Raw genomic sequence first — 144179 nt, 5'->3', positions numbered from 1 at the left:
CGAACGCGCTAGTTGCCGAGGCTTGCGGTGCTCGGAAACGCCGATGCCACACTCGCCCGAACTCCGGCGCCACCCTTGCTCGACGCTGGCGATGATTCCGGTCGAGTCCGACCCTCCCACCACCACAGTTCGACTCGTCGTCGTCTGCTCGTTCGAACGGGCCCGACCACGCTCGAAACGGCCGTCTGTAGTCGAAATCTGACCACCTCTCGAGGCCTCCGTCGCGTTCTGGCATCGCCACCGGTGTGTCGCCGGCTCCGCTGAGCTGGCGCCGCATGGGACCCACCCACGGTCGCTGACGAGTGGGCCCCTGCGCCCTTTTGACCGTGTTGACCAAAGTCAACACGAGGCACTGTTCATCCCTCTCGTTGACGTGTGGGTCCCCTAGTAGTTAGGCTAATTAATCACGTTTCAAATTAAAATCTAATTAGTTAAACTCTAATCAGACACTGACACTGGGGCCCACACCTCTAATTATCTCTGCTAGATTAGTTTTAATCCACCGTTAAAATAACAGAGGCTGACATGTGGGTCCCACTGGACCCACATGTCAGGTTTGACCTGGTCAGCCGTCTGTTGACCTGCTGATGTCACTGTGACATCATGCTGACATCATATATCATTTTCTGTAAATAAAATAAATCCAGAAAATAAGAAAATCTTTAGAAATTCATAGAAATTAAACCGTAACTCAGATGAAAATGTTTTCTATATGAAAGTTGCTCAGAAAAATCCCATGAATCCGAATGCGTGGTCCATTCACCTGTCACATGCCCCTAACATGCTGAACATGGAACCGTCCCCTCTCTTTCATCTGTCCGGAATTCGTCTAACGCTGGGGATTCATCCTCGGATGTTTACCCCCTCCGTCTGCAATGTGTAGTACTACGTTAGGGCAACCCTAGCTCTGCCTATCGTCATGTTATGCCTTGTGATGCATTGTTTGCTCTGTATTTACTGTTTCTTCCCCCTCTTCTCTCCGATAGACCCCGAGACCGATGTTGCCCCTGTGATCGACTACGTCGACGACGACCCCTCCTTGCCAGAGCAACCAGGCAAGCAAACCCCCCTTGAGCATTCCGATATCGCCTATTTCTTTCCCTCTCATGCTTGCATTAGAACTGCTACTGCTTTCTGTATGATCCTACTCAGATGCATAGCCTGTTGTTGTTACCTGCTTTTATACCTTACCTGCTTATCCTAAACTGCTTAGTATAGGTTGGTTAGAGATTCATCAGTGACCCCACCTTGTCCCAGTTGCCTCGCTTTATGTTTGATGACTCAATCAACGTGATCGACGTCCAGGCCCCGACACCGCACATCACCCCCCTAGTTGTACGACTCTGCAGAGTTACCATCGAGTGCCGATGGTGGAACCTCTTACATCACTCCTGATGAGATCTCTGTAGTGTAGCTATATGGTCAAGGTCATCGAGGGTGATTTCCTCCTTAACCACTTCCGTTACCGCTCTGTCGTGCAACCCCTCAAGTGTGAACCTCGAGGGTGAATCCTCTTACGTTCACCTTGATGATAACATCGAGCGGAATTCACTGGGGGTGATTCCTCGGGTTTTCCCCTTGGTGTTAGACACACAGTTACTATGGTTACTATGGCTTTACACTGAACCATGTTACTAAATACGGGTCGGCCCTGAGGGGTACCCGCACAAGCTTAATAGCGAGTGATGTGGAGTCGGGTTGACCTAGAAGGTGCCCGCGAGATACTTACGAGGCATGGCTGGGCATTCTTAGCCCTTGCCGCAAGTACTCGAGACGGGGCGATGGGGTCACATTGATCGTGAGTCTCTGCTCGTTACCGCGTGCTCCTAATCCACTACGGTTTGGATATTTGATCCGAGGGGCCTCTGGCCTGATAGCACTAACCATCACGTGGGCAAAGTATGGGCGTTCTGCGTCGTATACATCAGCCGAAGCTTAATAGACGTCAGCGACTGAGCGGCGCGCGCTGGGTTGGACTGCGTAAGCTCCTGCCTTGTTGAAGGAGGTAGCTAGGTCTGCTCACCGGCCGCGTACGCAACGTGCAGGAGTTCCCGGGGAGATGACCCATGACCCCTGGGGCATAGGTTTAGTCCGGCATGTTGACCTCTCTATTAAGCCTAGGTCGGGTTGCGGCGTATTGTTTGGCCATGGCCGGGCATGACCCAGGAAAGTGTGTACGGCCGGAGTTAATCGAGTGTGGTGGGTAAGTTGGTGCACCCCTGCAGGGAAGAAAACATCTATCGATAGCCTGTCCTATGGTAACGGACACTTGGAGTTGTATCCCGATCGATACAACTAGAACTGGATACTTGTGATGAGAAATGAATGGATTGTGATGAGAAATGGATGGTGATGAGAAATGGATAGTATGGCTCTGGGATTGCTTTCTCGCAGGGAGTCGAGAAGGGATCTCTGGCCGAGGTTGATAACACTACTACTACTTTACATTGTGTTGATCAGTACTATTATATATGCTGCAAGATGCTTGAAGATGCTAGTCTTCGATAGACTAGGATTTCTCCTTCTTTCTGGCATTCTACAGTTTAGTCCACAGATACAACCCATTTACTTTAATACAGATGCATACTTAGTTTAGATCTGATGTAAGTCTTGTGAGTACTTTGGATGAGTACTCACGGCTGCTTTGCTATCTCTTTTCCCCCATACCCGATTGCTGCGACCAGATGACGGATCCCAGGAGCCAGACGACACCACTGATGACTACTGCTACCCCGAGGGTGCCTACTACTACGTGACGGCCGCTGACGACTTGGAGTAGTTAGGAGGCTCTCAGGCAGGAGGCCTTGCCTTTTCGATCGTTGTTGATTTTGTGCTAGCCTTCTTAAGGAAAACTTGTTTAACTTATGTCTGTACTCAGATATTGTTGCTTCCGCTGACTCTTGTGTATTCGAGCTTATGTATTCGAGCCCTCGAGGCCCCTGGCTTGTAATATAAAGCTTGTATCATTTTAAATTGTGTCTAGAGTTGTGTTGTGATATCTTCCCGTGAGTCCTTGATCTTGATCGTACACCTTTGCATGTATGATTAGTGTACGATTGAATTGAGGGCGTCACAATGCTGAAATCGACGAAGGTAGAAATCAAGAAAAGCATCAAATGTTGATGGTTGACAAAACCACTAGTTTCAAGTAAAAGGGCAAGGAAAAGAAAGGGAACTTCAAGAAGAATGGCAAGCAAGTTGCCACTCCCATGAAGAAGCCCAAAGCTGGACCCAAGCCTAGAACTAAGTACTTCTACTGCAAAGGAAATGGTCACTGGAAGTGGAACTACCCTAGATACTTGGCGGATAAGAAGGATGTCAAAGTGAACAAAAGTATATTTGATATACATGTTATTGATGTGTACTTTACTAGTGTTTATAGCAACCCCTCAGTATTTGATACCGGTTCAATTGCTAAGAGTAGTAACTCGAAATGGGAGTTGCAAAATAAACAAAGACTAGTTAAGGGCGAGGTGATGATGTGAGTTGGAAGTGATTCCAAGGTTGATAAGATCACCATCGCACACTCCCTTTACCTTTAGGATTAGTGTTGAACCTAAAATAAATGTTATTTGGTGTTTGCGTTGAGCATAATATGATTGGATCATGTTTATTGCAATACGGTTATTCATTTAAGTCAAAGAATAATTGTTATTCTGTTTACATGAATAAAACCTTCTAAGGTCATACACCCAAGGTGAATGGTTTATTGAATCTCGATCGTAGTGATACAGATATTCATAATATTGAAGCCAAAAGATGCAAAGTTAATAATGATAGTGCAACTTATATGTGGCATTGTCGTTTAGGTCATATTGGTGTAAAGCGCATGATGAAACTCCATGCTGATGGGCTTTTGGAATCACTTGATTATGAATCATTTGATGCTTGCGAACCATGCCTCATGGGCAAGATGACTAAAACTCCATTCTCTGAAACAATGGAGAAAGAAACTAACTTATTGGAAATAATACATACTGATGTATGCAATCCGATGAGTGTTGAGGCTCGCGGCGGATATCGTTATTTTCTGACCTTCATAGATGATTTGAGAAGATATGGGTATATCTACTTAATGAAACATAAGTCTGAAACATTTGAAAAGTTCAAAGAATTTCAGAGTTAAGTGGAAAATCATCGTAACAAGAAACTTAAGTTTCTACGATCTGATCGTGGAGGTGAATATTTGAGTTATGAGTTTAGTCTTCATTTGAAACAATGCGGAATAGTTTCGCAACTCACGCCACCTGGAACACCATAACGTAATGGTATGTCCGAACATCATAACCGTACTTTATTAAATATGGTGCGATCTATGATGTCTCTTATCGATTTATCACTATCATTTTGGGGTTATGCATTAGACACTACAGGAATCCAATACTTTGCCGGACGGCAAAGGCAGGGACGGCTGACGGCAAAGCACTTTGCCGTCTGCGGCGAACGGCAAATAGTGACGGCAAAGATAGGGTCGGCAAACAGGTCCTTTGCCGTCGGCTTTTTATGGAGGACGGCAAAGAGCCCTTTGCCTACAGCGGCTGACGGCAAAGAGGGGGGACGGCAAAATGTTGCATGTCCGCCAGCGTCACTCCGTTAGGCGGCTAACGGCGGCCTTTGCCGTCTGCCAGCGGACGACAAATTTGAGCGCCTCTTTGCCGTCCGCCAGATGACGCCAGCTATACGTCAGCGCCTGCTCTTTTTTGCCGTCCGCCCGGCGGACGGCAAAGGCAAAGTCTTTGCCATCAGCTTGGCTTTGCCGTCCGCCACGGTAGGCAAATTGGCCAAATGGTCCATCCCCAGGAAGCACAGGTGGGCGCCACGTGCCCCCTTTGCCGTCTTCCACCAACGGCAAAGGGGTCTTTGCCGTCTGCCGCGGACGGCAAAGATCCTGCACTGCCTCTTTTTTGTTCTGTTTTTCTTATATCCAACAATTATCACAACAAATATTTCACAGCACATATATATATCCATCACATAAATATCCAGCACATATATATCCAACATAATAAATATCCAGCACATATATATCCATCCATACATACATAGTAGGTTGCACATAGTTCCATCGATCCATACATATTACAATATGCAAAGTTTCATCATAGCAAGCGAGCAGAATACAAGAAGTGCATCAAAGGAAAAAAACAGGAAAAAGCAAGCAATCCATCATAGGAAGCTGGCTTCCGTGAAGTGAATGAAACCTGCAAAATGACAAATAAGAAAGTTAGAAAAAGAAGACTAGAAGAAGAATTAGACTAGAAGAAAAAGAATCGAAGAAGAAGACTAGAAGAAGAAGTATATGCCATATATTAGCTAACTTAGGTGAAATGTATCGTTTATGAGCTAACCTAGGTGAAATGGGTAGTTTATGAGCTATCCTAGGTGAAATGGATCATTTTGGAGCTAAGTTAGGTGAAATGGGTCGTTTATGAGCAAACCTAGGTGAAATGGGTCATTTATGAGCAAATCTAGGTGAAATGAGTCGTTTATGAGCAAACCTAGGTGAAATGGGTCGTTTATGAGCTAAGTTAGGTGAAATGAGTCGTTTATGAGCAAACCTAGGTGAAATGAGTCGTTTATGAGCTAACCTAGGTGAAATAGGTTGTTTATGAGCTAACCTAGGTGAAATGGGTCATTTATGAGCTAACCTAGGTCAAATGGGTCATTTATGAGGTAACCTAGGTGAAATGGGTCGTTTACGAGCTAACCTAGGTGAAATTGATCATTTTGGAGCTAACTTAGTTGAAATGGGTCTTTTATGAGCTAACTAAGGTGAAATGCCACGTTTTTGAGCTAACTAAGGTAAAATGGATCGTTTTTGAGCGAACCTAGGTGAAATGGGTCATTTTGGAGCTAACCTAGGTGAAATGGGTCATTTTGGAGCTAACCTAGGTGAAATGGGTCATTTTAAAGCTAACGTAGGTAAAATGGATCATTTAGGAGCTAATCTACGTAAAATGGGTCATTTTAGAGCTAACTTGGATAAATTGGATCACTTGTAAGCTAACTAAGGTAAAATGAGTCATTTTAGAGCTAACTTAGGTAGAATGGATGGTTTATGAGGTCAGTAAGCTTATTAAGTCATTTTGGAGGAAAAGAAGCTAACTCTAGGTCATTATGGTAAGCATATTGGAGGAAATAAAGCTAAGTCTAGGTCTTTATGCATTTGTTAAGCAAAACACTAGAGAAACTTACCGTGATCACGGAGGTGTAGGAGTGGGCTGGCTCACGCCGGTAGCCGGAGAAGGAGCGGGCTGGCTCGCGCCGGTAGCTGGAGAAGGATCGTGCGATGCGTTTCTGGAGTTAAGCTGCACCAAAGATCATTTCCAATGTCTCGTTAGCATTATGACACTCAAATGTTAAGACTAGCAAGTAATGTCCATTCAAATTAAACTCACCGTGCTCCCAGGAGAAATCACTGGCATCGGCAGAGCGGTCTGACCGGACTTCTCGCACACAGACTGCACATTTGGTTTTCACAACAGAGTCATACTAGTTAGTAATGATCAGACTCAAATGTTAAGACTAGCAAGTAATCTGCAGAAGAAACTTACCACAAGGAGCTCGTACATGGCCCTTGCCTGCATGTCATTCAGTGCCCTCTCCTCCTCCAACATCTTTGTCGTCCTCTCCTCCAACTCCCGCTGCCTCTCCGCCGCCTCCGCCAGAAGTTTCTCCGTTCTATCTCTCTCACTCTGTATAGCAGCCTGCAACACCACTCACATGACCATTTGTGATGGAAGCGCACACAATGTAATGGAGAAAGATAGCTGAGTACGTATAACTAACCTTGAAGGCGAGTTGGACTGGCCGTTCACGAGGCCTTATCTCAAGAGCGGAGCTCGACTGGCGCGCCTTGATCTCCGGGAGAGTGATAGGACAACGGATAAGTCCATCTCCCATGGCTATGGAGCCATGGGACCTCCCGCCACCAGATATCATCAGCAACTCTGTATCAATGGGACCCTGGCTCGGGTTAAAGTCCTCCCCTTTCCCCGCCTTCCCCTGATCTCTATATTGCACGAGCTTGTCGTGGGCGGAGATGTTGGTGAAGTTCTTTGGATCATCGAGGTCAGACGTAGAGAATGCCTTGACTTTCTTGTAAGGGCCAGTGTGGGCCATGGCATACAGGTCATACACCTCTGGCACCTTATCCGCCTTATTGTAGCGTGCCTGAAAGAGAGAAACAAAGTAAATTAGTAATTAAAGGGCTAAAGCTAGCATGATGAATGAATTGCATGAATCATGAAGCAAACCACATACCCAGTTCCGCCCGTACTGAAATAAGTTGGAGCTGCCTTGGTGGTGTGGCACACCTTCCATTTGGGCACGTTTGTCCTTGGCCTCTTTGTGGGTGGCCAGCCATTCTTTTGAGCACCACGCATTGACCAACACCTCCCAACAATCCATCCGATCCGCACACCATCTCGGAGGGGCCTAAGTTAGCAAATAGAAACTTGAGCGCTACGGCTATGAATTACTAAATGAAGGAAGTAAGTACAAGGCCTTAAGAATTACCTTCATGTACTTCTCCTTACTCAAGAACTTATCGCGGCACTCCTGCTTGGGCTTCTTGATACCATGCCCGGCGTAGTAGTCTCGAACAGCCTGCACCCGAACCTCATGCCGTAAGTTCTGAAGTAGGCGCTTGCACTCCTTGTGGATAACATGATCCGCCTCCTCCTCGTATCCCTCCTCACACCTGTAGAATGTCTGTAATCAAATGAGACAATATTGATTAGTACAATTAATAACTAGCTAGTTGAAGATTTTTAATTGTGTAAAGGAGCAATTACCCAGAACTTTCTGATCACGACGTCTGCCCTCGTCTTGCACAAGACACCGTCGATAATCTCACCCGGCGGGGCCAGGGCAGCCAAGTAGTGCTCCCAAGTCAATCCAACCTCTAGAAGCCGACCCTCACCAGGCAACGTGACAAACCCCGGGAAGTTTTGCCGAATCAGAACTCCAAGGACGGAGTTGGGCCGGCGGACACTTTCATGGTGGTCCCAACCCCTGCAGCATGACAAGGCCAACACATCAGTTATTTGAAGAAACGTGAATGCAGAAGGTACAAAAAGATTAAATGCACTTACCTCTCCCCATCAGGGAAAATCAACCACCTCTGCTCGTGGGTCGCCGGCACGGACAGGAGCCGTGTAGCACCACGCTGGTAGACGTTGCCCCCCTCCTCCCCCTCCTCATCAGTCGGCTCCTCGCCATCATCAGCATGGCCACTCGGCTCCCCGCCATCATCAGCATGGCCACTCGGCTCCTCAGGCTGACCCGACCAGGTACCCCATCCAGACGTGTGCTCCTCCGGGCTCTCGTGGGCCCAAGTCTCATGGGTCGAAGGCCCGTCGACCCGAGGCTCGTGGGCCGAAGACCCGTGGACCGAAGGCTCGTGGACCGGAGTCCGTGCAGCCTCCTCCTCAGACGAGTCCACCCTAGCAGTCACGTGCTCGGGTGAAACAGCTGGGGGCGGCAGCGAGGAAGGCGCCGTAAGAGTCACCCTACCTCCTCTCCCGCGACCACGTGCTCCACCTCCTCTCTTCTTCTTACCTCGTCCCCTGCTGGGCACCGCGGTCGATGAAGAAGGGCCCAGCGGTGTCGCCATACTGTCCAGCAACGCTCGGTGGAGAGGTGCGTGTGGAATGGAAGACCTCGCACCACGCGCCGACGAAGAAGGGGCCTCGGCACGCTCCTGACTAGCGCCCACCATCTTTCAACACCTGCCATGACAAAGAATAAACGAAATTAGTACAACATAAAAAAAGTACCGACATGAATAATAATATGTATATCACTTAAGTGTATCATCATCAAGTACAACATAAAAAAATTGAATACCTGACACTACTAATAATCTCTATCAGTATCATCAATAAATGCATAATCATCATCATCATCACTATAATCAATGATGGGCTCATAGGGTTCATTGGCATCAACATGTGCAAGGCCACCTTGACGTAATCGGTCAAGCATTGACAGGTCATCCGCATCAGTAACCTCTTCTTGTTCCGGCTCTTCTTGTTCCTCCTCTGGGGTGATGTCGGATTCATTGTCGCTGTCTACTTCAATGTTTTGGGGTGAAGTATAGTGGTTCTTGAAATGATTTTTGGAAAGATGTGTCTCTTGGAAGAATTCTCCTTCATATGTGTCTGGGTTAATGTGAGGTTCATAATCCTCTTCCTTTGGGGGAGAAAGTCTAGCACGTGGCGGCACTTCATAAACGACATCCCAACCTTTCAGATTTGGATTAGTTTGGCAGGCCCACGGTAGATAGAATACTTGGGTCGCCTGTTGAGCCGTAATATAGACACCAGGAACATCTAAATGGGTGCTTTGGTTGATTTCAACTAGCCCTATATGTTCATGAGTCCTTCTAGTCTCCTTTGGCTGAAACCAATAACATTTGAAGACTACGACATTCGGTGGGTTTTCACCATAGAACAGAAGTTCATAAATTGCTTCAACTCTCCCATAATACTCGGTACCTCCTTCGCCGATAGCAGATACACAACAATTTGTAGACTTTCGGTCGGCCATAGATAGCTCTTTGCCATAGGTACGAAAGCGATACCCGTTGATGTCGTACTTGTCAAATGAACGGACCTTATAGTCAAAACCATTAGTGACTTGTCTCAATTCGGTGTCCATAGACTCTGAATTAGCCTACAAGTTTAATATGAAAGGATTGTTGCATTATGCACAAATTAGCGAATGAAATGAAATTGTCTAATAGAAATTACCGTTTGTTTGAACCAAGAGATGAAACCGGGATAGCCGCCTCCTTGCTTTGCGAGAAGCTCATACTCGGGCTGTCCATGGATAGTGTTGGACAATTCAAAAGAATCAAGGTTATAAATATGCAAATGCATGCATATTTATAACTATGACGCTTTCGAACGGGAGACACATATTGGTTACGCATACTGATGATTGAAGACACATATATAGCTAGCTATCAAGTTTCATCGGAATAGATCAAATAATTAATGGGGAGGAGGACTTGTCATTTGTGCTCACCCACGAACGAAGGGGCAGAGCTCGTCAAACGCACGGTGAGGTCGTCGAACACCAAACCTCGCAGCGATGAAACAACTGCACATTTAAAACTACACGATCAACACAATTATATATGATGTTTTTCATAACAAAATCGAAAAATATATGACCTAACTAATAATTCACAAATATATGACTCCGTCGGCCTCTGGAAGGCCAAAGAACACCTTTTCGGGAGGTGTCGGGGGTCGGGGTGTCCTGTCGGTGCCGGGGTGCCGTGTCGCGGTCGGGGTGCTGTTTCGGGGTCGGGGGGTCGGGGTGTCGTGTCGATGTCGGGGTAGTGCCGTGTCGGTGTCGGGGTGTTGTTTCGGGGTCGGGGTGTGGTGTCGGGGTCAGGGTGTCGGGTCAGGCTCGGGGTCGGGGTGTCGGGTCAGGCTCGGGGGGTCAGGGTGTCGGGGTCGGGGTGTCGGGTCAGGCTCGGGGTCGGGGTGTCGGGGTCGGGGTCTCGGGGTCGGGGTGTCGGGGTCGGGGTCTCGGGGTCGGGGTGTCGTGTCGGGGTCTAGGTACCGTGTCGGGTCGGTTTTTTTTTCCTTTTTTCCCTTTCTTCTTCTTCCTCTTCTTCCTTTTCTTCCTTTTTTTCCTTCTTCTTCTTCTTCCTCCTTTCCTTTTTCCTCTTCTTCTCCTCCTCTCCTCTTTTTTCTTCTTATTCTTCTTCCTCTTCTTCTTTTTTCTCCTCCTCCTCCTCCTCTTCTTCTTCTTCTTCTTCTCCTCTCCTCTTTTTCTCTTCTTCTTCTTTCCTAAAACTAAACTAAACCTAAACCTAAAACTAAAAAAACAGAAGAAGGAAAAAACTAAATCTAAACGTAAAACTAAACTAAAACTAAACCTATAAACCTAAAACTAATCCTAAAACTAAAACTAAATCTAAACTAAACATAAACCTAAAACTGAAAAACAGGAAAAAGGAAAAAAGGAGGCAGAGAGCTCACCTGGGTGGAGGAGGGGGGCGGGGCGGCCTGGGGCGGCGGAGGAGGGGGGCGGGGCGGCCTGGGGCGGCGGCAGTGGCGACGGGGCCGGGCCCGGCCGGGGCGGCGGGGCACCGGGGCGTGGCGGCGCCTAGACGGCAGGGCGGCGGGGGCGACGGGGCGGGGGGGCGCCGGGGCGGCGGCGGGGTGGTGGGGCGACGGGGCGGGGGGGGGGGGCGCTAGGGCGGCGGCGGGGTGGTGGGGCGACGGGGCGGCGGCGAGTAACTGGGGAGAGAAAGAGAGAGAGGGGCGGGGTGGGGGTCCGTTAACGTTAGTGGGGCCCTCCCTCTTTGCCGTCCGCTAGCGGACGGCAAAGAGGGGGGGCCATTAGGTTTTTTTTAGCAGCTCGTCAGTGGGGCCCCTCCCTCTTTGCCGTCCGCTAGCCGACGACAAAGAACTGGCTGATGGCAAATTAGGTCTTTGCCATCAGCCAGTTCTTTGCCGTCTGCTTTTTGGTAGCTGATGGCAAAGAGCTTCTTTGCCGTCTGCTAGCTGACGGCAAAGAGCTGGCAGATGGCAAAGTAGCTGATTCTAGTAGTGAGAGATAGCTACATTCACGTTAAATAGGGCACCATCTAAATCCGTTGAGACGACACCACATGAACTGTGGTTTAGCAAGAAACTTAAGCTGTCATTTCTTAAAGTTTGGGGCTATGATGCTTATGTGAAAAAGTTTCAACCTGATAAGCTCGAACCCAAATCGGAGAAATGCGTCTTCATAGGATACCCAAAGGAAACTATTGGGTACACCTTCTATCCCAGATCCGAAGGCAAGATATTTGTTGCTAAGAGTGGATCCTTTCTAGATAAGAAGTTTCTCTCGAAAGAAGTGAATGGGAGAAATGTAGAACTTGATGAGGTAATTGTACCTTCTCCCAAATTGGAAAGTAGTTCATCACATAAATCAGTTCTAGTGATTTCTACGCCAATTAGTGAGGAAGCTAATGATGATGATCATGAAACTTCAGATCAAGTTACTACCGAACCTCATAGGATAACCAGAGTATGGGTCGCACCAGAGTGGTACGGTAATCCTTTCTAGAAGTCATGTTACTAGACCATGATGAACCTATGAACTACGAGGAAGCGATGATGAGCCCAGATTCCACGAAATGGCTTAAGGCCATGAAATCTGAGATGGGATCCATGTATAAAGAACAAAGTATGGACTTTGATTGACTTTCCCAATGATCGGCGAGCCATTGAGAATAAACGTATCTTCAAGAGGAACACAGATGCTGATAGTAGTGTTACTATCTACAAAGCTCAAATTGTCGCAAAAAGGTTTTTCGACAAGTACAAGGTGTTGACTACGATGAGATTTTCTCACTCGTAGCGATGCTTAAGTCATTCCGAATCATGTTAGCAATTGCCATATTTTATGGAATCTGGCAAATGGATGTCAAAACTGCATTCCTTAATGGATTTCTTAAAGAAGAGTTGTATATGATACAACAAGAAAGTTTTGTCAATCCTAAAGGTGCTAACAAAGTGTGCAAGCTCCAGCGATCCATCTATGGACTGGTGCAAGCATCTCAGAGTTGGAATATACGCTTTGATGAGTTGATCAAAGCATATAGTTTTATACAGACTTCTGGAGAAGCATCTATTTACAAGAAAAGTGAGTGGGAGCTCTATAGCATTTCTGATATTATATGTGGATGACATATTGTTGATCGGAAATGATACTAAATTTCTGGATAGCATAAAAGGATACTTGAATAAGAATTTTTTCAAAGAAAGACTTCGGTGAAGCTTCTTACACATTGAGCATCAAGATCTATAGAGATAGATCAAGACGCTTGATAAGATTTTTCAATGAGTACATACCTTGACAAGATTTTGAAATAGTTCAAAATGGAACAGTCAAAGAAGGAGTTCTTGTTTGTGTTGGTGTGAAGTTGAGTAAAGACTCAAAACCCGGCCACATCATAAAATAGAAAGAGAATGAGAAGTCATTCCCTATGCCTCAGTCATAGGTTCTATAAAGCATGCTATGCTGTATACCAGTCCTATTGTATACCTTAGCATGATTCTGGTAAGGGAATGCAATAGTGATCTAGGAGTAGATCACTGGACAGCGGTCAAAATTATCCTTAGAGGACTAAGGAAATAATTCTCGATTATGGAGGTGATAAAGGAGTTCGTCATAAAGAGTTACGTCGATGCAAGCTTTTTACATTGATATAGATGACTCTAAGTCTCGATTTGGATACATATTGAAAGTGGGGGCAATTAGCTAGAGTAGCTCCGTGCAGAGTATTGTAGACATAGAAATTTGTGAAATACATACGGATCTGAATGTTGCAGACCTGTAGACTAAACTTCTCCCACAAGAAAAACATGATCACTCTTTGGGTATTAATAACATAGAGATGTGAACTAGATTATTGACTCTAGTAAACCCTTTGGGTATTAGTCACATGAAGATGTGAACAATACATGTGGATCTGAATGTTGCAGACCCGTAGACTAAACTTCTCTCAAAAGCAAAACATGATCACTCTTTGGGTATTAATCACATAGAGATGTGAACTAGATTATTGACTCTAGCGAACCCTTTGGGTATTAGTCACATGAAGATGTGAACTATTGGTGTGAAATCACATGACAATGTGAACTAGATTATTGACTCTAGTGCAAGGGGGAGACTCAAGGAAATATGCCCTAGAGGCAATAATAAAGTTGTTATTTATATTTCCTTATATCATGATAAAAGTTTTTATTCATGCTACAATTGTATTAACCAGAAACTTAGTACATGTGTGAATACATAGACAAACTGAGTGTCACTAGTATGCCTCTACTTGACTAGCTCATTAATCAAAGATGGTTAAGCTTCCTAGCGATGGACAAAGAGTTGTCATTTGATTAACAGTGATTGACTTGACCCATCTGTTAGCTTAGCACGACGAGTTTAATTTGTGGCTATTGCTTTCTTCATAACTTATACATGTTCCTATGACTATAAGATTATGCAACTCCCGAATACCGGAGGAACACTTAGTGTGCTATCAAACGTCACAACGTAACTGGGTGACTATAAAGATGCTCTACAGGTGTCTCCGATGGTGTTTTTTGAGTTGGCATAGATCGAGATTAGGATTTGTCACTCCATGTATCGGAGAGGTATCTCTAGGCCCTCTCGGTAATGCACATCACTATAAGCCTTGCAAGCAATGTGACTAATGAGTTAGTTACGGGATGTTGCATTACAGAATGAGTAAAGAGACTTGCCGGTAATGAGATTGAACTAGGTATTGAGATACGGGCGATCGAATCTCGGGCAAGTAACATACCGATGACAAAGGGAACAACACATGTTGTTATGCGGTTTGACCGATAAAGATCTTCGTAGAATATGTATGAGCCAATATGAGCATCCTGGTTCCGCTATTGATTACTGACCAGAGATGAGTCTCGGTCATGTCTACATAGTACTCAAACCCATAGGGTCCGCACGCTTAACGTTCGGTGATGATCGGTAATATGAGTTTATGTGTTTTGATGACCGAAGTTTGTTCGGAGTCCCGGATGAGATCGGAGACATGATGAGGAGTCTCGAAATGGTCCAGACGTAAAGATCGATATATGGGAAGGCTATATTCGGACATCGTAAAGGTTCTGAATGATTTGGGAATTTTTCGGAGTACTAGAGAGTTACGGGTATTCGTATTGGGCCTTAATGGGCCATACGGGAAATGAGAGAAAGGCCTCAAGGGTGGCCGCGCCCCTTCCCCATGGACTGGTCAAAATTGGACTAGGGAAAGGGGGCACCCCCTTCCTTCCTTCTCCTTCCCCCTTCCCTTTTTTCCTATTCCATGTGCGAGGTGGAATCCTACTAGGACTAGGGAGTCCTAGTAGGACTCCACACTTTGGGCACGCCCTATGAGGCCGGCCTCCTCCTGCCTCCATCCTTTATATACGTGGTCAGGGGCACCCCATAGACACACAAGTTGATTGTTTCCAACTGTGTGTGGTGCCCTGATATGTCTCCATCGTATCTTATTTTCCAAACACTTTTGCCCTTGTTTTGGACTCTAATTGCATGATTTGAATGGAACTAACCCGGACTAACGCTGTTTTCAGCAGAATTGCCATGGTGTTATTTATGTGCAAACAAAAGTTCTCGGAATGACCTGAAACTTCACGGAACGTCTTTTTGGAAATAATAAAAAATCATGGAAAAAGATCAAGACCAGGGGCCCCACACCCTAGCCACGAGGGTGGGGGCGCGCCTGCCCCCCTGGGCGCGCCCCCTACCTTGTGGGCCCCCTGGAGCTCCTCCAACCTCAACTCCAACTCTATATATTTGCTTTCGGGGAGAAAAAAATAAAGGAGAAGGATTCATCATGTTTTACGATACGGAGCCGCCGCCAAGCCCTAAAACCTCTCGGTAGGGCTGATGTGGAGTCTGTTCGGGGCTCTGGAGAGGGGAATCCATCGCCGTCGTCATCGTCAACCATCCTCCATCACCAATTTCATGATGCTCACCGCCGTGCGTGAGTAATTCCATCGTAGGCTTGCCGGACGGTGATGGGTTGGATGAGATTTATCATGTAATCGAGTTAGTTTTGTTAGGGTTTGATCCCTAGTATCCACTATGTTCTGAGATTGATGTTGCTATGACTTTGCTATGCTTAATGCTGGTCACTAGGGCCCGAGTGCCATGATTTCAGATCTGAACCTATTATGTTTTCATCAATATATGAGAGTTCTTGATCCTATCTTGCAAGTCTATAGTCACCTACTATGTGTTATGATCCGGCAACCCCGAAGTGACAATAATCAGGACCACTCCCGGTGATGACCGTAGTTTGAGGAGTTCATGTATTCACTATGTGTTAATGCTTTGGTCCGGTACTCTATTAAAAGGAGGCCTTAATATCCCTTAGTTTCCATTAGGACCCCGCTGCCACGGGAGGGTAGGACAAAAGATGTCATGCAAGTTCTTTTCCATAAGCACGTATGACTATATTCGGAATACATGCCTACATTACATTGATGAATTGGAGCTAGTTCCGTGTCACCCTATGTTATGACTATTACATGATGAACCGCATCCGGCATAATTCTCTATCACCAATCCATTGCCTACGAGCTTCCCATATATTGTTCTCCTCTTATTTACTTTTCCGCTGCTATTGTTACAATCACTACAAAATACCAAAAACATTACTTTTGCTATCATTACCTTTTGCTACCGTTACCACTACTATCATATTACTTTGCTACTAAACACTTTGCTGCAGATATTAAGTTTCCAGGTGTGGTTGAATTGACAACTCAGCTGCTAATACTTGAGAATATTCTTTAGCTCCCCTTGTGTTGAATTAATAAATTTGGGTTGAATACTCTACCCTCGAAAACTGTTGCAATCCCCTATACTTGTGGGTTACCAAGACTATTTTCTGGCGCCGTTGCCGGGGAGCATAGCTCTATTCTTTGAGTCACTTGGGATTTATATCTGCTTATCATTATGAAGAACTTGAGAGATCCAAGAACCAAGATTTATCCCTCAACTACGAGGGGAGGTAAGGAACTTCCATCTAGCTCTGCACTTGATTCACCTTCTGTTTTGAGTAAGCTTGCAGCACCTAAACCTGCTTCTGCTATTCATTCTGATATGTCGCATGTTATTGATGATGCCACTTCTGCTATGCATGATACTTATGATGAAACTACTTCTATGCTTGATACTACTGTGTGGTAAGTCTTGAGCTTGCGTTGGTTTTCCCCGAAGAGGAAGGGATGATGCAGCAGAGTAGCGTAAGTATTTCCCTCAGTTTTTGAGAACCAAGGTATCAATCCAGTAGGAGGCCATGCTCAAGTCCCTCGTACCTACACAAAGCGATATCTACTCGCAACCAACACGATTAGGGGTTGTCAATCCCTTCACGGTCACTTACGAGAGTGAGATCTGATAGATATAATATTTTTGGTATTTTTGGTATAAAGATGCAAAGTAAAAAGTAAAAGCAAAGTAAAAAGCAAAGCAAGATTAAAGTGATGGAGATTGATATGATGAGAATAGACCCGGGGGCCATATGTTTCACTAGTGGCTTCTCTCAAGAGCATAAGTATTCTACGATGGGTGAAAAAATTACTGTTGAGCAATTGACAGAATTGAGCATAGTTATGAGAATATCTAGGCATGATCATGTATATAGGAATCACGTCCGTGACAAGTAGACCGAAACAATTCTGCATCTACTACTATTACTCCAATCATCGACCGCTATCCAGCATGCATCGAGTATTGAGTTAAAAACAGAGTAATGCCTTAAGCAAGATGACATGATGTAGAGAGATAAATTTATGCAATATGAAATAAACCCCATCTTGTTATCCTCGATGGCAACGATACAATACGTGCCTTGCTGTCCCTTCTGTCACTGGGTAAGGACACCGCAAGATCGAACCCAAAGCTAAGCACTTCTCCCATGGCAAGAACTACCAATCTAGTTGGCCAAACCAAACGGATAATTCGAAGAGACTTGCAAAGATAACCAATCATACATAAAAGAATTCAGAGAAGATTCAAATATTATTCATAGATAGACTTGATCATAAACCCACAATTCATCGGTCTCAACAAACACACCGCAAAAAGAAGATTACATCGAATAGATCTCCACAAGAGAGGGGGAGAACTTTGTATTGAGACTCAAAGAGAGAGAAGAAGCCATCTAGCTACTAACTATGGACCTGAAGGTCTGAGGTAAACTACTCACACTTCATCGGAGGTGCTAGGATGATGTAGAAGCCCTCCGTGATGACGGCCCTCTTCCGGCGGAGCTCCGGAACAGGCCCCAAGATGGGATCTCGTGGATACATAAAGTTGCAGCGGTGGAATTAGGTTTTTGGCTCTTGTTCTGATCGTTTGGGAGTACACGTATATATAGGAGGAAGGAGTACGCCAGAGGAGCACCGAGGGGCCCATGAGGCAGGGGGCGTGCCCTAGGGGGGGGCGCCCCCACGCTCGTGACCGCCTCTTTTGTTCCTTGGAGCAGGGTCCAAGTCTCCTGGATCATGTTCGGTGAGAAAATCACGTTCCCGAAGGTTTTATTCTGTTTGGACTCCGTTTGATATTCCGTTTCTTCGAAACACTGAAATAGACAAAAAACAACAATTCTGGGCTAGGCCTCCAGTTAATAGGTTAGTCCCAAAAATAATATAAAAGTGGAAAATAAAGCCCAATATAGTCCAAAACAGTAGATAATATAGCATGGAGCAATCAAAAATTATAGATACGTTGGAGACGTATCAGGCATCCCCAAGCTTAATTCCTGCTCGTCCTCGAGTAGGTAAATGATAAAAAGAGAATTTTTGATGCGGAGTGCTACTTGGCATAATTTCATTGCAAATCTTCTTAAGTGTGGTATGAATATTCAGATTAGAAAGATTCAAGACAAAAGTTTATATTGACATAAAAAATAATAATACTTCAAGCATACTAATAAAGCAATTATGTCTTCTCAAAATAACATGGCCAAAGAAAGTTATCCCTACAAAATCATATAGTCTGGCTATGCTCTATCTTCACCACACAAAATATTTAAATCATGCACAACCCGGATGACAAGCCAAGCAATTGTTTCATACTCTAACTTTTTCAATCTTCACACAATACATGAGCGTGAGCCATGGATATAGCACTATAGGTGGAATAGAATGGTGGTTGTGGAGAAGACAAAAAGGAGAAGATAGTCTCACATCAACTAGGCATATCAACGGACTATGGAGATGCCCATCAATAGATATCAATGTGAGTGAGTAGGGATTGCCATGCAACAAATGCACTAGAGCTATAAGTATATGAAAGCTCAAAAAGAAACTAAGTGGGTGTGCATCCAACTTGCTTGCTCATGAAGACCTTGGGCAATTTGAGGAAGCCCATCATTGGAATATACAAGCCAAGTTCTATAATGAAAAATTCCCACTAGTATATGAAAGTGATAACATGAGAGACTCTCTAATATGAAGATCATGGTGCTACTTTGAAGCACAAGTGTGGTAAAAATGTCGGAGGAAATAGCCATGGGTAGCCTAGCCGGCTTCCCCTGGCCCTTCTGCAAAAATTACGAGCTTGCCCGGCTCTCGAGAACCCAAGACCTGGGGCCGCCTTCCACTAGCCGGCCGAGATCAAGGCCGGCTTTCGGAAGGCGGTCTGACTTTAGCCCTCATAAAAGAGCCGACTCCAAGAAGTCGGCGGTGAGAAGGCCGACTCCTACGAGCCGGCTCGCCATAAAGCAGTCAAGACCGTACCCACAAAGTTTGCACCCACCTAACGGTGGTGCGACGGGGCGTGGCTACAGGAGAGCCTGCCACCCCCGAATCCCGGAGCACGCTTGGCACAGTGCGCCGTACGAGGTAGGCATGACCCGTCCGGCGCCGCACTGTAGCCACGTTGACCCTGGCGTCACCCACGACGGGCCGCCAGCGCGGCCCACAGGCGGTGGGCCCCTTCGCGCGGAGGGGCGGCCGAAGGCGGCCACGCTTCCGACCAGCCGGCCCGAGACGGAGCCGGCTCCCCGCGGCCGGCTTGCCGCCTCCCTCGAAGAAGACACCCCATTAAGGAGACAAGACGCGGTAAGGCTACAGCGATCGCCCGACAGGCGGCGGTACTGTAGCCACGCTTACCACGATGAAGCCCACGTCAGCAAGATGAAGCCACAGTGACCAAGGAGTTGGCAGCCGGCGGGACCCACCAGCCGGCGGGCCCCAGCAGTCGGCGCGGAAGCCGGCGAATGCAGTCACAGACGGCTGGGGCCCGCGCCCAGCCGGATTACCATTGTACCCCCGGGGGGTAGGCCTATATAAACCCCCCGGAGCACCCATGCAAAGGGTTGGACCCCCTGCTAGTTCTAGAGACGATACAAGGAGAAGAAGCAGGCTAGCCGTGCCCTTTCTTCCTCCTCCTCCCCCAAACAGCTCAAGGAGCGTTGTGTAGCTACTTGAATCATCTAGAGAACATGCGGAGACCCCGCAGAGCATCAGTAGGGGTGTTATCTCTTCGGAGAGCCCCGAAGCTGGGTAAGAGCCGCCGGTGTGCGTGTCTACGCCTCATCCCGCTTCCAGGCACCGGTGATGTCTTACTGGTTCCCACACAGATAAGCCACCCGTTGGCATATGTCGCACCCACCACCCGACATTTGGCGCCCACCGTGGGGCCAGGCGCACCGTCGTCCGGAGACCTGTTCTGGACGGGAACCCTCTTCCTCCCCAGCGAGCATAGCCAGCCCGGCACGCCCGATGGCGCTTGCCACGACGCGCTGCAAGGCGTCACCAGCATCTGCGCGGCAAGCAGCCTCGCCGATCTCCCCGACGAGCTCGCCTCCGATGCGGGCGCTGACCGCCTCGCCAACTTTCTTGGCCAGCTCCATGTCTCCAGCGAGCCCGCTGCGGACCTGGAGTCGGTTGGTTCCACCGACCCGATGCCTGTTGACTCCGACACGGCCTCCTACGGCGCCTTCCCCGCCAACGTCGCGATCTACAATGACCCGCTTCCCCGAGCCGACGGCCACGATGCTGTCGCCGCCGAAGTGATGGTTGTCGGCCACAGCGGCCCGGCCGACGAGAGCGCCTGCGACGCCTCGCGCGCGGCGGCCCACGACCTGTCCGCTCCTCTCCCGGCCGACGCCGACGACGAAGCCCTGGAAGCACGCCGCCTCGCCCTCCTCGCAGAGGGCCGGAGGCTGGTCTCCGTAAGACGCCTCACTGAGGCCTACCGGCGCGAGGCTGACCGCGCCGCCTTCGGCACGCCGGCCCCGAGCGGGCCAAGCCGGGCCGGCCTTGTCAAGCAACGCGGCGCCGTCATCGCCGACGCGCTGGGAGTCGACCGCCCGGTCTATGCCACTCCGCTCGAGAACTTGCGTGCCGCCCAGGCGGCCGTAGACGAGCTGGACGGCCTGGAGCCCGAAGACCTTCCCCACTTGACCCGGCGCATCCAGCAGTTGATCGACGCCGCCACGCAGCGGCACGAAGCCGACGCTCGCGCGGAAAGCCTTCCCTCGCGCCGAGAGCAGGGCGCGACGTCCCGGACGCCGACTCCGAGCAATACCCGCGTGCGACGCGAGAAGGAACCAGCTACCAGCCACGGCCGGACCCGGATCTCCATCGAGCGGAACGCGGACGATTATCCCCGAGCCATGGAGTGGCGGGGCGACCCGCCTCTGCCTCCGCCCCGTGGAGAGAGATATCCCGCCTCACCGCCAGTGGCGCACCCGACTCTCAGCGGCCGACTGGGCCGCCGCGAAGGAATCGGCGAGAACGACGCCCGCCATCGGCTCGACCGCCTGGCACGATCCCTGGCATTGGAAGAAGAAGACGATGTCGGCCCGCCTTGCTTTGGCCCCTGCATCCGCGACGAGCCCTTTCCCAAAGGGTTCTCGCTCCCAAGAGACACGCCCAAGTACAACGGCTCCGTGAAGCCGGAAGATTGGTTGATCGACTACTCCACCGCAGTTAGCATAGCCAACGGCAACCGGCGAGTCGCCGTGAAGTACGTGCCCCTCATGCTGCAAGGCACGGCGCGGACTTGGCTCAACAGCCTCAAGCCGCGTAGCATCAACAGCTGGCTAGACTTCACAGAAGCCTTCATCCGCAACTTCACTAGCACCTACAAGCGGGCTCCCAAGCCCAGACAGCTCTCCTTGTGCGTGCAAGGCCCCGCCGAGTCCACTCGCGATTACCTCACGCGTTGGGCCGAGCTCCGCAACTCCTGTGAAGGGGTGCACGAGGTACAAGCCATAGAGTACTTCACAGCCGGGTGCCGAGAAGGCACCCTCCTCAAGCACAAGCTCCTCTGCGACGAGCCGGCTACTCTCGACGAGCTTCTGGACATAGCGGACAAGTACGCCACCGCCAACTCCTCGATGAAGACCGAGCTACGGGTAGACGCGTCCGGGAAGGTGCTCAACCCGGCGCCCAAGACGCCGGCTGGAGAGCCCGGCCGACACCCCAACTCGAACGACAACAAGCGCAAGGGCCCTGCGCCGCCTCCCGCTAGCCGGCAGGTGGCCACGGTCGAAGATGCGCCGCCTGAAGAACGACCGGCGCCCAAGAAGCCCAAGGGCGGCAGGCCGGCTTGGCAGCCCGCCTTCTCCTACGAGCAAACCCTCGACGCCCCTTGCAAGTTCCACAGCGGCGCGAAGCCGTCCAACCACATGACCCGGAAGTGCAACTGGCTCACCCGAATCTCTAAAGGCGAGGGGCTCTTGCCACCTCCGCCTGCCGGCCCGCCGCCTCCGCCTCGGCCGCCTCCGGCCGCTCGGCCCGCAGTCGGAGCCGTGCATGATGAGTTCCCTGATGAGCAAGCAACCTACGTCGTCTTCACCAGCCAGCCCGAAGACCGGCGCAGCAAACGCCGAGAGCACCAGGAAGTCAGCGCGGTCGCTGCCAACCCCGTTGAACACATGCATTGGTCAGAAAAGCCCATCAGCTGGAGCTGGGCCGACCACCCGGAGGTGATGCCGTCTCCCGGCTCTTATGCTTTGGTCCTGGAAGCCACCCTTGCAACGGACAGACGCGCCGCCCGCTTCTCTCGTGTATTGATAGACGGCGGGAGCAGCATCAACATCTTGTATCGTGACACCCTGGAGAAGTTGAACGTCAAGACAAAACAGCTCACGCCCACTCGGATAGTGTTCCATGGCATCGTACCCGGCCTGTCCTGTGCCCCCATTGGCAAAATCAAGATTGATGTACTTTTTGGGGACAAGGAGCATTTCCGCCGGGAAGCGATCTGGTTTGAGGTGGTGGACCTGGAGAGCCCTTACCATGCATTGCTGGGCCGACCTGCCTTGGCCAAATTCATGGCGGTTCCCCACTATGCATACCTCAAGATGAAGATACCAAGCACCAAAGGCGTCATCACCGTAGCCGGCGACTACAAGAAGTCCTCCGAGTGCGCCGCGGCCAGCAGCCGGCTGGCCGAGTCCCTTGTGATCGCTGAAGAGAAGAAGATGCTGGACCGAGTCGTGGCCATGGCCGGCAAGCAGTCGGCCGTGTCCCCCGACCCCAAGGAGCATGACACTCAAGGGTCTTTTCAGCCGGCCAAGGAGACGAAGAAGATACCTCTTGACCCCGAGCGTCCGGAGAGGTTTGCCGTCATCGGGGCAAACCTGAACAGCAAATAGGAAGGCGAGCTCGCCGATTTCCTCCGTGAGAATCGGGACATCTTCGCATGGTCCCCCAAGGACATGCCGGGTGTTCCAAGGAAATTCGCCGAGCACAAACTGCATGTTCGAGAAGGCGCGAAGCCGGTCAGACAACCCCTTCGCCGGCTGTCAGAAGAGAAGCGCAGGATTGTAGGGGAGGAGATAGCCCGGCTCTTGGCGGCCGGCTTCATCATGGAAGTTTTCTTTCCAGAGTGGCTCGCCAACCCAGTCCTTGTGTTGAAGAAGAATAACAAGTGGCACATGTGTATAGACTACACAAGTCTCAACAAAGCCTGCCCCAAAGATCCTTTCGCCCTGCCAAGGATAGACCAAGTGATAGACTCCACAGCCGGATGCGAGCTGTTGAGTTTTTTGGATGCTTACTCCGGATATCACCAGATAAAGCTAGACCCGGATGACCGCCTGAAGACCGCCTTCATCACGCCGTTCGGAGCCTTCTGCTACCTGACTATGACATTCGGCTTGAGAAATGCCGGTGCCACCTTTCAGCGTTGCATGCAGAAGTGCCTCCTCAAGCAGCTCAGCAGGAATGCCCACGTTTACGTGGACGGCATCGTGGTGAAGACGGAGAAGCGTGGCACCTTGCTGGAGGACCTCAAGGAAACATTTGAGAACCTGCGTCGGTTCCAAATCAAGCTCAACCCCGAGAAATGCGTGTTCGGGGTGCCAGCCGGCCAGCTCCTAGGCTTCTTGGTCTCCGAACGCGGCATCGAATGCAACCCAGCGAAGATCAAGGCCATCGAGAGAATGGCGATCCCCACCAAGCTTCGAGACATTCAGAAGTTCACCGGGTGCTTAGCCTCCTTGAACCGCTTCATGAGCCGGCTCGGAGAAAAGGCCCTCCCCCTCTACCGCCTCATGAAGAAGAGCACTCACTTCGAGTGGAACGACCAGGCCGACCAAGCTTTCCACGAGTTGAAGAAGATGCTGGCCACGCCGCCTGTCCTTGCAGCGCCGACTGAGAAAGAGCCCATGCTCCTTTACATCGCTGCAACCAGCTGGGTGGTCAGCACCGTCATCGTAGTCCAGCGCCCGGAAGAAGGCCGAGCCCAGCCGGTCCAGAGGCCGGTGTATTATTTGAGCGAGGTGCTGTCCGCCTCAAAGCAGAACTACCCGCACTACCAAAAGATGTGTTACGGCGTGTACTTCACCGCCAAGAAGCTGAAGCCCTACTTTCAAGAGCATCCCGTCACGGTCGTATGCACTGCCCCGCTAGCCGAGATCATAGGCAGCCGGGATGCATCCGGCCGGGTCGCGAAATGGGCAATCGAGCTGGCCCCTTACACAATCTTCTACCAGCCCCGCACCGCCATCAAGTCCCAAGCGCTGGCCGACTTCCTCGTCGACTGGGCCGAGACCCAGTACCTGCCGCCGGCTCCGGACTCCACCCATTGGCGCATGCACTTCGACGGGTCCAAGATGCGCACCGGCTTGGGAGCCGGCATCGTCCTTACTTCTCCCAAAGGCGACAAGCTCAAATACGCGCTACAGATCCACTTCGCCGCCTCCAACAATGTGGCCGAGTACGAGGCGCTCATCCACGGGCTCCGGCTTGCCAAAGAGCTTGGCATTCGCCGGATCCTATGTTATGGCGACTCGGACCTGGTAGTCCAGCAGTCATCCGTTGACTGGGACGCCAAGGACGCGAACATGGCGAGCTACCGTTTCTTGGTCCAACAACTCAGCGGATACTTTGAAGGGTGCGAGTTCCTCCACGTACCTCGAGCCGACAACGAGCCAGCCGATGCCTTGGCCCGAATAGGCTCCACCCGGCAAGCAATTCCAACCGGCGTCGCTCTACAACGCCTACTCAAGCCGTCTATCAAGCCGTCTCCGGAATCCGATTCCATCTTCATGCCGCCTGACCCCGATGCGGCCAGGTCCGGCTTGAAGAATCAAGTAGCCGACCTCAAGACCCCTGTAGCCGGCCCGGGGACTTCGGCAGCCGGCTCGGGGACTGCGGTAGCCGGCCCGGGGACTGCACCAGCACTACAGCCGGCGGCCGACTCCAGCACCTCACCGCCCAGCCCGCCCACCCTAGTGGCAGTAGAAGAAATCGCGGCTCCGTCTTGGGCTCAGTCCATCCTCAACTTCTTAGTAAACCAAGACCTGCCGGCTGACGAAACAGAAGCAAGACAAGTCCAGCGTCGAGCCAGAGCGTACACAATCGTCAACAGAGAACTACTCAAGCGCAGCGTCACCGGAGTCCTCCAGCGATGCGTCGAGCAAGAGAAGGGCATTGCAATCCTCGCAGACATTCACCAAGGAGAGTGCGGCCACCATGCGGCCTCAAGATCACTTGTCGCCAAAGCCTTCCGCCATGGTTTCTTCTGGCCGGCTGCTTTGGACGACGCCAAATAACTAGTCAAGCATTGCAAGGGATGCCAGCTCTTCGGCTCCAAGCAACACATGCCGGCCTCGGCACTCAAGACCATAACGGTTCACCATACGTGCATGCTACGGGAATCACAAACTTTAACACAAGTATTCTTTAAATTCACAACTACTCAACTAGCATGACTTTAATATTATCACCTCCATATCTCAAAACAATTATCATGTTTCAATCTTTTCTTAGTATTCAACACACTCAAAAGAAAGTTTCACAAATCTTGAATACCAAGCATATTATTATTAAGCAAATTACCATGCTATTAAGATTCCCAAAATAATTTAAGTGAAGCATGAGAGATCAATAGTTTCTTTAAAACAAATCCACCACCATGCTCTAAAAGATCTAAGTGAAGCACATAGAGCAAAATTATAACGCTCAAAAGGTATAAGTGAAGCACATAGAGCAAAATTACTTAGCTCAAAAGATATAAGTGAAGCACATAGAGTATTCTATCAAATTCTAATTCATGTATGGCTCTCTCAAAAGGTGTGTACATCAATGATGATTGTGGAATACTAAGACACAATGACACAAATAATACAAGACGCTCCAAGCAAAACACATATCATGTTGGTGAATAAAAATATAGCTCCAAGTAAATTACCGATGGAAGTGGACGAAAGAGGGGATGCCTTCCGGGGCATCCACAAGCTTTGACTTCTTGGTGCCTTGGATTATCTTGGGGGTTCCATGGGCATCCCCAAGCTTAGGCTCTTTCCACTCCTTGTTCCATGATCCATCAAAAGAATTCACCCAAAACTTGAAAACTTCACAACACAAAACTCAAAATAGAAAACTCATGAGCTCCGTTAGCAAAAGAAAACAAAAGACCACTTCAAGGTACTGTAATGAACTCATTATTTATTTATATTGGTGTTAAACCTACTGTATTCCAACTTCTCTATGGATTATAAACTATTTTACTAGCCATAGATTCATCAAAATTAGCAAACAACACACGAAAAACAGAATCTGTCAAAAACAGAACAGTCTGTAGTAATCTGTAGCTAGCGCAAGATCTGGAACCCCAAAAATTCTAAAATAAATTTCTGGACGTGAGTAATTTATCTATTAATCATCTGAAAAAGAATTAACTAAATATCACTCTCCAAATAAAAATGACAGCAGTTCTCGTGAGCGCTAAAGTTTCTGTTTTTTACAGCAAGTTCAACAAGACTTTCCCCAAGTCTTCCCAACGGTTCTACTTGGCACAAACACTAATTAAACACAAAAAACACAATCAAAAAAGAGTCTAAATAATTTATTTATTAATAATCAGGAGCAAAAAGCAAGGAATAAAAATAAAATTGGGTTGCCTCCCAACAAGCGCTATCGTTTAACGCCCCTAGCTAGGCATAAAAGCGAGGATAGATCTAGGTATTGCCATCTTTGGTAGGCAATCCATAAGTGGCTCTCATGATAGTTTCATATGGTAATTTATTTTCTTTCTAGGAAAGTGTTCCATGCCCTTTTTTAATGGAAATTGAAATCTAATATTCCCTTCCTTCATATCAATAATCGCACCAACCGTTCTAAGAAAAGGTCTACCAAGAATAATAGGGCAAGAAGGATTGCAATCTATATCAAGAACAATGAAATCTACGGGCACATAATTCCTATTTGAAACAATAAGAACATCATTAATCCTTCCCATATGTTTCTTAATAGTGGAATCTGCAAGATGCAAGTTTAGAGAGCAATCATCAAAATTACGGAAATCTAGCAAATCGCACAAAGTCTTGGGAATAGTAGAGACACTAGCACCCAAATCACACAAAGCATAAAACTCATGATCTTTAATTTTAATTTTAATAGTTGGTTCCCACTCATCATAGAGTTTTCTAGGGATATAAACTTTCAACTCAAGTTTTTCTTCATAAGATTGCATCAAGGCATCAACAATATGTTCGGTGAAGGCTTTATTTTGACTATAAGCATGTGGAGAATTTAGCACGGATTGCAACAAGGAAATACAATCAATTAAAGAGCTTCTTTCATAATTAAATTCCTTGAAATACAATATAGTGGGTTTAGCAACATCTAGATTTTTATTTCTTTCAATCCCACTTTCGTCAATTTCATCATTAAGATCTAAATCCTCCGAATTTTTAGAACGCCTTCTAGGTAAAGGAAGATCATATTCAGTTTCATCAAGATTAATATTGCAAAACAAATATTTAATAGGGGACACATCAATAACTTATAGATCTTCATCTTGATTTTCATAGAAATTGGAGGAACACGCTTTAATAAAGGCATCTTTGGAAGCACACATCCTAGCGGTTCTTTCCTTGCACTCATCAATGAAAATTCTCATGGCTTTGAGAGACTCATTGATATCATGCTTAGGAGGAATAGATCTAAGCTTTAAAGAATCAACCTCAAGAGAAATTCTATCAACGTTTCTAGCCAATTCATCAACTTTAAGCAATTTCTCTTCAAGCAAAGCATTAAAATTCTTTTGTGAATTCATAAACTCTTTAACACTACTCTCAAATTCAGAGGGCATCTTATTATAATTTCCATAAGAGTTGTTGTAGGAATTCCCATAATTATTAGAAGGATTACTAGGATATGGCCTAGGATTAAAATTCCCTCTATACGCGTTGTTACCAAAATTATTCCTACCAACAAAATTCACATCCATAGATTCATTGTTATTCTCAATCAAAGTAGACAAAGTCATATCATTAGGATCAGAAGAAACACTCTTAGTAGCAAATAATTTCATAAGTTCATTCATCTTTCCACTCAACACATTGATTTCTTCTATCGCATGCACTTTTTTATTAGAAGATCTTTCAGTATGCCATTGAGAATAATTAACCATAATATTATCTAAGAGTTTAGTAGCATCTCCTAAAGTGATTTCCATAAAAGTGCCTCCCGCGGCCGAATCTAAAAGATTTCTAGAAGCAAAATTTAATCCGGCATAAAATTTTGTATGATCATCCACAAATTCAAACCATGAGTAGGGCAATTACATATCATTAATTTCATTCTCTCCCAAGCTTGTGCAACATGTTCATGATCAAGTTGTTTAAAGTTCATAATATAGTTTCTAAGAGAGATGATCTTAGCGGGAGGAAAATACTTAGAGATAAAAGCATCTTTGCACTTGTTCCACGAATCAATACTATTTTTAGGCAAAGACAAAAACCAAGCTTTAGCACGATATCTAAGCGAAAAAGGAAATAGCTTCAATTTAACGACATCATTATTGACATCTTTTTTCTTTTGCATATCACATAAATCAACGAAGCTATTCAGATGAGTAGTGGCATCTTCACTAGGAAGGCCGGAGAATTGATCTTTCATAACAAGATTCAACAAAGCAGTATTAATTTCACAAGGTTCAGCATCGGTAAGAGGAGCAATTGGAGTGCTAAGGAAATCATTATTATTGGTATTGGTGAAGTCACAATTTGGTAGTATCTTGAGCCATCGCGGCAAACAAGCAATCTAACACACGAGCAAACAAAAAGCAAGCGGGCAAAAAGAGGCAAATAGAGAGGGAGAATAGAGAGAGAGAGGGCGAATAAAACGGCAAGGGTGAAGTGGGGGGAGAGGAAAACGAGAGGCAAATGGCAAATAATGTAATGCGAGAGATAGGGATTGTGATGGGTACTTGGTATGTTGACTTTTTGCGTAGACTCCCCGGCAACGGCGCTAGAAATCCTTCTTGCTACGTCTTGAGCTTGCGTTGGTTTTCCCCGAAGAGGAAGGGATGATGCAGCGGAGTAGCATAAGTATTTCCCTCAGTTTTTGAGAACCAAGGTATCAATCCAGTAGGAGGCCACGCTCAAGTCCATTGTACCTGCACAAAGCGATAGCTACTCGCAACCAACGTGATTAGGGGTTGCCAATCCCTTCACGGTCACTTACGAGAGTGAGATCTGATAGATATAATATTTTTGGTATTTTTGGTATAAAGATGCAAAGTAAAAAGTAAAAGCAAAGTAAAAAAGCAAATCAAGATTAAAGTGATGGAGATTGAGATGATGAGAATAGACCCGGGGGCCATCAGTTTCACTAGTGGCTTCTCTCAAGAGCATAAGTATTTCTACGGTGGGTGAACAAATTACTGTTGAGCAATTGACAGAATTGAGCATAGTTATGAGAATATCTAGGCATGATCATGTATATAGGCATCACGTTCGTGAAAAGTAGACTGAAACGATTCTGCATCTACTACTATTACTCCACTCATCGACCACTATCTAGCATGCATCTAGAGTATTGAGTTAAAAGTAGAGTAACGCCTTAAGCACGATGACATGATGTAGAGAGATAAATTCATGCAATATGAAATAATCCCCATCTTGTTATCCTCGATGGCAACGATACAATACGTGCCTTGCTGCCCCTTCTGTCACTGGGTAAGGACACCGCAAGATCGAACCCAAAGCTAACCACTTCTCCCATGGCAAGAACTACCAATCTAGTTGGCCAAACCAAACGGATAATTTGAAGAGACTTGCAAAGATAACCAATCATACATAAAAGAATTCAAAGAAGATTCAAATATTATTCATAGATAGACTTGATCATAAACCCACAATTCATCGGTCTCAACAAACACATCGCAAAAAGATGATTACATCGAACAGATCTCCACAAGAGAGGGGGAGAACTTTGTTTTGAGATTCAAAGAGAGAGAAGAAGCCATCTAGCTACTAACTATGGACCCGAAGGTCTGAGGTAAACTACTCACACTTCATCGGAGGGGCTAGGATGATGTAGAAGCCCTCTATGATGACGGCCCTCTTCCGGCGGAGCTCCGGAACAGGCCCCAAGATGGGATCTCATGGATACAGAAAGTTGCGGCGGTGGAATTAGGTTTTTGGCTCCTGTTCTGATCGTTTGGGGGTACGTGTGTATATATAGGAGGAAGGAGTACGCCGGAGGAGCACCGAGGGGCCCACAAGGCAGGGGGCGCGCCCTAGGGGGGGCGCCCCCCACCCTCGTGACCGCCTCTTTTGTTCCTTGGAGTAGGGTCCAAGTCTCCTGGATCACGTTCGGTGAGAAAATCACGTTCCCGAAGGTTTTATTCTGTTTGATATTCCGTTTCTTTGAAACACTGAAATAGGCAAAAAAAACATCAATTCTGGGCTGGGCCTCCGATTAATAGGTTAGTCCCAAAAATAATATAGAAGTGGAAGATAAAGCCCAATATAGTCCAAAACAGTAGATTATATAGCATGGAGCAATCAAAAATTACAGATAGTTGGAGACGTATCACTGTGCCACTTGGTGAATTTCTTGATGAACAACTTGCTAGGGTTAGAGAGAGTGAAATTACTGAAACTGATAATATTGATGAAAGTGATGATGAAGACTCCCCCCTAATAAATATGAATCGCCTGTTGTTCCTGAGGGTTATGTTTTGGAAAAACAAGCTGCTATAGCTATTTTAGCTTGCAAAGATAGATATGAGCTCAAGAGGTTATTAGCTAAATGGAAGTAGCAATCTCTTAATGCTATAATGAAACCTGACCCTGCTTTTGATACTTCACCTATCTGTGTTACTGATAAGGGTTATGGATTCCCTGTTGATCCTGATATAATTACTTTGGTTGAATCTGATCCTTTTCATGGCTATGAATCTAAAACTATTGTGTCACATCTTACTAAATTAAATGATATAGCCACCCTGTTCACTAATGATGAGAAATCTCGCTACCTTTATATCCTTAAAATATTTCCATTCTCATTAAAGGGTGATGCTAAGATATGGTTTAATTCTCTGGATCCTGGTTGTGTGCGTAGTCCCCAGGATATGATCTATTACTTTGCTGCTAAATATTTCCCTGCTCATAAGAAACAAGCTGCTTTGAGGGATATATATATATAATTTTGTGCAAATTGAAGAAGAGAGTGTCCCACAAGCTTGGGGGAGGCTTCTCCAATTACTTAATGCTTTGCCTGATCATCCTCTTAAGAAAAATGAAATACTTGATATCTTTTATAATGGATTAACCGATGCTTCCAAAGATTACCTGGATAGTTGTGCTGGTTATGTTTTCAGGGAAAGAACACCGGATGAAGCTGAAATTCTATTGAATAATATGTTGACAAATGAAAATAATTGGAAACTTCCTGAGCCAGCTCCTGAGCCTATTCCTAAACCAACTCCAAAGAAAAGAGGTGTTCTATTTCTCAGTCCTGAAGATATGCAAGAGGCAAAGAAACCTATGAAAGAAAAAGGTATTAAAGCTGAAGATGTTAAGAATTTACCTCCTATTGAAGAAATACACGGTCTTAATTTAACGCCTGTTGAAGAAACATATGATCTTAATCCATTACCTATGAAGAAATACATGGTCTTGATAACCCGACACAGGTAGTAAAGGTAAATTCTCTCTATAGATATGATAAAGCTGAAATCCCTCTTACTAAGTTTGCTAGCCAATGCTTAGATGAGTTTGATAATTTTATGGTGAAGCAAGAAGATTTTAATGCTTATTTTGGTAGACAATTGAAATATTTTTAAATATGCTTGAACACTTGGGTGATTATATGGCTAATGTCAAAGGTGAACTTAAACATATTAGTAAACATGCTTCTATGGTTACCACTCAAGTAGAATAAGAACTTAAGGCTCAAAATGATTTGCTCAGTGAATTGAATAGTAAGAATAATGATTATGCTGTTAGAGTGGCTACTCGAACTAGTAGAATGAATCAGGAACCTCTGTATCCTGAAGGCCACCCTAAGAGAATTGAGAAAGATTCTTAGAGAAATAATATAGATGCACCTAGTCCTTCTAAAAGGAAGAAAAAGAAAAATGATAGGACTTTGCATGCTTCTAGTGAACCTATTGCTGAAACACCTGAGAATCCAAATGATATTTATATTTCTGATGCTGAAACACAATCTGGTAATGAACCTGAACTAGTGATAATGTTAATGATAATGTTCATGATGATGCTCAACCTAGTAATGATAATGATATAGAAATTGAACCTGCTGTTGATCTTGATAACCCACAATCAAAGAATCAACATTATGATAAGGAAGACTTTGTTGCTAGGAAACACGGAAAGGAAAGAGAGCCTTTGGTTCAGAAACCCATGCCTTTTCCTCCCAAACCATCGAAGAAAAAGGATGATGAGGATTTTGAGCGCTTTGATGAAATGATTAGACCTATCTTTTTGCATATGCGATTAACTGATATGCTTAAAATGAATCCTTATGCTAAGTACATGAAAGAAATTGTCACTAATAAAAGAAAGATACCGGAAGCTGAAATTTCCACCATGCTTGCTAATTATACTTTTAAGGGTGGGATACCAAAGAAACTTGGAGATCCAGGAGTACCCACTATACCATGCTCCATTAAAAGAAACTATGTTAAAACTGCGTTATGTGATCTTGGACCGGTGTTAGTGTTATGCCTCTCTCTTTATATTGTAGACTTGATTTGAATAAGTTGACACCTACTGAAATATCTTTGCAAATGGATGATAAATCAACTGATATACCTGTCGGTATTTGTGAGGATGTGCCTGTTGTAGTTTGATACGTCTCCAACGTATCTATAATTTTTGATTGTTCCATGCTATTATATTATCTGTTTTGGATGTTTATGGGCTTTATTATGCACTTTTGTATTATTTTTGGGACTAACCTATTAACCCAGAGCCTAGTGCCAGTTTTTGTTTTTTCCTTGTTTTAGAGTATCGCAGAAAAGGAAAATCAAACGGAGTCCAATTGACCTGAAACTTCACAGAACTTATTTTTGGACCAGAAGAAGCCCACGGAGTATCAGAGTTGGACCACGAGAGTCCCGGGCTGCCCACGAGGGTGGGGGCGCGCCCCTGCCTCGTGGACAGCCCGAAGTTCCACCGACGTACTTCTTCCTCCCATATATACCCATATACCCTAAAAACTTCGAGGAGCACAATAGATCGGGAGTTCCACCGCCAGAAGCCTCCGTAACCACCGAAAAGCAATCTAGACCCATTTCGGCACCCTACCGGAGGGGGGGAATCCCTCTCCGGTGGCCATCTTCATCATCCCAGCGCTCTCCATGACGAGGAGGGAGTAGTCCACCCTCAGGGCTGAGGGTATGTACCATTAGCTATGTGTTTGATCTCTCTCTCTCGTGTTCTTGAGGTGGTACGATCTTGATGTATCGCGAGCTTTGCTATTATAGTTGGATCTTATGATGTTTCTCCCCCTCTACTCTCTTGTAATGGATTGAGTTTTCCCTTTGAAGTTATCTTATCGGATTGAGTCTTTAAGGATTTGAGAACACTTGAGGTATGTCTTGCGTGGGATATCCGTGGTGACAATGGGTTATTCTATTGATTCACTTGATGTATGTTTTGGTGATCAACTTGCGGGTTCCGCCCATGAACCTATGCATAGGGGTTGGCACACGTTTTCGTCTTGACTCTCTGGTAGAAACTTTGGGGCACACTTTGAGGTTCTATGTGTTGGTTGAATAGATGAATCTGAGTTTGTGTGATGCATATCGTATAATCATACCCACGGATACTTGAGGTGACATTGGAGTATCTAGGTGACATTAGGGTTTTGGTTGATTTGTGTCTTAAGGTGTTATTCTAGTACGAACTCTAGGGCTGTTTGTGACACTTATAGGAATAGCCCAACAGATTGATTGGAAAGAATAACTTTGAGGTGGTTTCGTACCCTACCATAATCTCTGCGTTTGTTCTCCGCTATTAGTGACTTTGGAGTGACTCTTTGTTGCATGTTGAGGGCTAGTTATGTGATCCAATTACGTTATTATTGTTGAGAGAACTTGCACTAGTGAAAGTATGAACCCTAGCTAGGCCTTGTTTCCTAGCATTGCAATACCGTTTGTGCTCACTTTTATCATTAGTTACCTTGCTATTTTTATATTTTCAGATTACAAAAACCTTTATCTACCATCCATATACCACTTGTATCACCATCTCTTCGCTGAACTAGTGCACCTATACAATTTACCATTGTATTGGGTGTGTTGGGGACACAAGAGACTCTTTGTTATTTGGTTGCAGGGTTGCTTGAGAGAGACCATCTTCATCCTACGCCTCCTACGGATTGATAAACCTTAGGTCATCCACTTGAGGGAAATTTGCTACTGCCCTACAAACCTCTGCACTTGGAGGCCAAACAACGCATACAAGAAGAAGGTTGTGTATTAGACATCAAGCTCTTTTCTCGCGCCATTGCCAGGGAGGTGAGTGCTTGAAGGTATATCTTTAGATCTTGCAATCGAATCTTCTTGTTTCTTGTTTTAGCACTAGTTTAGTTTATAATAGAAAACTACAAAAAAAATATGGAATTGAGTTTGCCTCATACGCTTCATCTTTTTAATATCTTCGTGAGTATGATGGAAAGGAAAATTGTGCCAAAGTGTTAGAAGAAGAATGCATTAAAATGTGTGGCACTAAATCTTTGAATGATGAGCATGATTTCAATGTTGTTAGTATGAACTCCTTGAATATCCATAGTACTAATGATGATTGCACTAGTTATGATGAAAATGTCTCCTATAAACATGTCAATTTTTGTGGAGTGCATTGGGTTTGCAAGTACAAACCAATTAGGGAAGATAGATTTTGCAAGAGGCATAAGTACTTAGAAAATAAATTGTTGCAAGAAGGGCTAGATGTTTGTGCTGAAAATTTAAATTTTCTTGGCCATACTTGTGAGCTTTGCAATGAACGTGGTCATTTAACCATCCGATGCAAATTGTTTCATGATCCAATCGTTTCCAAAAATTGTGATGACTTTATTTCTCTTGCACATCATAATGAACTTAGTTTGCTTATTGGTTACGAAGAAATGAAACGTATAATTAACTATCTTCGAGTATTTTCCCGTGGTAAACTTCTTGACTTTGATCTAGAGGAAATATATATGTATTGTGCGATGAATTGTATTGAAAATCCTTATATTGCCAATTACATAAAGAAAACAAAACAAATAGAAGATGAAGATAATACTAATGAAAGGGAAGAGACTTCCCAATATCCTCCTATTATTTCTTATGATGAATCAGGTAACGAGGAGGAGCCTTCTATTCAACCAATCTCATTAATAAGGAGCCCCAAAAGGAGGATTGAACCCACACATGATGTGGTGAAGAAGAAGAAAAGAAAAAGGAAGAGAGGTAAAAAGATATCTCTCCCAAGTAATGCTGCTCCTATTACTGATGTGCCTCATGAAAATATAATTGTGGAAGATAATGGTACTTCTTATGATCTTGAAAATCTTTTTGGCACTTTCTTGGAAGAATACGATAATTGCTATACTATTGGTGCTATCCATACTATTAATGATGAGAGTGATTATGCTTCTGATATGAAAAGGCCCAAGCTTGGGGATGCTATGTTTGATGAAGATGATGTTTTTGAAAATATATTTGCTGCAATTAATGTTTGTCCCAAGCTTGGGGAAGCTATGTTTAATGAAGATGATATTTGTAGTCTCCCAAGTTTTGATATGCAAATTTATTATGATGATATCATGCCTCCTACTTGTGATGATTATATTGATGAAAGTGGGTTTGGAAGAGTGTCAACTTTAGGAAGTAATGATCCCACTATTTTGGATGATGTTGAATCTTATTGTGATAATTATGAAAGTGGATTTGGAGAGGTCATGACTTTATTTAGTAATGATTCCACTATCTTGGAAGAGGTTTCAATCGATTATGATGAGAACAAAGTTGCTACTGATGATAATTATTGTGATGATACTTATGTTATAAAAAGTAGTGATGATTATATTTATAAAACTTGTCATGATTATGATTACCATTTTTCTGAACAATACTCTTTTAATGTGGAAACAATTTATAGTATTCAAGTCTCTTGTGATACTCCCACTATTCCGAATGAAAAGAATTTTGCATATGTGGAGAGTAGTAAATTTTATATGCTTGTAGATCATGAAAAGAATGCTTTAGGTTCTAGTTATATTGTTGAATTTATTCATGATGCTACTGAAAATTATTATGAGGTAGGAACATATGCTTGTAGGAATTGCAATAATATCAAGTTCCCTCTCTATGAGCTTAAAATTTTGAAGTTATGCTTGTTTTACCTTCCTATGCAAGTTGATTCTTGTTCTCATAAGTTGTTTGCTCACAAAATCCCTATGCATAGGAAGTGGGTTAGACTTAAATGTGCTATTCATATTCTTCCTGATGCTCTCTTTATGTTTCAATTCTTATCTTTTATGTGAGCATCATTGAAATCATCATGCCTAGCTAGGGGCGTTAAACGATAGCACTTGTTGGGAGGCAACCCAACTTCAATTTTGTTCCTTGCTTTTTGCTCCTGTTTAGTAATAAATAATTCATCTAGCCTCTGTTTAGATGTGGTTTTTCATAACCCACAAGTATAGGGGATCGCAACAGTTTTCGAGGGTAGAGTATTCAACCCAAATTTATTGATTCGACACAAGGGGAGCCAAAGAATATTCTCAAGTATTAGCAGCTGAGTTGTCAATTCAACCACACCTGGAAACTTAGTATCTGCAGCAAAGTATTTAGTAGCAAAGTAATATGATAGTAGTGGTAACGGTAGCAAAAGTAATGTTTTTGGTATTTTGTAGTGATGATAGCAATAGCAACGGAAAAGTAAATAAGCGAAGAAAATATATGCAAAGCTCGTAGGCAATGGATCGGTGATGGATAATTATGCCGGATGCGTTTCATCATGTAACAATCATAACCTAGGGTGACACAGAACTAGCTCCAGTTCATCAATGTAATGTAGGCATGTATTCCGAATATAGTCATACGTGCTTATGGAAAAGAACTTGCATGATATCTTTTGTCCTACCCTCCCGTGGCAGCGGGGTCCTAGCGGAAACTAAGGGATATTAAGGCCTCCTTTTAATAGAGTACCGGACCAAAGAATTAACACTTAGTGAATACATGAACTCCTCAAACTACGGTCATCACCGGTAAGTATCCCGATTATTGTCACTTCGGGGTTAACGGATCATAACACATAATAGGTGACTATAGACTTGCAAGATAGGATCAAGAACTCTCATATATTGATGAAAACATAATAGGTTCAGATCTGAAATCATGGCACTCGGGCCCTAGTGACAAGCATTAAGCATAGCAAAGTCATAGCAACATCAATCGCAGAACATAGTGGATACTAGGGATCAAACCCTAACAAAACTAACTCGATTACATGATAGATCTCATCCAACCCATCACCGTGCAGCAAGCCTACGATGGAATTACTCACGCACGTCAGTGAGCATCATGAAATTGTTGATGGAGGATGGTTGATGATGACGATGGGGACGGATTCCCCTCTCCGGAGCCCCGAACGGACTCCAGATCAGCCCTCCCGAGAGGTTTTAGGGTTTGGCGGCGGCTCCGTATCGTAAAACACGATGAATTCTTCTCTTTGATTTTTTTATCCCTGAAACCAAATATATAGAGTTGGAGTTGAGGTCAGAGGAGCTCCAGGGGGCCCACGAGGTAGGGGGCCGGGCGCCCCTAGGGGGGTATGCGCGCCCCAACCCTCGTGGACAGGTGGTGGGCCCCCTGGCCTTCATCTTTCGCAATAAATATAATTGATACTATGAACTTGAGGTTGTTTCCTCGGAAAGTGTACCGTATGCTCATTACCATTAACATGAAAAGTGACATTGCCTTTAGTGCAATCAATAACAGCCCCTGCAGTGTTCAAAAAAGGTCTTCCAAGTATAATAGACATACTATCGTCTTCGGGAATATCAAGAATAACGAAGTCCGTTAAAATAGTAACGTTTGCAACTACAACAGGCACATCCTCACAAATACCGACAGGTATAGCAGTTGATTTATCAACCATTTGCAAAGATATTTCAGTAGGTGTCAACTTATTCAAATCAAGTCTACGATATAAAGAGAGGCATAACACTAACACCAGCTCCAAGATCACATAAAGCAGGTTTAACATAGTTTCTTTCAATGGAGCATGGTATAGTGGGTACTCCTGAATCTCCTAGTTTCTTAGGTATTCCACCCTTAAAAGTATAATTAGCAAGCATGGTGGAAATTTCAGCTTCCGGTATCTTTCTTTTATTAGTAACAATTTCTTTCATGTACTTAGCATAAGGATTCATTTTAAGCATATCAGTTAATCGCATACGCAAAAAGATAGGTCTAATCATTTCAGCAAAGCGCTCAAAATCCTCATCATCCTTTTTCTTGGATGGTTTGGGAGGAAAAGGCACGGGTTTCTGAACCCATGGTTCTCTTTCTTTACCGTGTTTCCTAGCAACAAAGTCTTTCTTATCATAACGTTGATTCTTTGATTGTGGGTTATCAAGATCAACAGCAAGTTCAATTTCTATATCATTATCATTACTAGGTTGAGCATCATCATGAACATTATCATTAACATTATCACTAGTTTCAGGTTCATTACCAGATTGTGTTTCAGCATTAGAGACAGAAATATCATTTGGATTCTCAGGTGTTTCAATAACAGGTTCACTAGAAGCATGCAAAGTCCTATCATTTTTCTTTGTCTTCCTTTTAGAAGGACTAGGTGCATCTATATTATTTCTCTGAGAATCTTGCTCAATTCTCTTAGGATGGCCTTCAGGATACAGAGGTTCCTGAGTCATTCTACCACCTCTACTCATAACTCTAACAACATTATCATTATTCTTACTATTCAATTCATTGAGCAAATCATTTTGAGCTTTAAGTACTTGTTCTACTTGAGTGGTAACCATAGAAGCATGTTTACTAATAAGTTTAAGTTCACCTTTGACATTAGCCATATAATCACCCAAGTGTTCAAACATATTTGAATTGTATTTCAATTGTCTACCAAAATAAGCATTAAAGTCTTCTTGCTTAACCATAAATTTATCAAACTCATCTAAGCATGGGCTAGCAAACTTAGTAAATGGGATTTCATCTTTATCATATCTATAGAGAGAATTTACCTTTACTACCTGTGTCGGGTTATCAAGATCATGTGTTTTGTTCAATAGGTAATGGATTAAGATCATATGTTTTTTCAACAGGCGGTAAATTAAGACCGTGTATTTCTTCAATAGGAGGTAAATTCTTAACATCTTCAGCTTTATTACCTTTTTCTTTCATAGATTTCTTTGCCTCTTGCATATCTTCAGGACTGAGAAATAAAATACCCCTCTTCTTCGGAGTTGGTTTAGGAATAGGCTCAGGAATTGGCTCCGGAGCTGGCTCAGGAAGTGTCCAATTATTTTCATTTGTCAACATATTATTCAATAGAATTTCAGCTTCATCTGGTATTCTTTCCCTGAAAACAGAACCAACACAACTATCCAGGTAATCTCTGCAGGCATCGTTTAGTCCATTATAAAAGATATCAAGTATTTCATTTTTCTTAAGAGGATGATCAGGCAAAGCATTAAGTAACTTGAGAAGCCTCCCCCAAGCTTGTGGGAGAATCTCCTCTTCAATTTGCACAAAATTATATATATCCCTTAAAGCAGCTTGTTTCTTATGAGCAGGGAAATATTTAGTAGAGAAGTAATAAATCATATCCTGGGGACTACGCACACAACCAGGATCAAGAGAATTAAACTATATCTTAGCATCACCCTTTAATGAGAACGGAAATATTTTAAGGATATAAAAGTAACGAGTTCTCTCATCAGTAGTGAACAGGGTGGCTATATCATTTAATTTAGTAAGATGTGCCACAACAGTTTTAGATTCATAGCCATGAAAAGGATCAGATTGAAACAAAGTAATTATTTCAGGATCAACAGAGAATTCATAATCCTTATCAGTAACAAAGATAGGCGAGGTAGCAAAAGCAGGGTCAGGTTTCATTCTAGCATTAAGAGATTGCTACTTCCATTTAGCTAATAACCTCTTGAGCTCGTATGTATCTTTGCAAGCTAAGATAGCTAAAGAAGCTTCTTTATCAAAAACATAACCCTCAGGAATAACAGGTGAGTCTTCATCATCACTTTCATCAATATTATTAGATTCAATATTTTCATTCTCTCTAGCCCTAGCAAGTTGTTCATCAAGAAATTCACCAAGTGGCACAGTAGTATCAAGCATAGAAGTAGTTTCATCATAAGTATCATGTATAGCAGAAGTGGCATCATCAATAACATGCAACATATCAGAACGAATAGCAGAAGCAGGTTTAGGTGTCGCAAGCTTACTCAAAATAGAAGGTGAATCAAGTGCAGAGCTAGATGGTAGTTCCTTACCTCCCCTCGTAGTTGAGGGATAAATATTGGTCCTTGGATCTCTCAAGTTCTTCATAATGATAATAGATATAAATCCCAAGTGACTCAAAGAATAGAGCTATGCTCCCCGGCAACGGCGCCAGAAAATAGTCTTGATAACCCACAAGTATAGGGGATCGGAACAGTTTTCGAGGGTAGAGTATTCAACCCAAATTTATTGATTCGACACAAGGGGAGCCAAAGAATATTCTCAAGTATTAGAAGCCGAGTTGTCAATTCAATCACACCTGGAAACTTAGTATCTGCAGCAAAGTACTTAGTAGCAAAGTAATATGATTGTAGTGGTAATGGTAGAAAAAGATAACGGTAGCAAAAGTAATGTTTTTGGTATTTTGTAGTGATGATAGCAATAGCAACGGAAAAGTAAATAAGCGAAGAACAATATATGGAATGCTCATAGGCAATGGATTGGTGATGGAGAATTATGCCGGATGCGGTTCATCATGTAACAATCATAACCTAGGGTGACACAGAACTAGCTCCAGTTCATCAATGTAATGTAGGCATGTAGTCCGAATATAGTCATAGGTGCTTACGGAAAAGAACTTGCATGACATCTTTGGTCCTACCCTCCCGTGGCAGCGGGGTCCTAGCGGAAACTAAGGGATATTAAGGCCTCCTTTTAATAGAGTACCGGACCAAAGCATTAACACATAGTGAATACATGATCTCCTCAAACTACGGTCATCACCGGTAAGTATCCCAATTATTGTCACTTCAGGGTCAACGGATCATAACACATAATAGGTGACTATAGACTTGCAAGATAGGATCAAGAACTCTCATATATTGATGAAAACATAATAGGTTCAGATCTGAAATCATGGCACTCGGGCCCTGGTGACAAGCATTAAGCATAGCAAAGTCATACCAACATCAATCTCAGAACATAGTGGATACTAGGGATCAAACCCTAACAAAACTAACTCGATTACATGATAGATCTCATCCAACCCATCACCGTCCAGCAAGCCTACGATGGAATTACTCACGCACGGCGGTGAGCATCATGAAATTGTTGATGGAGGATGGTTGATGATGACGATGGGGACGGATTCCCCTCTCCGGAGCCCCGAACGGACTCCAGATCAGCCCTCCCGAGAGGTTTTCGGGCTTGGCGGAGGCTCCATATCGTAAAACGCGATGAATTCTTCTGTCTGATTTTTTTCTCCCCGAAACCAAATATATAGAGTTGGAGTTGACGTTGGAGGACCTCTAGGGGTCCCACGAGGTAGGGGGCGCACCCTAGGGGGGTAGGCGCGCCCCCACCCTCGTGGATAGGTGGTGGGCCCCCTGGCCTTCATCTTTTGCAAGGATTTTTTATTATTTCCTAATAGTTGTTCCGTAGAGTTTCAGGTCATTTCGAGAACTTTTGTTTCTACACATAAATAACACCATAGTAATTCTGCTGAAAACAGCGTCAGTCCGGGTTAGTTCCATTCAAATCATGCAAGTGAGAGTCCAAAACAAAGGAAAAAGTGTTTGGAAAAGTAGATATGATGGAGACGTATCCGTTTTATGCTTTTAATTAGTGTTTGTGCCAAGTAGAACCTTTGGGAAGACTTGGGGAAAGTCTTTGTGATCATGCTATACAAAACAGAAACTTTAGAGCTCACGAGAATTGCTGCCATTTTTTTATTGGAGAGTGCTATTTAGTTAATTATTTTTGCAGATGATTAATAGACAAATTACTCAAGTCCACTAATTTATTTGAGAATTTTATGAGTTCCATAAGTATATGTTTGATCCAGATTACTACAGACCGTTCTGTTTTTTACAGATTCTGTTTTCGATGTGTTGTTTGCTTTTTTGATGAATCTATGAGTATTATCGGAGGGTATGAACCATAGATAAGTTGGAATAAAGTAGATATTACACCAATACGAATTTATAATGAGTTCACAATAGTACCTAAGTGGTGAGTTATTTTCTTATACTAACGGAGCTTACGAGTTTTCTGTTAAGTTTTGTGTTGTGAAGTTTTCAAGTTTTGGGTAAAGATTCAATGGACTATGGAATAAGGAGTGGCAAGAGCCTAAGCTTGGGGATGCCCAAGGCACCCCAAGGTAATATTCAAGGACAACCAAAAGCCTAAGCTTGGGGATGCCCCAGAAGGCATCCCCTCTTTCGTCTTCGTTCATCGGTAACTTTACTTGGAGCTATATTTTTATTCGCCACATGATATGTGTTTTGCTTGGAGTGTCATTTTATTTTCTTTTGTTTTGCTTGCTGTTTGAATAAAATACCAAGATCTGAAATTATTAAATGTTAGAGAGTGAGGGAGTCCTGGATTAAGGGGTGTTCGGATAGCCGAACTATACCTTCAGCCAGACTCTTGGACTATGAAGATACAAGATTGAAGACTTCGTCCCGTGTCCGGAAGGGATTTTCCTTGGCGTGGAAGGCAAGCTTGGCGATACGGATATTCAGATCTACTACCATTGTAACCGACTCTATGTAACCCTAACCCTATCCGGTGTCTATATAAACCGGAGGGTTTTAGTCCGTAGGACAACATACACATCAACAATCATACCATAGGCTAACTTCTAGGGTTTAGCCTCTCTGATCACGTGGTAGATCTACTCTTGTACTACCCATATCATCAATATTAATCAAGCATGACGTAGGGTTTTACCTCCATCAAGAGGGCCCGAACCTGGGTAAAACTTCGTGTCCCTTGCCTCCTGTTACCATTCGGCCTAGACGCACAGTTCGGGACCCCCTACCCGAGATCCGCCGGTTTTGACACCGACATTGGTGCTTTCATTGAGAGTTCCTCTGTGCCATCGCCGTCAGGCCTGATGGCTCCTACGATCATCAATGGCGATGCAGTCCAGGGTGAGACCTTCCTCCCCGGACAGATCTTCGTCTTTGGCGGCTTCGCACTGCGGGCCAATTCACTTGGCCATCTAGAGCAGATCGAAAGCTACGCCCCTGGCCGTCAGGTCAGATTCGGAAGTTAAACTACACGGCTGACATCCGCGGGGACTTGATCTTCGATGGATTCGAACCACTGCCAAGCGCACCACACTGTCATGATGAGCATGATCTAACTCTGCCGCCGAACGGTGCCCTGGAGGCCGCACCCGCACCGGCTCCGACCCTTAGTTCGGAGTCAACTGCGCCGATCGAGGATGGGCGGTTGGACGCCACCTCGGGGGCTGCGATCCAAATGGCGATTGAGCCGAACACCAGCCCCGTACTCTGCGAGGCTCGTGACTCCAAGGATCCGGACTCCTCTCCGGACTCCGAACCCTCCGCGCCCCTGCCAGTTGAATCCGATTGGGCGCCGATCATGGAGTTCGGTGCCACAGACAACTTTCAGCACTCGCCTTTTGGCGATATCCTGAAATCACTGAAGTCTCTCTCTTTATCAGGAGAGCCCTGGCCGGACTACGGTCAGCAAGGATGGGGTACGGACAATGAAGAAATTCAAAACCCACCCACCACCCACTTTGTAGCCACTATCGACGACTTAACCGACATGCTCGACTTCGACTCCGAAGACATCGACGGTATGGACGCCGATGAAGGAGATGATGAAGAACCAGCGCCTACTAGGCCCTGGAAAGCCACCTCGTCATATGACATATACATGGTGGACACCCCAAAAGAGGGAGAGGGCGATGGAACAGCGGAGGATGACCCCTCCAAGAAACAGCCCAAGCGCCGGCGTCAGCGGCGCCGCTCAAAATCCCGCCAACACAAAAACGGTGATTCCAGCACGGGAGATAATAATACTCCGGAGAGTGCCGAAGAAAACCCCCTCCAGCAAGGTTTAGCACAGGAGGATGGAGAAACCAGCCCTCATGAGAGAGCGGCAGACAGAGAGGTTGAGGACGATAATTATATGCCTCCCTCCGAAGACGAGGCAAGCCTCGACGACGACGAATTCGTCGTGCCAGAGGATCCCGTTGAGCAAAAGCGTTTCCAACGCAGGCTTATGGCCACGGCAAGAAGCCTCAAGAAAAAACAGCAACAACTCAGAGCTGATCAAGATTTGCTGGTTGACAGATGGATTGAAGTCCTTGCGGCCGAAGAGCATAAACTCGAACGCCCCTCCAAGAGTTACCCAAAGCGCAAGTTGCTACCCCGATTAGAGGAGGAAGCACTTGATGCGGCCGAACGGCCACCTCGTGGCCACGACAGAGAGGCCTCCCGACCCTCCACTCAAGCCGCACCCCATACAAAGGCAAGGGAAGATGCGCCGGACTTACGAGACATGTTGGAGGACAAGGCAGGGCAAACACGATCGATCTACGGATCGCGTGGGCACCCCACGGCTCGAGACGGTAACCGTCACGCCGGCCACAAATTCGGCAGGGCCAAACACAGTAGACAAAGCTCATTGGAGCTACGTCATGATATCGCCCAGTACAGAGGCGCCGCACACCCACTGTGCTTATAGACGAAATAATGGATCATCAAATCCCCGAGGGTTTCAAACCCGTAAACATCGAACCATATGATGGCACAACAGACCCTGCGGTATGGATCGAGGATTATCTCCTTCATATCCACATGGCCCGCGGCGACGATTTTCACGCCATCAAATACCTCCCACTCAAGCTTAAAGGACCATCTCGGCATTGGCTCAACAGCTTGCCAACAAGATCAATCAGTTGTTGGGAGGACCTGGAAGCTGCATTCCTTGACAATTTCCAGGGCACTTATGTGCGACCCCCAGACGCCGATGACGTAAGTCACGTAATCTAGCAGCTAGAGGAATCGGCCAGACAATTCTAGACACGGTTCCTAACAAAGAAAAATCAAATAGTCGACTGTCCGGACGCTGAGGCCCTAGCAGCCTTCAAGCACAATATCCATGACGAGGGGGTCGCCCGGCACCTCGGACAGGAAAAGCCGAAATCTATGGCAGCACTCACGACACTCATGACCTGCTTTTGCACGGGAGAAGACAGCTGGCTCGCTCATAGCAACAATATGACCAAGAACCCTGGTAGTTCGGACACCAGGGACATTAGTGGCAGGTCGCGTCGCAACAAGCAGAAGCGCCGCATTAACGGCGACAATGTTGAGGATATGACAGTTAATGCCGGATTCATAGGCTCTAAATCCGGTCAGCGGAAGAAGCCATTCAAAAGGAATCCTAGGGGCCCGTCCAGCTTGGACCGAATAATCGACCGCTTGTGCCAAATATATGGCACCCCCGAAAAGCCGGCCAATCACACCAACAGGGATTGTTGGATGTTCAAGCAGGCAGGCAAGCTAAGTGCCGACAATGAAGACAAGGGGCTGCATAGCGATGACGACGAGGAGCCCCGGCCGCCGAACAACAATGGACAGAAGGGTTTTCCCCCACAAGTGCGGACGGTGAACATGATATACGCCACCCACATCCTCAAAAGGGAGCGGAAGCGCGCGTTAAGGGACGTATACGCGGTAGAGCCAGTCGCCCCAAAGTTCAACCCATGGTCCTCCTGCCCGATCACCTTTGATCGAAGAGACCATCCCACTAGCATCCGTCATGGCTGATTTGCCGCATTGGTTCTAGACCCAATTATTGACGGATTTCATCTCACTAGAGTCCTCATGGACGGCGGCAGCAGCCTGAACCTGCTTTACCAGGATATAGTGCGAATAATGGGCATCGATCCCTCAAGGATTAAGCCCACCAAAACGACCTTTAAGGGCGTAATACCAGGTGTAGAGGCCAATTGTACAGGCTTAGTCACACTTGAAGTGGTCTTCGGATCCCCGGATAATTTCCGAAGCGAGGAATTGATCTTCGACATAGTCCCATTCCGCAGTGGTTATCATGCACTGCTCGGACGAACCGCATTTGCCAAATTCAATGCGGTACCGCACTATGCATACCTTAAGCTCAAGATGCCAGGCCCTCGTGGAGTAATTCGGTCAATGGAAACACCGAACGCTCCCTCCGAACGGAGGATCACACGGCGGCCCTTGCAGCGGAAGTACAAAGCAGCCTCTCCAGTCAGTTCTCCAGTCCGGCCATTAAACGTCCGGACACCGTCAAGCGCGCCTGGAGTAACCTACAACAAGACCGCCTGGCACGTTCCGAGCAGGCGTAGCAATGCGGCCCCAACCCCAACCCTCACAAAAAGGCGACGCCAGTACTTCGCGTCCATAACTACGCTCTGGAAATACCATGGGCATAGGGGGAGGGGCACCATCACGGCACGCCCAAAACACGGCTTAAACCGCACCAGGGGCTGCCGATTTTTTACTTTTCTCTTACTTCCAGGACTCTACTCTTCGGAAGGCCTATTCGGCAGTTCAATTGCCGCACAAACGATGCAAGAACCAGGGAATCAGACAAGCCATGCCGCATTACGGAAATCCCAGGTGGTCTCTATCATGAGCAGGATACCTGTTTCGCATACTATTCCGCAGCTTGCCCCTGGAGTAGACATGTTAAATAGTCCAACTTTTCGTTTATCGCATTACTTGTATCATTCTGCTTTGATCGCAGCTATTTTTAATAAACAATGCGTAGCTTTTGTCTATTTTTTGCATTATATTTTTATAAATAAATGTTCCTTAACGACATGTTGCACCCGTACAACTTGGTACGGCCAAAATACGCCAGGGGCTTTCAGCATCCCTCAATATGGTGTGAGAAGTCCAAACACTTTCACAAGTGCGGCACCCCGAACTTATAGCACTATATGCATCGGCTCCGAATCATGTCTTGGGTCAATAGTTGGGTTTGCCCGGCTCCTAGTTTTGGTGCCTTACGTTCCGCTATATTGGCTAAGGTAGCACTAGGAGAACCACTGCGATTGTGCCCCGGTTGAGCTGGGTCAAGCACCTCAGTGGAGAAAGCTAAAACCGACTGTCATGATGAAGCGAGAGCTGGTCGCTGTTCGAGTGGTTTTTTGAGTCCCTAAAGACTTATGCCGCTTAGGGCAAGGAGCCGGCTCTGTCCGGCCAAGGCATGGATAGCACCCCGAACTCGGTCTTCTGAATACTAGGGGCTTCGCCGAAATTTAAAATTATAGAATTCTATGGCTAAGTGAGAGTGTTCACGCATTATAGTCCGATTGCCTCGTTCGTTGGGCTGAGCGCCTCCCTCGAAGGACCCAAATATGGGAAAAAGAGCGCCTAGGTTTATCCCCGAACACCCCAGCACTAGCGGCAAGGGGGCAGAAGCCGACGACTCGCCATCTCTCAGTATTGATAAACAGCCGCACAGAAGGTAATATTTTAAATTCAAGCAGCATTGCTTAGCGCATATGAACAAGTTTTCAGCGCACAGGATAACACGAGCGGGTTTTACTCAAAAAATACATCCTTGGTACATTCATCCGCCACAAGGCGGGCGCCCTTCAGAACATCCTTATAATAATTCTTGGGCTTGCGATGCTCTTTCCCCGACGGTGGCCCGTCCTTCACAAGCTTCTCCGCATCCAGCTTGCCCCAGTGCACCTTAGCACGAGCAAGGGCCCTACGGGCACCTTCAATGCAGACGGAGCGCTTGATGTATTCAAGCCTCGGACAGGCCTCCACCAGCCACCGCACCAGCCTGAAATAGCTCCCAGGCAGAGCCTCTCCAGGCCACAGCCGAACTATGAGGCCCTTCATGGCCTGTTCGGCCGCCTTGTGGAGCTCGACCAGTTGCTTCAACTGGTCGCTCAGGGGCACGGAGTGTCTGGCCTCAACATACTGAGACCAGAACACCTTCTCTGTCGAGCTGCCTTCCTCGGCTCGATAGAATGCGGCGGCATCGGATACACTCTGGGGAAGATCTGCGAACGCTCCTGGAGAGCTCCGGATTCGGGTAAGTAACAGGTAACTCACGTTTATGTGTTTGCTTTGCGTAAAGAATGCCTTACCCGCCGCAATCTTCTTCACCTCATCCAACTCCTGGAGGGTCTTCTGGGCTTCGGCCTTGGCAGATTTTGCATTTTCAATAGCCACCTCAAGCTCGGACGCTCGCGTCTTCGAGTCACGCTCCAAAGTCTCATGTTTTTCCATGAGAGCCTGGAGCTCTTGCCGCACCTTGCCAACCTCGGCCTCATACTTCTCCCGCTCGGTGCGCTCCGAGGCCGAATTCTTCTCGGCCTCGTCCAGCGCTTACTTAAGGGTCACCACCTCAGATGTGGCCCCTACAATAGCCATGTTAATCCTGTCATTTCTTGCAATTGCACCTTTTTATATATATATTTTTAACAAGGTATTTCTTACCTTCATTGTCCTCGAGCTGCTTCTTGGCACGCTCGAGCTCTTGCTCGGACCTTTTGAGGTCCAGCTTTAGAATGTCCATTTCCGCAGTCAGTGCGGCAGACGCCAGCAGGGTAGCCTGCACATGCATATTGGCTCATTTTTGTTAGACTCCTGCGAATTCTATTTGATCCTCTATTTGGCTTTTCTTCCCGAACGCCAAACAGAGCATCAGGGGCTACTGTCTATGCGGTACTATTATTTACACTTTCTTTACTTACCTCGAAGCCTGTCAAAAGGCTAGTACAAGCTTCAGTTAGTCCATTTTTTGTGGACTGAACCTTCTGGACCATCGCACTCATAATAGCGCGGTGCTCCTCATCGATGGAGGCGCCTTGGAGCGCCTCCAACATATTGTCCGGCACCTTCGGTTGGACGGAGGTCACCGGCACGGCGGGCTTGCTCCTCTTGGAAGGAGGTCCCCCGCCGGACTCTGGAACCGTTGAAGGTTCCGGAGCGGTGTCCGGCCTAGGGCCGGACTTGGAGCCCTGGGGGGTTTCATCTCCCTTACTCCTGGAGTCCGGGAGGTCGCCTCACGGCGCCTCCAGGACTGCCTCCTCCCGGATTGGAACCTGTTGGGACAACACTTCGATGTCGTCCGTAGGGCGGGGGGAGGAAGCCGTCGGAAGTGAGTTCACGTCCGACGAGTCCAGTGAGCCGCTCGACGACGCCTCGAGCCGGTCTTTGGGTGGGCTGCATAAACACATTCGACATAAGGGAAAGCTGTGCAATAAATGAATACTATGAATTACTTTGGTATCCGGATACTTACGATTTTCCCAGGGGCTTGGCCCTGGGCGCCCACTTCTCTCCACCGTCGTCGGCGTCGGTGGAGTAATCCAGAGAAAGGGTTTTCCCCTTCTTGGACCCTTCGGCCTCCCCAGTTGGGGCGGCCTTCCTTTTCTTCACTTCCCCCGCTGGAGGGGGAGGGGTCTCTTCTTCCTCCTCCTCGTCTTCTTGGGAGGAGTGCGTCTTGGATTCGTCGGATGGTGAATCCGACACCTCCAGGCGCTGCGCACTCTTTCGAGTCCCCGCAGCCTTTTTTGCGGCCTTCTTCTCCGGCACCACATAGGGTGCCGGAGCCAGCACCTTCGCCAATTGAGCGTCCGTTGGGCCTTTGGGCAAAGGCGCCGGATAGTCGATCCGTCCGGACTTCGCCTGCCAATCCTGTCAGAGGTAAGGGAGTTTAGATCCCGCACAGAGTTAAACTATGAAAAACTAGTGCCCTGTAAAAGGTACAAAAAACTTAACGCGCTAGCATGACGCTGCGTGCTGAATCCGCGATCCTCAGTAGCGGATGAGGGAGCCTCGGCGCCTTTGAAAAGCACCTTCCAGGCATCTTCGTACGTCGTCGAAGAGCTTGTTCAGAGTTCGGTGCTATGCCAGATTGAACTCCCATAGATTGAAGGCCCGTTGTTGACACAGGAGGCTCAGGCGGATGAGCATAACCTGGACTACGTTGACAAGCCTGAGCTGCTTGTTCACCAGGGATTGGATGCATGTTTGCAGTTCGGTCACCTCCTTTGGGTTGCCCCACGACAGGCCCGTCTCTTTCCAGGATGTGAGCCACGTTGGGGGTCCGGACCGGAACTCGGGGGCTGCGACCCACTTAGGGTCGCGCGGCTCGGTGATATAAAACCACCCCGATTGCCACCCCTTCAGGGTCTCCACAAAGGAGCCCTCGAGCCATAGGACGTTGGCCATTTTGCCCACCATGGCGCCTCCGCACTCCGCCTGGTTGCCGCGCACCACCTTCCGCTTGACGTTGAAGGTCTTGAGCCATAGGCCAAAATGGGGGCGGATGCGGAGGAAAGCCTCGCACACGACGATAAACGCCGAGATGTTGGGGACAAAATTCGGGGCCAGATTGTGGAAATCCAGGCCATAGTAGAACATGAGCCCCCGGACAAATGGATGCAGAGGGAAACCCAGTCCGCGGAGGAAATGGGGGGAGGAATACCACCCTCTCATGGGGCCTAGGGGTGGGGATGAGCTGCCCCTTTTCGGGAAGCCGGTGCGCGATGTCGCTAGCCAGATATCCGGCCTTCCTCAGCTTTTTGATGTGTCCCTCCGTGACGGAGGAGACCATCCAGTTGCCTCCCGCTCCGGACATGACTGGAGAAGGTTGAGGTGGTAGTGCGGACTTGGGCGCTGGAGCTCGAGTGCGCAAGAATGGATAGGCGAAGGAGGAAGAAGGCGTAGGTGAAAAGGTGGATCTTTATCCCCTTATATGGGTGGACGCAACTACATGTCCCCACCAGCCTGGTAAAACTCGCTTATCTCCCAAGCGCCGTAATCAATGGCGCGGTTGGGTTACCCACGCCCGTATTGATGAGAATCCCGGAATAAGGGGACACGATCTCTGCTTTAACAAGACGTGCCAAGGAAACCGCCTCGCATAACACGCCAAGATGGGACAGTAAAACGGTTCGAATAAAAGCTTGGCCATGGTGTGATGTCACACTACGGAATACGTCAGCAGATTAGATTTGTGTAAATATTATTCTCTCTATGGCAATATGTGGAAACTTATTTTGTAGAGCCGGACACTATCTTTGTGTTCAAAATCTTCTATGAAGTACTTGGACGAGGAACGCGCCTTGCAATGCCGAAGACAATCTGCGCGCCGGACTCGTCGTCATTGAAGCCTGGTTCAGGGGCTACTGAGGGAGTCCTGGATTAGGGGGTGTTGGGATCACCGAACTATACCTTCAGCCGGACTCTTGGACTATGAAGATACAAGATTGAAGACTTTGTCCCGTGTCTGGAAGGGACTTTCCTTGGCATGGAAGGCAAGCTTGGTGATACGGATATTCAGATCTCCTACCATTGTAACCGACTCTATGTAACCCTAACCCTATCCGGTGTCTATATAAATTGGAGGGTTTTAGTCCGTAGGACAACATACACATCAACAATCATACCATAGGCTAGCTTCTAGGGTTTAGCCTCTCTGATCTCGTGGTAGATCTACTCTTGTACTACCCATATCATCAATATTAATCAAGCAGGACGTAGGGTTTTACCTCCATCGAGAGGGCCCGAACCTGGGTAAAACTTCGTGTCCCTTGCCTCCTGTTACCATTCGGCCTAGACGCACAGTTCGGGACCCCCTACCCGAGATCCGCCGGTTTTGACACCGACAGAGAGTCTTCACATAGTTGCATAATTATTTGACTACTCATTGATCTTCACTTCTATCTTTCGGAGTAGTTTGTCATTTGCTCTAGTGCTTCACTTATATATTTTTAGAGCACGGTGGTGGTTTTATTTTGTAGAAATAGATGAACTCTCATGTTTCACTTATATTATTTTGAGAGTCTTTAGAAAAGCATGGTAATTTGCTTCGGTTATGAAATTAGTCCTAATATGATGGGCATCCAAGAGGGATATAATAAAAACTTTCATATAAGTGCATTGAATACTAAGAGAAGTTTGATACTTGATGATTGTTTTGAGATATGGAGATACCAATATCAAAGTTGTGCTAGTTGGGTAGTTGTGAATTTGAGGAATACTTGTGTTGAAGCTTGCTCCCATAGCATGCACGTATGGTAAACGTTGTGTAACAAATTTGAAACATGAGGTGTTATTTGATTGTCTTCCTTATGAGTGGCGGTCGGGGACGAGCGATGGTCTTTTCCCACCAATATACCCCCTAGGAGCATGCTCGTAATGCTTGGTTTTTGACGACTTGTTGAGTTTTGCAATAATTATGTGAGTTCTTTTTGACTAATGTTGAGTCCATGGATTATACGCACTCTTACCCTTTCATCATTGCTAGCATCTTCGGTACCGTGCATTGCCCTTTCTCACATTGAGAGTTGGTGAAAATTTCGCCGGTGCATGCAAACCCCGTGATATGATACGCTCTTTCACACATAAACCTCCTTATATCTTCCTCAAAACAGCCACCATACCTACCTATTATGGCATTCCCATAGCCATTCTGAGATATATTGCTATGCAACTTTCCACCGTTCCATTTATCATGACACGTCCATCATTGTCATATTGCTTTGCATGATCATGTAGTTGACATAGTATTTGTGGCAAATCCACCATTCATAATCCTTTCATACATGTCACTCTTGGTTCATTGCATATCCCGGTACACCGCCGAAGGCATTCATATAGAGTCATACTTTGTTCCAGTATCGAGTTGTAATCTTTGAGTTGTAAATAAATAGAAGTGTGATGATCATCCTTAATAGAGCATTGTCCCCCAAAAAAAGAGAAAGGCCAAAAAAAGAAAGGCCAAAAAAGGAAAGGCCATATAAAAAAGGCCAAATAAAAAAATAAAAAATAAAATAAAAGGGACAATGCTACTGTCTTTTTTCCACACTTGTGCTTCAAAGTAGCACCATGATCTTTATGATAGAGAGTCTCTTGTTTTGTCACTTTCATATACTAGTGGGAATTTTTCATTATAGAACTTGGCTTGTATATTCCAACAATGGGCTTCCTCAAATTCCCTAGGTCTTCGTGAGCAAGCAAGTTGGATGCACACCCACTTAGTTTCTTTTGTTGAGCTTGCATACATTTATAGCTCTAGTGCATCCATTGCATGGCAATCCCTACTCCTTGCATTGACATCAATTGATGGGCATCTCCCTAGCCCATTGATTAGCCTCATTGATGTGAGACTTTCTCCTTTTTGTCTTCTCCACATAACCCCCTCATTATATTCTATTCCACCCATAGTGCTATATCCATGGCTCACGCTCATGTATTGCGTGAAAGTTGAAAAAAAAGTTTGAGATTACTAAAGTATGAAACAAGTGCTTGGCTTGTCATCGGGGTTGTGCATGATGAGAGCATTCTTGTGTGAGGAAAATGGAGCATGACCAAACTATATGATTTTGTAGGGATGAACTTTCTTTGTCCATGTTATTTTGAGAAGACATGATTGCTTAGTTATTATGCTTGAAGTATTATTATTTTTATGTCAATATTAAACTTCTGTCTTGAATCTTATGGATCTGAACATTCATGCCAAAATGAAGAGAATTACTTAGAGAAATATTGTTGGGGATATTACTATCAGCTGAGACCCGCCCAGGAGGGGCTAGGTCAGCTTCAATGGCGGGTTACGCAAGAAGTTCAGTAAACGTCCAAGTTTGCAGTTTATTAAGTCTTATAGAAGGCCCAAAGGTCAGGGACCGGCTTAAAGCCCGATATTGTAAAACGCCACATGTGAGTAAATACTTGTACAGAAAGACATATAAAGAAAGTCACCGAGCCGGACATGATTATGAGCCGGCCGGGACTCTGTAGGCCACCTGGCGTCAACCCGTGCATATAAGGGGACGACCCGGTGGCGTTTTAGGGTAAGAAACAACAAGTCGATAACCAAGTCGGCGAGTTAAGCCTCTTGGTGATCGAAACCCCAACAATACCAAACCCAACGTAGGCTTTTACCTTCATCGTAAGGGGCCGAACTAGTATAAAACTCTCTCATGTCCTTTGTCCTGATTAACCCCTTTAAGCTTCCTAGTGAGATGGGCCTACGACTAAGTCCTTGCTCTAGGACATCTGCCGTGAAAATTCCACGACAGTTGGCGCCCATCGTGGGGCCAGCGCACGGTGGATTTGAGTTCTTGAAGGGCAACTTCGAAGGGCTCAAGGGATACGCTGTGGGCCAGATGACCAAGAGTCGTCGTGGCAAGATCTACATCGACGATGAAGGCTGGGGCCCCGAGGCCGGCTCAATCGAGTACGGGTACCGGGTCCCCTTCGGCATAATCCACGTCTTCATCGGCTGGATCGGTGAGTCAGGCCTTGAGCCGGATGTCCACACATACCTCATCGAAACGGCTCAGCGTGTCGGGTCCGCCCGTGTTCAATCTGTCATGAAGCATGCCTTCGTAGGCTGCGTCCATGGTGGTGAATACTCCGAAGGATCGATGGAAGGCGGGGAGACGGCCATCTGCTCTGATACTGCATCTTCAACGGGTGAGACGGACTCATTGTACCAACTGCAAGACGTCATGCTCGGGGGCTGTTCCGATGGCAGCAGTATTCCGGACCCCCTTGAGCCGCCAAATTGGGCCAGAGTCTTCATGGCAGGGACGCAGCCCGGGCAGAACTCCACCGCAGCGTCAGCAGCCGCCACCGGGTCGGCAGCTGCTGGGTCAGGAGACCCCACGCGCCCCCTGGCTCAGGCATGGACCTCATGGATAAACTGACGACTCTGTTAACCGCTGCGGTAGAGCCGGCGGATAAAGCCCAGCATGACGCGGAAGTGGCACGCGTGCGGGAGGAGATGGTGCAAGCTAAGGAAAATTTGGCTGCGGAGGAAACCCGGATGGCAGCAGAACGAGAAGCCTTGGATGCTCGTGCTCAGCAGCTTCAAGCAGAAACCTTCCGGCTCTCCGTGGATCTTAATGCGTCAAATGAAGTCATGAGGAGGAGGCGTCAGAAAACTCAGTCGCGTCTGCCTCTAACACTGGATCCAAGGAATCTGTTCCATACACCTGGAGCTGGAGGGAGCAACCCGCCAGAGGTAAACCGGGTCGGGACGCCCGGAGCACTAGTTCAGCCACGCACCATGGAGCCGCCGCGCATGAATACAGCTCCTCCCCATTATATATCAACACCCCCGGGTCACTTCTCCAACCCCATGGAGAACCTCATTGCGGCGTCAGCTTGTTTGGCAGCTCTCTCGATGGAAGGCGACTCACGAGCAGCAATTGAAACCCGGAGGGTAAGAGAACTGCTTCAGACAGCTTTGGCCCAGCAAGATGCATAGTCCTACAGTCGAGACAGGATTCATTCAACTCCTCGCCCAAGCCGGAGCCCAAGTTACAGTAGGCACATGGAATCTGCAGAGATGCCAAGTAACGCTCAACGCCACAACCGGCCATATAGGCATGAGCCGGTGCGGGCTGGAGCCCTCAACTTGGCGGATCAGGAGAGAATTCGTCAAGAGGCAGAACGGGCAGCTCAGATAGCAGCGGAGCAGGTGGCTCACTAGACTTTTCCGGCTTACTCAGTGACTTTGGTGGAGGTAGGTGTAGTTACGAGAATCGGAGGCGTACCTTGCCTGGTCCCAGCCATACGCAATGAACGGTTTCCCAAGGATTTCAAGGGGCCTCGTAAGGTACCAAACTACATGGGTGACTTACAGCCAGGGGCTTGGATTGAGAGTTATGAGATGGCTATGGAGCTGTTGGAGGTTAGTGATGCTGCAATGGCCAAGTACTTTACCATGATGTTGGATGGAATGGCTCGGACCTGGCTGAAATGATTGCCACCCAATTCCATCGGCTCATGGGCAGAGTTAAAGTCACGGTTCATCCAGAACTTTAAAGACACGTGTAAGCAGACAATGTCAATTATGGACCTGACCAATTGCAAGCAAGAGGATGGAGAATCTACGACTCATTGGGTGCGTCGGGTCAAGGAAATAATACATTCGTCTGATAAAATGGATGCCAGTTCAGCAGTTTTGATGTTGGAGAAGATTGCCGTTTTGAGCCCCTGAAGCAGAAGTTGGGGCGGCTTAAACTAGACTGTAATGACATGGGAACGTTGATGGCGGCTCTTTTCAAGTATGACGATTCTGATACCACCAAAGACCCGGCGTCTGATGAGGAAAAAGCAACAAAGGGAAAGAATAACGGCAATGGCAAGGGTCACTAGCATAACCCGGCAAATCAAGGAGGTAATAAGCGTAAGGCTGATGAGTTTGTTGCTAATACTAATGCACATGGCAGTAATCAACAGCGCAAGGGCAGACAGCCCCCTCGATCGGGCTGGTCAGGTCCCACCCTTGAGCAGCTGTTGAATGAACCTTGTCCTAGACACGACACCAGGGAGAAGCCAGCTACCCACTTGTGGAAGGATTGTACGATCATGAAGGCATTTAAAAATTCAAACGCGTTTGATGGGGGTCATGGTCCGGGTGGCGGCTCAGGCGGCTTTCAGGGCCCAGGCGCCGGTTCAAATGGAGGAGGTTTTCATGGTCATCCTGGTCACCAGGGGGGATATAATCAGCAACACAACCAAGGGAATCAATAGCAACAACAATCGGTCTATCAGAGCAACCTGAAGCAGTTGAGTAGCGGACAATATCATGTCTTTACTACCAGTTTATGTAAGAGAGACCAGAAACTCCACAAGAGGGCCGTCAATGCCGTTGAACCGGCAATCCCACGTTATCTACGTTGGTTGGAGCAGCCTATTGTGTGGAGCAAAGAGGATCACCCGCCCCGGGTTGATAATCCGAGTCACTTGGCATTGGTAGTGGCACCTCAGGTTGGTGGGTACAAGTTTACTAAGGTACTCATGGATGGAGGCAGCAACATCAACATCCTTTACTATGAGACGTTCCGTCGGATGGGATTGACGGATAAAAATCTTAAACAATCCAACACTGTTTTTCATGGTGTAGTACCCAGTAAGTCGGCATACCCCGTTGGTAAGATCGAGCTAGAGGTAGCCTTTGGGGATGAGTATGACTCCAGGGCAGAAAAATTAACCTTTGAAGTGGTTAAGATCAAAAGCCCATATCATGCTCTGTTTGGGCGACCGGCTTATGCCAAGTTCATGGCTCGGCCGTGTTACGTGTATTTACAGCTCAAGATGCCGGGTCACAAGGGCACCATTACAGTCCATGGGAGCCGGAAGATCGCCTTGGAATGTGAAGAGGGGGATGCTGCCTATGCTGAATCCGTTTGTGCGACAGAGGAGTTGAAATTCTATAAGGATCATCTTGACCCGGCGGACATGACGTCATTAAAGAAACCAACCATAGAGCATGAGCCGGAGTTGAAGTTCAAGTCAGCCGATGACACTAAGATGGTTGACTTTGTGCCTGGCGACTCATCCAAACAGTTCATCATCAGCGCAAACTTGGATCCGAAATAGGAAAGCGCGCTCATCGAGTTCATCCATGAGAACCGGGACATCTTTGCATTGAAACCTTCAGACATGCCGGGTGTCCCGGGGGAACTCGCTGAGCACACTCTTAATATTGATCCAATGTTCAAGCCCGTCAGACAGTTTCTTCGGCGGTTCAATGAAGAAAGGCGTAAGGCCATTGGAGAAGAGGTGGCCCGGCTCTTGGCGGCCGGGTTCATTGTGGAGGTCTTTCACCCAGAATGGTTAGCTAACCCGGTGCTCGTGCTAAAAAAGAATGGCACCTGGCGTATGTGTGTGGATTACACAGATTTAAACAAGGCCTGTCCGACTGATCCTTTTGCTCTTCCCCGTATTGATCAGATTATTGATGCTACGGTGGGTTGTGCACGGTTGAGTTTTTTAGATGCTTACTCCGGGTATCATCAGATTAAGATGGCAGTCAAGGATCAAGAGAAAACATCGTTCATAACACCTTTTGGGGATTTCTGCTATGTGTCTATGCCTTTTGGGCTCAAGAGTGCTCAGGCGACTTACCAACGGTGTGTGCAGAATTGTCTTCATGATCAAATTGGGCGCAATGTTCATGCCTATGTGGATGATATAGTAGTGAAATCCAGGGAAGAGGAAACCTTGGTCACAGACTTGAAAGAGACTTTTGATAATCTTCGGGTGTACAAGATGATGCTTAACCCAGCCAAATGTGTTTTTGGAGTGCCAGCCGGCAAGCTTTTGGGTTTTCTGGTGTTTAACCGAGACATTGAAGCTAACCCGGAGAAGATCAAAGCAATTACATCCCTGGCCAAACCAACATGCGTCAATGATGTTCAACGACTGGTGGGTCGTGTGGCTGCTTTGAGCCGGTTCATAAGCCGGTTAGGGGAAAAGGCTATGCCTCTGTATCATTTGATGAAGAAAACAGATGTGTTTGTTTGGAGTGATGCCACAAACGCCGCTTTTAAAGATCTGAAGGCACAACTAGCTGAGCCGCCGGTCCTAGCTGCTCGAATTGAGAAAGAGCCGCTATTGTTATTTGTAGCTGCGAACTCACGGGCTGTTAGCGTGGCTATGGTGATAGAGCGCAAGGAGGTTGGCAAAGCGCATCCGGTTCAACGGCCGATTTATTATGTCAGTGAAGTGCTAATTTGTCTAAGCAACGATATCCACATTGGCAGAAGCTTGTTTATGGGGTGTTCATGGCAAGCCGGAAGCTTAAGCATTACTTTCAGGGACATCCAATCACTGTGTTTAGCTCTGCTCCTTTGGGAGACATTATTCAAAACAAAGAAGCTACAGGGCGAGTTGCCAAGTGGGCAATTGAGCTTGGGTCTCATGGGTTGAAGTATGTTCCACGCACTACAATTAAGTCTCAAGCCCTGGTTGACTACATCAATGACTGGACAGAGATGCAGATGCCAGAAGAAAAGCCGGACATCACATATTGGACTATTCATTTTGATGGGTCCAGGCAATTGGAGGGCTCGGGGGCTGGAGTTGTATTAACTTCCCCACAAGGTGATAAATTTTGTTATGTGTTACGATTGATGTTTCCGTGCACTAACAACGCAGTAGAGTATGAAGCATTGCTCCATGGTCTTCGAGTGGCAATGGAGATGAGCTTGAGCCGGGTCAGATGTCTTGGTGATTCGGATCTAGTGGTTCAGCAGGTGTCTGGCAAGTGGGATTCCAAAGACGCTCTCATGGCGGCTTATCACCGAGAGGTCAATGCTGTTGCGGGATATTTTAAAGGCTATCAGGTGGAACACATTGACCGTCGAAAGAACGAAGCAGCTGATGCTTTGAGATGGCTGGGGTCTCAACGTAAGCCGGTACCACCCAACACCTTTTTAGATGTTTTGCATAACCCCTTTGTCAAATTGCCCACAGAAGAAGATTTAGCTGTTCCTGACCCGGAGGTGCAGTTGGTGGCGGCTCTTCATGTCATCCCAGATTGGACGGTGCCGTTCTTGGCTTACATGACCCGGGAGAATTGCCAGCGGATGAGACCCTGGCTCAACAGATAACCCGGCGGTCTAAGTCCATGATGATTTCAGATGGAGAGTTATTTCGTCGCAGTGTTTCTGGAGCGTTTCAACGGCGTGTTTCCCCTGAAGAAGGTCAAGAAATCCTTCATGAGATCCATGAAGGTGTTTGTGGTCATCACGCCGGGTCAAAATCTGTGGTGGCCAAGGCATTTCGTCACGGTTTTTACTGGCTGACGGCTCACGCTGATGCAGAGGATCTAGTTAGTAGATGTGACGGATGTCAGAAATTCGCACGACGGGCGCATGTGCTGGCTCAAGAGCTCCGGATGATTCCAATCACTTGGCCGTTTGCAGTCTGGGGGCTTGACATGGTGGGACCTTTCAAAAGGTCTAAGGACAAGAAGACACATCTCCTGGTGGCTGTTGATAAGTTCATTAAATGGGTTGAGGCAGAGCCTGTGAGTAAGTGTGATGCAGCCACGGCGGTTCAGTTCATGAAGAAAATAATCTTCCATTTCGGTTTTCCACACAGTATTATCACGGACAATGGCACCAATCTATCCCAAGGGGCTATGGAAGAGTTTTGTCAGCGAGAGCACATCCGGCTTGATGTTTCTTCTGTAGCTCATCCTCAATCCAATGGTCAAGCTGAGAGAGCCAATCAGGAAATTCTAAAAGGGCTAAAACCCCGCTTATGGTTCCTTTACAGCGAACGTCGGGTTGTTGGGTAGAGGAGTTGCCTTCAGTGTTATGGAGCATCAATACTACACCCAACAGGTCTACGGGTTACACACCCTTCTTCATGGTTTATGGGGCAGAAGCGGTATTGCCTAGTGACATCCGTCATGACTCGCCCCGTGTGGCGGCTTATGTTGAAGCTAACAATGAAAAAGCCAGACAGGATGCGCTTGACTTGTTGGATGAAGAAAGAGACTTAGCAGCAGCACGATCAGCAATCTATCAATAGGACCTGCGTCGTTATCACAGCCGCCGGGTTAAGACCAGGACTTTTCAGGAAGGCGACTTGGTGCTCCGGCTCATCCAAGATCTTTCAGATGCACACAAGTTATCCCCACCTTGGGAAGGACCCTTTGTGGTCAGTAAAAATTTAAACAACGGGTCTTATTACCTCATTGACGTTCGAGAGCATGCAGACTCACGTAAGTCAGAAGAGGAGACCTGCCGGCCGTGGAACATTGCTCAACTTTGGCCGTACTATACCTAAGCCACCGGCTCTCATCCTGTACATACGTTCATCCTGTATATACGATGATAAGCAATAAAGTAAGACCATCGGTCTCTTTTCTTTTCAAAGATTATGCATCTTTATTACTTTTACACAAATGACTATTAAGGAGCTGATCATATTTGAATCAAGTTTAACCTTTTTCTAGTCCGGCTTATGATCGTATTCGAATCTAGCTGTAAATATCATGGTCACTTGGGGGCTTCCTGTTCAAACATAGGTCGTATTCGAACCAAAGAGAACATAGCTGTTGTAACCCTTTTGATCGGCTCAAGGCCAAACTCACTTGGGGGCTTCTTGATCGTATCCGAATCATAGCTTAACCCCTTTTGAGCCGACTTGGATCGTATTGGAATCAGGGTCGTTAAAAACCTCTCAAGGTAATTTGGGGGCTTCCTGTTCAAACATAGGTCGTATTCAAACCAAAGAGAACATAGTTGTTGGTAACCTCTTGATCGGCACAACGCCAAAGCCACTGGGGGCTATATGGTCGTATTCAAACCATAGCTTAACCCCTTTGGTCTGGTTTACTGATCGTATTCGAATCAGAAACCCCCAATCTTTTAAATACAGAGTTAAAATTATGTTTGTTATCTGTTGCTTGCCTTTGAGTTTTTGTTGCTTCAATATTACAAATGAGATGGCCTTACTCTCTTCGCCGGCTAAGTTATCGGACAACACAGCTGCCCGGGTTATCCAAGCCGGTGGTCTAAGGATCCGAAGGTACGAGCTACTGAGATATGATGATTATTGAATGTACAAGGAGTCTCAACTTTTATATTGAATTCTCAAATTCATCACCCGATTTATTTGAACCGGCGATCTAAGGATCACCAAGGACAAGGTATGGTTTTTACTTACACGCGCTTATCGGATGCGTTAACTTCAGAGTTGGTATTAAACCTTATCCTTTATTTATATTTGTCTCTGTTTTTTGAGGTGGAAATATGGGCTGTAAAAGAGGTGTTTAAACCCAGTTGTTTCTAAACCGCCTTGCCAGGTCTTTCCTTTTTCCTTGTGTTCACAAGAACAGAGTTTAAACATTGCAGAGACAAGTGTTAAACAAGGCATAAGAAAATCATTAAAACATTGGCACCCGGAAGCACAGATTCACATAGAAGCATTTTATGCGCGATGGCATAAGCAAACATGCGGTGTTTTTAACAGCTAAAGCTATTACAAGGCTTTCTAAAGCCCATGAAGATGATCATTGTCCTTCCCTCACCGACTCAACATCTTGAATCTGCTGGAAGTTGGGTTTTGACCAGTCATAGCCATTCATGGCAACAAATTCAGCTTCATCATCAATCAGGCCGACCGGATCAACCTCCGGGGCAAATGTGTCTTCTCTCAGCGGTGGGATCAAGTCGGTTACTTTATAGGAAGGAGGGGCCATCTTCCTATTTTCACTGTCAAAACCCGGTTGATACTTGTCCACATTGGTGTCATCTCCAAGGCTAGTTGCCTGAGGCCGGACTTCACGGACGCAGGCTATAAAGTCATCCTGATCAAAAGGAGACCCGTCCTCCTTCACGGTAGGATAACCCCTTGCCACGTCTGCCGGGTCTAGATCCGGTACCCAAGCCTTGGAGTGGCTTAGGGCAGTCAAAGCTCCGGCTTGCGCGCAGGAGCGTTTCACCTCTTGGAATCTGGCAGGGAGAATGGACATCCTCTTCAGGACGTCACTGATCCAGTTAGACCCTTGATTAGTAGGAGAGATGGCTGCTAGAGCTCGTTGCACACCGATATACAATTGTGCAGTTAAAGTGTATACGGCTTTCATCTTAATCAACGGGTCTTGGTCTAGATTCTTACTTCGCGGACCTACACGCATTTTTCACAGAGTCAGTTAACGGATCATATTCCGGCTTGACAGGAAACACATATGAAAGATCAAATCAGGAAGCTTACCAAAGATAGCAGCGACCATCTGAGACACCCAGCCTTTTAAACTGTTCAGTTCAGTTGAAATTTCCTTCAGAGCTATTTCGGCTATCTCAGCTCGCCGGGTCAGAAGTATCTTCTCATCTACCCATGTTTTCTCTTTGACAACAAAGTCAGTCTTCAACTTCTCCGTTTCAGAAAGACTTATTTGCAGTTGGGAGGTGGAAGATTTAATTTCTGATTCCTGGTTCGCTAGCCGAGTCTTTGTATCAGTCAATTGGGAGTTCAGTTCAGACAATGCATTCTGTGAACACATTCAGATAAATCAAGACTTGGCTTCAAATTCCAGTATCCAATTTCAAAGATTCAAGTCTCAAATACTTTATGAATAAACCACTTGACACTTGGGGGCTAATGTATGTCAAATCAAATTTTTACGACTCTACCAACATATTTGAAGTCCCAAGTCCTTTACAAAGTAACAACACTTGGCACTTGGGGGCTAATGCACGCAGTTCAGCAAGTTTTTCAAGTTTAAACCGGAATATTAAGTATTTTACAGATGGCGTTCAATTCTGAAGTACCGATTCATTAATGATTAAATAAACCGGTCCTTGGGGACTACGGATGAAGTCTTGTTCTACTAATATCAAGCAAAGATTCAGAGGTAAAAGTATCAGTCTATATTGTAAGTCTATAGGTTATTCTGTTTCTCTCATAATCTACAGACTTGGGGGCTGAAGGAATGTTGATAAACCGGAAGTTACATACCTCATACTTCAATTGAAGCTGCTTGACCATCTCAATCTCAGAATCACGACTGGAGTGTACATGACTAAGATAGCCGGATAAGATATCACTGGCGTTAAGACGGTCATAATTGGCAACATCAAGATGAACCTTCCGCCTCTCCAAAGCTTCTTGCTTAGCGGCGCACCGTGCCAAAACCGTCGGATTCCCCGGCTCAACATAGCGGCTCCTAGTAATTTGAACATCTTGAACATGGGGATACGGTGGGCTGGTTGAGCTTGATGGACCAGTTGCAGAAGAGTTAGTAGTGTTCTTGACAAGGGATGGCTCTAGAGGATTTGCTTCATGAACAATAGGCGAGTCTTCTAGGGCGACAGTCAATGGAGAAGGTGGCCTAGCCCGCCCAGATGCTAGTACTGGCGGATCTTCCATTGGTTTTGTTGCCTTTGCTTTTTTGGACTTAGCTTGATCACTGAAGAAAAATATCTTAGAATGATCAGCATTAAGATAACAATTGATCAAACTCGGAAGAAAAGAGGGTTTTTAATTACCCAAGAGCAGTCTTGAAAGCCGGAAATTGTGTTTGTGAAGAGTCGCCCAAAGAACGAGACACCTCCTGAAAAGGTAAATGAAAGGAGTTAAAGAAAATACAAGGAGCAGGATTCATCAAAACGGGTTAAAGACAGTAACAATTAAACCTCGTTCGGGCGTTTCTGAGGAGTCTGTTGAAGGACAATAGCCGGTTCAACCTCAATTCCAACTTCATGGCAGCTTTCATGTTGCTGTTTTTTCAAATGAAAGTTGGGATCCAAGTGAGCTAAAGGGTTAGAAAACCTTACTTTACGGATCACTCGACGAACTTTGTGTCTTGGTAAGGGCTCTGAGTCGGAGGAAATAATAGTTACCTCTACTTCCTCAGCCTGACTGGCCCCAGTGTCATCCTGGTAAGGATCAGTGTCAATAAGAGTGTTAAAAAATTGGCCAAGGGAGTCAAGGGCTACCTCCGAGTCAGACGAGTCATCAAGCTTCATTAAATCTTCAGCAGTGGTTTTCTTCTTCTTCTTCTTCTTGGATTTCCGGGCTGTTTTCTTGGCGTTCATGGCGGCGAGTTTCGCCTTCTTGGCAGCTTCGTGATCATATTTCACCTTCCAGAAGTCAGAATTGGCCTGTAAAGACAAGAAGAAAGATCAGTATTAAGTACTAAAAGCCTGGCAAAACACAGAAAAAAAGAGATCAGAATGTACTTACTTCTGGCATCGGATTAATCTTGCAGAAGGGACTTAACCCAACAATACTGCAATCTTCGTACTTCCCATTTTGTAACGCCCTCGATGCGGCTATATCTCCCACGTGTCGAAGCACGACTTAGAGGCATAACCACATTGAAAGCAATGTCGCAAGTGAGGTAATCTTCACACAACCCAAGTAATACATAAGGGAAAGAGATACATAGTTGGCTTACAATCGCCACTTCACACAATTACATAAATAAAGCATTACATCAAACAGATACAATCAAGGTCCGACTACGGAACCAAAACAAAAGAAGAACCCCAAATGCGACAAGGTCCCCGATCGACCCCAACTGGGCTCCACTACTGATCAACTAGAACAAAACAACACAAAGGACACGATCTTCATCGAGCTCCTCCTGAGCTTGGTTGCGTCATCTGCACGGACTCATCGGCACCTGCAAGCTGGTTTTGGAAGTATCTGTGAGTCACGGGGACTCAGCAATCTCACACCCTCGCGATCAAGACTATTTAAGCTTATGGGTAAGGTAAAGGTATGAGGCGGAGCTGCAGCAAGCGACTAGCATATATGGTGGCTAACATATGCAAAAGAGAGCGAGAAGAGAAGGCAAAGCATGTTCAAGAAATCTATGATCAAGAAGTGATCCTAAAACAACCTACGTCAAGCATAACTCCAACACCGTGTTCACTTCCCGGACTCCGCCGGAAAGAGACCATCACGGTAACACACGCTGTTGATATATTTTAATTAAGGTCAACTTCAGGCTTTCTACAACCGGACGTTAACAAATTCCCATCTGCCCATAACCGCGGGCACGGCTTTCGAAAGTTCAAATCCCTGCAGGGGTGTCCCAACTTAGCCCATGACAAGCTCTCACGGTCAACGAAGGAATAGACCTCCTCCCGAGACATTCCGATCAGACTCGGTATCCCAGTTCTACAAGACATTTTGACAGGGTAAAACTAAACCAGCAACACCGCCCGAATGTGCCAACAAATCCCGATAGGAGCTGCACATATCTCTTTCTCAGGGCACACCGGATTGTCTAAACTTCCGGTAGGCCAGCCCAGAGTTGCCCCTGGTGGCCACCGGCGGCTGACAAGTTGGACCAACACTCAGAGGAGCACTGGCCCGTGGGTTTAAAATAATGATGACCCTTGGGCGCGCGACCCCCAAGGGAAAAGAAAAGGCTAGGTGGAGAATGGTAAAACCAATGTTGGGCATTGCTGGAAGAGTTTCACTCTAGGCGAACTTTCAAGGGGTTCCCATTATTACCCAACCGCGTAAGAACGCAAAATCCGGGAACATAACACCGATATGACGGAAACTAGGGCGGCAAGAGTGGAACAAAACACTAGGCATTAGGCCGAGCCTTCCACCCTTTACCAAGTATATAGATGCATTAAGATAACATGGCAATATACTGATATCCCAACAAGTAAATAATGTTCCAACAAGGAACGACCTCCAATCTTTTCTGGACAGAGTTTGCTGGAACAGTGGCGGAGCTCGCCGGAGGGACGGTGACGGCGGCGGCCGGAGATGGCGGAGCTCCGGGACAGTGAGGCGGCGCAGAGCCGCGGTGGCCGGAGCTGCTGCGCCGGCGAGGGGAGGCGGGCCGGCGCCGGCGGAGGAGCAGGGCGGAGGCGGCGGCCGGTGGGCGCAGGCGGCGGCGCTCGGCGATGGCCAGTGGCGGTGGGGCGCGGCGAAGACGACGAACGGCGACTGCCGCCGGCGGAGAAGAGGCGGTGAGGCTCAGGCGCTCGGGGCGGCGCTGGATGGGCCCTGCGGGCTCGCCCCAGACCTGGACGGGCCGCGCGGCTGGGAGGCGCGGTGAGGACAGGGCGGCACGGACACGTGGCACGGTGGGGTTGGCGCGGGAGGCGGCGGTGACGACGTGTCAAGCCGTGATTGGCCGGGGCGACGTGGAGGCTGGACATGTCCGGCTCGGTCGGACATGTCCGGCGGCGCGAGAAGGAAGACGCTAGGGTTTCGACCGTGAATTTTGATGGGGTGCACATATTTATAGGTAGAGGGAGCTAGGAGAGTCCAAATGAGGTGCGGTTTTCGGCCACGCGATCATGATCGAACGCTCTAGATGATGGAGAGAGTTTTGGTGGGTTTTCAGCCACTTTGGAAGGGTGTTGGGCTGCAACACACACGAGGCCTGTTTGGTCCCTCGGTTAACCGTTGGGGCATCAAACGAAGTCCAAATGGTACGAAACTTGACAGGCTGTCTACCGGTAGTAAACCAAGGCCGCTTGGCAAGTCTTGGTCCAATCCGGAAATTTTTAATCCCCACACACGATAAGAAGGTAGAAATGACCACCGGAGGAGAACGGAGCGCCGGATTGCAAAACGGACAACGGGGAAAATGCTCGGATGCATTCGACGAACACGTATGCAAATGAAATGCGCATGATGACATGATATGCAATGCATGACACCCAAGCAATGACAACGCAACAACAGCGAATAACTGGACGACACCTGGTACATCGGTCTCGGGGCGTTACAACACTCCACCACTACGAGAGGATCTCGTCCTGAGATCTAGAATGGCACCGGAGGGAAAAACGGAAAAGAAAGAGAAGATGTAACTAAGTTGCTTCTTATGACAAACGAGTGAAACCAAAGAACCTTGCGAGGTTAAGCAATTTGAAAGAATAATACAACGAAGGAGAACAAAGTTGAAAGCACTCCGGTAGAGAAGAGTAACTAGGAATAACAAATTCGGACAGCACCCCGGTAGAAAAGAGATGCATGGCTTGATAAGGCAAAAAGAACTTGAGCAAAAGGGCACAACACTCCGGTTAAATGGATAGGCATGAAAAGAACATGATTTTTGACAACATGAGATCATGGATGAAAAGAACAACATCGCGATGCCTCCGGAACAAAAGGATAGAAGATAGGTAATTGAAATAGGAAAAAGGAGAAGAAAAAGTCAACTTCTGCCAAAAAGAGCTTGAGAAGGCATCCTTAGGAGAAGGGTCGAACGGAGTTGTTGGAAAACCAACAACGAAAAGAATGAGCTTGATATGGTCTTATGGAATACATCTCGAATTATGAGGTGACAACCTGCCACTCACGGGAAAGAATTAGATTGATAAGAACAAGGCGACGAGAAAGCTATATGTCCGGGAGGATAAAAGAAGAACTTGTGTCATTTATGAGCACCATAATAGCAACAAACCTTAGAGAAGGCTTTAGGTGAAATATAACCCAAGATAACTCCAATGACGAGATTAATGGATTTAAAATATCTCATTCTTCACAACATGTGAATCATGAAACCTGAACTCAAATTATCAAGAATGACATAATACCATCTTCAAAGATATGCGTGAAAGAATTGCACTCCGGATTACACGAAGAAGAATACTTGAGTTCCTTAGAAAAGAATGTTGATGAACACTTCGAAAAGGAATTAACTCCTTGATGAACCATCATGTTGAGCCTCCATGAAGAACTCCGGAAAACAAAAGGAAGATCAAACGAAAAGAAAGAGAAGTTGAAAACACATGGTGAATCCTTGTAACGATTTAGATGAATCTCCATGGTGATATAATTGAAAGAGGTTGGAACTCCGGGAAAAAGAGAAGATGAACAATTGAGATTAAAAGACTTTTGATGAGGTTTCGGAATAAAGAATTAATCACTTGGATGGAACAAGAATAAGAATTACATTATGCGTATCCTTCACCAATTTAAATTGATGACAAGCAGCGGATTTGACATACTACTTATTCTCGTAGAGAGCATTAAGACAGATATAGCGCCAACTTGAGAAGGTCTTCAACAAATCACCGGTCGGGATTGAAAAGAACGAATGAATTGATACGGAAGAGAGATCTTGAACGAACCACCGTAAGAATTGAAAACGATTGAAGTAAAGATAAAGAAAACACCGGGAAGAATTATAAAATGAACAGAGATTGAGAGGATTTAGAAACATGAGAACGAAGAGATCATGAGCCGATTAAAGATCACTTGAACGATGCACCGGTAAGATTTGGAAAATGTGAGATGCCAGCTGAAATGAATAATATTTGAAAAGATGGCCTTCGGAGGAAAGAAATGGAAAACAACTCATGAAATGCTCCGGATGGGTGAAAAGAATTCTCATGAACAATTATGAGAGGATGGCCTCGAACTAGAACCATGAATCTCTGAGAGAGCGGATAAGATATGGAGGAAAAACTCTTCTTCGGTCTTCAAATGATGACGAGAAACACCACCAAGAATTATTTAGACACTCCAGAAGAATCAAAACGAAGAGGTTGAGCCAACGATGAAAAGAATTTGAAAGATCTTGGAGAAGTACATTTGACTGATGATAATTCATTCTTACGTCAAACTTTGAAAAGAAATTTGAGGATATCTCCGGGAAATAAGAAGAGTCAGGTAAGATCCTGGGAATAGACCTGTGGGTTAGGGCCCACTCAAGAGAAACACCGTTGAATGATTTAAATAGAGGTTGCACCAGTTGAATTAAATGACTTGAATGAGATCATCCTCGAAAGAGCTTGAACGAATGTAGAGTGGAAACACGAATCTTTGAGATATCTTGAGCACTCCGGAACAATAAATAGCGAGAAGTGGAATGATAAAGAGGTGCACCGGTAAGAAAAAGGTATTTGAAACGAGGAAAAATGATATGATCCACAAAGCTTGACTTGGTTCCACCGGAGAAGAAAAAAGAATGAATAATGGTGAACTAGAAACTCCGTTAAAATCTTCATGAGCATCACCGGGTAAGAACATTGATTGAAAAGAAAGAAGAGGCTTCACATGAATAAGATGGATAATTCATTAAGAAATCTTAGTCCTTGAAGAAAAAGGGTGGGTGGGCGGGAAAAACAAAGGCAACTTGGAGATGGATGAAACAAACACCGTTGAGAAGAACTGATACTTGATCTTGCGGATGTTGAAATGATCGGATCCACTTGAAGAGAAACACACCGGTTGAACAGGATTTACATGACAATCTCGATTATCAAGAAGGATTGGTATCCACATAGAAATATGAGAACACCGTTTAGGAAAGGTATGGAATCAACATTTGACTTCGAAGCAACTCGAATACCACAACTGAAAAACAAAACAAAGGATTGGCTTGCGGAATAAGCCGGAACAAACATATGATAGAGATTTCGTCCGAAGTTCTCGTTATGGGGCCTACACGGGCTCGACCGTACAGCACCATCATGTACAAGGCAGTGCACATGACATACGAAGCATCCCCGAGTTGGCATAGCCAAGGACTCTTTAAGACACAACGAGACCACTGTAAAACCGACCGTGAATAGGCGGACCACTAGACGTCGAACCTCAACTTCATATCATACATCTGTTGGAAAGATATCCTAAGAGCTACTTGAATTCCCACTTATAAACTCCTGAAATTTTCCCAGTTATGCAATCAGGTGTTGGGGATACAGGGGAAGCATAATATCTCACCCAAAACTAGCAAATCCTACATCTAGCTGTATCCATCCTTCAACACATAACCGAGAAAAACTTCGGAAATCATCTACCTCAACCTTCGAAAAGCATCCGTTATACGAGTTATGGCAATACTCCCGAACTCCCACCCCAGTACTGGGTGGCGTCGAGGTTATCTCACCAACGAACTGCATAAAGGAGATTTCCGATGTTGGCATACTAAACTCAGGTATTCCAGAATTGCAACGATAAAATTGTGACGACAACACCTCAGAGCTCAACTCCGTGGGACACTGCCACAACCCCTAAATGACAGGAGGCACCAAGAACAATGTTCTCATCACAAAACCATCGGAATGATTCCAAGATACCCGTGTGATCCTAATTTTTTTAGTGAAATTTGAGAAGAGAATAGTTAAAACTCTACGTCAGGATGCCTTACCAGAGCGATGAGGAGACTGGGGAGTAAAAAGAATTCTTAAACTCTCCGATATATAATTCCTAAATGACTCAAAACATTTTTTCTAGACTCAACAACGCCAGCTATTCGATCAAGCAGGGGGCTCCTAAGGTCGGGGAAGGCTCTGATACCAACTTGTAACGCCCTCGATGCGGCTATATCTCCCACGTGTCGAAGCACGACTTAGAGGGATAACCGCATTGAAAGCAATGTCGCAAGTGAGGTAATCTTCACACAACCCAAGTAATACATAAGGGAAAGAGATACATAGTTGGCTTACAATTGCCACTTCACACAATTACATAAATAAAGCATTACATCAAACAGATACAATCAAGGTCCGACTACGGAACCAAAACAAAAGAAGAACCCCAAATGCGACAAGGTCCCCGATCGACCCTAACTGGGCTCCACTAATGATCAACTAGAACGAAACAACACAAAGGACACGATCTTCATCGAGCTCCTCCTGAGCTTGGTTGCGTCATCTGCACGGACTCATCGGCACCTGCAAGCTGGTTTTGGAAGTATCTGTGAGTCACGGGGACTCAGCAATCTCACACCCTCGCGATCAAGACTATTTAAGCTTATGGGTAAGGTAAAGGTATGAGGCGGAGCTGCAGCAAGCGACTAGCATATATGGTGGCTAACATACGCAAAAGAGAGCGAGAAGAGAAGGCAAAGCACGTTCGAGAAATCTATGATCAAGAAGTGATCCTAAAACAACCTACGTCAAGCATAACTCCAACACCGTGTTCACTTCCCGGACTCCACCGGAAAGAGACCATCACGGTAACACACGCTGTTGATATATTTTAATTAAGGTCAACTTCAGGCTTTCTACAACCGGACGTTAACAAATTCCCATCTGCCCATAATCGCGGGCACGGCTTTCGAAAGTTCAAATCCCTGCAGGGGTGTCCCAACTTAGCCCATGACAAGCTCTCATGGTCAACGAAGGAATAGACCTCCTCCCGAGACATTCCGATCAGACTCGGTATCCCAGTTCTACAAGACATTTCGACAGGGTAAAACTAAACCAGCAACACCGCCCGAATGTGCCGACAAATCCCGATAGGAGCTGCACATATCTCTTTCTCAGGGCACACCGGATTGTCTAAACTTCCGGTAGGCTAGCCCAGAGTTGCCCCTGGTGGCCACCGGCGGCTGACAAGTTGGACCAACACTCAGAGGAGCACTGGCCCGTGGGTTTAAAATAATGATGACCCTTGGGCGCGCGACCCCCAAGGGAAAAGAAAAGGCTAGGTGGCGAATGGTAAAACCAATGTTGGGCATTGCTGGAAGAGTTTCACTCTAGGCGAACTATCAAGGGGTTCCCATTATTACCCAACCGCGTAAGAACGCAAAATCCGGGAACATAACACCGATATGACGGAAACTAGGGCGGCAAGAGTGGAACAAAACACTAGGCATTAGGCCGAGCCTTCCACCCTTTACCAAGTATATAGATGCATTAAGATAACATGGCAATATACTGATATCCCAACAAGTAAATAATGTTCCAACAAGGAACGACCTCCAATCTTCACCTGCAACTAGCAACGCTATAAGTGGGGCTGAGCAAAGCGGTAACATAGCCAATCAACGGTTTGCTAGGACATGGTGGGTTAGAGGTTGAACATGGCAATTTGGGAGGGATGATAAGCAAGTGGTAGGCATGATAGCATAGGCATAGCAAAAGAGCGAGCATCTAGCAAGCAAAGATAGAAGTGATTTCGAGGGTATGGTCATCTTGCCTGAAATCCCGCAAGGAAGAAGAACGAGTCCATGAAGAAGACAAACGGAACGTAGACGAACGGGTCCTCACAACGCGACGTTATCGGAACCAACCCGAAGAAGCAAACACCAGAAAAGAAGCACACAACATAGTAAACAACCAACACATGAACATGGTATGATATGCGGGATGCGGTATGCGATGCATATGCATGATTGCAAAGGAATGAATGAACCTGGCCTCAACTTGGAAATCCAAGTGTGCCACTGGAAATATGAGATGAAAACGCTTGAAAACGATATGAAGAACGCCGGAATCGGAGCTACGGTTTGGAAATGGCAAGCAATTCAAATATGGCACCGGTCTACGATTACAGCAAGTAGCCATCTAAATGCGACAAGATGAACATGCTACAGCACCCAAACATGGCATCAAAATACATGGCAGGGATCCATTTAAGATGCTTAACAAAAGACTAGCACTGAGCTACGGCCAATTCATCCATTAACAGGTTCAAACAAGCATGGCAAAAATGCATTTGGTAAACAGATTTCAGACTTAGTGAAATTAACACTTGTCTGGAATTTCAGATCAGATAGCACTCTTTGTAGCATGAAAACTATATGCTACAGGATCTGAATATGGCAAAGTAAAGCATGGCATGGAGCTACTCAAAGAGCTTAACAAAAGTCCCTTAGTGACCTTGAGCCAAAAGGGATCAGAAAATACAATTGCAGGCATGTGAACATGGCAAAAACATAATCAGTTCTTAGACTTAGTGAAAACTGGAGCATGCTGAAAACAGATATCAAGTAGGCATGTTTACAAGCTCGATGTACTCACTACAGAGCAAGTCATGACAATCTAAGCATGCACCCATCAAGAATACACATTATACAAGCTAGACATGGTAAGAACAATAACATAGCATGCACGGATCAACTACAACATCCTCGGCAAAATTGCTAACAAGTAGACAATCTGCCCAGATTCACGAAATAGCAAAAGTAGAGCTCGATTGACTCAAGCTAGGGTGCTGCATAATTGCAAACAAATACATGGATGGATAGAGCACGACAAGATTAACAAATCATCCTTACTGATCATCCTCAAAAGAGGCACGGATCACTAGGAAACAACATGAACATATGGCATATTGAGATAAACAGATCAAGGACTTGCTGGAATTGCTAAGTCCTTGAAATCAGCATTAACGAATGCACTACTTTGCAAGCTTGTGCTAGTCACCACACACACCAAAAAAATAAATGGATGGCACCTCTGGAAAGATGGCAAAGCATATAACAAAACTCATGTAGAGTTCAGGGGCATATCATGCACACATTAATCATGGCAAAAAATGACAAATAGCTATTTGGTGCAGCATATCTGACAATTAACTCAAATAGCACTCTTCCAACAGCATTTCGGGCAACAAGATGAACTCAAATGAAAATTATGCAATGAGATGAAATGATGTGCTCTCTGAGACGAACATTTTGATATGCTACACGCATGAATCGGAGCTACGGATGCAAAGTTACGACATGATGAACATGGGCATATGAAACATGGAAAACTCAGGGACTTAGGGAAAAAGTCAACCTCTCTCAGATCTCTGATCTAGGGTTCGTGCACGTGAACCGAGGCGCGGACGGAGTTCGCCGGAACAGTGGCGGAGCTCGCCGGAGGGACGATGACGGCGGCGGACAGAGATGGCGGAGCTCCGGGACGGCGACGCGGCGCAGAGCCGCGGTGGCCGGAGCTACTGCGCCGGCGAGGGGAGGCGGGCCGGCGCCGGCGGAGGAGCAGGGCGGAGGCGGCGGCCAGTGGGCGCAGGCGGCGGCGCTCGGCGATGGCCAGTGGCGGTGGGGCGCGGCGAAGACGACAAACGGCGGCTGCCGCCGGTGGAGAAGAGGCGGCGAGGCTCGGGCGCTCGGGGCGGCGCTGGATGGGCCCCGCGGGCTCGCCCCGGGCCTGGGCGGGCCGCGCGGCTGGGAGGCGCGGTGAGGACAGGGCGGCACGGACACGTGGCACGGCGGGGTTGGCGCGGGAGGCGGCGGTGACGACGTGTCAAGCCATGATTGGCCGGGGCGACGTGGAGGCTGGACATGTCCGGCTCGGTCGGACATGTCCGGCGGCGCGAGGAGGAAGACGCTAGGGTTTCGACCGCGAATTTTGACGGGGTGCACATATTTATAGGTAGAGGGAGCTAGGAGAGTCTAAATGAGGTGCGGTTTTCGGCCACGCGATCGTGATCGAATGCTCTAGATGATGGAGAGAGTTTTCGTGGGTTTTGGGCTACTTTGGAAGGGTGTTGGGCTGCAACACACACGAGGCCTTTTCGGTCCCTCGGATAACCGTTGGGGCATCAAACGAAGTCCAAATGGTACGAAACTTGACAGGCGGTCTACCGGTAGTAAACCAAGGCCGCTTGGCAAGTCTCGGTCCAATCCGGAAATGTTTAATCCCCACACATGAGAAGAAGGTAGAAATGACCACCGGAGGAGAACGGAGCGCCGGATTGCAAAACGGACAACGGGGAAAATGCTCGGATGCATGAGACGAACACGTATGCAAATGAAATGCGCATGATTACATGATATGCAATGCATGACACGCAAGCAATGACAATGCAACAACAGCGAATAACTGGTCGACACCTGGCACATCGGTCTCGGGGCGTTACACATTTACCAAAAGGGTCGACATCGAAACAATGTCTTCTTCGATGAGTTCAACTTGGCTGGGACGAAGAGGGTGGTCTGGGCTACCGTCATATTCATACATCAGTTGAGATCGACGACTTAATGGGATAACCCGCCATGAGATCCAACAACGGGTCAGATCTACTCTGGTTAGACCATTACCCAATAAGCCATTCATTCTTCTAATGGAGGGAAGAAGCTTCCTATGTTTAGCGACAGTAAGCTTATACAGAAGGGTGAACTTGGAGTCAAGACGGTTAGGGCGATAACCCGGCAAAGGCTTCTCGTTTGCTGGAGAAGTATCCTGACAATAAAACCAAGTTTGGTTCCAATCTTTTGGGTGGCTCGGTAAGATGATGAGAGGAAAAACAGCACCCTGACGGCACTGAATTGAAATGCCTACAAGTTCTAAGCTAGAACCGTTGGTGCATTGATTCTGGCGATTCAAATAAAAGTACTCTCTAAACAATTCTATAGTGGGCTCTTGCTGAAGATACGCCTCATAGAGCACTTGGAAGTTACAAATATTGGAAATAGAGTTGGGTCCAAGGTCTTGAGGATGGAGTTTGAAAAAATGAAGGACCTCTCTGAAGAATTTTGAACCGGGTGGTGAAAATCCCCGGTTCATGTGGTCAGTAAAGATAATCACTTCTCCATCTTTCGGATTGGGACGTTCTTCCTCCGGGTCAGGAGCACGATAAGACATGACATTCTTTGAAGGCAGAAACCCAATGATGAAGAATTCTTTTAACCGTTCCTCAGTTACGGAAGAAGGGACCCAGTTACAGACAGTCGGTGACTTCGACGGCATGATGAGTAATGAACTAAAAAATAAATAACAATATGGTGGTTCAGTCTATGGTCAATTATAAAGCAAGTAATGGCAGTTTAACTAAGGGCTAATGGTATATAAGGACAACAAAGCCGGAGTGGTAAGCCGCCATGACTACAGATTTTCTCAGAAGGCAGAATTCAGTTAAGTGTTGGTATAAACAAGTTTCGCCAAGTTCTTATTATCATTTTGGATCAAAGGGCTGTTTCAAAAAGGGAAATATTCTAGACCTAAAAAACATAGTATAGAGAAGTTTTTCGACTATAACGAAGCATCTGTTCAGGTAAAAGGGATCTACTGATATCAAAAACGAATGCCAAACAGCTACCGCGCGAGTTATATCTCTTTTCTAGATCAAAATAAGTTGCGAAGAAGATCTACAAGATGGCCAGTGATGAACAGATGAAGAACACTGAAGAACTCGTGAAACCTAGAAACGGATCTAGGTACGGGAGAGAGAGGAAAGCTTACAGGAAGCAGGCCTACCGCGAAAAGTCGCCGCGTTCTCTGGATGAACTCAGGGTGATGCAGTGGCCAAGCTTGATGACGACGATGAGAGTCGCGGCGGCGGCGGAGCTCGAGCAGCGACGGAGGTTGCGAGAGGAAGAAGATGAGGAAGAAAGGAGAATGGGAAGGACCGGCCGCGTGCCTATTTATAAGGGCGTATGCGAACAGGCGGGCACGAAAATCAAGGAGACCCAATAATAATTGTCCAACTAAACAGACGCCTCGATTCTTGGAAGGCATTAAAAACTAAAAGATCCGTTGTAAGATGACGTCATGAAGGTTTTTTGTGTATTCAAAAGATGACGTCACGACGGGTTACAGAAGTTTTTAGACAGAGGATGGATTCTGACTAAGTGTTGAAGATTGACAAAGAACAAAGTTCAGAGTCAACCTGGGGCCTAATGTTGGGGATATTACTATCAGCTGAGACCCGCCCAGGAGGGGCCGGGTCAGCTTCAATGGCGGGTTATGCAAGAAGTTCAGTAAACGTCCAAGTTTGTAGTTTATTAAGTCTTATAGAAGGCCCAAAGGTCAGGGGCCGGCTTAAATCCCGATATTGTAAAATGCCACATGTGAGGAAATACTTGTACAGAAAGACATATAAAGAAAGTCACCGAGCCGGACACGATTATGAGCCGGCCGGGACTCTGTAGGCCACATGGCGTCAACCCGTGTATATAAGGGGACGACCCGGTAGCGGTTTAGGGTAAGAAACAACAAGTCGATAACCAAGCCGGCGAGTTAAGCCTCTTGGTGATCGAAACCCCAGCAATACCAAACCCAACTAGACGTAGGCTTTTACCTTCATCGTAAGGGGCCGAACTAGTATAAAACTCTCTCGTGTCCTTTGTCCCGATTAACCCCTTTAAGATTCCTAGTGCGCTGGCCCTACGACTAAGTCCTTGCTCTAGGACATCTGCCGTGACAATTCCACGAAAAATATGTTAGGTAGCATTCCACATCAAAAATTCTGTTTTTATCATTTACCTACTCGAGGACGAGAGGGAATTAAGCTTGGGGATGCTGATATGTCTCCAATGTATATATAATTTTTTATTGTTCCATGCTATTATATTATCTGGTTTGGATGTTTATGGGCTTTATTATGCACTTTTATATTATTTTTGGGACTAACCTATTAACCCAGAGCCCAGTGCTAGTTTCTATTTTTTCCTTAGAGTATCACAGAAAAGGAAAATCAAACGGAGTTTAATTGACCTGAAACTTCATGGAACTTATTTTTGGACCAGAAGAAGCCCACGGAGTATCGGAGTTGGACCAGGAGACTCCCGGGCTGCCCACGTGGGTGGGGGCGCGCCCACCCCCCTGGGCGCGCCCCCTGCCTCGTGGACAGCCCGCAGATCCATCGACGTACTTCTTCCTCCCATATATACCCATATACCCTAAAACCTTCGAGGAGCACAATACACTACAAAAAAAAGACACATTCGTGACATTTTGGGCCGAACGAAATTTTTTTCTGTCATACATATGACACTTCTATGACAATAATTGTGACAAAACCCGGTATCATCATAGATGTGGTGGGCTCCTACTTCTATGACAAAAAATAATGATAGAAAATGGGCTTTTCGTCCTGGGCGGGCCGGAGACACAGCTGCATGACATTCTTTGGGCCGTCCATGACGGAAAAAACCGTGGTAGAAGCGAGGGGGAGGAAAATTTCGGGGATTTCCCGGTTACGGTGGGAGGTCGGGGCCGAGCGATGCGCGTTTCTCTTGTGCACGTACGTGCGTGAGTGCGAGGCGTTGGGCTCTAACTGAACCCGAGCGATTGCACTGCAGGCTACGCGTTACTGAACTCGAGCGATCGATCGATGGATGTTAACTGAACCTGATCGAGCAATTCCTTCGCTACTGCTGCTAACTGAAGCCGATCGATGCTGCCTCTAGGATGAATAGTGAGTGTTGCGGGGGGGTGGGGGGGTTGGATGAACAGTGAGCGGTGGCATTGCCTCTGGATGAACAGGACCCCGTGGTGTGGTGGAGGGCTGGATGAACAGTAGACGGTGGAGGGGTGCCCGTGGAGGGGTGGTTGAACAGGACCCCGTTGTGTGGAGGGCTGGATGAACAGTAGACGGTGGAGGGGTGGTTGAACAGTAGCTGAACAGTAGACGGTGGAGGGGTGGTTGAACAGTAGCTGGTGGAGTAGCACGCGGTGGAGGCTGGATGAACAGGAGCCCGTGGAGGCTGGAGGAGGTCGACGGTGGAGATGAATAGTATCTCGTGGAGTCCCGTTTTGCGGTACGCCACACCCCTCCCGATGAACAGGACCCCCGTTTCGACCGTAGGAGGTCCTTTCCTCCATTTTGCGGTACGCCACACCCCTCCTGATCAACAGGACCCCCGTTTCGACCGTAGGAGGTCCGTTTCCTCCGTTTTGCGGTACGCCAGACCCCTCCCGATGAACAGGATCCCGTTTCGAACGTGGCCGGTCGAACACAAGGCCGTTTCCTCCGTTTTGCGGTACGCCAGGCCTCGTTTCCATCGCCTGTTCCGTCCAATCCCTCCCGATGAACACGACCACGCATTCCGTTCTGACCCAGTCGGTTGGCTCCCACGCGTTCCGTTGCCTCCCGATGAACACGACGCATTTTGTTGCCTCCCCATGAACACGCCGCATTCCGTTGACTCCCCATGAACACGACGACGATGCTGTTTCTCCGTTCTGACCCAGCCATGTACACGAGCCCAGGCCGTACGTATGCGCGAGTAGGCGTTCGAGACACCGCCCGTATGTACACATACGTGGCCGTATTTTCATTCTTGCACCCTGGCTGCTGTATGTACGTGTACATGCTATGTACGCGCCTCTACTATGACACGTACGCACCTCTACTACGACACGTGCGTGCCTCTATATCCACCAGTATATATGTACGTACACGTTCGCGACCAGAATGACAACACTACGTACGCTTCAACCAGGTGGGTCCCGACAATCAGGCACTTCCTTGCGTGCGAAGATGTAGCTGGTGGGTCCCAACAGTCAGGGGGGCGAATCGTTTTGTTTTGTTTTTTCCCGGATGCACTTCCTTGCGTGCGAAGGTGTAGCTGGTGGGTCCCAGCAGTCAGGGGGAAACATTTTTTCACGAAATACGGTGGCCCGTCCGGTGGGTCCCCGCTGTCTGGTGGAGGAATAATTATTTTGCGCGTAATAAGGAGGCAGTTCCTTGCTGCGGCCGTGGACCCAGCTGTCAGCGTCTCCATGCACAGTAATCTTCCGATGGAAGTCGGTCGTTGACCACATTGACCATGCCGCGCCGAGAGCACCATGGCGGTGGACGACGGCGAGGCCTAGGAAGGGGACGATACGGAGGCAGGGAAGACTCGACAGTTGTTTCCCACGCGGAGGGGAGTATGACTGTACGAGGGTTTACTGGTTCGTCTGACGTCGCCGAATAATAACCGCAGGTGTGGGTGAGTAGAGGGATGGCTAGGCCAGCGATGGGAGTACGATGGGGCAGTGAGGCCTGCGCGGCAGCACAGCCGGCCGCAGGAAGGAGGGCGCAGGCAGTCCCGCGATGCTTGTTTGAGAGGCTGGAGCAGGAAGAGCAGAGATTGAAGAAGCACGACGGTCGTTCGATGGACATCCAACAGTCACTGCTTGTGCGTCAACCTTTTTTTAGGAAAGCCTCAAATCTGTGGAAAACATCATGCAACCCATCTGCCATCATTTCTAATAATTTACATCCCATTTGCTAATTCTTAAGATTTTTTTGGAGCCCATATTATTTTTGTTAGCATTACAACCCATATTGTGGCCACGGTTAAAAAATTATATGAAATTTTGCATATTTCGGTGCGGTCCGAACTGTTTTTAATCCCAAAATTTCGACTCACATTCAAACTGATTTTAAAAATAAATGTATACCAATATAAAATCCAACAAATTCTCCACACATAAAAATAATGTAATTTAAAATCTCGAAATAAAAAAAGATATTTGAAACTAATTGCCGGTTTGATGTGTTTTAAAAACGTAGAACCCATTTCTCATTACTGATGTGCCATTTTCTCGGCCAGCCAAATGAAAGCTCTCCTCGTCTTGAAAGATTTGCTGCCCAACAGGCCTGACAAAGCGACTTACTTGGCAAATCACAAAAAAACTGGGTTGTGGCCGTGGACCCAGCTGTCAGCCTCTCCACGTACAGTACTCTTCCGATGGAAGTCATTCCTTGACCACATTGACCACGCCGCGCGGAGAGCACCACGGTGGTGGACGACGGCGAGGACTAGGAAGGGACGACGCGGAGCCGGGGAAGACACGGCAGTGGAAGCCCGCGCGGAGAGGAGTACGAGGGTTCACTGGTTCGGCTGCGGCGTGAGGCTGTCGTCGCCGCAGGGCCTAGCCAGCGGTGGGAAAAGTAGGGGGCGGTGAGGCCTCCGCGGCAGCACAGCCGACCACGGGAGGCAGGAGCATGCGGCATGACCGGCGCTTCTTTGGGCGGCTGGAGCAAGCAGACCAGAGGTTGAAGAAGCACTACGGCCGTTGGATGGACATCGTCGGTCACTGGAGCTAGAATCGTTCATATTGACTAAGTTGACAAAGCCATTCGTCCCCGTCAACTTAGTAGGCCCACAAGTCAGCCTCCCACCAAGGTGGGTCCCAGGTAGCTGGGGGAGTATTCATTTTTTTGTGCGTAATAAGGAGGCACTTCCGGTGGGTCCGAGCTGACAGCGAGGGGGGGGATGTTTTTTCACAAAATACGGTGGCTCGTCAGGTGGGTCCCAGCAGTCAGGGGGCAAACGTTTTTTTGCAAAATACGGTGGCCCGTCCAGTGGGTCCCTGCTGTCAGTTGGAGGAATCATTATTTTCCGCGTAATAAGGAGGCACTTACTTGCTGCGGCCGTGGACCTAGCTAAGACTCTCCACGTACAGTATACTTCCGATGGAAGTCGTTCCTTGACCACATTGACCTCGCCATGTTCCGTTGCATGCATGCGTCCATGGGCGTGGTGCGTCCCCACTGTCAGCCTCTCACGTACAGTCATCTTCCGATGACTCTCGGTTGTTGACCACGTTGACCACACCGTGCCGAGCGCACCCAGACTGGAACGACCCGGAGATGGGGAAGACGGGGCAGTGGAGTCGCAGATGGAGAGGAGTGGGAAACTTCACTGGTTCGGGTGCGCGACAGCATAGCCACGGTGCCGCCCACGGGTGATAGGACCAAGAACAGAGGTTGAAGAAGGAGCACGGCTGTTGGACTAACATCCAACGGTCCAGTTGCTAGAATCATTTGTTGATTAAGTGGACAAAGCCGTGCGTACACGTCCTCTTAGTAGGCCCACAAGTCAGTCACCAAATCTGACGGGTCCTAGCTGTCAACGGGATGAATAATTTTTTTTCACAAAACAAGGAGGCACTTCCTTCCGTGCGAAGATACAGCCGGTGGGTCCCAGCTGTCAGGTGGAGGAAACATTTTTTTTCAGCTTAATAAGGAGGAACTTTCCTTGCATGCGACCATGGACCTCGTGGGTCCCAGCCGTCAGGCTCTCCACGTACAGTCCTCTTCCGATGACTCTTGTTTTTTGACCACGCCGCATCGAACGCAGCGAGGCGGTGGACGACGGCGAGGCCCCGGACGGGAACGACTCGGAGATGGGAAAACGCGGCAGTGGAGTCGCAGATTGAGAGGAGGAGAAGGGTTATAACTGGTTCTGTTGCGCGTGGGGATGTAGTCTGTGGAGAATAACAGGAGGTGTCGAGGGGTGGAGGGATAGCCTGGCCGGCGGTGGGGTAGCGCTTCGCAGCGATGCATGCTAAGCAGAGCTGCTAGCCGCCGGAGGCCGGACCAGGCGGTCCCGGCGACGCTGGAGGAAGAAGACAAGAGATTGAAGGTGCATGCCAGTCGTTGGATATAAATCCAATGGCTGTGGATGACAAAATCATTTGTTGACCAAGTTGACAACACCCTGCGTAGGCTTCGACCTATTGGCCCACATGTCAGCCTGCAAAAATGTGGCATATATTTAACCCATGCTTTCTAGAATGTACAGTCCATTTGCTGGGCTGGGTGAACAAATAATTTCACGTCAATCAGGCCCATTTATATTTTCTAAGAAATCCCAGCCCATTTGCACTTCCTTGAAATACATGTATTAGGTGGGCTCATTATATATATAATGTTATGTTAGAAGGAGCAATTAATATCAAAGAATAAACCGGAGAGGCACATTATATATATAATTAAGAAATTAGCGAGTTATTGCTCAAAATAAAAATGAGCGTGTTATTATTAAATTGGTCCTTAAAATCTTTGCAAGCTTTTGTACGCAATCACCAGGATTTTCCTTGCCAGTGAGTCAAAAACAACCAGGATTTTCCTTGCCAACTTCCGTTAAACATTTACCTTTATAAGTTAATAACACGTGGGATGTTTTTCTAATGTATATATATGTCTCTATAAAATATACGATAATAGTAATAATATAAATCTTTCCCTAATAATAAAGCACGGATTGACTCTTTGGGTTCACCGTCACAATACACTTCTTTCCGTGAATTTACGCTTTCAGTTTTTTTCCGTTAGTTTTGATCGATAGTCCATACAATTGCTGCGAGGTGGTACTAAAAACTTTGTCCATCCAATTGGTCCACGTCCACATTCTCTTATTGGGCCTGCATGCATGTTTTGGCCTGCATGCACGCTTCTGTATCTGTACCTTACCTGATTTTCACACATGCACTCGGAGTAATCCCACCTTGATTGCTTACATGAAATTCTACCAGTTTATATACCTAGGAAAATTGCATATCAACAACGAGCCTCTTGAATCAACAAGCACAGAATGAGAACGAAGGGAAATTTTACAAAAAAAAGGCAGTCCAGCGGAGGCGCAGCGCGCAGATGCCTGCGACGCAGCCTGTTCCACACGCTGGCCACCTCTACACCACGCACGACATGGACACGAGCGCGGCGGCAGGGTAGCTTGAGGCTCGTGGTGGACCGGATCCAGCGAGGGGAAGGTCGGATCCGTCGGCTTGGAGAGGGAGGTGTGGAGGAGCACGCAGGACAGAGGTCGGAGGAGGATGGAGGCGGAATGCCGAGGTCAGGCTGTGGACTCGGAGTGGAGGAGCCACAGAGAGGCCCGGGAGCCACCACGACAGCCACGAAAGCGAGATGGGCCTGGCCATGCTCGGCGGTCGTCAGCCGACTTCGTGTTTCTCTGCTGATGATCCCTGACCACGTGCTGCCCGGGGTCGGCTACTGTTATCTCAGTTTTCTTGGTAGTTTCATTCTTTCTTAAGATTAGACCTAGCCGTGTAGATGCAGATGGACATTGGAGGTACAATGTTGGCACTGACGACTTGGATAAAAATATTTTTGTATGCACTCCGAGTGGGTCAGTCTATATACACTTAAATTTTCACATCCAGTTTCCTTCAGTTAGACGACAGCAAGGAGATAATGCACTCCTTTTTCTAAAAAAATATCATAAGGGACATCTTTTGGAAGAATGACGAGCCATGTTGGCCGTAGTTGGACTGAAAGAGTTACAACTTTTTTGTGCCAAATAATCAAATATAGCACTGGTTCAAGAAAAAAACCGAAACCATGAGAAATGTTGTTGTTGGATGTCAGTGCGCATCATATATACTCTTGGCCATGCCGGTCATAACAGCAACAACTTTGTTCAGGCTGGTGATGCTCATATTGTCAATCATTCTCACTGTGGTGCCTGAGACAAAATTTCCTAAGGCAGTTTGGTAATTTATGATGTTATTACACCAGAGCACATGTAATGACAGACCCGGTAAAGAAGAATAGAACGTAAGTGTGTGCCATATTTTTTTCCCGTTGCAACGCGCGGGTCCTGTATCTCGCCAAAATTCTACATTGCAGACGAGAAAGGAGGCGGTTGAGAAAATGAACCACCCAAATTTTTTGTGCAGTTCAACTGAAATGGAGCATCCTTGGTGTGCAGACTGATTATGTGCCAGATGAATATACGCGTCAACCAACTTGTCTGGAATCTTTAGACTCCATGCCATATAGTTCGCTACCGTATGTGCCGATAACCAAAAGGCACAAGTTGGGACCAAAGACTGGACTGCGTTTTTCTGGGCTATGCATCAAGCAATATTTTTGGCATTCACTCTCCTAATACTTGGAGTTTGACAATTGGTTGACGCCGGTTGATACTCGAATGAATATAGGCACTTCTTGTCAACATCGATGCTTGTCTGAGTGAACTTTGGAGTACATAGCAGCAGTAGAAGTACCTGTCCATCTGATCATTTTGTGTAGTTATACCGAAATCACCCGATGTAATGATTTGCCTGCGAGTTCAGGCTCCAAATTACTCCTTTATGAAATCGGCAAACAGTAGCACAATACCAAATTACCAATACATATGACAGGCACAATAATCAGGATAAAGACTAGTACCAACCTGTGTGAGGATCGTCTGACATGTAAGGTAGTCGTTACCTGAGCCCTTGAATGGCCTCGACTGAGACCTCAGGCTTCAGCAAGATCTCCTTGGCACTGTTTATTCTTCTTCTTCTTCTTCTTCTTCTTCTTCTTCCTCTTCATGCTCTGTTTCTCTTTCTCCTCACCAGTTGGTAAAACCAAGTACATGATTGGCCTTCTAATTCAGAATTGGTTTTGTCAGTGAGGGAGTACAAGTGTACTAGTAAAAAATAGCATTATTTTGTCATGGCAGTCGGAAAATAGAGATGAACACATGCATTAAATATCATTCTTACCTAAAGGAAGGTTATGGCGCAAATATGGATGATGAGGATTGGAACACAGATCTTCCTTTGTGCAGTTCCACCAAAATGAACCAACTATTTCATTCTGACATTCCAGTTAAACAACACAAAAGTCACTTCTTTTAAGAAGAGTTTTGTGCAGTGCACCAAAAGGTCACAACAGCAACCAGGTGAATTGGATATCCCTGTTTGCACAAAAAGGCACAGACGAAATAGTCAGAGTCTCAAACAATTACAGGCAAAAACATTGGCTAAACTTGTCATGGCTTATAACAGTGGCATGGCTTCATTTTTACCAGGGACATTAGATTAAGAATAGTGGGTGCACCAGCAGTCCAGCACCATGTACGTAAACAGGGGCATAAAGTGGTGATTCATAGTTTGTTGCCCCGAGAAACAAACATCCAAGAAACATATCCGGGTTGGTCCCATTTTTGTTCACTCTAGCCACCTACTCCTATGTGTGGATAGCAAATCTAGTCCTGGTCATACCACTTTGTACAGCGTTACCCCTATATTTCCCTTTTTGACCAAGAGACCGATTGGATGACCAGTGTGTACTACTTTCACCCCTTTCCTTCCTGTTTGTACCAAGTCCGATGTACATACTAAATTCCCCCACCCCCACTTCATTTCTTGTTTGAACTAAGTACTACAAGATTCGACTCCATGAAGTAGCTTTACCTCTAACAATAGAAGAAGAAAAATGTGTGACGTTGGACCATCCGATCGAGAGGGGCTGAGAGGTAGAAAATGATGCACATGCAGTGACGTAGGGAGCTGGGGAAGTAGAGCTAAGGCGGTTTCGAACGAAGATATACCTGAAGGTCGTCGGGATGTGGATAGGTGGGCGGCGGGAGGCCGGATCTGCCCACAGGCAACGACGAAGGGATCTGAGGACCTCCCACGCCGGCGCTCGGCCAGAGATAACGGTGCCGCCAGCAGTGGGTCTCCTCCCTCGCTGTCGACGACGGCCTAAACGCTGCCCCTCCTCCCCTTCACCTGCGGAGGGGGATACATCCGGATCTGTAACCAACGGTGAGGATAGAAAGCCAGTGTTTTTTGAAGGGAGAAAGACAGTGTTACTACCCCTATCTTGTTTAGATCTAGAGAGGATGAGAGTGTGTGAATAGAGCAACCCTAGCAAGCAAGCGCGGAGGCTCCGACCTATATATACGTAGTGGGGTAGTTTTCCTTTTTACTCCATCAAAACAGTCTTTGGCTACATGATAGGAGGGCCAACCACCTGTTGGGCCCACCTGTCATAGACGCAAAGGCGGGAGCAGTAAGTAGAAGCTTTCGCTACATGCTATCCCTCCCGCAGGAGGTGGACAGACGTGCAACAGTGGATTCGATACTGTAGAAGTAGGAGTAACATCATTGTTCGTCTTCTCGAAGAGGCGAAGAGCCAAGCGCAACCCGAACATGGCAGTTGTGAACGCTCGCGTGGTGCGGTTCCTTGGAGTACTAGCCAGGCTCTTGCATGAGACAAAATTGCTATTGTTTAACAATTAAACTCCATTATCCATTGGTTGATACTCATTCTGCATAGGTCCACGTGCTTAGCACCGTTTCCTCCTGGGGTCACCAATGTTTATTTGCTAATGAATAGCATTGCATGCAATGAACTAGCCATTGCAAGTCATTAAAAGCATGCACACCTGTCATCTCTTATTGGTTGATATGTCAAGAAACAAGAAACAAGGTAGAAGTTAATGCACTGTGCCTAAGTGTTTTGGGACTATTTGGTTTTCGTAAGATGACTTACACACCTAGACGGAGGGAGTAGTATAGCCCTATAAACCGGAAAGGAATATTTGCCTTTCTAGAGATTTCACAAGTGACTAGACTACACCGTGTGTAGTACTCCCTCCCTTTCGGTTTATAGGGCTCAAATCTCAAATCTCATGAACCAAGGAATTTTGCGATTGGAGGAATGTATCTCGTACTTTACAAAGCTACCCTAATTAAACTCATGCATTAATTACGTAGTTCTCTCGTTTTCCTCTCCGCCTTGGCCGTGGTGCACAATATTGAGCACTCCTATATGACTAGCCGCTCTATCTACATGCAGGACATTTCAAAGCATCCGGGCCTGTGTGCCATCCACCAAATCACAGCGAGGTGCTACAGTCGAGACTCACCTGTAACCCCGGTGTGGCCATCATGATCCGTCATATCACAAGACCCACACCTTTACCAGCAGTGGTAAGGTGGCCTCCAAGTTGGACTGGACGAAGCAACCATCATTTCACTGGAATGCTCGTTCAAGCCCTTTCTTCCCTTTCTTGAAGAAAAACTCACTCCAGGCTACTCACTTCTGCCATTTTGCTTCTGTACCGACGAAGGAAAGGTGGGCGAATCAGTTATGCTGCTATATTTTCATTCCAAGAATCTTCTTTTTGCGAAGCACCGACCGATTCTCACATCCTATTCTTTTCTCGTTTTCATTGCGATTGTGGTTTTCTTTCGATTGCTTTTTGTTTGTCAGTTCATTGATGGATCCTGGAGCACTAGGCAAAGAGTTGCTGACAGACAACCCACTGGAGACGTCGATCTCCAGGAAGCGAGCACCGACCAACGAGGTTACCATGTTGGCGGGCCAACCCATGGAGACGAAGAACTCCAAGAAACAAGCACTGACCAAAGAGTTGAGGACGTTGGCGGACGAACTCCTCAAAGGAAGTTGGAAGAACAGCAAGGGCCCCACTGTGCCTACCCCAGGAACTCTGATTGCCACCTATGTGAGGCTCAAGACCGAGTTTGAGGAGATAGTCGCCGTTGAGAAGCAGTATTCCCCTGGCAAGGTGATGGCCCCCATCGAGGACGAGGAGATGGCCCTCGGAGGGATGAGATCCCCCGGTGAGCTGCACAAGGTAAAAAATAATGGCTTATTACCATAGTTGTGGTTTTTGATTATTTGTAATGTGCTTGCTAATATGTTAGGGTTGTGCAGGTGCCGATGGACGTCCTTGATGATTCCGATGTCGTGGCCCGTCCTGTTGGCATCGCCCCGGAGATCGATTCGGATGCCGCTGTCCATCCTGTGGACATCGCCCCAGAGATCGATTCCGATGTCACGGTCAGTCCTATGGACATCGCCCCAGAAATCAATTCCCATGCCGCTGTCCGTGATGTGGTCATTGCTCGAGAGATCGATGACAAGAAATAGTTGGTCGCGCTAATCCTTCAGGGTAGTTTGCATTGCCCTGTGTTTAATTACCAGAACGATGCGTGTTATCAAACCATCTTAAGGCTAGTGCATTGTCTTGTGTGGGCAGATCTTGCTACTTTTGTTTGATAGTGAATCATGCGATGAATCATGCGAACCCTCTCCGAGTTATGGAAACAGATGTATCCTCACCAGCTTTTGATGTAATATATGGCATGCTTAGATGTAAGTTTGAACTGTTTATCATATCAGCAGGGCTTGTTTGATGATTCTTGGTGTTAGTAGGCTAGCTACTGTGCGAGCTATAGTACTTGCAAAACACTCACCGAAGAGAAACGTTCGGGCTGATGAGCTCGTGGTATGCTTATACTTATCCCTCGTCGATTGACCAATAGCCCTAGCTCCTAAAATTGTAGGCTTAGCGATTGATCAGACAATCGTCAACATACATTCAGGCCTCATTTGGTTCATAGGGTAGAAAAATTGTAGCAAAAGTACAAAGAACGTGCAACACAAAATCATAGCAGTGCAGAGACGTACTCCCTCCGTTCCAAAATAGATGACCTAGGCGGGCTAGTTTGGCCTAGAGGGTTTCAGTGATATGACGTCGTACAGTGCCGTCCAGTCTTCGTGTGTGGTAGTTGTAAGTGCATCTAGTGCCACCCCTAGTTGGTTTTGGAGTATTGACGACAAACCTGGTTGAGGGACTAATGTGTTTGTGAGAATTGTAGGATAACACAGGTAGAAGTCCCTCATTGATTCGGTTTTCCTACCGGAGATGACCCCTAAAAATGTATGAAGACATTGAAGTCGAAGGTGGTATGTGAAGACATTCACATTGAAGACTATGACAAGAGAAGACATCACGTGAAGACTATGGAGCGCGAAGACTTAGTTGTTTCGTCGTTCTTTTTCTTCTTTGTTGATTCATAGGAGCCACCGTACTGTTAAGTGGGGTCCAAGTGAACCAGTCAGAATGACTGAAGTGATGCTTAACCAAAATCCTATGTCTTCGAGCGAAGACAATGAGAGCAAATCTTATCTAGAGCTGGATAAGTCAGCTTTGCTTATAGCTCATGTAAAGTTGTCGTGTGTGTTTGAAATCTGACCGTTGGAACACGTGTCAGTTCCTTAGTGACCCAGGGTCATTTCAGAAAAATCAGGTCGGGTTGCCTAGTGGCTATAAATAGCCCACCCCTACACCATAAATTGGTTGGCTACTCAGAGTTAGTGCACGGCTTTTGTCGTTTGAGAGCAACCCACCTCGAAGCCTTTGAGAGAGAAATCCTTGCGAGGACAAAGCCCTAAACACCCAGAGCCAAAGAGTGTTAGGCATCACTGAAGTCTTCCTGCCTGTGTGATCTGAAGACTTATTACACTTGAGGACTGTGAATCCTCTAGCCGGTTAGGCGTCACATTCTGAGCATCCAAGAGTCATTGTGGATCGCCGGTGAACGAAGTCTGTGAAGGTTTGGAAGTCTACCTTGAAGACTTACCAGAGTAATTGGGCGAGGACTGGGTGTCCTTAGCTGAAGGGGAATAAGGTGAAGACGCGGTCTTCTGAGTTGAATCTCAGCCTCCCTAACCAGACGTACAGTTGTCACAGCAACTGGAACTGGTCCAACAAATCATTGTCTTCAACAAGCCACTGGTTCTATCCTTCCCATCTCTTTATTTACAGATTGGTCCTTGTGAAGTCATTGCCTGTTTGCATTATCTATTTGTCTTCACTGTGTGACTGCTTGTTCTGATTGGCTTCATACTATCCTCCATCCTGATCTATACTGCCTAGCTGCTATTAGTCTTTGTGCTTTCATTTCATCGAATACTTGACTATGGCTTGCTTAGTGTAGTCTACCTTCCGATGCATGGTAATAGGTTTATTTCTATCATTTGTCTTCAAAACTTCCATGTTTTGAAGACTTTCATAAAAATTGCCTATTCACCCCCCTCTAGTCGATCACTAGCACTTTCAATTGGTATCTGAGCAAGGTACTCCCTTGTTCTGTGTGATTCGGTTTAACCACATGGAGTTTTAGCTATCTCGACTGCAGGGATAATCAAAGTCTCCTCTGCGTGCCCAGTCTTCGATGGAACTGAATATCCCTACTGGAAGAATAAGATGCGCATGCATCTGGAAGCCATTGATGTTAACCTCTGGTATGTCATCAAGAATGGCGTCCCCAAGGCTGGTGAAGGTGTCACCGCTGCTGATGTCAAGAAGTTCATTCAATTGGATTCCACTGCCAAGAACATCATCTGTGGTCATCTGACCAAAGGACAGTATGGCCATGTGAGTGCTCTGGAAACATCCAAGCTAGTCTGGGACTGGCTCTCCAAGGTCAACGAAGGCGTCTCAACCCAGAGAGATCAAAGAATCAGTGTCCTTCGCAACCTCTTCAACCGCTTCAAGAGAAAAGACAATGAGAATGTTCAGCTCACATTTGATCGACTCACTGACATCACAAATGAGCTTCAAGCTCTCGGCGCTACTGAGATCACCAAGCATGAAGTCGTCAAGACACTCCTGAGATCACTTGACAGCTCGTTTGACACCCTAGCCTTGATGATTCAAGAATGCCCTGACTTCAAGACACTCGATCCGTCTGACATACTTGAAAGGCTCAACACACATGAGTTTCAGCTTTCTGAGAAATGAGACATCTATGGTCCCAACTATGGGCGAACTCGTGCTTTGAAGGCAAAAGCTGTTTCCTCATCTGAAGAAGAATCTGATTGTAGTTATGATGATCCTGAAGACATTGGAAAGGAGCTTGCTATGCTTGTGAAGAAGTTCCAGAAATTCACCAAAAAGAAAGGCTTTAGAAAGTCCTCACGATCCAGCTCAAGGAATGATGAAGCTTCTGCTCATGTCTACAAGAAGAGAACATGCCACAAGTGCAAGAAATCTGGTCACTACATCTCTGAGTGTCCGCAGTGGGACAATGAGAACAACAACAAGAAGAAGAGCAAGTAATATGATTCTGACGACAAGAAGAAGAAGAAATACTCAAAGTATTCTTCCAAGTCTTCATCAAAGTCTTCATCACACAAGAAGAGCTCATCTGGCAAGGCTCGTGCGTTTGTTGGCAAGGAAATGGATTCAGAGGAGGAGTCTGCTTCTGAGGAGGCGGAGGTGGAGTCTGAGGAGGAGTCCGATTCTGGTGTTGCAAGTCTAGCTACAACCTACGTTGCCAAGGCCATCTTCAACACTGAAGACAATGACTTCATCACCGACGCCGATGCTAATGACAAGGACAACTCCGCTCCCACCTACTGCTTCATGGCATGCGATGCTAAGGTAAACTCACGCACTACTCACTATCAAACATCCAGTGAAGATGACTCTGATTGTGGTTCCAAACCCAGCTACAAAACACTTGCTAAAGAGCGGCTCATGAAGATCTTCAAAAGGAAAACAAGTCACTTTGCGCCAAACAGATCAGTTCCGCTCAGGAAGGATTTGAACCACCATGTCTTAAATGCATTGAGTGTGACCACGCTACTTCTATTGCTGGATGTTCTACTGCTGCTATTGTTGCAATATCTTCAACTGTTGATGTGGTAACTAACCCCTCTGCTGAGGATGCCACTGCTATTGCTGATGAAAATGCTAGGTTGAAGACATTGCTTGAAACAGGGATGTACAAAAGTCTCAAAGGGCATCAGACACTATGTGATGTCCTCAAAAGGCAGATCCTAAACCGAAACCCTAGGAAAGAGGGTGTTGGGTTCGAAAGGAAAATGAATTTTGATGGCTCTTACTGGAAACCTGAGCAGTACCACAAAACCACATGGGTTGCCGCAAAGGAACCTTCAGTGGATCCATCCACCCTATCTGGCTTCACTTGTGCTAATCCTATTGTTATTGATGAATCCTTTGATGCAAACTATAAACTGTTTAAGAATCAGAATGGTGAAGTGTTTGCCAGGTATATTGGTACTAACTGCAGGAATGGGCCACCTATGAAGAAAGTCTGGGTGCCAAAAAAGTGTCTGGAAAATCTTCCTATGTATGTCGTCATGACACCACAAGTGAAGAAGACAAACCCCAGACCACGGGCTTCATATGGTCCAAAGGCTTCATACAGACAGAGGACTCACCTGAGTCGCACTAACACAAATGTGTTGCAGGGAAACCATACTCAGGCCTATGTATATGAGCGCGTTTCATGAAACCGCCATGTTCATAAGACCAAGAACTACTCTGCTTATTCTTATGAGTACTATTGTCCACCCGCAAGACTATTTGCTAGGACTCCAAAGCCAAAGTTCTCAGATGCTGCACTTAGACTCATTGCTTCGAAGCCACCCTTGAAGATGTGGGTGGCTAAGAAAGCTTAACTCTCTTTTGCAAAGAATGTTCTCCGGCCGAAAATCAAATGCGTCTGAAGCTATTGCTGGGGACCTTAAACCACTTGTAGGGCGCAAGATCAAATGCCCAAATGGTCTTATTATGTATTTTGTTCCTGAGTCGCTTGCTACTTGCCCTATCAATCCTAACCTCGATCTAAGCTTTCATAATCCACTTGCTCGTCAAATGTTTATGCTTCACAATTCTTTTCCTGAAGCCTATCCCCCTAACTGCAGGGTAGGATATGACACCAGCTGCTTCAGAATGGATTATTGATAGTGGATGTACTAATCACATGACTGGCAAGCGAAGTATTCTCATGGACTCAACCTTACGTCCATCTAACAAGAGTCACATCACATTTGCTAATACTGGTAAAAGCAAGGTATTGGGTCTAGGTAGAGTTGCAATCTCAAGGGATCAGCACATGGATAAAGTGATGCTTGTTGAATCCCTTGGTTTCAACTTAATGTCTGTCTCAATGCTTTGCGATTTAAACATGATTGTGATGTTTGGAAAATATCGTTGCCTTGTTCTAGTGGAATATGACAAGTCTCTAGTCTTTGAAGGGTATCAGAAAGATGATTTGTACATGGTAGATTTCTCAGCAGGACCACAACTTGTCGTATGTCTTCTTGCAAAAGCTTCAGAATGCTGGCTCTAGCATCGGAGGCTAGGGCATGCTGGCATGAGGAATTTGCATACTCTTGCAAAGAAGAAGCATACCATAGGCATCGATGGCGTCAAGTTCAAGAAGGATCACTTATGCGGTGCCTGTGAAGCTGAAAGATGACGAGGGCCAAGCATCCCTCGAAGACAATGATGACAACGACTCAACCCTTCGAACTGCTACACATGGACCTCTTCGGTCCCACTCACTACTCAACTCTTACTACTACTGCTTGTCTCTATGGCTTCGTCATTGTTGATGATTATTCAAGATATACATGGGTGCATATAATCCTCTACAAGACTGAAGTGCAGGATGTCTTCAGACGCTTCGCCAATCGAGCCATGAACAACTATGGCGTCAAGATCACGCACATCAGAAGTGACAATGGCACTGAATTCAAGAACACCGGCCTCGACACTTATCTTGATACTTTGGGCATCACTCATGAGTTCTCAACTCCGTACACGCCGCAGCAGAATGGCATCGTGGAACGCAAGAACAGAACACTCATTGAGATGGCCCGGATGATGCTCGATGAATACAAGTCTCCATGAAAGTTTTGGCCTGAAGCCATTGATACTACATGCCATGTCATCAACCGTGTTTATCTTCACAAGCTTCTGAACAAAACATCCTATGAGCTCCTCACTGGTAAGAAGCCAAATGTCAGTTACTTCAGAGTATTTGGTGCCATGTGCTGGATCAAGGATCCACATCACACTTCAAAATTTGCACCGAAAGCACATGAAGGTTTTATGCTTGGATATGGAAAGGATTCGCACTCCTACAGAGTCTTCAACCTATTTCACTATAAAGTGGTTGAAACTGTGGATGTGCGGTTCGATGAGACTAACGGCTCGCAAAGAGAGCACCTGCCAAATGTGATAGATGAAGTTCCATCCAGTGAATCCATCAAGCTTATGGGAACTGGAGAAATCATACCGTCTGAAGCACAGTCTGAAGAGGAACTCATCATCTCTGCACCTGATCAACCTGAAGACAATACCCAACCTAAAGACAATCCTTCTAACGATGACAATGATCAGCAAAAGAAAAATCTTCGTCCTATTCATCCTCGTGTTGCAAATGAAGTACGGATTGAGAAAATAATTGATAGCATCAATGCACCTGGTCCACTCACTCATTCAAGGGCAACACAACTAGCAAATTTCTATGGGCACTTCTCATTCGTCTCAATATCTAAACCCAAGAAAGATGATGAAGCCTTCATGGAACCTGAATGGATTCAAGCTATGCAAGAAGAGCTTCAACAGTTTGAGCTGAATAATGTATGGGAACTGGTCAAGCGTCCTGATCCTCGTAAGCACAATATCATAGGCACTAAATGGATATATCGCAACAAGCAAGATGAGCATGGTCAAGTTGTTAGAAACAAGGCTTGTCTCGTTGCTCAAGGATACACTCAAGTTGAAGGAATTGACTTCGATGAAACATTTGCTCCTATGGCTAGGCTTGAAGCTATATGCATGCTGCTGGCCTATGCAAATCATCATAACATTCTTCTGTATCAAATGGATGTGAAGAGTGCCTTTCTTAATGTCAATATTGAAGAAGAAGTGTATGTTGCACAACCGCCTGGGTTTGAAGATCCAAAACATCCTGACATGGTTTACAAGCTCAACAAGGCACTGTATGGCCTCAAATAAGCCCCTCGTGCTTGGTATGACACACTCAAGGACTTCCTGAAGAGCAAAGGCTTCAAACCTGGCTCCCTGGATCCCACGCTCTTCACGAAGACATATGATGGTGAACTGTTTGTGTGCCAAATATATGTGGATGACATTATCTTCGGCTACACTAATCAAAAATACAGTGATGAGTTTGGATACATGATGCAAGAGCAATATCAGATGTCCATGATGGGTGAGCTGAAGTTCTTCCTTGGTCTTCAAATACGATAGCAACGCAACGGCATCTTCATATCTCAAGAGAAATACCTCAAGGATTGCCTGAAGAAGTTTGGAATGCAAGACTGCAAAGGTTACACGACGGCAATGCCTACCAAGAGTCATCTAGATTCTGACGCCAATGGTAAAGAGTTCGATCAAAAGGTATACCGCTCCATGATTGTTTCTTTGCTTTATTTATGTTTATCTAGGCCAGATATCATGCTTAGTGTTTGCATGTGTGCCCGATTCCAAGCGGCACCAAAGGAATCGCATCACTTAGCTATGAAGCGAATTCTTCGATATTTGGCTCACACCCCAACACTAGGATTATGGTATCCACAGGGCTCAGAGTTTGATCTAGTTGGATTCTCGGATGCTGATTATGGTGGTGACAAGGTTGATCACAAGTCTACATCAGGCACATGTCACTTTCTGGGACGATCACTTGTGTGTTGGTCTTCAAAGAAGTAGAACTGTGTATCTCTCTCCACTGCTGAATCTGAATACATTACTACTGGATCTTGCTGCGCTCAGCTTCTATGGATGAAGCAAACACTCAAAGACTATGGCATTCATCTGAAGCAAGTGCCACTCTACTGCGACAATGAAAGCGCCATCAAGATCGCCAACAACCCAGTTCAGCACTCGAAGACAAAGCACATTCAGATCCGTCATCACTTTCTTAGAGATCATGTCATGAAGGAAGATATTGATATCATTCACGTCAGCACTGAAGAGCAACTGGCAGATATCTTCACAAAGCCTTTGGATGAGAAAAGGTTTTGCAAGTTGCGGTGTGAGCTAAATATCTTGGAATCCTCAAATGTCATGTGATCATGCACACATCCTAACACTTATGCATGTTGATGACTTAGATGTGCAAACACACGAAGCAACATATATCTTCAACAAATGAAGACTTACACACTAAGTGTGAATACATTAACGCGGAACTTGACTTCGGAGCACCACGATAATTATGCGCCGTGTCTGGGTCTAATATTTCCTATACGGTGGGTAACGCCACCACCAAACTTTTGTTTGGAATACTTTCTGTTGGCGTTACATTTGCAAAGTCTTCGCATTTTGTTTGTCTTCATTATTAACATGGCTTCATGTTTATCTTCAATGTACTGATTTGGTTTCTGTCCTCTACAGCATTCACTTATAGCTATGTCTTCTAGTTGAATCTTTTGAACTAAGTGAATGTGATCGGACCCTGACCTTTCTATGCTCCCGTCTTAAGTCTATCTATCCAAATCATATGCATTCTATTGAAACTGTCAAAACGTCTTCTCTGTGTCCTTGTCAGCAGAAGACACAGAGACAAACATTAATCTATTTTCAATGCTCAATCCTTTTTACCTGAAACTCGGAGAAGTGGGAACGACCACCCGACAACCCAGGCGTGCGTGGGAACATGGAACAACCTCCAATGTGTTGCATGATCGCCACGTGTCCTTCAGATGTGAACTGCCAAGGGCACCTGTGTAATAACACTGTGCCGTCCCTGTCCCTATAAATACACGCCTCACCCCAGTCATTATCTCTTCTTCCACTCTCGCACAAACCCTAGCGCCACCGCTAGCCCTCGACGATGCTGGCAACGAAGCGCTTAGCTGCCGCGACCTCACCAACGCCGTCCTCACGCCGGCCGCGGACATCGTCTTCTCCGCCGTCGCCGTAGGTGTCCTCCGTCGCCAAGTTAGGGCACGGAAGATCGAACTGCTCGGCCTGCTCTCCCACTCCGTCTAGCAGTTCCTCGTGTGGTAAATAAAACCTTTTTTCAGCTTTTTTGATCCGATAGATTCATCCATTTTCAACCACAAGTGGTTTCTGTTCCTATAAGTTGGATCTATCTCATTCTACATCTCATAGCATGCCTAGTATGTTCACTTATGCTTCACAAAGTAGTTAGATTCCTCACTTGTAGTTATTCATGGATTCGTACAAATCTGGAACCAACTCTCTACATATGAGTGAATGTCTTCGCACTATGAGGTCAATGTCTTCTAAACTGATTTATCTTCAAAATCTTCTCAGAATGCATATGACCATTTCCCCTTCCCTCGCATCTCTAATGCTGTCACAGGTACATGTCCGTGGGAGAATCCCTTGGTTCTCATAGTCTACATTCATTTGTAGAGTTCTTACAGCGTCACATAAATTCTCCTGAAGCCAGTTCTTGTCTGACCAGTAGACGGAAGACTTCGACAATGTTGAAGCCTTTCAGTCTAAACTTCGTGACAACTCAAAAATCAGTCAGGAAGGGCGGCAGACAACGCCGTGGAAAAACTGCTAAGGACCTGCCACCGGATCTCTATGAGTTATACAAGTCAGATCCATAAGAAACCTATGGAGAACACAAGAACTGAATCCAATGGATTCGACGACAATGGGCAGAGGAATGGTTCAAGTACAAATTCGTCACCAAGGAGTATGCTGATAAGAATGCCTTAAAGGGCCCCTGGGGAGATATAATTTACAAAGGTCTTCAGCCCAAGTCGAAGTCCGAAGCTATTGCTCAAGGCTTCTACCCCTGCATGATTCGTGGACCTCAGCCTGCTAATGCCGACCCATCCTCTCTGTTATGGTGTCGTGAAGATAATCTGTTCAAGCGCAACTATCAGGCTGCAAAGAACTCATCCAAGGAAAACAAGAAGTATTTGGGATTAGACTTCAACCCATGCCCCTCTGCACCACGAGCTGATGGCACACGCGAAGCTAAACCCAATCTTATTGGGACCTTCTACAACTTAGAAGGTCTCATCACTCACATTCAGGTTCAAGGGGCAGCCGTGGACCACTCTGCAGATGACTCTAATTCTGGTGAAGCGCCTGCGCCTCCGAAGCCTGTGAAGCAACAGAAACCAAAGGCTTCAAAGCCCTCTTCTCCACCAAAGGTCTCACGGACGAAGCCTCTGGCCACTGCACCTCCTGAAGTCAGTGTGCAGTCTGAAGATCTCTCACGCATCTCCAAGTCTGACAAGATGAAAAAGCCCATGCAACCCACTAGTCAAGCACCGACTCCAGCTGCTGTTTTGAGAAACGAGAATGACGCCATTGATCTGTCCAGCGATGACGATCTTGGCGATGACGCTCTTGAACAGTTGATAAAGAGCAAGCAAGAGGCGGAAATCTTCAATGATCTTCCCCTCTTTGACCTTCCACAGAGCCAATGCTACTGAGCTGGCTCTTGCTCAGAAAATTGTTGAGCTGAAGCATAAGATCGATTATGAAAAGGCTCGGTTCAAGAGGCACATGGCCAAGCTCAATGTTCAAGACCTTCAAAACTTCAAGGTCATGATGAATGGGCTCAAGGAGGCATTCCACAAGAAACGAGAAGAAGCAAAAGGTTCTCGTGAGCGCATGAAGAATATTGCTGCCAAATGTGTTCAAGGCTACAATGAAGCTAAAAAGCACAAGGCTTTGGGGCGACCAGACATCGACCCCAGAATGGCTGCCAAGAAGAAGAAGAAGCCAGCTATGGCAGAACCAGAAGCATCAAGGCAGGAAGAACCTCGCATTGTCTTCCCAGCCAGTATGATAGGCTCGAAGCCTAAGGTCCCCATAGTGGCTTCAGAATTCAAGAAGACTAGAGCAGCTGAAGCCGAAGCTAGAAAGCGCAAGACCAAAGCCACCACTGATGATGCTCCCCCAACCAAGAAAAGGAAAACAAAGAAGAGAGACTGGGCTGCTTCCACAGAGCCCCTTGTTGTCGAGCCAATTTATGTTGCTCGTCCTACGTCTGAACATCGTGAACGTCGTCTGGTAGTTCATGAGCCTGCTTCCACAGAGGCTCCTGAATCTAAAGAGAATCCAACTTTTGACCCCACCACAGTTGAAGACATTGGTCCTCACGACAATGTTGAAGATGATGAAGTCCTTCCTCAGATCGAGCACAATTTGGTATCATCGCCTGTTCTCACGAACAGCGAACTCATCAGCATTGGTCGTCCATTGACGCCAATTGCTCAGGATGACTCATGTGCTGATCACCCTCAAGAATCCCCTCATGTTGAAGAAACGCCAGTCACTCCCCCACCACAGGTCACCACTCCGGTGATTGACAGTGAAGACTTTGAGGTCCAACCAACTCCATCTCCAGAGGCGTCGCCAGCATTTCGCAGGCTTTGCAAAAGACCTAGGCCACAGGTCACATTGTCAAGTCTTCCCGAAGGAGAAGAGTGCCAATCTGTCTCATGCGAAGTCTTTCCTGAAGCCTCTCCTACTGTGAACATCCCTGAATCTGAAGCCAAAGTGGCTGAAGATATTCCGGCTGCATCAGTCGATGAAGAAGAAGAACCACGTGATGAAGAAAGAGTTGCTACACCCCCGTCCAACCCTGAAGTTGTTCTCGAGGAGAACATGTCCGACCCTCCAGCTCCTGAAGTGGAGGTTACCAATACTGAGGTGGCCACCAACATCAACACTGAAGCCAATGACGTTGTCATGGCTGAAGCTAATGTGGTGCTAGAAGTGAATGCACCTGAAGCCAATGCAGCACCCGAAGCAAATCCGCTGCCTGAAGCCAATGCCTCTGCTCCTGTACCTCCAAGGCCACACACCATCGAGCAAGCATATGATCGTGGACAGCTTGTTACCGTTCGTTGGCCAATCCTGGTTCCTCCGCCTGCTCCCGGACCTCAGTTTGCCTATCATGTGGAGCACAGGCCTCAGGTCCAGAAGCCAAAGCCAAGGCTACCACGGTTTCCAGGTACTGCAACTTCACCAGGATCATTTAATCTGAATGGATTCAAGGCACACAACACATTCTTCAACAGTGCCAAGAACCCCTACACAAGGCCAAGAATCTCTTCGGACCGATTCTGGAGTTATCAGCAGCGAAGCTATTATTCATGCATGTTGTACAATCAGGGACGCATCTTCCCTCACATGCATCTTGATTGTGAAGCCATTGCTGGACTGCCATGCCTTGAAGAAGCCCTTGACTGCTTCTGTGATGCGGGCTGATTAATTTTGTGACTGCCAAGGAACACTGGAATGAAGAACTTCTGATTCAATTCTATGCTACCCTCCACATTCATGGATACAACAGGGATCCGAAGACCTGGATCCTTGAGTGGATGACAGGAGATGTTCATCATTAAGCTAAAGCCCAAGACATCATTGAGCTCACAGCCCTGCCCACTCCTGGTGAATACTATGAACTAGGTTGTCAACAACACCAGAATGATTTGGAGAGCATTTTCCAGAAGCCAGAACCCAAAATGAGCCAAATGCTGAGCATGATGAAGCCTTTGCCTCACGATGCTGAATACCCAACTGAATTCTTTGTTGAAGACCTAGAGTATCTGCCCCGCACCATTTACCATATCATCAGAAAAACTCTCTGGCCTATCAAAGGACATTCATCTACAGCAAAGCTTGAAGGAGCAATGAAGACTTTGGTTTTCTATATCTTTAATGGCATAAGCTTCAATGCTCAAGACTTCTTCATCAGGCAGTTGGCTGCATCTGGCTCTGACATTTTTGGTCTGAAGTTCTATGCTCCATGGGTAATGCGCCTTATCAAGCTTCACTCTGCCTTTAACTCTTATCCGTCTGCGCACAATCATCTTGTATTCTTGCCAGAGGTTGATCTGTCTGTTGAAGCTATTTACCCAGAGCATGCTAAGGATCCAATCTATCTTCACAACATTGATCGTCAAAGCTTCACCCAGCCCATTGAAGGAGTTCAGGCAGTCTCTCGTGTTTATCCCTTGGCTGGTAACACACGCGCCCGTCGCGCCCAAACTGACGCCACTGGCAGCACCATTGCCCAAAGGCCTCAGAAGCGATCTCGTGTTCTCAATGACCGAGAGCTTCTCGTCGCGCTACATCAGAAACAGGATAAGCATCATGACTGGCTTAAGCATCAGATGCAAAGCCTCTTGGTGGACATCAATCGAATTCGCAATCTTGCCACCAAGAATGCCTTTGTCACACATGAAACCTGTCGGAGGTCTTGGAAGAGTTTGACTTTGCTCACTGCTGAAGAAGATCTTCAAGACGATGGCTTCACAGAAAGATTCAAGTTTGACTCCACTCCTCCAAGGAATGCTCACTTGCGTCGGACTCCCTCCCTTGAAGACTCTAAATATTCTTCCTCAGCTGCCACGGTGAATGCCAGAGTTATCGATGATCAAGATGATGCCACTTCACTACCTCCACCTTCAGCGCGTCTCGACACTACACCAAGTTCTCCTGAACCACCGGACCTCAACGATGACCCTGCTGCTTCGCCTGCACCTCATGGGAATGAGTAGAAGCTCTATGTCTTCAAACCTTTTTGGTCATTACTGACAAAAGGGAGAGAAGCATATGGGTTGATAGTCTTCAAGCGGGTCCATATGGGTGGTTGCTTTACTTTTTGCTACTTTTGCCAAGTGCTTACAACTCTAGCTTTTGAAACATTTGGTTCGTTTTGAGTTGTAACACTTAAACTTGATGGTCGTCTGCTACCTTTTTCGACACTATGTGATGCGATGATAAATTCCGCATGTGCAACGATAAATTCCGCACGAAGTCATTTTGCAGACATCCATTTTTCATTATGCATGTCATTATCTTCATCATATCATTTCATGCATGATGAATTGTCTTCATAAGTAGAAGAGGAGCTCCGCAAGTACAACCTGCCATGTGCATTTGCATTCAAAAGCAAAATACTTATAGGCACATCTTCAGGGGGAGCCTTTTTGCTACTTACAAAGACAATACTTAAATCCTTTACAATTTCACATATTTCTATCCCCGTTGAAAACTTCAACCAGTTTGTCATCAATCACCAAAAAGGGGGAGATTGTAAGTGCATCTAGTGCCACCCCTAGTTGGTTTTGGAGTATTGACGACAAACCTGGTTGAGGGACTAATGTGTTTGTGAGAATTGCAGGATAAGACAGCTAGAAGGCCCTCATTGATTTGGTTTTCCTACCGGAGATGACCCCTAAAAATGTATGAAGACATTGAAGTCAAAGGTGGTATGTGAAGACATTCACATTGAAGAATACGACAAGAGAAGACATCGCGTGAAGACTATGGAGCGCGAAGACTTAGTTGTTTCGTCGTTCTTTTTCTTCTTTGTTGAGTCATAGGAACCACTATACTGTTAAGTGGGGCCCAAGTGAATCAGTCAGAATGACTGAAGTGATGCTTAACCAAAATCCTATGTCTTCGAGCGAAGACAATGAGAGAAAATCTTATCCAGAGCCGGATAAGTCAGCTTTGCTTGTAGCTCAAGTAAAGTTGCCGTGTGTGTTTGAAATCTAACCATTGGAACACGTGTCAGTTCCTTAGTGACCCAGGGTCATTTCGGAAAAATCAGGTCGGGTTGCCTAGTGGCTATAAATAGCCCACCCCCTACACCATAAATTGGTTGGCTGCTCAGAGTTAGTGCACGGCTTTTGTCATTTGAGAGCAACCCACCTCGAAGCCTTTGAGAGAGAAATCCTTGCGAGGACAAAGCCCTAAACACCCAGAGCCAAAGAGTGTTAGGCATCACTGAAGTCTTCCTGTCTGTGTGATCTGAAGACTTATTACACTTGAGGACTGTGAATCCTCCAGCCGGTTAGGCGTCACGTTCTGAGCTTCCAAGAGTCATTGTGGATCGCCGGTGAATGAAGTTTGTGAAGGTTTGGAAGTCTACCTTGAAGACTTACTAGAGTAATTGGGCGAGGACTACTTTTGAAATGGCTTGCGCGGCCAGGAGGGATTTTGGTTATCCTTTTTTCACTGAGGTAGTCTTTGCGGCTACTTGGAATATTTGGACTCAAAGGAATGGAAGGATCTTCAGAAATGAGTTGCCCACTTTCAGATCTTGGAGGAGGAATTTTATTCATGATATTTCTCTTTTAGCTCATAGAATCAAGTGTAAATATCGAGATAGCCTAACTTCTTGGATAGCCTCCTTACCCTAATCTCTCTTTGTAAGTAGCCTCTTCTCTTTATTTGTTTCTATCTTGTAACTTTGTATTCTTTACCTCTTGGTTTTAATAAAGGACCATGCCATGTTGCCTTGCAGTATATAGTCAAAAAAAATTGGGCGAGGACTGGGTGTCCTTAGCTCAAGGGGAATAAGGTGAAGACGCGGTCTTCTGAGTTGAATCTCAGCCTCCCTAACCAGATGTATAGTTGTCACAGCAACTGGAACTGGTCCAAAAATCATTGTCTTCAACGAGCCACTGGTTCTATCCTCCCCATCTCTTTATTTGCAGATTGGTCCTTGTGAAGTCATTGCCTGTTTGCATTATCTATTTGTCTTCACTGTGTGACTGCTTGTTCTAATTGGCTTCATACTATCTTCCATCCTGATCTATACTGCCTAGCTGCTATTAGTCTTTGTGCTTTCATTTCATTGAATACTTGACTATGGCTTGCTTAGTGTAGTCTACCTTCCGTTGCATGGTAATAGGTTTATTTCTATCGTTTGTCTTTGAAACTTCCATGTTTTGAAGACTTCCATAAAAATCGCCTATTCACCCCCCCTCTAGTCAATCACTAGCACTTTCAGTAGCAGTATTGCGGGTACAGTAAGTTTTCTTGAAGAAGCAGAATTCAACGAAGTCATGATGGTTCCTTCGTCCGAACAACTTCAAAGTGGGAAGTGGGCCTGTGATTTGACGGCTCATTAGTCATTATTACTGCGGCACGACGACCTGGGTGACTCTCCCTTGGAGTTCTGTGTGCATGGAAAGTGGACCAGGATGGTCGACGTCCCACATGTTGGCGAACGGAAGTATTCTTTCCGATATCGAGGAGCAAGGAAACCGCGTGGTATAGTATCACTGCTGATTGGTTCGCAAAAAATAGTATCACTGCCGATTTATAATTAGTATTTTTTATTTCTGATGAATGCTAGCGTTTCAACTCTTACGACGAAGGGTGCCAAACATGGCACGTGCTGGATGTCCCACACGTCAGCGAAAGGAGTGGGACATGAACAGCGTGGTAGAGCTCAGCGTAAAAAACATCGTGGTAGAGTGTCTCCACTTCTTCCACTTCTGGGTCGGAGACCACACGTAGTAGTAGTTAGTGGTATGAACGATACAAAGTGCGACCTGGAGAGAAAGACACGTCTAGTTGGAAGGTCTCGGGGCATACACGTAAACAAATATAAAAGTTAATATGTGCCTCCAACTAATATAGTAGTAGTAGTAGTAGAGAACTTAGGCACGTACTCCATAACATCACCATGCATTGCACGTACAACATTTAGTGGTAGTACGTAGTAAGAGACAAATGCTGCCCAAGAGTTCCCTTCTCGACCTACTTTTGGGTGTTTGGTAGAGTGTATGGAGGGTGCATGAGTCCACACTAGTTTAGCACAAATACACTAGAAGCACGCATGAAGAGAGCATGCATGAAGAGGGGTGTTGAGTTGAGCATGCATGAAGAGGGAACAACTATGCTGAGACGAGAACGCAACCAAACACACCCTATATGCCACGCATGTTCATACCATTTGTGCCTTTCTACTTCACTTACTGCGCTACATTACTCAGGTTCGTATGTCCACTCCTGGGTACATGTCCGTCTCGTAGTTCCAGTCCCACATGTTCTTCATATAGATGGAACGATCCTTGCATAACACGTGCACCTTGATGCTAGATGTCTTGCGTGTTGGCAAAAGGATGAACAAAGCTCACATAAAAAAATTAGAGTGGAAGAACATAGATTCTGGACGACCGAGAAGGAGCAAGGAACCTCGTGGTGGAGCGTCTGCACTCATAATATTTAATATTATTCGGCGATATAAAAGTAACCAATCATCTCCACAGTGGACTGGAAGAGTACGAAACACGGCAGCCCAGTGTAGTTACATCATACTAGTACATGGCTAACCCACACTAACACCATATTTCTTGGCTTCCGTGCGACACCTATCTCTAGTAATCCAGCAGCCCGTATCGCTTCTCCCTCCTCGTCTCTATCAAAGTGAGGCGGGCTGGCGTTTCTGCCATCTATTGAGGTCAGTTAACTATCACATGTTAGCTACATGCCAAGAGCATTCTAAAAAAAATTCCTTTCATGTTCCGTTTTCAAAAAGAAAAAATCCTTTCACGTACGAATTTGCCTGTGTGCTTTGAGCAACTTGCATGTCCTGTACTTCTCCTGTTTGATACTCTAACTTAGCTAGAGGTTAGACTAAGTCATGACTAACCCTGGACTAACTATAGCCAAAGAGGTGTTTGGGTGACAGGGTTAGATTGACAATAAATGCACTTCATGGAGAGAGAAAAGTGATTTTTCAGTGGTCCCAATGAGAACTATCTCCAGTTAGCACCTCTTAGGTGGGATAATTTTTTTTGGTGGGTTCGGTGCAACTTGCTCCAATTTAAACCCTCATGCTTGGATACTTTAGGGCTATTTGAGCCCCAACTAGCTCAAACTAACTCTAACCCATGGGCCCTGTTTGGATCATGGGGTTAGAGCTAGTTTGGGTTAGTTGGATGCTCAAATAACCCAAAAGTATCCAAACAAGGAGGGTTAGAGTGGGTTAGTTTCAACTAACCCAACTATCTCGATGGAGAGATGCTAGAAAATAACTCTAACTCTAACTGTGTTATAGTATCCTTGGAACCAAACAGGGCCTATGGCCAGTCTCGACGCGGAGCAGTCGCGTGCACCGGGAAGCGGCGCTCTCTCGGCCGTCGTGCCACTTCAAAGCCGACGCCAGTGAGAGGTCACCTCCGCTCTGGCCGGGCATTAATGCGGCACTGACGCTCCAGGGCGACACTGACCATTTCACGTCGGAAGCGCGCGCTAGCAAGGGAGTATAGGTTTTGAACCGTTTCAGGTGTAGTACTGGTAGTTTGCAAAACTACTCAATTATTGCACTCAGTTTCCTAAGAAATTGTGGTAAAAAACGTTACTCCACAGCCCGCTTCCCTTCTCCTTCCTCTTCCACCGCCCGCGCACGTCCACGGGAAGCGACCGGTCAACCCTTATATAGGAGTGCTAGCACAAAAAGATGCATGCATGACCACTAAAATTTCCATATTAAAGCGCCGCTCCAGCGGGAGTATGGCGTATGTTGTTACCTTCGGCCGGCCCATGGCTACCGGGCGACGGTGACCAGAGAAGAGGCGGCAGGAGGGGAATGAATGCAGCTACTGTTTGGGTTCGCCTTCCGGCTTAAATAAATGCGCAGCATCACGTGTACCCGCGGGTGCACAAATTGTAACATACGTGTCTGCTTAAGTGGGCGTCACATGACTGGTGTGTGTGAGAGAGATTCTAAGAGACAGAGAGCGTGTGTGCGACTCTACTCTTCGGACATGTAGTCAACCTTTTGCATCGGGATATAAGTATAATGGTATTTACTTTAGCTAGTGATTTACGCGGCCATGTTAACGTGGTTGTGTCAAAAAAATGTCACTTCCTACTCGTGATTTGCATTATATAATTACAAGCAAGATTCTCATGCATTGCAGGGAACATCAATATGCATTTTTTACAAAACACCTGTTGTGATTGAACCATGCAGGAGTAATCCCATGTGTAAAAACTAATGATATCTCGAGAATTTTATCAGAAAACTGGTATCTCGAGAATGTCATCGAAAACATGAAAGATGAGAGATAAGGTGAGGAGGAGTGGAGCGTGGTGGTGACTGGTGGTCGGAATGGGCGGAGGCATGGGGATGGACGGCGCCGGCAGGCGGCAGCGGCCACCATGCATGCTAGATTGTTCCAGAGACTTATTCCTTTTTTAATTGTTGAGCAATGAGGTTGCAGGAGATAATGATGTGGAGAGAGGTGCGGGTATCTTTTGTAAAATTATCATAGTTTGATTTCTATCCTCAGATATAGATCATGCGGTCTGTATTACAAGATGGCAGGCACACCATCACCGCCAACTCGTTTTTTATAAGGGTACAGATGATAAGTTTGCTGACTACTAAAGTAAAGTGGAATTTGTCCATGTTATGCAAGTAAATAAAGGTGATTGTTTATCATATGGGTAAGGTGGATGAAGGGGGGTAGAAACAAATGCTCCGCCTAGAGCATGTGTGTGTGAAATGGAGTCTTAGTGTGTGTGTGTGTGAGAGAGAGAGAGATGGAGTCTTAGTGTGTGTGTGGGGGTGCGTGCATGCGTGCGTGCATGTGTGTGTGTGTTTGTGTGTGTGAGAGAGAGAAGTAGTCTTAGTGTGTGTGTGGGGGGGGTGCGTGTGTGTGTGTCTGTGTGTGTGTGTGCATGTGTGTGTGTGTGTCGCGGGGTCCTCTGTGGCGGATGTAATTTAAGTGTGCATGGCTTCATCATAGAGAGGTGATGTGTATGGCAGAGGCCACCAACAATGGGGTGCGAGAGAGAAAATGCCCGTAGAGAGGAAAGAGAAGGTGTGTGCGCGTGAGAGGAGTCGACATCGAGAGAACGTGTTTGTTCGAGAGACACAGAGGAAGACTACTATATATCGATGGTGCATGTAGGCGGGAATTAAACAAAGGGATGGTCTTATTGGTTTCGGGGATATAGGGGAAGAGTGAGAGGAGGGTGGGGGGGGGGTAGCTAGAAGGAGATTGTTAAGTGTGAGTGTGTGTTTTACCCATCCAGGCGGAAGTTATGCGCACAAAAGAGGAGAACGATTCGATGTGGCGTTAGGATTGAGGGTAATTAACTACGTATGGAGACATAGAGACCTTGAACGTGCATGTGTGAGAGGTATACATGTATACGTGGGATGTGTGTGTCTACGCACGCGCATGATCAAGATAAAAGAAAGAAGACATAAGTCATAAGATCAACAACATGGGAGAGACGGATCGGTATGACAATATGCATGCATGTGAGAATGCAGGGAAGAAGGCCCGACAATTGAGCATGTGTTTTTGTCTTTAAGAGATAGTGGCGTGGGCTAGAGCATGCATCTATGGTGAGCAGAGGGAGTGATGCGCAACGATTGTGCAAAAGCGACCAACCTATAAATGCATATGTATGCAGAGGCATATATAGTGTGGGTGATAGGAAGCAAGACTCCGTGCGAGAAAGAAATGTTGACGGAGAAACTATAGATAGATACAGAGATGGATATGCTAGCTAGAGGGACATCCGCTAGTTTGGGTGTTGGAGATGACCGTTAGGTGGTTCAAATGGTGAAGTTATATGTGTGTGTGAGAGGGCACTTGACTGCATGTAGAGAGGAACATATGTAGTGTGCGTGATAGGAATCAAGAGTGAGGGCGAGAAAGAAGGTTGATGGAGAAACAGATAAATAGAAAGATAAAGATGCTAGCTAGTGTGTGTTAGAGATAGGAGTCGAGTGGATCAGAAGGCTGGGTTATGTGTGTGGGTGTGAGAGAGATAGAGAGAGGGTGCATGTGAGTCACATACAAACATATATCAGAGAGAAATGAGATCCAGAGAGACGGAGTTTTGTGTCTGCGAGAGAGAAAGATATTTCACAACGAGAGTGATAGCTAGAGAGACATACGAGGGAACGCAAGATATCTCTAGGGAGAGAGGGTGTGTGTGAGCGAAATACAAGAGAACAATGGAGAAATATGAGACCCTGGGAGACAGAGTTTGTGTTTGTGTGTGAGAAAGAGATATTGAAGAGGAAGAGTCTTAGGTTCTCATATCTAAGGAGCGAAAGACATCTCTGTATGAGGGGTGTGCGAGTGGCACACATGAGAATAGTAGAGAGAAATGAGACCCCGGGAGACAAAGTTTTGTGTTTGTGTGAGAGAAAGAGATTCCACATGGAGAATCATAGTTAGAGACACATAGCAGGGAGCGAGATATACTTAGAGAGAGATAGAGTGATGAAGGTCGAGGGAGAGAGTACCGTCAGTGTGCTACGAAGATAAAAGATCATTGTCAACATACAGGTAGCACGAGAGATACCTGGGAGACGATGAACGCGTATAGGTCCAGAGAGATAGTCCTATATAAGCATGAGTGATAGCTATATGAGACGAATATCTGGATTAAAGGGGATTCAAATATTTAAACTGGAGATCATGACATCGATAATATCATAACGCAAATTGGTGTATCAAACATGCATATTCATTTGAATTTGGGCACACGTGTAATGTTATATAGTTTATCAATATTGGTGATCCATAGATTCTTCAATTACAAACAATGCATGGTTTATATGCAATTAATGTCTAAACGGGATTACACTATATGTTGCGTGTGTGAAACACATTATACATGTTTGAGAAGTAAAAAAACCGCATGAAACACACATTAATTGGAGACAGTTAGCGAGGAATGCATACATTGGATTTCAACATAAAGTGGTTTCAAATATTTGAAAATCCAAATTGATGGATACAACCTTATGAATCTGAGATCATGCCATTTGTAAACCATATTTATGTATAAATGGTGTTGTGCTTTTGAAAGTATATATAAAAAATGATGTATATAGAATGTAATTCCAATTGAAAATGGATCCTGCCCGAAAAAATAGAATACAAACGGGATTTGAATTGAGTTGGCACGGTAACCGTGCACTCTGCAAAATTTGAGCGAAGCAGGGAAAGTCGCAGTAACTGCCCAAAACCAAAATCTACGAGATGGAAATCACTACTACCTACCCCTGCCACGCAAAGCCTATCTGCTGGATTTCTATAGGTTTCGATAGGGGTAGGTTTGTAATTTCACCCAAACGTGACGTAACCGTTTCTCACCCGGATTCATACACGGTGGGCGCCAAAACACAGTGTGTCCTCGACCGAAATCGACTCCCTCCCCGATTCATATTCATACACGGTGGGCCCCAAAAACTAACTCTCGTCGGCAAATATTCGGTGTATGTGAGATTACCGTCCTATCCCCAACCGACTAATGTTGCTGTGATGTAGTAGAGATTTGAAACGGGGGCTAAGTTTGTAAATTTCCTCGCATTTGAGACAAGCGCGCCCTGAATACATGGTTCCCCCTTCCTCTCTACCTCCCTTTTCCCCATTCGTACTCCGTGGGCGCCAAAACACCCTCTCCACCCCACCCTCCTCCGTCCGCCGCCATCTGCCACCCCATCCACCGCCATCCTCCTCCACCATGCCGAAGCTGATACCTCGACGCCGCCGTCCATTACGAGAGATCGACCTCTCTCATCCACGGCTTCGGACCGGGATCCTTGCATCCCGTCCTCTCGCTTCATCCCCGCAGTCGTCCACCTTGCCGGCGCCGCTCCTACGACCGTCTCGTCCACTGTCGGGACCCCGATCCTAAGTCACACCGATCTAGCATGTAACACTTCATATCACTTTGCGGCCTCACGCACGGTATTCCCACGGGTGCCACCTTACCTGGCCTGGGACCGTTTGCGCCTTTTGGCTCACGTATATGATAGAGTCGCTAGCATCCATATGACAGAGAACCCGGGCCGACATGACTAGTCGTGAACCCAAAATAGCAATAACTTACAGGGACAGGCATACATGAATCAACCTCGAGCATGTCGGTCAACAACGTATGAATCCGGGCTGTAGCACTGGGCTAACAGGACTCCGGGAACCCGGGCTGTAGCAGGCTAGGTAGGACTCCGGATGTCACCGCGTGATATTTCCCCGAAGGGACAGACACATGAACGAAGTGAATCACATGCCGGCCAGTCAAGTGTTCCGGAGCAGTAGTGCTGGGCTAGCAGGACTCCGGTGAACCGGGCTGTAGTGGACTACTATGGCACATGGAAGCACAAGACTACATTTCCCCATAAGAGAGGCTACCAGAGGTAAACAACTAGGTTGACGGATCCCACACATAGCAATACACGTTACATGTACGCATATCATGCAAGTATGTGCTATACAACATGGCATCACAACATAACTCAAACTCATATAGATAAAGGCCCAGAAGAGCCACATAGCATCAATACAAACAGGGGTCTCATGACCCATCATTCAGAGCATACAAGCAATAGAAGCATTACATGTCTGAGTACAGACAACTACAAAAGGAAAAGACTAAGAAGCCTGACTATACACAACCCTCCCAAGGGTACAAGATCGTAGCTGGGATACAAGCTACTCGTCGAAGTCACTAGCGTAACCAACTGCAAAACATAAATAAGCAAACGTGAGTACAAAGGTACTCAGCAAGTCTTACATCAGAACTATCTATGTATGCAACATTATCAACAAAGGGGGTGGTGGAGTTAACAGCAGCAAGCCAGCTTTGACTCAGTGGCTAGCCTATACTACGAGTATCAGAAACTTCTTTGAGGTGAGAAGACGCACACGAGTCCACATATTCACCATATCAATACTCCACTATGGATCCGTTCCCGTCTCCCTACGAGAAGGCCACTCATAGCACTCACGCTTATCTTGCGGATTTTAGAGTATCCACTTCAAGTTATCTATGTACTACATAAGTTCTCCAAGTTTCCATATCCGAGGAAAACGGCTATTCGAATAGATAATATTGACCCTGTAGGGGTGTACTTCTTCACACACGCTCTCGCCACTTATAGCCCTGTACACGTCATGTACCTCGGCAACCTTCAAGCGGAAGTCGGGCAAGGATGTCGGCCACGACCTGACTAACCACACAAGTCTCTCGTCCAGGTTTATCGCCTATTCGGGTTCCATCCGCAAGGATATCCGGCTGGGGTGTCGCTCACGGCCCCAAACGATGTGTGCAGGGTTCCCAAGCCCACCATCCGGGTGCCACTTGGTACACCGTGCCACGGTGCCTAGTCTGTCCCAAGCCCGTCCCGTCGGACACCACCTGGTAGACAAGTAGCACTACCTACAAACGCCAGAAACTAGTTGCAACTCCTGGACAGAGATCAAGCGGATTAATAAGCCGAGAGGGGCCGGATAACCGGAACCCAATGTGTGGTAGTAACTGGACTTGGATAACATACACAGAAGTCGGTGCTTAAGGACGGTTCCAATGAGACAACCCACCATGTACTCCTACATGGCCTCTCATCGCTACCTTTACCAAAACGTCTTCACACACTTAGCCTTTACCGGTAGGACATGTTCACCACTCCGATTCATTCTCGATGAATCAGACCTGACACAACTCTAAGCATAGCTGGCATAAAGAAAAACCAGCATGGATGAGCAGGCACATCAAGGCTCAAGCAACTCCTACTCATGCTAGTGGGTTTCAACTATTTACTGTGGCAATGACAGGTCATGCAGAGGAATGGGTTCAGCTACCGCAACAGAAAGTAGCAGTTTGAATCGTTGTTGTCCTAATGCAGTAAAAGGAGCAGGAGCGAGAGAGTGGGATTTATCGAGATGCTCAAGGGGGTTTGCTTGCCTGATAGATCCACAAACAAGCACTGCTCCTCAAATAGGTACTCGGGACACCTTCCGGAGTAGAACCTATCGAGAGGGGACGGTGCCGGCAATCAATAAACAACCATATGCAACAATATGATGCATGAAGATAAAATTTCAAAAATGCTATGATTTGCCCTAATGCATCTAGCATCAATTTGGTTGAAGTCCATATGAACCAAGGGTTCATATGCAAACCCCAATTTAAGTATATAACATGCCATTATTACATTTTCATTATACAGCAAGTATAAGTTGGTTTTTCATGCATGAAAATGGCATAAATGGATTCCTTGCATTTTTCTGATAATTTTTCATATATAATTTATTTGATTTGGAGTTATGGTTGAATTACTATGAATTTTAGAAGTTTTAACTATTTTCTGAAATTTCCTAATTTATTTTAAATCCAGAAAATAGTTTATTGCGTGAGGGTGACGTCACAGAGGCGTCAGCAGGGCTGAGCAGGTCAAACCTGACGTGTGGGGACCACACGTCAGTGACACTGGGTTAACCCCGGGTCAAACCCGCACTGACCAGGGTTTGACTTGGCTCTGGGGCCCACTGTCAGTGGCTGGTGGGGTGGCTAATGGTGGGGATTAGCGCTAATTAAGCCGCCACGTCAGCCTCGCCAGAGTTCGGCCGGCGACGACCAAACTGTGCCGGCGGTGCTTCGCCGGAACGCGCTACAAGCGGCGGAAGAGCGCGCGGAGACCACCGGGGCGTAGTCCATCGTCGTCTGCATCCAGTGGAGCATGTGGGATGAGCTGGGGAGGCCGGAGCTCACCAGAATGGAGCTCGCGGCGGCTGCCGGAGTTCGGGGCTGGTGCGGGCTAGCGCTGCGGTGTGCTAACGAGCGAGGCGAAGGTCTGGCGGGGCGCTATGCGTTGCGGGGAGCAAGTTGGACTCGCCGGGGTGACCATTTGGTTGCCGGAGCTGCGTCGACGATGAGCTCAAGCGGCGGCGGCTACGGTCGTCAAGGGGGCGACATCTATGGCTCGAAATCAAAGGGGAGGAAGGAGGGGATCTGCGCAGGAGCTCACAGCGGTTCGTTCGGTGGCCCCAGAGAGCTCGGGGAAGCGTCGGAGCGGGCGCATGGTCGCCGGCGATCTCGGTGGCCCAAGGTTGAAGAAGACGGTGGTGAGGGCGTCCAGCGGCGTCCGGCGTCTCTTGGCTTGGCGAGGAGGTCGAGAACGAGGTAGCGGAGCTACTGGGCACGTCGAGGAGTCGAGGGGGAGGCTCTGGGTGCGGCAACAGTGAGCGGCAACGGTGGCTGCGTTCGATGTGTGCGAGGGAGAGAACCAGGGGAGAGGATGGGGACAAGAGAGAGCGAGAGAGAGAGGCAGGGGGTCGGGGCCTGCGTGGCATCTCCATAGAAGGCCAGGGCATCGACGGAGCGGCAAGCAGGAGCTGGCGAGGCGCGTGGCCGCGCGCGTGCGTCGTGCCCGGCTTCTCCTCTGCCTACTGGCAAGAGGTAGAAGATGGGGCTGCCCCTGGTGGGCTGGGCCGCCAGGTGGCCTGGCCAGCTGGGCCGCTAGGTAAGTGGCAAGGGTAGGTGTTTTTCTTATTTCCTATTTTCTTTTTCTATTTCTGACATTTGTTTTGTATCAAAAAGAAATGTTAAAACACTTTCATAAATGCTGAAAATATTTGTGGCATCTAGATATAATATTCTAGAGGCCCTCACCAATTCCCAACATTTTTGGAGCCATTAAAATATTTATATAATTTAAACAGCTCCAAATCAAATATTTATGCATTGATTCAAAAATCCAAAATGAGTAGCAAAAATGTGCATCACCTCTGGTTGTTGTTCCCAACATTATCCAAAGAGCATGAACATTTTTGAATAGCATTTTGGGTTCATTGAAAATCCATTTTAAAGTTGAACCTATTGGGAAAAAATTTGGTGCTAGGGTTTGCAACATCCCCATTTCAACTTCATTTGAAATTTAAACATGATGCACAAAGCAAGCCTAGGACCATACCAGAACTAGGGATGTGACAACTCGCCCCACTCAAAAAAATATCGCCCCGAGATTCAGGAGTTGGCGGAAAGAAAGCGGGGTACTCAAGTCGAAGACGATCTTCTCGCTCCCAAGTAGCTTCTCTCTCGGCATGATGAGACCATTGAACCTTGAGAAACTTGATGTTATGACGTCGAGTGACACGCTCTTCTTGATCCAAAATGCGAACGGGGTACTCTCGACAGGTAAGGTTATCTTGGAGATCAAGCGTTTCGTGGTCCACTCCGCGGATGGGATCCGAGAAGCAACGCCTGAGTTGAGAGACGTGGAAGACATCATGAACTCGAGAAAGATGTGGGGGTAGTTCCAACTGGTAGGCAACCTCTCCTCGTTTAGCGAGAATGCGAAAAGGACCAATGTAGCGAGGAGCCAACTTGCCCTTGATACCGAAACGATGGGTACCCTTCAAAGGAGTAACCCGAAGGTAAGCCTTGTCGCCAACTTCATAAGCCACTTCCTTATGACAGCGGTCATACTGGCTCTTTTGACGAGATTGGGCTGTTTTCAAATTCTCACGAATGATGCGAACTTGCTCTTCTGCCTCCTAGATCATATCCAGTCCAAAGAATTGTCTTTCACCAGTTTCTGACCAGTTCAAAGGTGTTCGACATCTTCGTCCATACAGAATTTCGAAGGGTGCTTTCTTAAGACTAGATTGATAGCTATTGTTATAAGCAAACTCGACGAAAGGAAGACATTTCTCCCAATCCATACCGAATGAGATAACGCAAGCTCTAAGCATGTCTTCGAGAATTTGGTTGACCCTTTCCACCTGACCACTTGACTGAGGGTGGAAAGAGGTACTGAAAGAAAGATGGGTGCCCATGGCATTCTGGAAACTTTCCCAGAAATGAGAGGTGAAAAGACTGCCACGGTCTGAATTGATCTCTAGTGGAACACCATGGAGTGACACTATTCGGGAGATATATAAGTCAGCGAGCTGACTAGCAGTGATACTCTCTCGAACAGGTAGGAAGTGAGCCACTTTGGAGAGACGGTCAATGACTACGAAGATAGCATTATTTCCTTTCTTGGTCCTGGGAAAGCCAGTGATGAAGTCCATACCAACTTTGTCCCATTTCCACTCGGGAATAGCTAAAGGTTGAAGGGTGCCAGCAGGTCTCTGATGCTCTGCCTTAACGCGACGACAAACGTCATAGTTGGCAATAAACTGAGCGATTTCTCTCTTCATCCTAGTCCACCAGAACCTCTGGCGTAGGTCCTGATACATCTTTGTACTACCGGGATGAATCGTGAGAGGGGATTCATGGGCCTCCTTAAGGATCAGTTGCTGCATCTGTTGACATTTGGGAACCACCAAACGGTTTCCAAAGTAAACAACACCTCGTTCATCCATAGAGAAACAGTTGGCAACTCCCTTGGAAATATTCTTCTTGATCCGGGAGATTCCCGTATCATGCTTCTGAGCCTCTATGATCTGATCCGTAAGGGTAGGTTTCGTTACCAAGGTAGAAAGGGAACCATGAGGAGCTATGTGAAGGTTAAGCTTACAGAATTCCTCATGGAGGGGTGGTTGACATTGTTGCAACATGAGGTTGTTGCAATAGGATTTACGACTTAAAGCATCAGCCATGACATTGGCTTTGCCTGGGGTGTAGGTGATTCCTAAGTCGTAATCCGAGATCAACTCCAACCAACGTCTCTGTCTGAGATTTAGATCCGGTTGGGTGAAGATATACTCGAGACTCTGATGGTCAGTGTAGATTTCGCAACGGTTACCAGGAAGGTAATGTCGCCAAGTCTTAAGTGCATAGACTACGGCTGCAAGCTCTAGATCATGTGTAGGATAATTTTCCTCATGTGGATGCAACTTTCGAGATGCATAGGCAATCACATGACGATCCTGCATAAGAATGCAACCTAGTCCTTGACGCGAAGCGTCGCAATAGATAACAAAGTCTTTAGTGAAATCCGGTGGCACGAGTATGGGCGCAAAAGTCAGGCGTCTTTTCATTTCCTGAAAATTGTGCTCACACTGTGGGGTCCACTCAAACCTTTTATCTTTCTTGAGAAGCTCCATGAGGGGTTTGGCCACTTTGGAGAAGTTTTCAACGAAGCGGCGACAATAACTAGCAAGACCAAGGAAACTCCTAACTTGTTTGACCATTTCGGGTGGAGTCCAATCGAGAACGGCTTTGACTCTCTCAAGATTGACAGCAATGCCCTTACCAGAGATCACGTGGCCCAGATAGGTCACTTCTGGCAACCAAAATTCACACTTGGAGAACTTGGCATAAAGGCGATGCACTCTGAGTTTTTCTAACACAAGCCTAAGATGTTCGGCATGCTCTTCCTCGTTCTTCGAGTGAATAAGAATATCATCGAGATAAACCACGACGAACTTATCTAAGTACTCCATAAAGATCGAGTTCATCAAGCGGGAGAAAGTAGCTGGAGCATTGGTTAGGCCGAAAGACATCACGGTGTACTCGTATTGACCATAACGAGTGACAAAGGCCGTTTTGGGGATGTCCCTGTTTCTGATCTTGATTTGGTGGTAGCCTAACCTCAAATCCATCTTGGAAAAGACTGAGGATCCAGCGAGCTGATCATACAGGTCGTTGATCCTGGGGAGCGGATACTTGTTCTTTATTGTGACCAAATTAACGGGACGATAATCTACAACCATCCGATCCATACCATCCTTCTTCTTGACGAAGAGGACAGGACAAGCCCAAGGAGAAGAACTAGGACGGATGAAACCCTTTTGCAAGGACTCATCAAGTTGTTTCTTAAGCTCGGCTAACTCCAAAGGTGCCATCTTGTATGGTCTCCTAGAGATTGGAACAGTTCCCGGGATAAGTTCTATGACAAACTCTACATCTCTGTCAGGTGGGACACCTGGCAGTTCTTCTGGAAAAACATCCGGGAAGTCACGGACTATCGGAATATCTTCAAGGTCTGGAAGAGGGCTGACATTAAGAGAATAGAGTTGACGCCTTGCAACTCTAGTGGAGACAGTGACTATTTTTCCAGATGGATGTGTAAGTTGAACAGATCTGGTGTAACAATCGATCTTGGCATGATGAGCTGTCATCCAGTCCATACCCAAGATGATGTTAATATCTGCGGAGTTGAGAGATATCAAAGAAGCAAGGAACACCAGTCTATCAACAAGGATTTCATTACCATGGCTTACCTTGGAGGTTTGCCATTTGGAACCAAGAGTCTGAATTATTAGTGGAGTCGGCATATCACAAAATGACATGTCGTGCAACCGAGCGTATCCTTCGGATATGAAGGAGTGGGATGCTCCAGTATCGATCAGAACCGAAGCTGGGTGACAATTGACAAGAAGCATACCCAGTACGACGTCGGGATCATCTTGAGCTTCTATAGCTGAGACATGGTGCACACATGCTCGTTCAATGGAGGCTGGCTTGGTACTGATCATCTTGCCTGATGGCTTTTCACGGCCAACAGACCTCTCAGACTGGGGTGGAGTATAACTGGACTGAGGGCAGTCACGTGCATAGTGCCCTAGTTCTCTGCAGGTGAAGCAAGTTCCTGAGGTAGGACGTGGACCTACATTGGCAAGTGGTCCACTAATAGGCCTGGGTGGAGGACGTTGCTGGGTTGGGTGAGGCGCCACATAGGATGGCCTCGATGCATATCGAGGTGGAAGAGCTGAGTTCGGAATCCAAATCCGTCGCTTCTGAGAGCCAGAGCGGGAGGAAGAACCCAGATCACGGTTGTGCTTTCGAAACTCCTTGTAAGTGAGTTCAGCTATCTCTGCATTAATGGCCTTGTTCACAAGAGCCTGGAAAGTATCACAATGATGCAGGTGGAGATCACGACGCAACTTAGGGTTGAGACCCTTCCGGAACCAAGCCTGCTTCTTAGCATCCGTGGACACTTCTTCTGTAGCATAGCGGGCGAGGTTTCCAAACTCTCTACTGTAAGCATCAACAGGCAGCTTACCCTGGGTAAAACTACAGAACTCTTCACTCTTGCGGTCAATGAGAGCCTGAGGAATGTGGTGCTCACGAAAAGCCTTGGTGAAATCCTTCCAGGTAGGAATCTGACCAGCTGGAAGCATAGCCTCATATCTCTGCCACCAAATACTAGCAGGACCTTCCAGGTGATAGGTAGCATAGGTGACCTTGTCACCTTCAGCCACGTTCGCAGAAAGCAACTTGTGAGTGATGCTTCGGAGCCAGTCATCTGCATCGAGTGGCTCAATGGAATGATGGAAGGTGGGTGGTTTCAGACCAATGAAGTCAGTGATGGAAACCAACTTCTTACGCTGATGTGCGGTGTTCTGCTCAATCTGTGCCAGCAAGCGGTTAGTCTCACGCTTGTTCCTCTCGGATGCTAACAAGAACTCTGCCATCAAAGGCTGTTCAGGAGGATCCTCATCCCTACCATCTCCGTGATTCTTGCTATGGGCAACTGAACCTCGGTTAGCAGACGATATCCTGGCACAGGATCCAAGGAAACAAGGATGGAATTAGCATCGACATAATGATGCGAAATGTAATGCAAAAGCATTGGAAACTCTTGAAATCCTGGGACAATTTCGGTAGCATAATTGCTGTAAATGCTCAAAAGGATTTTTGAGACATTCATCAAAGGAATAGCATAATCAATCAGCATCATAATATCAAGGTTCTAGGTCAAACTGAGGACACACGGAAGTAGTAGAACTATACGGAGACACAACCCAACAATCCTAAGACTTTACGGTTTAGTAACACGTCATCCTGAGAGATAGAGGAGAAGCCTAGGCCTTAACCCTCGTAGAAAAGAAGAGGCTGACTCAGAAAGAATGACATGAGGTAAAGGAGTAAAAAGAGCCTTATGTTACCTTCCACAATCAATTCCCTTATATAACTAAAGCATTTCTAGACTCAACTTCGACCAGTTTGCCTTGGTAATCCTACAGTCAGTCAGGCTCTGATACCAACGCTGTCGGGACCCCGATCCTAAGTCACACCGATCTAGCATGTAACACTTCATATCACTTTGCGGCCTCACGCACGGTATTCCCACGGGTGCCACCTTACCTGGCCCGAGACCGTTTGTGCCTTTTGGCTCACGTATATGATAGAGTCGCTAGCATCCATATGACAGAGAACCCGGGCCGACATGACTAGTCGTGAACCCAAAATAGCACTAACTTATAGGGACAGGCATACATGAATCAACCTCGAGCATGTCTTTCAACAACGTATGAATCCGGGCTGTAGCACTGGGCTAACAGGACTCCGGGAACCCGGGCTGTAGCAGGCTAGGCAGGACTCTGGATGTCACCGCGTGACATTTCCCCGAAGGGACAGACACAGGAACGAAGTGAATCACATGCCGGCCAGTCAAGTGTTCCGGAGCAGTAGTGCTGGGCTAGCAGGACTCCCGTGAACCGGGCTGTAGCGGACTACTATGGCACATGGAAGCACAAGACTACATTTCCCCATAAGAGAGGCTACCAGAGGTAAACAACTAGGTTGACGGATCCCACACATAGCAATACACGTTACACATACGCATAACATGCAAGTATGTGCTGTACAACATGGCATCACAACATAACTCAAACTCATATAGATAAAGGCCCAGAAGAGCCACATAGCATCAATACAAACAGGGGTCTCATGACCCATCATTCAGAGCATACAAGCAATAGAAGCATTACATGTCTGAGTACAGACAACTACAAAAGGAAAAGACTAAGAAGCCTGACTATACACAACCCTCCCAAGGGTACAAGATCGTAGCTGGTATACAAGCTACCCATCGAAGTCACTAGCGTAACCAACTGCAAAACATAAATAAGCAAACATGAGTAGAAAGGTACTCAGCAAGTCTTACATCAGAACTATCTACATATGCAACATTATCAACAAAGGGGGTGGTGGAGTTAACAGCAGCAAGCCAGCTTTGACTCAGTGGCTAGCCTATACTACGAGTATCAGAAACTTCTTTGAGGTGAGAAGACGCACACGAGTCCACATATTCACCATATCAATACTCCACTATGGATCCGTTCCCGTCTCCCTACGAGAAGGCCATTCATAGCACTCATGCTTATCTTGCAGATTTTAGAGTATCCACTTCAAGTTGTCTATGTACTACATAAGTTCTCCAAGTTTCCATATCCGAGGAAAACGGCTATTCGAATAGATAATATTGATCCTGCAGGGGTGTACTTCTTCACACACGCTCTCGCCACTTATAGCCCTGTACACATCATGTACCTCGGCAACCTTCAAGCGGAAGCCAGGCAAGGATGTCGGCCACGACCTGACTAACCACACAAGTCTCTCGTCCAGGTTTATCGCCTATTCGATTTCCATCCGCAAGTAGATCCGGCCGGGGTGTCGCTCATGGCCCCAAACGATGTGTGCAGGGTTCCCAAGCCCACCATCCGGGTGCCACTTGGTACACCGTGCCACGGTGCCTAGTCTATCCAAAGCTCGTCCCATCGGACACCACCTAGTAGACAAGTAGCACTACCTACAAACGCCAGAAACTAGTTGCAACTCCTGGACAGAGATCAAGCAGATTAATAAGCCGAGAGGGGCCGGATAACCGGAACCCAATGTGTGGTAGTAACTGGACTTGGATAACATACACAGAACTCAGTGCTTAAGGACGGTTCCAACGAGACAACCCACCATGTACTCCTACATGGCCTCTCATCGCTACCTTTACCAAAACGTCTTCACACACTTAGCCTTTACCGGTAGGACATGTTCACCACTCCGATTCATTCCCGATGAATCAGACCTGACACAACTCTAAGCATAGCTGGCATAAAGAAAAACACGCATGGATGAGCAGGCACATCAAGGCTCAAGCAACTCCTACTCATGCTAGTGGGTTTCAACTATTTACTGTGGCAATGACAGGTCATGCAGAGGAATGGGTTCAGCTACCGCAGCAAAAAGTAGCAGTTTGAATCGTTGTTGTCCTAATGCAGTAAAAGGAGCAGGAGTGAGAGAGTGGGATTTATCGAGATGCTCAAGGCGGTGTGCTTGCCTGATAGATCCACGAAGAAGCACTGCTCCTCAGACAGGTACTCGAGACACCTTCCGGAGTAGAACCTATCGAGAGGGGACGGTGCCGGCAATCAATAAACAACCATATGCAACAATATGATGCATGAAGATGACATTTCAAAGATGCTATGATTTGCCCTAATGCATCTAGCATCAATTTGGTTGAAGTCCGTATGAACCAAGGGTTCATATGCAAACCCCAATTTAAGTATATAACATGCCATTATTACATTTTCACTTATACAGCAAGTATAAGTTGGTTTTTCATGTATGAAACTGGCACAAATGGATTCCTTGCATTTTTCTGATAATTTTCATATATAATTTATTTGATTTGGAGTTACGGTTGAATTACTATGAATTTTAGAAGTTTTAACTATTTTCTGAAATTTCCTAATTTATTTTAAATCCAGAAAATAGTTTATTGCGTCAGGGTGACGTCACAGAGGCGTCAGCAGGGCTGAGCAGGTCAAACCTGACGTGTGGGGACCACACGTCAGTGACACTGGGTTAACCCCGGGTCAAACCCGCACTGACCAGGGTTTGACTTGGCTCTGGGGCCCACTGTCAGCGGCTGGTGGGGTGGCTAATGGTGGGGATTAGCGCTAATTAAGCCGCCACGTCAGCCTCGCCAGAGTTCGGCCGGCGACGACCAAACTGTGCCGGCGGTGCTTCGCCGGAACGCGCTACAAGCGGCGGAAGAGCGCGCGGAGACCACCGGTGCGTAGTCCATCGTCGTCCGCATCCAGTGGAGCATGTGGGATGAGCTGGGGAGGCCGGAGCTCACCGAAATGGAGCTCGCGGCGGCTGCCAGAGTTCGGGGCTGGTGTGGGTTAGCGTTGCGGTGTGCTAACGAGCGAGGCGAAGGTCTGGCGGGGCGCTACGCATTCCAAGGAGCAAGTTGGACTCGCCGGGGTGACCATTTGGTCGCCGGAGCTGCGCCGACGACGAGCTCAAGCGGCGGCGGCTACGGTCGTCAAGGGGGCGACGTCTACGGCTCGAAATCGAAGGGGAGGAAGGAGGGGATACGTGCAGGAGCTCACAGCGGTTCGTTCGGTGGCCTCAGAGAGCTCAGGGAAGCGTCGGAGCGGGTGCACGGTCGCCGGCGATCTCGGTGGCCCGAGGTTGAAGAAGACGGCGGTGAGGGCATCCGGCGTCGCTTGGCTTGGCGAGGAGGTCGAGAACGAGGTAGCGGAGCTACTGGGCACGTCGAGGGGTCGAGGGGGAGGCTCTGGATGCGGCAACGGTGAGCGGCAGTGGCGGCTGCGTTCGATGCGTGCGAGGGAGAGAACCAGGGGAGAGGATGGGGACGAGAGAGAGCGAGAGAGAGAGGCAGGGGGTCGGGGCCTGCGTGGTGTCTCCATAGAAGGCCAGGGCGTCGACGGAGAGCGGCAAGCTGGAGCTGGCGAGGCGCGTGGCCACGCGCGTGCGTCGTGCCCGGCTTCTCGTCTGCCTACTGGCAAGAGGTAGAAGACGGGGCTGCCCCTGGTGGGCTGGGCCGCCAGGTAAGTGGCAAGGGTAGGTGTTTTTCTTATTTCCTATTTTCTTTTTCTATTTCTGACATTTGTTTTGTATCAAAAAGAAATGTTAAAACACTTTCATAAATGCTGAAAATATTTGTGGCATCTAGATATAATATTCTAGAGGCCCTCACCAATTCCCAACATTTTTGGAGCCATTAAAATATTTATATAATTTAAACAGCTCCAAATCAAATATTTATGCATTGATTCAAAAATCCAAAATGAGTAGCAAAAATGTGCATCACTTTTGGTTGTTGTTCCCAACATTATCCAAAGAGCATGAACATTTTTGAATAGCATGTTGGGTTCATTGAAAATCCATTTTAAAGTTGAACCTATTGGGAAAAAACTTTGGTGCTAGGGTTTGCAACATCCCCATTTCAACTTCATTTGAAATTTAAACATGATGCAGAAAGCAAGCCTAGGACCATACCAAAACTAGGGATGTGACATCCACCACGCCCTGCCGCCACCGTCTACCCTCCTAGATCTGCTTCCACGCCGCCGACAGCCATCGCTACCGCAGCACCGTCAAATTCTCAGCAGATGCATACACGCCACCGCACCAGAGGCGGTACTCTTTCGTATCTGCTCAACTTATTTATCGCAGCAAGAAAATAGATCGCCACTGCTTTACTCTGATTTTTGTCTTGGTTGCGAAGTTGCCTTTGTCCGGTTTGCACCTTCAGATCCGCCATGGCACGCTCAACACTATACTCCCAATGCTTATGGTTTTCCCCTTTTATATTCCACACTAGTTAAATCACAGTAGACTAAATTTCAAAATTGGGTCAGTCAATTTTTCAGAGCTCGCCAGAGTTCACCGGTGCGATCGAAGGGGCTCGGGTGGTTGTGGGGCCTCGCCGAACGAAGAAAACTCGACGTGGGTGGGGGTGGGGGTGGCGGAGGAACACAGGCGGTGGGGGCCGGTGGTCCGGCCGGCGGCCCGTGTGGTGTTCTATATGGGAAGAATCAGCGACGAGGAAGAAGAAGGGTTAGGGGACGTAGGATCTTCATCCAATTGCCTGAAATGGTCGAGAGACAGCTGGGAGTTGCATTCTTAATGCGCTCCGGTTCATCATGTGTGGGCACTGCGCAACCAACATTTTATTATCCAAAATCTGCTTGCTCTTCTTTACCATGTTCCTCTTCCGTTCTTCTTTAATATGTACTCTCTCCGTTCCTAAATACAAGTCTTTGTATATATTCCACCATGGACTACATATGGAGCAAAATGAGTGAATCTACACTCTAAAATGTATCTGGATACATCTGTATGTGATCCATAGTGGAAATCTCTACCAAGACTTATATTTTGGAACGGAGGGAGTATGATAGTAGTACAATATGTTCCTTGTACTGAAGATGAGCAGGGACATTTGCAGCGCAGAGGTCTATACGGTCGGTTGTGATGGACACTTTGAGCCTCTTTGATTCGTAGGATCTTGTAAACATAGGAATAGGATTTGTAGTGGCCTGCCCACTTGAATCCTATAAGAATAGCAAGGAAATGCGGGGAGCTGTGTCGCCTTCGAGAGTTACACTGATATTAACAGTACCGCACCTTCACTTGAAGAGAGTTGGTATCCTAAGCCTTTCTAGCCGTACCGGCAATACTAGCACATATATTCCAGCAAGTTCCACTATGCTGGTTTTACTCTGATGCTTAATGTTTTCCCGTTATATCTACACTATGATTTGTGTAGCTGCTTTGTGTCGCACTAGCAGCAGTCCACTCTTGAAGCTAAACACTGCAATGACTTACAAAATTGGCACCAAGGCATTGAGTGCCATTCTGGATGCAATGAAACTCATACGCTCCCCACCTGTTGATTCTTGTTCAGAATATGATCCTAATGACTATTCTAACCTCAAGGAGTCAAAGGCAGATGGCCTGTCCTGTTCACCCATCAAGGTGCCTGTTCTAATTTGGCAATGTTTTATTGATTGTGGGTATATTGCATATGTTGTCTTGCATTTCTTCTACTTTGTTGCACCTTCATCTGCTTAGTTTACTCATCATATATGTTGAGATGCCATGCCCATCCATTATCAATACATATTCCATCTGTCATCATACCATGTTTTTCCACTCAAATGCTGTTCTTGTGCATAAGGCATCAAAAAGGAAGAGGGTGATTGCTGAACCTGAAGGAGCACCAGCAAAGTCCTTGAAAAACGTGGTGGTGCCGGAGAAATCAGACAGCACCCCTATCGGTGTCAAAACCAGCGGATCACGGGTAGGGGGTCCCGAACTGTGCGTCAAAGGCGGATGGTAACAGGAGGCAGGGGACACGATGTTTTACCCAGGTTCGGGCCCTCTTGATGGAGGTAAAACCCTATGTCCTACTTGATTTATTTTTGATGATATGGGTATTACAAGAGTTGATCTACCACGAGATCGGAGAGGCTAAACCCTAGAAGCTAGCCTATGGTATGATTGTATGTTGTCCTACGGACTAAAACCCTCTGGTTTATATAGACACCGGAGGGGGCTAGGGTTACACCATGTCGGTTACAAAGGAGGAGATATCCATATCCGTACTGCCTAGCTTGCCTTCCACACCAAGTAGATTCCCATCCGGACACGGGACGAAGTCTTCAATCTTGTATCTTCATAGTCCAAGAGTCTGGCCAAAGGATATAGTCCGGCTGTCCGGAGACCCCCTAATCCAGGACTCCCTCAGTAGCCCCTGAACCAGGCTTCAATGACGATGAGTCCGGCGCGCATTGTTGTCTTCGGCATTGCAAGGCGGGTTCCTCCTCCGAACACATCACAGAAGAGTTTGAATACCAGGATAGTGTCCGACCCTGCAAAAAAAATTCCACATACCACCGTAGAGAGAATAATATTTCCACAAATCTTAATCTGCTGACACGCTTTGGCAACATGACATCAGGCCATGGCTCGGTGATTATTCAAACCGTTTTTCTTCAACCAGCTCCACACATAACGCGAGGCGGTTTCTTGACACGTCTTGTCAAAGCAGAGATCGTGTTCCCCTAATTACGGGATTCTCATCAATACGATCGTTGGTGACCCAACCGTGCCTAGGACTCCTAGATTTTAGGCAAGTCCCAAACGCCCACTAGGAGGACGCTTGATATTCACCCTCTTTATAAAGGGACAAGGCTTTTACTTTTTTCCCTCCCGTGCTCAATCGAATCCTTCCCCCACCTCGAGTTCTAACACCGAAAGCCCAGGTCAGGTGCTTCGGACCTTCAATCATGTCCGGATCTAGCCTTCAAGGCCGGTGGATGCCCTCCTCCGTTACGGAAGAGGATATTAAGAAGTTGAGGGAGGCCAGATACCTGACCGCCGAGGTTTCGCATCGGCTGCCTGCCCGAGGGCAGGTCGTCCCTACTCCCGAACCCAACGAGAACGTTGTGTTCATCTCCCACTTCCTCCGAGGTCTAGGCCTCACTTTGGATCCCTTCGTTAGGGGTTTGATGTTCTATTACGGGCTAGATTTCCACGATCTAGCCCCGGATTCCTTTCTCCACATCTCGGCATTTATTGTCATATGTGAGGCCTTCCTCCGCATTACCCCTCACTTCGGCCTATGGCTCAAGACCTTTGACGTCAATCCGAAGATGGTCGAGGGGCAGCATGCAGCGTGCGGAGGCGCATTAATAAGCAAGATTGATGGAGCTCCATGGCCAAAGGGTTCCTTTCCAGAGGTGTCCGGATTATGGCAATGGGAGTGGTTTTACATCACAGCTCCCAGAAGTGCCAAGTGGGTGGCTGCCCCTGCTTTCCGCTCGAGCCCTCCACCACAACTGATGTCATGGATTGGCAGAGGGCTGAGCTGGGGTCCAGCCAAGGACGTGCCTATACTGCAGCGCCGCATTCAAGATCTCTTCGAAGAAGATTTTAGTCTGGTTATAGTGGTGCAAGTCATGCTGGTTCGTTGTGTCCAGCCTTGCAAACGTCGGCCCCTCCGCATGTGGGAGTTCAACCCAGAAGGATCGTGCACTATTCAGAATTTCCTCGTCCTGACGCACGAGGAGATATATAAATCATTCTTTGGACCCCAAATAGAGTGTCCGGATACTACCGAGGACGTGGGCGTGAGCAGCAACTGCACCACCGACCAAGTAAGTAATCCTCTAGCCGAACACACCGTCTTTCATTTATCATGACGTCATTCTGAGAAATTGCTCTTTGACCAGGACTGGCTAACAAAGGCGAAGATGATTCGGTGTTCGGCCCCCCTTCCTGAGGGTTTGGACAATCCGGTACTAGAAAAGATGCTCGAGCTAGCACATTGCCTGGAGCCCTCAAAGGAAGATAAAGGGGGAATAATGAGGGCGAAAGCGGGCCCCCACCGCTACCAATTCCAACCGAGGGAATGAGCGCCTCCGCGAGGGAGGATAACAAAGGGGAAGAACCCGACATTCTCTTGCCCCGGGGAAGGAAGAGGAGCGCCTCTGAAGATCCGAAAGCCAAGGCTTCCAAACGGGAGAAGAAATCTCCACCAGAGGGTCCGGCCCCGGAGGGTGCTCTTGTCACACAAAGTCCATGCGGAGATCAGCCCTCTAACGAGCTGTAAGTTGTCGAAAAATACTTGATAGTAAAGATATTCTACCTTTCTTCCAAGGAAAATAACCGAAGGATTTATCTTGGAGTTCGGATCTCAGCCTTTCTCAGCAAAGCTACTCTTCGGGGGATCTTCTTCCAGAGATGATGGAGAGCGAAATGCCTCCCCCGGACTCCTCGGCTCAAGAAGCGAGTGACCTTGAAGTGTCGTCTCGGAGGGCCTCGCTGGATCTGGTGAGGCCAGAAGATAATCCTATGGTCACCCGAAGTTCCCAGTATTCGGCTCTTGAAGAGAGCAAACAGAAGAGTCCGGCACCGTCTGGTATGCGGTCGGACGTACTGAGGGAGCTGTTGGAGCGAGCGGCCATCTTAGAAGAACACCGTATGTTGATGGGTACGGTGATGGAAAGAATTTCGTCCGCCGTAAGCGGATTGCATGAGGCCTTTATGAGTCTACTGACGGGCTTTGAGGTATGTGAAATGATGTACTTTTTGATAGTACCGCACATTTTTAGGTGTGCCCTGTGTAGATAGTAGCCCCTGAGACTCTGGTTGTCGTCGAGAACGGTGGCGAACAGAGGATCGTAGTCCCAGGTAATAACCAAGCCGCCTTTATGTACAGGTGGCTGGAGCTCCGGTGGCTGGCCGGACTCATGAGATTGCCAAACTAAAGCGGCAACTGAATGCGGCGGATGACGACATCGAGCATGTTAATAAGCGGCTTGATGAGGCACAGGGTAAGTGATATTTTCTGGTGAATGTCACATAGTAAGAGCAGCGTAACGCCAGTATCTTTAATATGTTGTGACTACAGATGGAGCTGCCACCATGGAGACCCTTCGTGCGTAACTTGCCTGAGCCAAGGAACAAGCAAGAATTAGTAATGCGGCCGCTTTAAAGGAGGCCGAAGACTTAATAGCCAAGAAGGTCACGCATGGAGAGACCAAAGAGAAGATGGCCGAAATGGATGTAAAGTTAAAAGACACGGCCAACCGTTGCCATTTCCTTGAAGAAGAAAACCAGGCGAAGGCGACGGGCCTTGAAAAGGCCATGATGGCAACCAAAGACACCCGCTCTGCCATGAGAGCGAGGAAGGAAGAGCTACGTGAAGCCGGGAATATTGTGGCTGGAAAGACTTTTATGCTACGGAGGAAGTTCGGAGATCCGCGGTATGCCCCTCTGGATCGGCTGTGGAGTTCGGCAGACGCATATCTGGACTTGGCAGCGAGCGCTGTCGATGCGGCCGAATACTTCCGAGATTAGACGTATCATGAAGTGGACAAGCTATTCTGGTCGCAATTCAACTTTCCAGAGCGTCCGCTCCCATTGACTGATCAGCTTGCCTAATGGGCCGAACTCAATAGATTGTCCGGACTCGCCATGCGGTCCATCGTAGATCATCTATGGCCGGAAAGGCCAAAGCCGAACAGCTATTTCAGCTTGGTGCAGCAGTTCCTTGGTGCGGTGCCGCGTATTAATGCGATGAAGAGGTCAGTGTGCATAGAAGGCTCGCGGATGGCCCTTGCCCGTGTCAAAGCATACTGGGAAGAGATGGATGCCGCTACTATTGCGGCACAGGGTTTGGCCATAGGCCGAGTGGCTGCCGAGCACTATTTCGAAGAAGTTCTCGAGGGTGCTCGTTTGATAGAGGCCCAGTGCTCGAAGAATATTATGTTTGAGTGACATGTATTCCCATTGTAAAAACAATGTTTATGAAATTTATTAAGGTTGTATTTATACTTTTGCCTGAAAGTAATATGATGCCTCATGTGCGGCCGTTTATGTATATATGTATATAACCTAAAAGATTGCAGTCGTCGGCTTCAACCCCCACGCATATAATGCGGAGGTGTTCGCAGAAGACACGTGTTCACACTTAATCCAACGTCTTGGTCCTATTAAGGAGGTGATAGCGCAGCGAACAAGGCAACCGGACTATAATGCTTTAACACTTTCACTTAGCCATAGGAGTTTGATGGTGGGGCTACTATATAGCCCCTGGTGGCTCCACACTCTCCCGAATTTGGGGTGCGTACATGCCTCGCCGGGAAATGGCCCTTCGTTAAGGCGGAGGAATTCTAACATTCCGATAGGTCATCGAGTGGTTGACCAGTCTCACGCTATATCATGACAGTCAGTTTTTGGCTTTCTCTACTGAGGTGCTCGTCCGGATGAACAGGGGCACAATCGCAGTAGTTCTCCTGGTGCTGCCTTAGCCGATAGAGGGAACGTAAGGCAGCAAAACACAGGAGCCTGGCAAACCGAACATTTGACCAACGACATGATTCGGAGCTGATGCATATAAGGCCAAACTCACGACGCCGAACACTCCCTAAGGTATTCGGTCTTTATGGTATAAACCGGGCCTAAACAGTGCCCTTTGTAAGAAGCCCCTGGTGTTCAGGTACGTGCATTATTCTGACGTGGCCACATGCCAAGACGCCAGCATCCTTCTCAATAGTACTGAGAATCCGAGGGATGTGTATCAACAAGAGACAGTAAGAAAGGTTTACGAAGGGTCTTAATCTAAAAAGAATCCTTGGAACGGGTCCCTGCTGCACGTCTGCGCCTGTGTCTCCGTTGTGCCGTATTCTGGACGGGTGTAGCACGATGGTCATCTGTAAAAGAGAGGAACTTAGGTGAAAAGTTGTTGTGCAAAAAGGTAGGTTTAAAGAAACCATGTACAATTCAAGATGAGTAAAAATTGCCACTTGTCTACGCGCGTTGAGCCCCTTGTATTTGTAATAGGGGTGTGGGCATCAAACCTGTATGAATTACATATAGCTGCGCCGAACTCATCTAACCATGTCCGTGGTCTTGACAACCTATCGAATGCTTTAGTTGGTGAGGCCGTTTTAGTGTGCGGCTGCCAAGGCCGCCGCACTCTCTTCGGCGCGCTAGGATCACTCAATATTTCCACTTACTGTAATGATGCCACGTGGACCGAGCATCTTAAGCATGAGGGAAGCATAATGCGGTATTGCATTAAAGCGAGCGAAAGCTTCGCGTCCAAGTAGTTCTTGATAGCCACTTTGGAACGGAGCAATGTGGAAGGTTAAATTTTCGCTACGGAAGTTATCGGGGAAGCCGAATATAACCTCTAGTAGCAGGGAGCCCGTGCAATGAGCCCCTGGGCCTGGTGTTACTCCTTTAAAGCTAGTATTGCTGTGGAAAATTTTCGTTGGGTCTATCTCCATTTTGCGGATTGTGTCTTGATATATCAGGTTTAGACTGCTACCACCGTCCATCAGGACTTGTGTGAAGTGGTATTCGTCAATTATTGGATCTAATACCAAGGCAGCCCATCCTGCGCGCCGGATACTTGCTGAGTAATCCTGATGGTCGAAGGTGATCGGTTGAGACGGCCAGTGGCAGAACTCCACGGTGATAGGCCTTGGGCATATTTATCTGGGAGTGCCGCTTTGTTTCTCCCCTTTATCACGTGTAACACGTTTACTGTTTTGACTTCTGGTGGAAATTTCTTCTGTTCCCCAGTGCTTTGCTTGCGAGGCTCATCCTCGTCTTAGCTTGGTGTATCCCGCCCCTTATGTTCGGCGTTGAGCTTGCCGGTCTGCTTGAAGACCCAACATTCTCGGTGGGTATGATTGGCAGGTTTATCGGGGGTGCTATGGATCTGACATATTTGGTCTAGAATTTTGTTTAGGCTGGACAGTTCATCTCTGGCGCCTATAGAGGGCGGCTTTTGCTGACCTGGCCGAGAGCTTCTGAATCCGGTGTTTACCGCCGTGCTCTTCGGGCTGTCTTCTTTATTCCGGCGCTTATTATTTTTGCTGCGTCATGATTTCCCGTTGCCATCTCTAACTTCAGATGTACTTGGGTCGCTGGTGTTGCATCCTGCTAGCCAGCTGTCCTCGCCCGCGCAAAAGCGGGTCATGAGGCTTGTTAATGCTGCCATTGTTCTCGGCTTTTCTTGGCCGAGGTGTCTGGCAAGCCATTCGTCTCAGACGCTATGTTTAAAAGCTGCCAAGGCTTCGGCGTCCGGACAGTCGACTATTTGGTTCTTTTTGGTAAGAAACCTGTTCCAAAGCTTTCGGGCTGACTCCCCGGGCTGTTGAGTTATATGACTTAAATCGTCTGCATCTGGAGGTCGGGCATACGTCCCTTGAAAATTTGCCCGAAAAGCGTCTTCGAGCTCTTCCCAGCTTCCAATGGAGCTTTTGGGGAGGCTTTTAAGCCAGTGCCGAGCTGGCCCTTTGAGTTTGAATGGTAAATACTTAATGGCATGGAGATCATCTCCTCGAGCCATATGGATATGGAGGATATAGTCCTCAATCCAGACCCCAGGGTCTGTTGTTCCGTCGTATGCCTCTATGTTTACAGGTTTGAATCCCTCTGGAAATTCATGGTCCAGCACCTCGTCGGTGAAACATAGGGGGTGTGCGGCACCCCTGTATCTGGGTGTACCACGTTGTTCAGATGTTTGTTGTGTTGCATCGTATGCTGGAGCGCGCTTGCGTGGTCCATAGATGGATCTGGTTGCGCCGTCCTTTTGATGCGAGCCTTCGCGTGGATCGCGTATTGGCTTATGTGCGGCGTTGTTTGCCGCTCTATGTTGGCCGTGAGGTCGTCTATCCGGCCAGATGGCCGTTTTAATTTTTGGTTGCGGGGGATCTAAGGCCTCCTCATCGAATTCAGGTAGCAACTTCCGCATCGGGTAGCTCTTGGTGGGGCGATTACCGCCGTACTTCACTACTGTGTTGAGTACTTTACTTCATCCGATTCTGAGTGTGTCTTGCGCAGCCTTGAGCCTTTGCTTCTGCTTATTTAGACTCCTCGCGGTGGCAACAAGCCTTTGCCGGGCATTCTGTTGCTCCGGGTGTCTGTCCGGTGTGATGTCGTCCGAACTATTTTCTTTGACAGAGTCTGGTTGTTCGGTTTGATTCTCCGTGTTGTTGTGGTCCGACGATGGTTCACCCTGCTCTAACGCTGGGTCTATATGATCGTTGTTTCTGCTGAGGCGGGATTTGGAGCAGCGCTTACGCCGCCACTTTGACTGCTTCTCGAGGGGACAACCCTTCGTTGCGTCCTTCCATTCCTCGTCGTCGTTTTCTTTTGGTGTGTCCACCATGTATACGTCATGTGATGAAGTGGGCGTCCAGTGCCCCGTGGGCAGTGATTCCTGTTCGTCTCCAGCATCGTCGTCCATACCGTGGATGTCTTCGGAGTCGAAGTCGAGCATGTCGGTTAAGTCATCGGTAGTGGCTACTAAGTGGGTGGTGGGTGGGTGGCGAATTTCTTCGTCATCCGCATCCCAATCCTGCCGGACATAGTTCGGCCAGGACTCTCCTGACAAGGAGAGAGACTTCAATGAATTCAGTATGTCACAGAAGGGCGAGTGCTGAAAGATATCCATGGAGGTGAACTCCATGATTGGCGCCCAGTCGGATTTGATAGGCACGGGCGCAGGCGGTTCGGAGTCCGTGGCCGGGGAAGGATCCGGCAGTTTGACAACACGGCTCTCGTGAAGGGTAAGGTCGATATTCGGCTCGATCGCCGCTGAGGATACGACCTCCGTGACGGGGTCTATCCACCCGTCCATGGATGGCGCAACTGGCTCCGACTTGAGGCTCGGAGCGGCTGCGGGTGCGATCTCCTGAATACGGTCCGATGGTAGAGCTAAATCATACTCATCGTGACCGCGTGGCGCACAAGGCAGGGGCTCGAATCCATCGAAGATCAAGTCTCCGCGGATATCGGCCATGTAATTTAAGCTTCCAAACCTGACCTGATGGCCAGGGGCGTAGCTTTCGATCTGCTCCAGATGGCCAAGCGAGTTGGCCCGCAATGCGAAGCCGCCGAACAGAAAAATCTGTCCGGGGAGAAAAGTCTCACCCTGGACTGCATCCTATCGATGATAGAAGGAGCCATCAAGCCTAACAGCGATGACACAGAGGAACTCTCAATGAAAGCACCAATGTCGGTGTCAAAACCGGCGGATCTTGGGTAGGGGGTCCCGAACTATGCGTCTAAGGCGGATGGTAACAGGAGGCAGGGGACACGATGTTTTGCTCAGGTTCGGGCCCTCTTGATGGAGGTAAAACCCTACGTCCTGCTTGATTTATTCTTGATGATATGGGTATTACAAGAGTTGATCTACCACGAGATCGGAGAGGCTAAACCCTAGAAGCTAGCCTATGGTATGATTGTATGTTGTCCTACGGACTAAAACTCTCCGGTTTATATAGACACCGGAGGGGGCTAGGGTTACACCAAGTCGGTTACAAAGGAGGAGATATCCATATCCGTACTGCCTAGCTTGCCTTCCACGCCAAGTAGAGTCTCATCCGGACACGGGACGAAGTCTTCAATCTTGTATCTTCATAGTCCAAGAGTCCGGCCAAAGGATACAGTCCGGCTGTCCGGAGACCCCCTAATCCAGGACTCCCTCAACCCCACTTATATTGGTTGTACAACCAGTGACACAAAACGTAGGACCGACTCCAGCAGACTGTACCCATACTTCACTGGCCATGCCACTAGCCCCACCACACAGGACCTGCACTCCAGCAAAAGGTATACCGATTTCATTTTCCGTAGCACCAGCTGTACCACAGAAAAATCCCACTCCAGAAAAAAGTACAGCAAGTCGACTGGCCGAAGACCTATCCCAACTGTAGAGACGGCCAATTCCTGCAGATTGGACCCATTCCATTTATTCCCAGTTTAAAAGACAATGCTTTCAATGTTGTTAGGGACTAAGTGCATATATTCCCATCATCGGAAGATTATTGTGAAGACAAACACCATTTTCACATCTTCCTGTCCAACTTACGTGTAAGCACTATTATTCATGGTTATTATTTTCCTGTTTTCTCCTGATTGAACACATCAATGATTTACATTACATTATTGTAACTAGGCGAGGGTCAATCTGGATAGTCATGACGAGCAAAGCTTGCTTGTGCTTTTCAAGGAAGCATTGCAGTAGTATCGGTGTTACATGAGGAAATCACACTTTGATGGAAAGTCTATAAACGAATTTCCGGTGAAGTCTCCTGTGCTAAATTTAGAAGACATTGAATGGAAAAACCTTGTTATGCACTAGTCTCGTTCCCAGGATGAGGTACTGTCCATGAAATCACATGACAATTTGAACTTCTACTTTTCCGCATGTGCCTTACGGATCTTTTTTGCAGGAAATCTGCTCGAAGAAGAATTCCGGTTTGACAAGAACGACAGGATATCACAAATATGCTGCCCGCTGCTTTGGTCACTGTACTTGCATACATACCTGGTTCATTATGTGACAGCAGTATGCATGATAGCTTGCTTATCAGTTGTTCGCTCCAAATTATCCGATCTGTATGAATGGTTACATTAGTGTAGAATATATCCAATGCCAATGTTTTTTATGCATTGTTCTTGTAAGTACATGATGTCCTTTATCAGTGTACTTATAATGACAGGTAGTTGTTCATGTACCATCACTCTGCAGCTTATTTTCCTTTGCCCTCCATTTTCTACACATCAGATCTATATTAACTCTTACCATAAGGTTGGTACTGAAGAAGTTTAGATGTGCATTGATCTTGGCTGTACCTTTTGCCTGTATCGCTGCACTTACATTTATAGCTACTTGGTTATGTAGCATCACTCTTCATCTTATCTTATATATTCTCCATTTTTTCGTATATTATCACATCTATATTTACTCTTAACAAAATGTAGAATAAAGGCAATGCTTTTGAAGAAGATTCTGTGGTAAACTTCTTGAATTGCCCCCCCCCCATCAGCACGGACAAGGCCTTTATAGAGCCTGTCTTCACCAATAATGTAAGTTTGTCCATCTCAAGCCTTCAAACTTTGTTGTATATATTTGGTTAGGCATGACTGCAACATCTGTTTATTTTTGGTGTTTGCATCAAATTGCTTGTTTAAAGTTTATTATGTAGTTCATAAACAAAAGTTTGTCCTTTCTCAATTTAAGTTTTCAGTTGTACAACCAAGTTCCTTCTTCATACCATGTAAATTAAACTATACAGAGCAAGTGATCTTCTTTTGCACTGCATGTATGCTTCTATTCTTCATCCGTAATCCAGTGGTGTGGTGAACCTACCCACTACAGCACAATGTCATATTCTGCAATGTCTTAACTATGAACAATGTCATATCATTCTACTATTATTTAAACCGTCTCTTTATTTGCCAATCTGAAATGGTATAAATTGACAGCACACTAACCGTTGATACTTATGAGTTCTTGATCTGTAATCCAGTGGTGTCGTGAAGCTGCCAACTCCTTCACAATGTCATTTCCTGCCATGTCTTGACCTGAACAATACCATATTGTGTTAATGCAATTTTAAACTGTGTCACTTTATTCGTCAGTAAGAAATGTGATGAATTGTTAGCACTGATACTTTTATGTGCAAAACCTGTCATCTGTCTGCTTGTTTATCTTTCAGAGTGAGGAAGATATAAGTGTTGAACAAGCGCAGTCTCATCATCTTGCTCAGCTGCTTGCGCTGCAGCTCCCCAGCAGGGCTAACCTTTCTTGAACTCTATAGAAGTGCTGTCGGTTTTGTATATTATTTTGTCGGTGTGTTTATTTGCACTGGTGGCAATCTTTGATGCCCAGTGTATGTAATCTGCTGTCTGCTTGTGCTTTATTATCATAGTGGCGAACTTTGATGCCCATTGGATGTAATATGCCGTAATTTCTTTATTGTATAGTCTAGGTTTTTTCTTATTCACGATGCTGTGGTTATTTTACTGTATATATATCCTGTCTTCACAGTAAACCGGCCAAACCATAAAATTACGGTACATAATCAGGCCGTAATGTAATCACGGTGTAGGTTGGCCCTGAAACGTGCCGAACAGCTCATGGGCCGGCAGCAGCCCGAAATGAACCCCGTCCCATGATTGTGCGAATCAAATCACGGCCTTTTAACAGGCCAAAATTGTCTCAATCCTTGTTTGGCCCAATCAGATATCGGCTGCGAGTAGGCCGGATGCAAACCGGGCCATAGTTAGGCCCAACTATATGACGGGCTTTTAACATGCCAAAATTAATATAGGGCCGAAATGTTAAATGGGCCCTTAACAGGCCAAAACTAATATCAGGCCGAATTACTAAGTGGGCCTTTAGCAAGTGGGCCCAAAAGCATAGTGTCCAGTTGACGGGCCGAATCTGATATGGGCCATAATTGAGCCCAAAGCCTCTTAAAGGGCCGGACCTTATCTGGGCCGTAATTTGGCCCAGAACATGGTAGGATTTTAATGGGCTGGATCTCATATGGGCCACTATTAGGCCCGGAGCGTGGCAGACCATTGATGGACCGGATTAAATATGGGCCGGCATTTGGCCCAAAACATGGCAGCCAGTTAATGGGCCGGCCTACTAGGGTCCTCAAAATCTTGTGGGCCTACAGCTGGGCCGGCCCATTAATGCCGGCGAAATCCCGTGTGCCTTTAGCTGGACCTGCCCATTATGATCCGCAAGAATCTTGTGGGCCTTTACCTGGGCCGGCCCATTATGGCACACAAAAATCTTGTGGGCCTTTACCTCGGCCGACCCATTATGGCCCAAAAAATCTTGTGGGCCTTTAGCTGGGCCAGCCCATTATGGTCCGCAAAATCTCGTGGGCCTTTAGCTGGGCCGCCCATTAGGTTCTGCAAAATCTTGTGGGCCTTCAGTTGGGCCGGCCCATTTAAACTTGATGGGTCAGTCCACGTGTCAACATATCATAGGCGCGTCTCGCCCATTGGATGAGTGACACCTGTGCCAACGTGGACCTGACATGTGTCTCCTCCAACCAATGATGATTTTACACGTGGAAAATCCCCATTGGTCGGGGCTGTTAACGGGTTATCGGATGCAAAATCCGACCCGATAGCTTAACGGTGTTCCATTACGGTGGATGCCACGTGTCGGTCACCCTTGATGAAAGCACTTCTGTGACGCGTGATTTATCGTCATGGAAGTGGACACTTCCATGATGATAATTTTGGTAATGTCATGGAACACTTCTATGACAGCACAGGTATGACTATCTTGATTCTGTCATAAATTTTTCATGGATGTACATGCAAGACAAAAAACGCGATCTACTGTGACAAACACGTATCATCACGGAAGTGTATTATTTTTGTAGTGATAGATCGGGAGTTCCGCCACCAGAAGCCTCCGTAACCACCGAAAACCAATCTAGACCCATTCCGGCACCCTGCCGGAGGGGGGAATCCCTCTCCGGCGGCCATCTTCATCATCCCAGCGCTCTCCATGACGAGGAGGGAGTAGTCCACCCTCGGGGCTGAGGGTATGTACCAGTAGCTATGTGTTTGATCTCTCTCTCTCTCTCTCTCGTGTTCTTGAGGTGGTACGATCTTGATGTATCGCGAGCTTTGCTATTATAGTTGGATCTTATAATGTTTATCCCCCTCTACTCTCTTGTAATGGATTGAGTTTTCCCTTTGAAGTTATCTTAACGGATTTAGTCTTTAAGGATTTGAGAACACTTGATGTATGTCTTGCGTGGGATAACCGTGGTGACAATGGGTTATTCTATTGATTCACTTGATGTATGTTTTGGTGATCAACTTGCGGGTTCCGCCCATGAACCTATGCATAGGGGTTGGCACACGTTTTCGTCTTGACTCTCTGGTAGAAACTTTGGGGCACTCTTTGAGGTTGTATGTGTTGGTTGAATAGATGAATCTGAGATTGTGTGATGCATATCGCATAATCATACCCACGGATACTTGAGGTGACATTGGAGTATCTAGGTGACATTAGGGTTTTGGTTGATTTGTTTCTTAAGGTGTTATTCTAGTACGAACTCTAGGGCTGTTTGTGACACTTATAGGAATAGCCCAACATATTGATTGGAAAGAATAACTTTGAGGTGGTTTCGTACCCTACCATAATCTCTTCGTTTGTTCTCCGCTATTAGTGACTTTGGAGTGACTCTTTGTTGCATGTTGAGGGCTAGTTATGTGATCCAATTATGATATTATTGTTGAGAGAACTTGCACTAGTGAAAGTATGAACCCTAGGCCTTGTTTCCTAGCATTGCAATACCGTTTGTGCTCACTTTTATCATTAGTTACCTTGCTGTTTTTATATTTTCAGATTACAAAAACCTTTATCTACCATCCATATACCACTTGTATCACCATCTCTTCGCCGAACTAGTGCACCTATACAATTTACCATTGTATTGGGTGTGTTGGGGACACAAGAGACTCTTTGTTATTTGGTTGCAGGGTTGCTTGAGAGAGACGATCTTCATCCTACGCCTCCTACGGGTTGATAAACCTTAGGTCATCCACTTGAGGGAAATTTGCTACTGTCCTACAAAGCTCTGCACTTGGAGGCCCAACAACATCTACAAGAAGAAGCTTGTGTAGTAGACATCATAGTTGCAAACGTTACTATTTTAACGGACTTTGTTATTCTTGATATTCCCGAGGACGATAGTATGTCTATTATCCTTGGAAGACCCTTTTTGAATATTGTAGGGGCTGTTATTGATTACAACAAAGGCAATGTCACTTTTCATGTCAATGGTAATGAGCATACGGTACACTTTCCGAGGAAACAACCTCAAGTTCATAGTATCAACTCTATCGGAAAAATTCCATCGATTATTATTGGAGGTTTCGAATTTCCTCTACCTACTTCCAGAAAGAAATATGATATTCTTATTATTGGGGATGTGCATAACCCGTTGAGGTAACACAGTGTTATTCGAAATTTCTCCGGTTCCATGTTATTCGGAATGAGTTCGTTAACAAGACTTGATCAACCTTGTTAGTGGATTCCTTTTGATGAGCATGAGATGGCTGAAACTAGAAGGCACAACTCTCTGTACCCTCCTTTTACTTTCTGTTATTTATATTAAATAAAATAAAAAATAGTATTTTCTGTTTGTTATCTGAATTATCAGTGCAATATAAAAATACCCCGAAAATAAAAGTTCTCCAAATGCCCTGAAATTTAAATATGATTTTTTCTGGAATATTTGAGAATATCTGGCACTGAGAACACAGCAGGGGGAGCAAGCACCTGGCCACAAGGGTCCAGGGCGTGCCCCCCTGCCTCGTGGGCCCACGGTGGCCCTCCTCCACTTATTCCTGCACCCACACACTCCGTCTTCCTCCCACAAACACCATTATCCAGTTCAAACCCGAGTCCAAGCTCATTTTGCTGCCATTTTCGATCTCCTTGCTCAAAGCACCTCTCACAAAACTGCTTGGGGGATTGTTCCTTGGTATGTGACTCCTCCATTGGTCCAATTAGTTTTTGTTCTAGTGCTTTATTCATTGCATATTTTTTCTGCTTAGGTGACCCTGTTCTTGAGCTTGCATGTCAAATTTATATGGTTCCAAGTAGTTTTGATGCATGATATGGGCTCTAGGCACTTGTAGGAGTTGTTGCTATCAATTTTGTTGGGCTTGGTTCACTTTTATTTGAAGTTACTAAAAATTTCAGAAATTTTTTAGAGGAAGAAATATGTTTAGGAAAATGTACCAAGGTGGTTCTTCAAGGAAGCAAGGACCCAGGCTTGCAATGTGTGATGCTGACGATGAGCCACCAAGGGACGCTCAAGTGAGGCCTTGTGAATGGCCTTCGGGAAACTTTATGGATCGAGCGGGAATTAAGGAAGAATTTAATGCATATTTTCATAATGCTGATCTTGTGAGCTTCGAGGAAGAAAAGTGCCGCCAGTACCACTATCTCACTAGTTCCTTTGTGAGGAGGTTTGAATTTTCATCTTCACGTAATTCTCCGACTGTCCTGTTTGATCTTTATGAAAAATCTTATACTATGGACTTAGAGGATTTTACCACTGCTTGCAAACTTCCACAATGGGGTTTTGCTAGTGAACCCCGCAAATCTGAATTTAGAAATTTTCTTGCTAGTATAACTGTGGGGGAATCTAGAGACATAGCACAAGCTACCATAGGGAGCATTCATTTTCCTACTATACATTATTTTGCTCTATTCATAGGTAGGTGCATAAATAGTAAAGATGAAGCATGTCATATGTGTGTCCCTGACCTCAGTATTCTTAGGAGTGATGTGTTAGGAGACAAATCTTATAATTTGGGAGCCATTGTTGCACGTAGGTTGCATCATAATAGATTTAATGGAGATTTCTTTGGAGGAATTTATGCAACCCGCTTAGCTGATTTTCTTGGTGTAACCATACGTAATGATGATATTGAATTGCCTCCTGCTTACCTAGACTTTAATGCTATGGTTCACCACCAGTTTGTCGAGAGGAATGAATCACCTCTCCGGTATCGCTTAATCTTTGACAGACATTGTGCTGTCCGTATTACTCTCCCTGCTCCTACCTTCTTTGATTATCAGGCAAAAGGAAGACATTTTATTACCAGAGAGGAGGCAGATGAGTACGAGAGGAGGGCGGAAGCAGCTCGCTGCTACCTTGAGCACTGCGTTGGATTTCCCCGAAGAGGTGAGGATGATGCAGCAAAGTAGCGTAAGTATTTCCCTCAGTTTTTGAGAACCAAGGTATCAATCCAGTAGGAGGCTACGCGCGAGTCCCTTGTACCTACACAAAAACAATAGCTCAACGCAACCAACGCACTTAGGGATTGTCAATCCCTTCACGATCACTTACAAAAGTGAGATCTGATAGGGATGATAAATAATATTTTTGGTATAGAGATGCAAAGTGAAAAGTAAAAAAGCAAAGCAATAATAAAGTGATGGAGATTGATATGATGAGAAAGAGACCCGGGGGCCATAGGTTTCACTAGTGGCTTCTCTCAAGAGCATAAGTATTCTACAGTGGGTGAACAAATTACTGTTGAGCAATTGACAGAATTGAGCATAGTTATGAGAATATCTAGGTATGATCATGTATATAGGCATCACGTCCAAGACAAGTACACCGACTCCTGCCTGCATCTACTACTATTACTGCACTCATCGACCGCTATCCAGCATGCATCTAGAGTATTAAGTTAAAAATAGAGTAACGCCTTAAGCAAGATGACATGATGTAGAGGGATAGTTTCATGCAATATGATAAAAACCCCATCTTGTTATCCTCGATGGCAACGATACAATATGTGCCTTGCTGCCCCTTCTATCACTGGGAAAGGACACTGCAAGATCAAACCCAAAGCTAAGCACTTCTCCCATGGAAAGAACAACCAATCTAGTAGGCCAAACCAAACTGATAATTCGAAGAGACTTGCAAAGATAACCAATCATACATAAAAGAATTCAGAGAAGATTCAAATATTATTCATAGATAGAGTGGATCATAAACCCACAATTCATCGGTCTCAACAAACACACCGCAAAAAGAAGATTACATCGAATAGATCTCCACGAGAGAGGGGGAGAACATTGTATTGAGATCCAAAAAGAGAGAAGAAGCCATCTAGCTACTAACTATGGACCCGTAGGTCTGAAGTAAACTACTCACACTTCATCAGAGGGATTTGGATGATGATGTAGAAGCCCTCCGTGATCGATGCCCCCTCCGGCGGAGCTCCGGAACAGGCCCCAAGATGGGATCTAATGGATACAGAAAGTTGCGGCGGTGGAATTAGGTTTTTGGCTCCGTATCTGATCGTTTGGGTTACGTGGATATATATAGGAGGAAGAAGTACGTCGGTGGAGCAACAGGGGGCCCACGAGGGTGGCGGGCGCACCTGGGGGGGGGGGGGGCGGGCAGGCACGCCCCCTACCTCGTGGCCTCCTGTTAATTGGCTTGACTTAGGGTCCAAGTCTCCTGAGTTGTATTCGGTGAGAAAATCACGTTCCCGAAGGTTTCATTCCGTTTGGACTCCTTTTGATATTCCTTTTCTTCGAAACTCTAAAACAGGCAAAAAACAACAATTCTGGGATGGGCCTCCGATTAAGAGGTTAGTCCCAAAAATAATATAAAAGTGGATAATAAAGCCCAATAATGTCGAAAACAGTAGATAATATAGCATGGAGCAATCAAAAATTATAGATACGTTGGAGACGTATCACTCGCCGCCACGCTACAGCTCAGAAGGCAATAGCTGCTGCATCGCAGTACGACCCCAACTATTATTTTGGATATCCGCCAGGCCGGCCATGGCCATAGACCAACTTAGGCCAAAATCCTAAGCTTGGGGAGTAGGTATTTCTCACCGACATTACATTTATGTTCGCACACTCATTGTTAGATGTCGGTGCTCATACTTTTTCATTGTATCGTCCATGCTAGTTTATTTCCTTTTTATACTTTCTTCTTGTGTGTTTAGTAAACTCTAAGAAAAACAAAAAAATAGTTGTAGCTTTTAGCTAGTTTTAATTTCCATGCTTGTAGTAGAAATTAAAAAGAAAAACCAAAAAGATTTCCTATTCTTCTTTTGCTTGTTGGGAGCTTTCCGTGTAAATAGTTTTGTTTCTTTTCTTTTCTTTGGGGGTCGATAGGAGAAGACCATGATCAAATTGTTGAAGTGGCTCTTATATGCATTATTGTTGATTTAACCAAGATCCCATATTGCCTTGTCTTCTTGTGTTTATTGAATGCTTGCAGATTCTAGCTTAGTCCAATGCACGCGCACTATTATTATTATTATCCACATCGTTCGGTCATGCAAGTGAAAGGCAATTATGACGATATATGATGGCCTGACTGAGATGAGAAAAGCTGGTATGAACTCGACCTCTCTTGTTTTTGTAAATATGATTAGTTCATCGTTCCTGATTAAACCTATTATGAATAAACATGCTTGCAATGACAACCAGAGATCATAGTTTCTTGTGCCATGCTTGATTAACTAGGAGCTTATAATGGTTATTGTAACATCCCAAAATTCTAAATTTTGGAATGTTATAATAAATATATAGATTGATTGATTGTTTGATTGTTGTGTGATTTATGGAGTGAAATTCAAAAAAAATTGAAAGTTAAATGAGAGGGAATAAAAGGACTTTCCCGAACTTTCACCTTTTGCATTTTGATCTCCGTGAATTCAAATTCTTTTCATCATAAAACCCTAGAGAGAAGATGACATGACTTCTTCCATTTAAATAAATGAAAAGGGTTTTTGAAATATTTGAATTCCATTTGGAAATATTTCCAATTCTGAAACTTTAAGCGACTCAATGATTTTCACGAGAGAAGATAAAATGACTTCTTCAAAACATATGAAATATCAGTTGGGAGTTTCAAAGAAACTCAAATTTGAAATCCATTTGAAATTATTTTTCAATTTGGGTTATTTGAGTTTTATTCAAA

This window comes from Triticum urartu, chromosome 2A (assembly GCF_056163025.1).
Source record: "Triticum urartu cultivar PI428250 chromosome 2A, HENAU_Tu73, whole genome shotgun sequence".
Taxonomy (NCBI): Eukaryota; Viridiplantae; Streptophyta; class Magnoliopsida; order Poales; family Poaceae; genus Triticum; species Triticum urartu.
Note: the sequence above shows the minus strand (reverse complement) of the source record.